This window comes from Aulonocara stuartgranti, assembly GCF_965226115.1.
Source record: "Aulonocara stuartgranti genome assembly, chromosome: 18".
NCBI lineage: Eukaryota > Metazoa > Chordata > Actinopteri > Cichliformes > Cichlidae > Aulonocara > Aulonocara stuartgranti.
This window is the reverse complement of record NC_138954.1, coordinates 4,219,344-4,325,503: the sequence shown is the minus strand read 5'-3', so window position 1 is coordinate 4,325,503 and position 106,160 is coordinate 4,219,344. Positions and strand designations below refer to the sequence as shown.

At 40.4% G+C, this 106,160-nt stretch overlaps 8 protein-coding genes and 3 long non-coding RNA genes across 14 annotated transcripts; 1 reads left to right on the top strand and 10 right to left on the bottom strand.

Annotated features, from left to right (window-relative positions):
* Window positions 1-1,129: 1,129 nt before the first annotated feature.
* On the bottom strand, window positions 1,130-13,499 carry LOC309694574 (uncharacterized protein). The gene is made up of 4 exons (XM_082514766.1): window positions 12,359-13,499; window positions 6,918-7,063; window positions 5,394-5,672; window positions 1,130-4,907 (listed from the first exon to the last, which is right to left on the bottom strand). The coding sequence occupies exons 3-4, from the start codon at window positions 5,638-5,640 to the stop codon at window positions 4,363-4,365; spliced, it is 792 nt and encodes a 263-aa protein (XP_082370892.1). The 5' UTR covers window positions 5,641-5,672; window positions 6,918-7,063; window positions 12,359-13,499; the 3' UTR covers window positions 1,130-4,362.
* Window positions 13,500-15,465: 1,966 nt separating this feature from the next.
* LOC309694523 (tripartite motif-containing protein 16-like) lies at window positions 15,466-18,455 on the bottom strand. The gene has a single exon (XM_082514671.1). It carries the CDS (start codon window positions 18,231-18,233, stop codon window positions 16,569-16,571), a length of 1,665 nt encoding a protein of 554 aa, XP_082370797.1. The 5' UTR covers window positions 18,234-18,455; the 3' UTR covers window positions 15,466-16,568.
* Window positions 18,456-20,739: 2,284 nt separating this feature from the next.
* Window positions 20,740-25,417, bottom strand: LOC309694617. The gene is made up of 2 exons (XR_014272940.1): window positions 25,378-25,417; window positions 20,740-23,302 (listed from the first exon to the last, which is right to left on the bottom strand). It is a non-coding gene; the product is annotated as an uncharacterized lncRNA (long non-coding RNA).
* Window positions 23,683-25,362, bottom strand: LOC309694595 (uncharacterized protein). Of its 3 annotated transcripts, none has more exons than XM_082514791.1 (7): window positions 25,152-25,362; window positions 24,948-25,041; window positions 24,752-24,862; window positions 24,451-24,677; window positions 24,186-24,357; window positions 23,961-24,088; window positions 23,683-23,852 (listed from the first exon to the last, which is right to left on the bottom strand). In XM_082514791.1, the coding sequence occupies exons 4-6, from the start codon at window positions 24,550-24,552 to the stop codon at window positions 24,021-24,023; spliced, it is 342 nt and encodes a 113-aa protein (XP_082370917.1). In that variant the 5' UTR covers window positions 24,553-24,677; window positions 24,752-24,862; window positions 24,948-25,041; window positions 25,152-25,362; the 3' UTR covers window positions 23,683-23,852; window positions 23,961-24,020. The 3 variants fall into 3 exon arrangements, with proteins under 3 accessions (XP_082370917.1, XP_082370915.1, XP_082370916.1); XM_082514789.1 differs by having other exon boundaries at window positions 24,752-24,844; XM_082514790.1 differs by having other exon boundaries at window positions 24,752-25,041.
* A 13-nt stretch (window positions 25,418-25,430) lies between the features above and the next one.
* LOC309694611 lies at window positions 25,431-37,956 on the bottom strand. The gene is made up of 3 exons (XR_014272933.1): window positions 37,789-37,956; window positions 25,661-25,810; window positions 25,431-25,553 (listed from the first exon to the last, which is right to left on the bottom strand). It is a non-coding gene; the product is annotated as an uncharacterized lncRNA (long non-coding RNA).
* LOC309694614 lies at window positions 27,385-28,700 on the bottom strand. Its single transcript, XR_014272937.1, has 2 exons — window positions 28,650-28,700; window positions 27,385-28,564 (listed from the first exon to the last, which is right to left on the bottom strand). It is a non-coding gene; the product is annotated as an uncharacterized lncRNA (long non-coding RNA).
* A 1,756-nt stretch (window positions 37,957-39,712) lies between the features above and the next one.
* LOC309694579 (uncharacterized protein) lies at window positions 39,713-45,699 on the bottom strand. The gene is made up of 4 exons (XM_082514771.1): window positions 45,415-45,699; window positions 44,567-44,712; window positions 43,023-43,301; window positions 39,713-42,536 (listed from the first exon to the last, which is right to left on the bottom strand). Exons 3-4 carry the CDS (start codon window positions 43,267-43,269, stop codon window positions 41,992-41,994), a joined length of 792 nt encoding a protein of 263 aa, XP_082370897.1. The 5' UTR covers window positions 43,270-43,301; window positions 44,567-44,712; window positions 45,415-45,699; the 3' UTR covers window positions 39,713-41,991.
* A 1,657-nt stretch (window positions 45,700-47,356) lies between these two features.
* On the bottom strand, window positions 47,357-66,228 carry LOC309694720 (uncharacterized protein). Its single transcript, XM_082514929.1, has 3 exons — window positions 64,506-66,228; window positions 60,677-60,746; window positions 47,357-50,240 (listed from the first exon to the last, which is right to left on the bottom strand). The coding sequence occupies exons 1-3, from the start codon at window positions 66,177-66,179 to the stop codon at window positions 48,460-48,462; spliced, it is 3,525 nt and encodes a 1,174-aa protein (XP_082371055.1). The 5' UTR covers window positions 66,180-66,228; the 3' UTR covers window positions 47,357-48,459.
* LOC309694562 (uncharacterized protein) lies at window positions 56,507-60,997 on the bottom strand. The gene is made up of 3 exons (XM_082514748.1): window positions 60,677-60,997; window positions 59,133-59,411; window positions 56,507-58,646 (listed from the first exon to the last, which is right to left on the bottom strand). Exons 2-3 carry the CDS (start codon window positions 59,377-59,379, stop codon window positions 57,901-57,903), a joined length of 993 nt encoding a protein of 330 aa, XP_082370874.1. The 5' UTR covers window positions 59,380-59,411; window positions 60,677-60,997; the 3' UTR covers window positions 56,507-57,900.
* Window positions 66,229-71,503: 5,275 nt separating the features above from the next.
* On the bottom strand, window positions 71,504-97,306 carry retreg1 (reticulophagy regulator 1). The gene is made up of 9 exons (XM_082514812.1): window positions 96,973-97,306; window positions 95,829-95,935; window positions 93,279-93,309; window positions 76,606-76,723; window positions 76,207-76,291; window positions 75,812-75,934; window positions 75,159-75,229; window positions 74,590-74,713; window positions 71,504-74,481 (listed from the first exon to the last, which is right to left on the bottom strand). Exons 1-9 carry the CDS (start codon window positions 97,155-97,157, stop codon window positions 73,979-73,981), a joined length of 1,347 nt encoding a protein of 448 aa, XP_082370938.1. The 5' UTR covers window positions 97,158-97,306; the 3' UTR covers window positions 71,504-73,978.
* Window positions 97,307-97,814: 508 nt separating this feature from the next.
* Window positions 97,815-104,031, top strand: rnf182 (ring finger protein 182). Of its 2 annotated transcripts, XM_082514491.1 has the most exons (3): window positions 97,817-97,842; window positions 98,367-99,360; window positions 100,891-104,031. In XM_082514491.1, exon 3 carries the CDS (start codon window positions 101,241-101,243, stop codon window positions 102,102-102,104), a length of 864 nt encoding a protein of 287 aa, XP_082370617.1. In that variant the 5' UTR covers window positions 97,817-97,842; window positions 98,367-99,360; window positions 100,891-101,240; the 3' UTR covers window positions 102,105-104,031. The 2 variants fall into 2 exon arrangements, with proteins under 2 accessions (XP_082370616.1, XP_082370617.1); XM_082514490.1 differs by having other exon boundaries at window positions 97,815-99,360.
* The last annotated feature ends 2,129 nt before the right edge of the window (window positions 104,032-106,160 follow it).

Below are 106,160 nucleotides of genomic sequence, written 5' to 3'. Positions count from 1 at the left end.
TACGGCTGCTTGGTGGGGCCTGGTGCCCGTGGCTCGGTCGGGCCCCTTGCGGGGGTTCGATTCACTCTGGCACAGCTGACTGCCCCCAGTCATGTCTGTCCTATCTGTAACAACTGAAAATAAATTAAAATAAATAAATAATAACAAAGGTTGATCAAATGGACCAATATGGCAAGGCCGTGATGGTCCATTTGGTAAATTAAGTTAGTTGGGCATCTTTTTTGGCCTTCAGACAATAATTCTGATGGCTAAAAAACAAAACGGGACAACAACAAGAAAAGAAAGAAAGAAAGAAAAAAGTAATAAAAATGTATCTAAAACATATTTTAAGATGAATCTTTTTATGACTGAGTAAAAAAAAAAATGCTAAAATTCGAGTGCAGTGTTGAGTAAAATGGTTTTATTAAAATTTAATTGACCCTTTGAAATTATTTGTTGGAAGTCTTAAATCCCACTGAACAGGGGAAGAGAAAGAGACAGAGACACAAAGATAGCAACACAGAGGTAAATAAACATGGAGACAAGACACTGAGAATAAGACAGAAGGGGAAATGCCCAAAGTCTCATATCTCTGACAAGTTAAGTCACTTTTATTCATAAAAAAACCCAGAACTTAAATATAATTATAAACCACACATAAACATAATCATAGAACAATTAAAAGTAAAACATACCAAAAACACATCAAATGGAGAGTGAAGCAAATATTATTAATAACAACAAATGCACATATTAATAATATAAACCAAAATCCTTCAATAAAAAGGCTACAAACAGAAACAACAATTTGAAACAGCAATAAGAAAACAGTGAAAGTGACTACAGATATAGACCTTCCTAGGGAGGCCTGAAGTGCAAACATACCCTCTACACTCCCTTCATAAAACAGGGGACCATGATTACCACCATAGTTGGCCGGTCTGAAGGCACTGACCTCAACTTCCATACAATGTTTGAGCAGGACAACCAGGACAGACCCACAACATACAGAGCCTTAAGTGACCGCAGGCAAATCTCATCCACCCCACCACCACAGTGATGGGCAAGTCTCCCTGCCCACTGTACAAAATGTGCTTCACAGACGTTGTTTCATGTTGTAAAGATTGTGCCTTAAAAAAATAGCCACAAGAAGTTTTAAAGAAATCTTTATTTCACTTTTAAGACACATAACCAACACCAACATACGAATCAACAGGATGAGCACATGCTGAAATTCAGTCTTCATGAAAATCAAGATTAAATCACAAAATGTTTGGTCTCATGTGTGTTTCTTTCCAGCTTTGACTCTGTGGAGTAAAACCTCTCCACTAAACAAAAAAATAAAACATCTCAGCAACTTTTTTGTCACCTCCACAGCTCAACACGATACAAATATCACATCAAATGAATGTAAATACGTGTTTCATCTTCATTACAGGTTTTAATGGAATATGCAACAAACAGAATTAGGGCTGTGACATATCATATGATCTGCAATAATACTGGTATAAATGTTTACAAAAAAGTGTGTTTAGAGGAACATCATGTGTTTGCATTCACCCCAATGAGTCAACCCCAGTCATGTCTCACAGCCAGAGCCATATGTCGGGCTCCAGTCACAGTTTGGTAGCTGAATGTTCGCAAAATATGCAAGAAAACTTTTCCCACTGAAAGTGAAAAAAGCAAACCTGTTACAACACTTTAAGCAAAAACACACTTGAGTACAACCGGGCTGTGAAGGCACGTGAGCAGGAGATACTAGCAGCAGTGATGTGCGACCCAAAGGTAAACAAATGATTCAACCATGCATCACTGGAGCACTCGCGAGTTACATTTCATATAACAGCAAGAGCAGTCAGTGGATGGAAATTACTGATGTGCTACACGGTGGAAAAGCAGGAGGTTAAAAAGCTCGACCCAAGATGAAACAAACCAGGTAGAATTTCTTTTCCTTATATGCAGAGGTGGAAAGAGTACTAAAATATTTTACTCAAGTAAAAGTACTATTACTTTGCTGAAATTTTACTCAAGTACAAGTAAAATTACCTGTCTAAAAATGTACTCAAGTAAAAGTAAAAAGTAGCTCATTTAAAATGTACTCAGAGTAAAAGTTACATAGTTACTTTTCTGTCAGCAGGAGGACAGCCGCTTCTGAGTAGTGCAAAAAAGGACAGTGGGATATAAATCTCAAAGTAGTTCTTTTTTAGTGAAAAGAAAAACTTTACAAATTAAAGTGCAGTGGCAGTTAAACTGCAAGTCTATACATGAAAATGGATAATGGTCACCAAAGCAATCAACCAAACCAAACCGTCAGGTATCACAGTGTTTTCAATACAAAACCATATCATTCTTTCACATGAGAATGTGTTCTAAACTGTCAAATAAGAGAACAAGTACTGAACTGAACGGCAGCTGCTTTAAAAATGTTTTTGAATTTTTTAAACTTGGCCCTGCCCTACTGTACCTCTAGATTAAAGTTCCTTTGTATCCATCCTAGAGTGTTACTCTCTGAACTTCCTGTTAATTTTGAGGAGCAGTTGATTTTCAGAGTTAGTAGAGTTCATCCTTGCTCACTTTGCAGTGAACAGTAGTCCAGCACAGCTAAAGAGACGCTCGAAGGCAGCTGAGGCAGGCAGGCCAGTGTTAAGTTTGAGAGAAAGTTTTTTGATGTCCCTAATAAGACATCAATGCATTACATAGCTACCGCTGGTAAATTATACCAATATACCTCGTGGGTTTTTTTTATTGGACAGTAACAGGCTAGTTAACGGGAGGTTGCAAGTGCTAATTAACAAGTAACAGAAGTCAGCTGTCTTTGACTAATCTAAGGTAAGTGAGCGCTCTGTTATTCTTTTGCCTGCAGTGTGAACATATGTGGGTTAAGTAAGAAAGTAGCCGCTTCTGTCTTTAATTTAACTATTTTTTTAAATAAATTCTTATTATTAACAAACAGGAAAAACGTAGGTAAACACATTTTCTTTTGGCAATTTACCAACCCAGTAAAAAAAATGTAAGTTGCGTGGACAACAACGTGCCCGATTACAGCAAGTTGCTAGTACCAACCAACGTTATCTGTGTTCTTCACAGATGTCTTAACTTAATGTGATTCATTTGAACACAGCCTTTTTGCTACCATAACGGTACGAGTTGTATTTAACTTACCTCCACATGCTTGCGCAGGTTTGATGTGGAATTTTTAAAAGCTGCTAACTCGGTCTCTCTGGGCAAACACAGCTTACACTGCATAATAAAGCTGTTGCCTTTCTTGCACTTGAAGCCGAAATGGTCCCTTAAATACGGCCAGGGGTTCACATCCGTTTCTTCGAGTTCAGGGTCAGCAGAATTCGACGGGGCTTCTTTTTTCACTGGATCCATAACACCGATGTCAGACTCCATCTTTAACGTGACCTTAGCGCCAATTTGTTCTACTACCCATCATTCCCTGCAGTATTTCCGAAGTGCAATGGTTTTTTTAATTTACTCAGTAACGGGTGTGATTGAAAACGTAGCGAACTACAATACTTTTTAAAAAATATACTTAAGTAAAAGTAAAATTACAGACTTGAAAAATGACTTTAAAAAGTACAAATACACAAAAAAAACTACTCAATTACAGTAACGCAAGTAAATGTAATTCGTTACTTTCCACCTCTGCTTATATGACAGAATTGTGCAGGCTCCGCATTACAAGGTTATTTTGGATATTAAGCTAGAGTGTAAGCACTTGTAATACACTTTTCTTAAAACTTCCAGGAAAAACACCCCTGAGGATACTTATGTGCTCATATTTCATGTATGCCGTGTCACTAACATTGCACTATAATGTTGTTCATAGAGTATTTAAAGGTAGAATGGGAGGCAGAGCCTTCAGCTTTTAAGATTAGACTTAAAACTTTCCTTGTTGCAGATGGGGGTCCCTCCCTGAGCCTGGTTCTGCTGGAGGTTTCTTCCTGTTAAAAAGGAGTTTTTCCTTCCCACTGTCGCCAAAACGCTTGCTAATAGGGGGTCATATGACTGTTTGGGTTTTCTCTGTTTTCATTGTATTATTGTTGGGTCTTTACCTTACAATATCAAGCACCTTGAGGTGGCCACATTTTCACACTTTGAATTAGCTAAGCTGTCATCAGTGACAGCAGCTCACTGGAAGAGAAAGATGGAAAATCCATCATTTACTTACACATATAAATGCTGCTGCCTGCCGAGCTGATAAAATGTACATTATTTTTTTTAAATGTAAGTTTCTTGAAATATTATTTTGAGGCTATATCTCCCACCCCTACATACAATAAACAATACAGAGTTTTTTAAGGAAGGAGGTCATCTGATCTGCTCTGATCTGGCTTCTCAGTGGACTGCTTCATCTGACAGTTCTCCCACTTTTAACTAGTGTGAATCCTCATGTGTCTTTGTAACTGTATCCTCTGAATGAAGCTTTTCACCTGTGTGGATTCTCATGTGAGTTTTCAAGTTTATCATCAGGCTGAATCTTTTTCCGCAGGTGCTGCAAGAATGTGGCTTCTCACCTGTGTGAACCCTCATATGTCTCGTTAGTTTGGATCTGTACTCAAAGGTTTTTCCACAAATCTCACATTTCACAAACTTTTTACTTGTGTCAGTTTTACGCTGACTCTCTGACACAGGAAAGTTGTCTTGCTGATCTCTGCTCTCTGGTTCAGGAGAGCTGGAAGAAAGGAGATGTTCACTGTCCAGCTCTGGCTCACTTTCCTCATAAGTAGGAGCCACCATGAAGATAATAATGCCTTCAGTCTCCTGCTTCACTACAAGCTGATCTACGTCCTGACTGGTGCAAGGTTCCTCCTCTTCCTCTTTTATCTGTGGAAGCTCCGGATCCTCCTGGTCGAGGCTGAAGTTTCTCTCCTGGTCCCCAAAAACCAGTTCCTCCTCACATTCATGCTGTTGTGGGAAAGCTGAGGTGACAAATGGACAAAATTACTTGTCTTAGATAAATATAGAAGTATAACAAGAATGACTACTCGGCAGTGGTGTCTACAGCTGTCCATTTCCAACTCTACAACAGAGTTTAATCAAAATATCATCAGAAATATCATCATATCATTTACCCAGACCTGGAAACTGTTAAAATAAGATTTCATGCACTCACTTCTAACACGTTAGTAAATTTCTATGCACCAATCACAGTTTGTCCACCAATTACTGTTGGAAAGATGTTTATGTAAATGATAAGACAAACATCAGACAGAAGGGGAAATTTAAAAGTAGGATTAAAATATGGGGATAAAAAGCAGCGAAGCTCTCAGAAAACCTCGACTAAAAATCAGCTGAGTTTATTTAAACACTGGCCTTGAAGAACTCTGATGTGTTTCCAAAATATCTTTATTGAATGAATTAAAGTCATATTAATTTTTAGGTAAGACCATTACGGTTTTACATACCCCTGCTGTGTAAGTTCATTTCAGGTTTCCAGATGTTATCCAGCTGTCTGAGCTGCTCTTCTTCAGTCCAGATGAGGCCTTCGTCCTCCTGTTTGAGTACAATCTTTTCTACGTCATCACTGATGCAGAGTTCCTCCTCTTCCTCTTTGATCTGTGGAGGATCTGGGCCCTCCTGGTCCAGACTGGAGTTCCTCTCCTGGTTGGAGACCTGCTGGTCATACAGGCCCTCCTCTTCCTCACACTTCATGTTAGGGGGAGATCTTGAGGAACAAAGGGTCACTGAGGAAAAAGGTTAATAATGTGATGACAGGAAAACACATCTGAGCATGTCCTCATATGGGAGTGAAATTTAAACTGTACAAATGTGAAAAATGAAAGTGTAAGTTACTCTCGAGCTCTGATACTCTTATTAGGAAAGTTCAGAGTACAAATCATTCAGGTAGCTGCTGCCAGCTTCACGCTGCAAGTAAATGTTTGTCATTGTTGTAGATTAAACTGAAAATCTCACAGTGCCATAGCAGATAAGTACCAGTCAGGTTTCACAGCCAGTCATTGCACAGAATCAACCCAACTAAAGTCATCAGTGATCTGAAGATTATTAGGGACTCAGAGTTTCAGTCTTAGTTCTATTTGATCTCATTGCTGCCTTTGATACTGTTGATCATGACATTTTAAATCAAAGGTTTCATCATTTAGTTGGTTTAACTGGACAGTTCTCAATTGGCTCTCGACCTTTGACCCAGTTAAACCTCTCAGGTCATCAGGTTCAGATCTGTTAACTGTTCCCAAAATCAGATGTAAGTGTGCTAAGAGTGTGTTCAGTTACTGTGCTCCTGTTCTTTGGAGCATGCAGCCATAGTTTGCCTGCTGTGGCTGCATTCAAAACTAACAACTATGTTTCCATGCTTTGTGAATAACACTGACATCTGTGAGATTTGAGCTGATTTAGTTCGAGTTAAGACTGTTTATTAGAACATTACAAAGTTATTTTAAAAACTTCATCATTTTCTTGAACCCAAATATAATTCAGTTGAAAAATATACATTTTAACATGAGGTGAGGATGGTGGGGGAGGCACGATGGTCTTGTAGGGTTAGACCCTGATTAAGGGGTATTTTTGAAAGTAAAGCCCATCTCTCAAAGTCCCTGCCGGCCTGCCTCCACCTCGGGAAGCCTGTGGGTGCAGACGGAGGTGAGGAGCACCACAGGCGGCAGAGGACTGTCTGTAGCCCCGGAGTGAGGGTCAGAGAGCCGAAGCAGACAGCGAACTGTGGCACAGTGCAGAAAACAGAAGCTTTCCCTCCCTGCCTCCTTTATCTTAATCTTCTAAATAAATCTTCTATAAAGGCACTTTCTCTCGGTCTCAAGGTTTGTTTAATGCTAAAAGTTTACCGTAAAAAAGAGACGCACTTGTGTGATTAGCCGCTCCCTGATTTCAGTATGTTAGCCTACAAGCTGAGCTCTGATCAGGTCCTACATGAGTTGTATTCTTGTGTTAGTCCACTGAGACCATCGCAGTTTTACCTGTTATGCGTAACTTTATCTCGGGTTTCCGGCTGATATCCAGCAGTCTCTGCTGAAGGTTGATCTCATACTGGACGATCAGACGTTCTGTTAACCTCAGAGCAGATTTCTTCTGCAGCAGTCAGCCGGTCTCTCCACTATTGCTTCTAAACGAACAATAAAAAAAATGTAATTATAGAAAAACACTTCTGAGAAGATAAAGTTTTAGTTAAAGTCTGTAATGAGGGCATGTTGCTCACATTTGCAGGTGAAATTAAAAGTGTGTAAAAATGAAGTTATTTGTGCACTCTGATGCAAATGAGAACTTGAGTTCTGACATTTTTCAGCAACATTAAGAGTAAAAAAAACCTTTCAAACAAAAAAGAACTCACTTATTACTGACTGACTGATGATCTATTTTGGAGTTGATCTCGAAACTGATCTACATCTTGATATTTTTCAAAATAATCTTCACTATTGGGGGTGGCTGTAGCTCAGGCGGTAGAGCAGATCATCTACTGATCGGTTCGATTCCCGGCTTCACCTAGTCTGCATTTCAAATATCCTTGGGCAAGATACTAACTCCAAGTTGCCTCAAGTTGCTCTTTGATCTGTGGAATGTGTGTCTGAATGTTGGTAGAAAGCACTAAGAAAAATGTGCTTGTGCGAATGGGAGTGAGTGGGTGAATGCACAAGTTTTGTAAAGCGCTTTGAGTGCTCAAGATTGAGTAGAAAAGCGCTATATAAGAACCAGTCCATTTAAAACTCCCTGTCATGTTTTCACGAATACACATTAAATAGATCTGACTTTTTTTTAAATTTTATTCTTTATTACTTTTCCATCAACCAAAAAAAACCAAAAAACTGAGTATATAATAATGATTTATGTACATCGTAAATGATTAATGTTAGGAGGACACAGAGATATATTATATATACTCTCCCATGAAAATCATTCATATATTATTTCAGAAAAATATATGCAACCCAAAATAACCCCCCAACAACAAAAGAAAAAAAAAAAAAGAAAAAAAAAAGACCCTGAAGCAAAGGTTTACAGATAGTGCTCCAGAGAGAAAAAAAATCAAGCAAGTATAACATTCCAGGGTTTCGGGCTGAAGTTTAATCCAAGGATATCATGTTAGTTAGAGAGGCATCCAGATTAGTGGTTGCAATGATAAGCTGCGTCCTCTTCCGTTTCCAATCCATTTAATTTCACGTCCCTTCTCCTGTCCTTCTATTTAGCAGACCAGCAATCGCAGGTTCCCCAGGTTTTCTTTAGCAGCTGTGACGTTACTTCTCCATACAGGTTAAATAGATAGAATCATTTCTGTACATTATCGATCATTTCCTCACCTTCCAAAAATAACAAAAAATTTCCCCACATTTTTTTGAAGGAAGCATGTTTACCCTTTATCATAGACGTAAGTTTCTCCAGAGCAAGGGTTTTTGACAATGTCGATAACCAAATTCTCACGTGTGGTCTACTAGTGGATCTCCATGATTTGGCTATACTGTATTTCGCCTGTAGCAGGCAGAAGGTTGTGGTTTTTTGGTTAGCTTTGCTCAGCTGGATTTCAGCGGGGAAAATTCCTAGGATGCATAATTTAGGACATGGATCCAATTTGACACTTGTAATATGTGCAATTATTTCTAAAACTTCCTTCCAAAACTTTTGAATTTCTGAGCATTCCCATAGGCAGTGCATCAGTGTGCCCTTTTCCCCACATTTAACACATATGTCCGGAGTTTTGGGGTCAAATTTATTTAATAATGTTGGGGTAATATATGTTCTCATTAACCATTTGTACTGGATTAGTTTAAATTGAGTGTTTATAGATTGTGTTTGAGCTTTCAAGCAAGCTTTTTGCCATTCCTCTGTAGTTATACTACACTCTAAGTCTTGACACCATGCGCGTCTTTCTTTTTCTGAGGATATTTGAGAGCCGTCTCTAAGGTTATTGTAGAAGCGAGAAATTAAACCCTTCTTCAGCTGATGGTTTATTGCTATATCCTCTAATGAGTTTAGGGTGGGCGGTGTTAGAGATTTTTGAGTTTTTGAAATGAAGCTTCTGACTTGAAGAAATTTAAAGAAATGTTTGGTTGGAATGTCAAATTTCTGAGTCAAGCCATTGAAACATATTAAGGTGTCCTTGTCAAATAGATCTGCAACTTTGCACAGGCCTCTGTCGGCCCATATTTTAAAGCCCAAATCTTTCCAACCGGGTTTAAAGGCCTTATTGCCCCAGATAGGTGAGAATTGGGATAGTGCTGGCATTTCATTTTTAAACTCGAGTGCCTCGAACCGCACACGAATAGTATTTTTAACAAAGAGGTTTGATGTATCTTTCATCAGATCTTTATATTTTGCAGAGTACAGATAAGTGCTGAGTGGTAAGGGGGTAGTACTTGACCTTTCTAAATTTACCCAGGGTAGGGTAGTTGTTGAGAACCAGCATGAGGCCGCAGAGAGTTGGGCAGCCCAGTAGTACCATTTGAGGTTTGGAACACAGAGACCTCCTCTGTCATACGGAAGATATAGTAGCGAAAGACGCAGTCTAGCTCGTCTGTTATTCCAAATGAATTTACTGAATATTGTTTTTGTCTTTGTGAAGAAGTCATCTGGAGGGTTGAGCGGAATGACTCGGAAGAGATATAGAAATTTTGGAAGGATGTTCATTTTGAGAATATTTACACGTCCAATCATCGAGATTGGTAGCATAGACCATCTATTGATTAAGCCAACAACAGAGTTGATAGTAGGAGAATAATTTGCGTTTACCAAATCGTTAATTTTTGGAGTGATTTTTATACCTAGATAAGTGAGACTGTCTCTGGCAATTTGAAACGTTGTTTGAATAGGTGGTTTAGTTCTTTCAGAATGATTAAAAAAGAGGATGGCCGATTTGGATTCATTAATTTTATAACCGGAGATATTGCCAAAGAAGTTAATTGTTTTAAGTAGCTGAGGAATTGAACTCTTTAATTTAGACAGCATTAAAATAATATCATCTGCAAATAATCCAATTTTAGACTCAATATTATTTGTTCTAATGCCAGAGATGTTTTGGTTGTTCCTTATCACAATAGCCAGTGGTTCTATTGCTAGGACGAAAAGAAGAGGTGAGAGGGGACAGCCTTGACGTGTACCTCTACCTAGATAGAATGGTCTAGATATAATATTGTTGGTTCTAACTGAGGCTATAGGTTTATTATATAATATTTTAACCCAGGTCATGAAGTAATTGCCAAAGCCGAATTGAGATAGTACCTTATAGAGATAATTATGTTCGACCCTATCGAAAGCTTTTTCTGCGTCTAAGGAAAGCAGAGCCATGTCTAGTTGTTCTGAGTTTGTGTAAAGTACATTCAGTACTCTGCGAATCCCATGCTGCGTTTGTCGGCCTTTTACAAACCCATTTTGGTCATTATCAACAAGAAGAAGAAGGTACCGTTCAAGTCTGTTTGCCAGTACTTTGCTTATTATCTTGGCATCAGAGTTTATTAGTGAAATTGGTCTATAAGATTCACATTTTGTAGGCGGTTTCCCAGGCTTAGGGAATACCGTTATAAGTGCATTTCGCAAGGAGGGGGGAAGCTCTTTTGAATCATAGCTTTCCACCAGCATGTCGTACAGAGGGAATATTAATTTATCTTTAAATATTTTGAAAAGGTCTAGTGGAATTCCATCTGGGCCGGGAGTTTTTCCCATTTTTAATTTATCGATTGCATTGGAGAGTTCATTCATCGATAACTGAGAGTCTAATTCGCATCGGGCTTCTTCAGAAAGTAAAGGGGTACTTATTGAGTCAAAGAAGGATTCTAGTGATTCTCGAGTCGTATCTCCTGTTGAAGTATATAGTTGTGAATAGTAGTGTTCAAAGAGTTCACTTATTCTATGAGGATCTGTGATATTTTCGTCTGCAGTTCTAATTTCATTTATTGTTTGTTCGTTCAGTAGCGTTTTTATACGCCATGCCAAAAGTTTTCCTGCCTTTTCCCCTTGGTCATAGTAGGTCTGTCTCAGTCTAAATAGTCCGGCTGAGGCTTTCTCAGTAGTTAATTTATCGTATTTTGCTCTTAATCTTAAAAGTTTTTGTTGGTTTTCTTTAGAGTCATTCAGGTTTATCTCAAGTTCCACTTCTTTTATTTGACCTTCGAGGTCCAACATCTCAGTATAGTTTTTATTTGCTTTGTTTTTGGTGTAGCCTATCATCTGTCCACGAATAAAGACCTTAAAAGCTTCCCATCTTACTGAGGCTGTAGTTTCGGATTTGTTGAAGTAGAAATAGTCATCAATATTTTTGCCTACATATTCCAAATATTTTTGATTGTGCAGCCAGTGTGGTCTTAAACGCCAAATAGGGTTACGTCTAAAAGCTGCTGTGACTGAGAAGTTAAGCGTGGTTATTGAGTGGTCAGATATAAGCACACTTTTATATGAGCAGCTGTTAATTCTGGAGATAAGAAAGTTTGAGATAAGAAAATAATCTATGCGACTGCGGCTATTATGACTGGCTGAGTAGCAAGAATATTCTCTCCCTGTTGGATTTTTTAATCTCCATATATCTTTAAGATTCAATTCAAACATAAAGTGTTGTATGACTTATCTAGATTTTGGATGGGAAGAGTCTAAGCCTGATGATCTATCAAGCCTGGGCTCTAGGGTACAATTAAAGTCCCCCCCAACAATTATCTCACCGTGAAGGTCTGTAATAGAGAGAAATAGATTATTATAAAAGTTGGAGTCGTCAATATTGGGGCCATATACATTAACTAATACTAAATCTTGATTCAGCACGGAGCATTGTAGAATAATGAATCTCCCTGCGGGGTCCAATATGGTTTTTTTAATACACATGGGTACTGATTTATGAATGAGTGTTGCCACTCCTCTAGCATGTGTTGAGAAGTGGCTAAAGAAAACCTGACCTGGCCATCTCCTCCTTATCCGGTCAGTTTCATTCACGAGTAAGTGTGTTTCTTGAATGAAGACTATCTTTGGGTGATATTGTTTTATTCTATCCATTACTCTTTTCAGTTTAATATATTTTCTAAGGCCTCTTACATTCCAGGAAATTAGATCAATATTTGAATAACTACTCATACAGTTTGTACCTTTAGTAATCTGGGTTTGACTACATCTCGTCTCTCCTGTCGAGACTCACAAGTTGTTATTTCAAGAGCACTGCACTTTAAAAACAATCTCTTATAAACCAGAAAACAAAAGAAAAAAAAAAAACAACCCAGAGATCTTCCATCGGTGTAGATCTCAAAACCTTCCCCCCCAAAGTCATAGCGGATTGGTTATGCATCAGATCCGTGTGAAGGAGCTGATAGAGCGTCCTCATGATTGAAGTTACAAACTTAGGTCCGACCGTATTAACTAAAGAAGTGGCCATACAAATGTAACTGAATGAAAAGATTTAGACATAGCATACCTAAGGCCATCTATATCATACCTGTACACCAGCAGCCGTTATATGTCCGGTTTGGAGTTGTTCATCAGAGTTGCATATATTTGATGTAGCGTTTCTGAGTGGGCGTGAAGTTTATCCCTCGTTTTGTTGCCGGACTTTTCGCATGAAATCTTCCACCTCCGCTGGTGTGTGGAAGAGGAGCCTGTTGTCATGGTGGAGAATCCTCATTTTTGCTGGAAAGATCAGTCCGAAGTTTATATGCATTTCACGGAGTTGTTGTTTTACCTGGTTGTATTGTTTCCGTTGTTTCTGGACTTCCGTTGACAGATCAGGAAAAAACATAATGTGATGTCCGTTGTGCGTTATTTTTCCCTTCAGACGTGCCGCTCTCATCACCCTCATCTTGTCTTGATAATTCAAAAATTACATGATGATCACACGGGGTGGGCCATTTGGAGTATTTCGCCCTTGTAGTCTGTGTGCTCGTTCAATGATAGGTGGGGATGGGAGCGCGTCTCGTCCCAAAACATCAATTAAGAAAGTTTGCAAGAATATTGTAATTTCTCCTTGTTCAGTATTCTCAGTCAATCCGACGAGTCTCAGATTAGATCTCCGGCTTCTATTTTCGAGGTCGTCCACCTTTAACTGTAGTTCCTGAATTTTCTTATGAAGGGAAGTCTCTTTACTTACGAGGGAAGAGACGTCGTCTTCAACTTTACTGATGCGAGTTTCTGCGGAGGTGAGCCTCTCCGAAAACACTCCAATCGCCTCTTTTATTTCTTGGTTTGATATTTTAACTTCTTGCAGTTGAGCAGTGAAATGTACTTTCAACGACTGAATTGCGGCCAAAACACTCGCCTCGGTCTGTTGAGCACTAGCACTAGCGCCTTCCATTTTCTCGGTTTCAGGTTCGTTGTTAGGGTCATCGTCTGATCCATCCTTTCCGGCTGTTTTAGGCTTGGACATATGTTTGGTCGGCATCTTGGTTGTTTAGATCAGAACAGAAGCTTAAGTCGGTGAGGCAGCCGCTAAAAGATTGGATTTTAACCGCTGTTGGGCGTAGGCAAAGGACGTTGAGGTCGGAGCTCGAAGTCTCACTGCCACTCAGGTGGACGCCATAACCAATCTCCCTTAAATAGATCGAACTGATACAAACTGTAGGTTTAATATTAATGTTAACACTTCAGAAAAGTGATTACAGTTTTACCGCTGGTCTGTAAATCTTTCTCAGGTTTCCAGATGTTATGCAGCTGTCTGAGCCGCTCTTCCCCGCTCCAGACGACGATGCCTTCATCCTCGTGTTTCACTACAAGCTGTTCTCCCTCTTGACTGATGCAGAGTTCCTCCTGTTCCTCTTTGATCTGTGGGGGATCTGTGTCCTCCTGGTCCAGATTGAAGTTCCTCTCCTGCTTCCAGACCTGCTGGCCAGCCAGATCTTCCTCCTCCTTACACTTCATGTTGATGTGGGACTTGAGGAACAAAGTAAAAAGAAAAAGATTAGACAGGTAAAGGTGCAGCCTCAGTCAGCAGGGCTGTACACTGTGAGCATGTTGCTCACATATGTGAGAGAGGTTTGTACAAATGTTTCAGAAGCACCATGTGACTCCCTCTCTTTGTTGGAAAGTCTTATTAATTCACTTTATAACTATTACTTTGAAGATAAATTTCTACCATCACAAAAATATTATGACCTCTTTAAAAACAAACAACGGCAACTACATGACTTAAATTCCATGTTTAGATGAAGGTAATGGTCAATGCCTTTTGACAGGGGAAAAACCTCCACACAGAAGAATCTTACTTGGCTGAATCATAAATTATTCACCATGATTAAAACTGCAGATGAGCAATAATCTGCATTTTATTTTAGCCAAAGAGGAATGTTTCTGTTTGTCTGTGATCTGACTTTTTCTGCTGGCTCCAAATTTCATTTTATCCTGTGTAAGTTTGTTTCTCTTCCTGTTAACTAGCAAAGTCAAAATCACCTTGATTAATTTAACTTTAATTCAATTATAAATGTAATCATTTTATTGAACAATTAATTTCATTTCAATGAAAAACAATTACTTAAAAGAAAGAGATTAAGTTGGAGAGAGACATGTGGCCATCTTTTAGTGAGTTAGACCCTGATTAAGGGGTATTTTTAAAAGTAAAGCCCATCTCTCAAAGTCCCTGCCGGCCTGCCTCCACCTCGGGAAGTCTGTGGGTGCAGACGGAGGTGAGGAGCACCACAGGCGGCAGAGAACTGTCTGTAGCCCCGGAGTGAGGCGTCGTGAACCGAAGCAGACAGCGAACTGTGGCACAGTGCAGAAAACCGAAGCTTTCCCTCCCTGTTTGGTTTTGATGTGTCTCATGAAAGTCTATTGTTAAAAGTTGACCTTTAAAAAAAACGGACGCACTTGTTTGATTAGCTGCTCTCTGATTTTAGCCTGTTAGCTTACAGACTGAGCTCAGATCGTTCCTGTGTTAGTTCATTGAGAACATCACAGTTTTACATACCTGCTGCGTGACTTCATCTCGGGTCTCCGGCTGATATACAGCAGTCTGAGCCAGTGGCGGATCTCATCATCCTGGACGACTGTTTTTAATGTTTTTAACCACGGAGATTTCTTCTGCATCATCAGTCTCTCATTGTTAAACTCTCCCAGAAACTGAAGACAGTTGTGCCATTTCCGCGCTTCTTCTTCTTCTATTGAGTAGACGGCAGACTACACATGTCCAAGGGTAATACTGTCCTCCTCAGGCCATTGGCATCAAGTCAAAGCCTTAAAGTCTGGTACTTTGCGCATGGTCATTTTTTACGAACAGCAGAATCACAAGACAAAGCGTGCCAATGTTTATACTTTTCACTGTGACTGCCAAATAGATGAAAAAGTAGATGTTAAAAAACAACTTATAGTTTTGTCATTGGGCTGGTAGAAAGCTATGAGTTTCTGTCCCTTTGTCTGACCTTAGAGACTTATTTTAAAAGGAAACATTACAATCCTTTAAAGCAAGTATTTTCACCTCTGTTCCCCCCTCTGTACTTAGCTTTTTTGTTGTCATGTCAGTAATTGTCCAGTTGATGGCTCCCTTGGATCACAAGCCTGTCTCATGAGTCCAAGTGAATATATTCTTAATAAACAGCTTTGAAGAATTTGTGACCAACTTTGTTTAATTCGGAACATCATCATCATGAGTCAAACTCACTCTTGGATCTACAAAATATTTAACAAAAACAAACATCACTGAATCATAAGGTATTTGCTCCAACTCTTAGTCCAGAAACACATGAGTGAACTAGATCAGCTGCTCCTCCAGTTCAGCTGTGGATTTATATCATTATTTATATTTGTAAAGTGGATATGCAGTTTTTCAGTACTAATATAAGCATTTTATATCATTGCTTTATTGACAGATGTTTGGTGTTCAAGGTCAGGCATCAGTTTGAAAAAAACAAACAAACACACTGAGTTGAACTTGAACTTCCTACTGACAAAAACTAAAATTGGTGCAAAAATAACCAGAAACATATAAGAAGCATCCTGGAGGTGCTGCAGACAAGATAGGACCAATAACATGTCAACAGGAAATCCTTTTTACTAATTTGTTTATTTCTTTTTAGATTTTTACTCTCCATTTTAAGCCATGATGTTTGCTGATACTGTGTTCCTACTGTTTGTTCTCATTAATAGTTCTGTTTTTAACATTCTGTGCTGAAGCTGGAGGAAATGTTTCTACAGTGTCAGATGATACAGCTCCAAACTAAATAAGTGACTAACTAACGATGCTTTAATACACTTTACTATAAATTATGATATAGTGCACTTTCTTAAAATTTCTTATTGCTCTGTAATTAATTGTTTTCTTTATAAATGTACAAATGAGAATAAAATCTGTGTGATAAAGGAAGGTCTGTAGACTTCTCTGTTAAGATCAGTGAAGAGAAACAACAACATACAAATACCTAAGAAAAATATTCAGTAAACATTTAGAAGATAGAGAAGTTTATGTTGTCATGTGGAGAAATTTTTCAAATAAAAATATCCATAAGCATTGATAGTCTCCATGGCTGAACAGACACAGGAAAGAGCTCCACCTATAAAACGTAAAAACATCAAGACAACATGTTGAAGATGTCGAGGTACTGCCCATAATGTTTGACTGACATCTGATTTATGTGCAGCACATAAATACCACAATAATGATGGAGAGAAACTAAAAGGGAACTAAAATACAGATTTAAACTTACAACAATATGAAAGACTTCAGTCTATTTCACTTTAATCAACTCAGCAGTGGCTCCATAATAAAGCCTCAGTCCAGCATAGAGCGGCTGAGTGAATGTGGTCTGGACTCTGTGGAGGAGAGTCATGGTTTCAGAGACGCTGTAGAAGGACAAAATACCTGCTCTGTGATCCAGGTACACTCCTACTCTGGAGGAACGAGGACCTGAGACACGAGTGTGGATGTTGTTGTACCAAAATGTAAAACTGTTGTTGTTACAATCTAATGACCAAGATTTGTCATTAAATCCAAAAACACATTCATCTCCTTCTCTGCTGATATTCTTGTATGCGACTGCTACATAAACTCTCCCTCTCCACTCCACCTCCCAGTAACAACGTTCAGTCAGACTCTCTCTACTCAGGACCTGCAACCTGTTAGTGAATCTGTCTGGATGATCAGAATAAGACTGTTGTTGATTCATAAATGTTGCTTTTCTGTTCCCCTCTGATAATAACAGCCGTTTGTATGCTGTGTTTGGATCCAGTGTGATTTCACATGAATATTTTAAGAATCCAGCTCTGGTCTTTGGCTCTGGTTGTGACAGTAAAACATCCACTTCAGTGACTGTCAGTGAGATGTTTGTCCGTTCCTCTCTCAGAATGTCCTGTAGTTTATCTCTGACCTCTGACACAGCTGCTGTCACATCCTCAAAGTAGCTCAGAGGACGGATATTGATGCTGGATGAGTCTGTAGACTCACTGAGTGCTGACAGTGAGGGGTAGTTGTGTAGAAACTGGATGTGATCCTCTGTGTGTGAGAGCTGCTTCAGCTCAGCATCTTTCCTCTTCAGCTCAGTGATCTCCTGCTCCAGCTTCTCCTGAAGCTCTTTGACTCGACTCACTTCAGTTTCCTGCTGGGATCTGATCTGCTGCTTCACATCAGAGCTTCTTTTCTGGATGAGATGGATCAGCTCAGTGAAGATCTTCTCACTGTGCTCCACTGTTTGATCAGCAGACTGATTGATGGCCTCCACCTCCTGTTGAAGCAGCTTCACATCTTTCTCTCTGTCCTGGATTCTCTGCTGGATGTTTTGTCGACTCACCTCCAGCTCTCTCTGCCTCTCAGTCCTTTCTGCTGCAGCTGAGACTGTGTCGTGGCCTTTATGTTCATCCACAGAGCAGAGATAACAGATACTCTGCTGATCAGTACGGCAGAACATCTTCATCACCTCATCATGACGAGAGCAGATGTTCTCCTGGAGCTTCTTGGAGGGCTCCACCAGCTTGTGTTTCTTGAATGAAACTGCAACAATATTATGAGTCTGAAGGTGTTTCTCACAGTAAGATGCCAGACAGACTAAACAGGACTTGAAGGCTTTCATTTTTCTTCCAGTGCAGACATCACAGGCCACATCTTCAGGTCCAGCATAGCAGTGATCAGCAGGAGCAGCTTGGAGTCCAGTCTTCTTCAGCTGCTCCACTAAAACTGCTAACATGGTGTTTTTCTCCAGGACAGGCCTCGCTGTGAAAGTCCTCCGGCACTGAGGGCAGCTGTAGATTTTCTTCTTTTCCTCTTCATCCCAGAAGCTTTCAATACACTTCATGCAGTAGCTGTGTCCACAGGGAATAGTCACCGGATTCTTCAGTAGATCCAAACAGATCGAACAAGAGAAGGTTTCTCGGTCCAGCTGAACACTTTTCTGCGCCATTTCACCCAACAGTGTCAGTGACTGTGTGAGTTTCACTTCCTCAGAACTGAAACTGCTCTGATCTAAACAACATAGGTTTCTGTAGCGAATGGGATCTGTCAGCTCTTATACGTCACCACATGTTGGTTGCACCCATCTTCAAACTGCAGATCAGAAGGGGAGGGAACAAGGGAACATGTGGACAGAGAGGAGGTGCTGAGTTAGAGAGCAGGAAGAGGGAGGGTTATCAGACACCAATTCAATCCTGGAACATGTGAGCCTGTGAGTTTTTCATTTAAAAATAGCACTGCTCAGCCTTTAAAGTTGTTAAATAACCTTAACATTTAAAAGACAATCTTTTTATGTAAATTTGTTTAAATTATCATTTTAGTCATTACAGGATATCAAATACTGCAGCTGAACTAAGAAATTGTTGTAGAAAAAAGCAATAAAAGGTCGTTCCCCCTCTGTCCCCTCCTGGTCACCTGTGCCTCAATTTTATGAGATGAGATGGATCAGCTCAGTGAAGATCTTCTCACTGTGCTCACTGTTTTATCAGCAGACTGATTTTATTCCACAACCTAGACATCCACATTACTCACACTCTCATAACACATACATATAGGGCCTTGGGATCAGGCATGTTATACGGTGTCCAGAGGACGGTCTTTGTATTCAACCTCACCTCTGGCGCTGGTGCCTATGGAGCGCCAGGACTGCCATAATGAATTAATTAAATACACCATTAAATAATGAATTAAATGTGGCAATAATTAATTAAAATTGGAATTAATTAATTAAATAAATAGTTATGACACATGTAATTAATTAATTATTGACACGTTTAATTAATTATTTATGTATTTCACATTTTAATTAATTATTCCATCCATCCATCCATTCGCTTCCGCTTATCCTTTTCAGGGTCGCGGGGGGCGCTGGAGCCTATCCCAGCTGTCATAGGGCGAGAGGCGGGGTACACCCTGGACAGGTCGCCAGTCTGTCGCAGGGCCAACACACATTTAATTAATTAATTATTGACACATTTAATTAATTATTTAATGCTATATTTAGTTATTTCATTTTGGCAGTCCTGACGCCTGGCTCTCATCTTGAAATAATTTTATCTGTCAGCCTCACCCATCAAACTCAGGGGGCGGGGTTAACGCTGATCAAGTCAAAACCATTGCTTAGGCCTGGTGGCCATTGTTTCTAGCACACAACAACCGGCATGTGGAAGCTAACAGAACTGAACTTTGAAAAACCCTGTTTGTGTGTCACCAAATACCGTTTTAATATTTTTTTAGCCGAGAATGTAGTGGTTTAATCTTCATGTGTCTGGTCGGTTTGTCAAGATACAGCCTCTTTGCAAAAGTGCTTCGATGATTTCGGAGACGTCTGCCCAGTCTCACGGCAAAGCGTGGGATAGACCCGCTCGCCTCGCAAGCAATCCCACCGACAAAGCGCAGGCCCCGGTACACAGCTGTAGTAACCCCCGCTGACTTCTTTTACTGAGGTTATATTTATCGGTGTTTTATTTCCTGATGTTCTTATGTGTCCTACGTGTTTCAGTCGCCAATTCTGAATTATAACTAACATTAAAAACATGTTTAAGGAGGAGAGAGAGCAAATAAATCTGTTTAACATCTGATCTTTGGGTTTTTGTTCAGTAATCAGCGTGACCTGTGTATAAACGCATAAAAGAGATAACGTTGGTGTTTCTGTCATGTAGTAACTGCTGGCTTTAACTGTACAAAGGTTGTTCGACACTATGAAACACATACAGACTTCATGATGTTCGGCTAATATTTTTATTGTGAATATTAATCATGAGGGTAAACGGCCCTGTACACCACGGAGCGAGGTCAGCATATCCACGATATGCAGAGTTTCCCAGCTGACTAACTGCCAACTATTCCAGAGACGTGAAAATATACAGCATAAAGAAAAGTGTAAGAGACCCAGCAGCAGATTAGAATAACAGTTATACATTTAATAAATCACCAAATGAATCCAAGAAACGAGCAAACCTGTTCCGACAATTTGAGTTTGTGTTCCCTCAGCTGCAGACTCGCTGCTGTTTAAATGTTTGAAAAGGAAGATTAGATATAAACAAACGTCAAACGTAGACTCATTCTGCCTTCACATTTGATATGAGGCCACACAGTAAAAAACTGTCAATTTTACACTTAGAGAGTTGATTTTAACTCTGTTTCAGATAACATTTGGTCCCACTCAAAATTAGGGTAAAATTTACTCTATGGCCAGTGTTAACTTTTTAGTGTTAATTCTACTCAGTTTAGTGTCAAAATTAACAACAAAATGTGTAAAAATATTTAACACTGAGGGTTATTCACACTGTTTAGAGTAATATGATTTCACTTTATAGAGTTATTTTTAGTCCAAGTTCACTCTAATGTGTAATAATATTTCATTTTCATTATTTTTTCATATTTATCATATGATGCTATATTTCTAAATGGCTGTGATCTATCCTATATTATGAAAATAACTACAAACATACAGGTTACAGTAACAGCATTTATTAGCATAACAAACTCTTACAAATGACAGTAAGTAATGACAGTTGTCATTCACTCCATACGACAATTGTATGTCAAAAGGCCTGGGATAATGCAGGCTGTCAACATGAAAGACAACTAAATCTTGCTTTGTCCTGGTCAACTCATAAGCATGGAAATGTTCTTGAAAGGCTACTGTACATAATGGCAAAATGAGAAGTACCAGTTTCTCATGTATTATCAGAACTGACTCAATCTGGTAAAACACAGGCATTTCAGACACTACTTTGCCACAAATAACCAAATGCGGGCGGTAAACAATACCATTCTGTTTAGCCCAGTTCACTTTCATAACTTGAACTCTATTGGGCAGTTGCATTGCTATTGCAATTCCAGAACCTCCTTTTACCATATCTAAAGACACCATTTTTCCTGGACCAATGTCTAACCGACTAAAGGTTGTTGAAGATTGCCAAATGTATGCCATATAATTCTGGTGTTTTTTTGGCCAGCGTTTTGGTGATATTTTTGAATGATTTGAGCAGTTTCTTGAAAAAATTGTGCTTACCTTCATAGCGCATGCACCAACTATGAAGTACAGGCCCTATTTTTTGGATGCAGCGAGGATAATGGATAAGAAAATGGTGCTTTGGTAAAAGTTTTTTCTGGGGATACAACATCTTGAACAGTTTGTGGTGTTCCACAATCAAATGTTTTAAATATACACACATACCTTGAGATAACATAGGAGAAAATACAATGTTAACTATCTGTAGTAATAAAAGTAGTAGGCCCCGATGTTGGTCAGTAGAGGTTACCAAATCTCCAAACATGAGGGGAACATTCCTCAGTAAGCACCATGTCTGAATAGCATTCAGTCCCAGATCATTAGACTCTCCACCTAAATTCACAGCTACTGGCCTATTGTTTTTCTCCATGAATCCATAATCAAAACTTTGTATTCTCAAATTCACTTCTCCCAATGTAAGATGTTGTTCTTTTAAATACAAAAACAATAACTTCAGTTTGTACTGGGCCACTCCTTCCAAAACATCATGCATCACATCAACTGAGAAGTTCTCAGTTGTGTGAAAATATGTCAGTGAATTCAATAAGCATGAACTCTTTACACCAAAAACATAAGGAAGCAATGGATTATTAGACATTTCCTGACAGTGAGCAGTGTGGTTGTCTTTGGTGCGCAACACTATTTTGGGGGAATCTTCAGAGAATTCTGTTTGAAAGTCATCTTTATCAGCTAAACAAAACCTGCAACAGTACCTTGCACTGAAAGACTCCACCAGACCAAACAAGCTATGTAAGCCTAAATTATCACCAGTGACCTGTACCACACTACCACGAACATAACCACCGAATAGTGGAATCTCAATACCATCGCTCTCTAACACTTTAATGTCTCGAACAATAGGAACAAGAATTTCACTAAAACCATAACGTTTCAGATCTTGTGCATGAAATAAGGCACAAAGGTGTATGTTGGCCAAAAAAGAATTCCATTTGGGAGAGAAGTTTCTTAAGGTAAAATATACTGCACCCAACTTGTGAATACCTCGCTTGGAACCAAGAGGATTTGCAACCTCAAAGTCATCATAGAACATTTGGATCTGAACTGTGTGCTTTTCTGTTGAAAAAAAGAGGGCGTGTCTTCAATAGAGATCCATCACAAATATCTCTGCGTCTTGAATCACAAGTGTCTGATTTTTTCAACATTTCTCCAACATGCTGACTCTTAAATATTGATTCCAATGTTGATAAAACTGGAACATACATGAATTTATCTTGAACAACTGCCTGATCATATGTTCCAGTCTTTTTATTTCGCCTTGTGTCAAATCTTGAGCCAATTACACATTCAACTGGTTCTACAGTTTCCCACTTGTCTGATAAATATTTTGACCTCTTGTACTCAGAATTAAGAACTGAGAAAGGATTCTCTAACTCATCAAAACATGCTTCAACTTTCTTGCACATTTCTGTTTCTCTTTCATTACTAAATACATGCTTAATGACTGTTTCTTTAGCATGTTGTTGGATATCTTGAACAATCTCTTCCATGGAATTCACTACAGAATTCACTACACTTTGGCCTACACCTGCTGCCTTTAGATCAGAAATAACAGCTGCACAACTATTTACAAGGTCTGCTGAAGATAATTCCGACTCAGCCTCTAAATCAGGGGTGTCAAACTCAAATACACAGTGGGCCAAAATTCAAAACTGGAACAAAGTCGCGGGCTAACATTAATATTTATTGAAAAAAAAAATCTTCCTCTAGATATAAGAATGAATCTTTTTTTATGGACTCAAACAAGTTTTGCTGAAAACCTGAATATGGAACAAGCAAAGCTTAATACTAAACAATATATATATTAACTGTATAATACCAGTAGGCCAGCTCTAATAGTAATTTGGTATGGCTTCGCGGGCCAAATGTAATCAGGCTGCGGGCCAAATCTGGCCCGCGGGCCAGAGTTTGACACCTATGCTCTAAATGTTCAGGCACCACATCAACATTAGCAGTAGTACTTGTGTCCGTAACACTTTGAACTGGTGAAAAATCTAGTTCTGCAGAATCAAATGAACTGCTTACGTGGCATTTGTTCAGGTGCTTTTTAAAGCCAGAAAAACTACTAAAAGAACGTGAGCATCCCACTTGGCCACATTTGAGATATAGTGTCCTCCCAGTACAGAGACCATGAATTACCTTAAGGTGTTTTACAAGGCTGTTTGGTCTACCATGATCACTTTTGCAAAGAAAGCACTTCATTATTTTGATCTCAATGGATACTAACGCACCATTCTTGCTCGCAACTCTGGGAGTTTCCTTTGTTTCCCCAACATCAATGTTGTAAATGGTTGTTTGCAGAAAAGTGAAAAAGTTGGTCAGGGATGAACTGCATGACGTATCAAAGACATAATGGGCCTTAAAGAGTTCATCAAGGGCTCCTACTGAACCTGTCGCTTTACATGGAAGTGCATGCTTGTCAATCACAATGAAGAAGGTGTGGATGCTGCTTCTTGTGGGTCCCTGAGCAAGAAGGTAGGGCTGACTGCTTCGGGTGATGTTGTCTAGATGCTGCTGTACACTGGTTCCAGCCTACAACAACACATTAAACAGCAGTATTTAGTGACTATCCCATTAGATTAGATCACCTTACTGTACATTACAATGGCGGTGATGGAATATATATTTTAAATAACATACCTTTAGGAATTTGATGAGGTTATCGACAGCTTGAGATGCAGACATCTTTCCTGGTCTCTTTCACCCTTGTGCAGATGGCGGTAGCAGATGTAGCAGCAGCAAGATAGCAGACATGTCACTGTCCCAGCCTACAGACGAATAAACAAAGAATTACTCCAAAAATACATTCGATAGACAGAATTGCCTATATAACCAACAATGGCAAATAAAAACAGTCAGTCATACCATTCTCAACTTCAGTAGCTGACTCAGCATTGCACATCAACTCCAAGAGCTCCGAGGTGGGTACAAGTCCATGACTTTCCTTTACAATCTTTGATTTGAGATCGATGGGCCACCTCTCCAAGAATTTGTTGGCAGTGACCTCATCAAACAGGAGTCTGAAATCTTGTTCTATCTATAATGCAAAAATAGAAGATAAGAGGTGTAATGAGTGAAATTGCAAGCTGCATGGAATATTTCAGTGATTCAACAAATGAAGATGTCTTACCAGTCCTGGTGTGTCCAGAAACCGCGGGAAGACTATGAAGACATCTGCTGCATTCTTATCATCGCTGACCATTGAATGCCGATAAATGAAGGTAGCTTTCATCTTTTCACGGATAGTGTCTTCATCAGCAGAGTGTCTCAAAAGAGCAATAGCTGCTTTTACATCCTCATCTGATAACACTGTCTCAGTGGTGAGTGGTCTGGATCGACCACGGCCTGGCCCGCCAACTTAAGAAAAAACAATTTGATTGACTCCTGCCTACAAATTAGATCAGAATCATTTAAATCACAAGTGAACTTACTTTTAGGAGATTTGGAAAGTGAGACACTTCTTTCCTCTGCAGCTTTTCTTTGAATTGTCTTCAACCGCCACGCAAGGTATCCTGAACCGCTCTCTGGATCATAGTAATGTTCTTATGTAATTAAATACAAGCAGAATGTTATCAACATTTCTGAGGGCAACTATGTGTTTAATGTTGCAAAGTCCCCTTTACTTACATATCCATGTTGTGAATATGGGTCTTCCAGATATGGAAACAGAGCAACAATCCCCTGCGCATACATCACTCTTACACTTTTAGGGGGAGATGTCCTAATGTATAAATTCAGTGATGACCGTCACTCAATTGGCATTGAACATCACAATTAAAAATAATACAATACTAAAAATGTTTCTTTATAGACTACATTTATGATTCTTACCCATGTGCTTCTGTCATCTCAGCAGCAAGTATGTTTATCATCTGTCTTCTAGTTGCATCTGTCAGAGATTTGGTTTTTGCATACTCTTGTATGATGTGTTCACCACCAGGCTTTGTTGTTAGGATTTTTTCAATCAACTTAAATAGACATAAAATATGAAGTCAGAAATTTTTTAAACCTTGAGAAAAACTGGAAAACGATTACATAAAAACACTTCACATCAAACATGCAAATTAGACTAACAATGTTCACTACCCACAGCTTTTGCCCCATAGTTTATATGGCATGGCCTTTTAGGTTGTCTTCCTTCAGTGGTTGCTGCTTCTTCAGGAGGTTCACACATTGTGAAGTTTAGAATGATTGTATCATCCGATGGAGAAGATGATGATGACAGAGATACACCTGTGCATTAAGGAACATGACCAAAGCAGAAGCATTAAATTTAACTGTTAATGCTTCAATCTCAACCTTTAAATTTCATATAAACATATACGTATGTGAGTGATTACCAAGTTCTTCATTGCTCAGCATGACTCGGAAGGTTACAGGTGACCCCTTCACTATTTCTTCAAACACCTCTGCGTCTACTTCTGTGTCAGACTGGTCAAACACCTTCATATCTAGCTGTCTGCCTTCTGGTATGTTAAATTTTAGGCACACTGAAGTAAGGTAAGAGAAAAGAAATGTTACAGAAATTGTTAAAAAAAAAAAAAGGCCATGCATTTTCTTATCAAATGGTAGAGTAAGGCTATGTCTTCACAAAATATTGATGAGATGAAGCTTAAGAATATAGGTAATTCTCATTCATTGTTGAAGTAGAAACAATTATCAACTTAGGTAGTTGACTTAGAATATAATTAAGCTTGTTTATTGACCAGGTAAACGTTGTTATCTTGTTTTATCCTGATATTCTAACCTTCTTTCATGAAAGCATCAAATGTCAGGGCCCTATTTCAGGAAGCCGGTTTAGAAAACTCAGAGTGAAAAACGATACTCAGGGTTGAGTAACCCCGAACTGTCCAACTCGGAATATTCGGTTTCAGAAAGGCTGATAACAATCAGTTCAATCAACGCGGAGTTGCTTTAACCCCAAGTCAAGCGCGCGCACGAGGATACATAAAGCCCTGATTAGTGGAGCACAGATTAAGCGAGTCACCATGGAGACGGAGGGAAAGAAGGCGCGGTCAATGTATTTTACAGCGCTTGAGGCCGAAATTCTGATGGCAGCATATGCCGATAACATGCAAATTTTGCGGAAAAAAAGTAACACAGCCTCAGCTGCAAAACAAAGGGAGCATGCATGGCAAAACATAGCCGACAGAGTCAATGCGTGAGTGTTACTTTAAACATTGATCTAGGGATTTCCACCCATTTAACACGTTATTTTATTTTTTATTTTATACATTTTATTTTGTGACGTGATGTGAGCGCAGGTGCAACCCAACAGGCCCCAAACGTTCCTGGCAGCAAGTAAAAATGAAATATAAAAATATAGTCCAAACAGGTAAGGTGTAATTGTATTATGAGCCATAGTGCTTGGTCTGTTTGTCCCATGTAAATCAATTGCAGTTAGAGGCTACATTAATTTTCCTTCTGTAAGCACTTATTGAAATTATCTGAGCACATTACAAGTACATATTTGCTTACTCTGTATGCTCAAATGTGACCCCGTTATAGCCAACAGAAAAAAAGCAGAGGCCCGAAAAACAGGTGGGGGTCCTCCACCACCACCACTCACAGAGGCTGAGCAGTTGGCCCTCAGCCAAAACAGTGGGCGCCCTGTGGCTGAAGGCATCTCTGCGGGGACATCCTCTGAGTCAGTAACCCCGCAAGACACAAGTGCCTACATAAGAGGTAAATTCAAAATAATACATGATGTGCATACATCCTTTCTTCACAGTCACCTTTGCAGTGCTACTCATTCATTTGATAAACTCTTTACCATAATGAATTATTTTGTAGTGAAGTTATTTTCCTACTGATTTTGCCTTCCCTCAGTCTTGGTTGTCTTTGAGAGCATAATGACAATGAAGTGTAAGGTGATTGGTATATGTTTGTTAATTGCCATTTGGTCCCTTGTAAGTTATAAGTGACCTGTATAAACCTCATATTCTATCAGTTGATGGTGATGGTGTACTGCATCTGGTGCAGCCTCCTGTTGAGCCAGACCAACATGCAGTTATGAGTACTCTTAATACTCCACAGATTATATGAGTTTACAGTAGAACAGCAATGTTGTTAATTTCTTTACTACAGGAAAATAATGAAGAAACATTGACAGCTGTTACAGAGGAGGAAGCAACAGAGACACTTTATGAGGTTTACATCTTACAATGGAAAATATAACAATTGAATAAAATGTGGTACTATAATAAAACCATGGACTTTCTATGTCTCTAACAGAGTGATGATGGAAATGAAGAGGAAGAGGGTCCAGCCACGTCTCCAACAAACCTTTCCTCAGTAAGATGTTCAGCACTGATTTACAACCAACCTAAGTAGGCATGTACTATGAATGTCAATGCTATTTTCTGTGTTTCAATAGCTCCCTGTAAAGCAGCTGTACAAGACCCATTTGATCAAGAAAATAAAAAAATGTGACTTGGAAATGGAACACTTCAAGCAGCAGATCCAAAAGACCAAGATTGAGATTTTACTGCTAGAACATCAGTTAAGGGTGGGTGAAGTGGTCAGAGATGGACGAATTATTTCAGTGTTATATACTTATACATAATAATATACTTATTAATACTTTGTGTACAGGAAATACAGGCGACCAATAAAGCCAGTTGAACAAAAAATCTGTTTATTCTTCTTTCAACATGTTGAGATGATGGGTCAAAGGAAATGATTGTGACATATGGTGTCTCTGACTGCTCTTCCATCTTGTATGTCCGTGGGAGGGTCAGGATGTTCATGGTTTGGATCACTGCTGATGTTTGGTTCAGAAGGACAGTGTTCTCCTCTAATTGTGGCAATGTTGTGAAGAATCACACATGCCACAATAATGTCACATGCCCTTTCTGGGGTGACCCTGAGTCTTTGAAGGCACTGGAACCGGGCCTTAAGCATTCCGATAGTCATTTCAACTCTGGCTCTTGTCCTGCAATGAGCCAGATTATATCGCTGCTGTGGGCCCGGTTCAGGGTCAGGGTAAGGGGTAAGCAAATAGGGTAAACATGGATACCCCCTATCACCAAGCAAGCAGCCAGTGAACTCTCCTAAGACAGAAGGATACACTTCAGTTCAAATGTCCCTGTAGCAATTGGTCTTTATATATTTTAAAGTATTTTCAACTCACCATGTCCAAATTTTGTGCTCAGTGTACATTCACAAAAAATTCGTGAGTCATGAACAGAGCCTGGCCACTTGGCTTCCACATTTGTCATAATGTTGGCAGCATCACATATGATCTTCACAGTGCAGAGAACACAAATTAGCATCCATTACTATAATGAAATAATTTGTTAGTTTGAAATGCTACAGGGAACTATGTACCTGTACATTAATGCTGTGGAAAGACTTCCTGTTCACATAGTCTCCTTCATCACTCCTTTGTCCCACACGCCATCAGACTGTTTAACTCCTCTCTGGAGGGGAGAGGGAGGGGAAACAGGAGGACAAAGGAGGACAAAGGAGGGAACAACTAAGCTGTAGTGCCTCTTCACCTCACTGTGCAATACCTTTTGTGCAATACTTTTGTAAATAGTCAACAGTGCAATAGACTCAATACTTGAAATGTGCAATTCACTTGTATTTTTATTTTTATTCCTATTTATTCTATTTATCCCCTTCGTATATTTTATTTATATTGTCTCTGTATTTATATATATGTGTGTGTGTATAACTCTGTAACTTCTGTCGGTGCTGTGCTTTTTTGGAAATCGAATTTCCCAGAGGAACCCACCCGAGGGATTAATAAAGTTCTATCTTATCTTATCTTATCTTATTTACTGAAGGAGCAATGATTGGAATGTGAGTGCCATCTATACAGCCAATCACGCCTGGGAACCCTGAAAATAAATGTAAAATTTAAGTAGTAGTTCAAGTATCACCACATCATGAATTGAGTTTTGTTCATCCTGATACCTGCAATTTTGTGGAATCCCTCTTTGATAAATCTTGTGGGTCTATGACCGGGGAACACCACAGACGAGTACAGGAGCCTGGTTTGGAGCCTGCAATGCGTCCTGTCATAGAACCCTCCAACGCATAGTGAGAGCTGCAGAGAGGATCATTGGTGTCTCTCTCCCCTCCCTCCAGGACATTTACAGCACCCGTCTCACTAAAAAAGCCCTTTGCATAGCGGCTGATCCCACGCACCCAATGCAAAGCTTCTTCAAGCTGCTGCCGTCGGGGAGGAGACTGCGGAGTCTCCAGGCCAGGACCAGCAGGCTGAAGGACAGCTTCATCCATCAGGCTGTCAGGAAGCTTAACTCCCTCCCGATTCTGCCCCCTCTCTCCTCCACGGTCTCACTGAACTCTGTCACACACACACAAACACACACACTCTCTGACTCACTCACTGGCCTGCACCAGTTACCAGTCACTTTGTGGAGCATTGGACTGCCATTACCTCATAAGACTTTGTTACACTTTCTCTTACCGTACATTACTAAATCTCCATTTGCACTATTTGCCTATTTGCACTACTCTGCCTGGTTTACACTCAATGTCACTTACCCATTATATTGTATATTGTATAGCTTTCTTGTTATATGTAAAATTGTATTTATTTAAATTTTTACTTTTTAATTATTTTACTTGCATTTTTAATCACTTTTATATTTAAATATATTTAAATGTTCATTTGCTATTTATCTAGGGATTGAGAGTAACGCAATTTCTATTCCCTGTATGTCCTGTACATGTGGCAGAATCGACAAATAAAGTTGACTTTGACTTTGACTTTGAGGAGACGTTTCAGTGCAACTGTAACATTCCTGACTGCCCGACAGACGGTAGCCTTGGAAACGTGCTCAGCATCACCAATATTATACAGAAAGCTCCCGTTTGCAAAAAAACGAAGTGCAATACAAATAATATGTACAGAACTGAGAGGATGTCCGCGATGTGTCACATGAGCAATATTAGGCCTGAGGATGTTATTCAAATGAATTATAGATTGTGCTGAAAAACGGTAACGTTCACACAGAAAATCATCAGGAAATGATAAAATGTCCAAACGCGCTCTAATCACTCTCTCCCGGCGGAGAGCTCTGCGGAGAATTTGGGCTTCAACATCTACTGGCTCTTCGAGGTAGGGGCAGGCCATGTCCGACACTTCCTACTGTCAGGTTTCCGACAAAGAGGCGGAGACAGTCAGGGTTAGTTGTGGTAAACCTGCTAGGGGGCAGGTTAGCTTCACGGAGTGTGTCGTCATAGTGACTCACTCAGGATTCATCTGAACTCGCTTTGTGAAACCGAAAACCCAGAGTTTTCGTTAACTCAGGGTATACTTACTCAGAGTTTGCACTAAACTGGCTTTCTGAAATAGGGCCCAGGGGCCCGTTCTTCGTACGTCGCTTACTACATCCAAGATCAAATCATCGCGCTAACCGTGAGCTCGCTAATCCGGTTCCCCGAACACACCTGCTGTTGACGATTACTACAGCTGGACGCAGGAATGTGACATCACTGGGTGTCGTAAAAGGGGCTACGCATCGATAGTAGAAACATTGATCGGCAACCCGCTGATTGGTCGGCGAAAATGTCGAAGGGGCGTGCTCGGTATTTTCCGGCAGCAGAGCAAGAACTCATGAGTGAGGGATTACAGGAGTTTCAGAGTTTAATTAAAACGCAAGAGAACACTGCAAAGGCTGCAAAAGCAAGGAGAGAGGGCTGGCAGAAAGTTGCTGACAAATCAAACTCGTAGGTAATTTAATAATAATAATAATAATGGATTGGGTTTATATAGCGCTTTCCAAGGCACCCAAAGCGCTTTACGATACCACTATTCATTCACTCCCACATTCACACACTGGTGGAGGCAGCTACGGTTGTAGCCAGGCTGCCATATCGCGCCATCGGCCCCTCTGGCCAACACCAGTAGGCGGTAGGGTAGATCTATCATATGACACTATATTGTCCAATATCATATGGCATTATATTATATTATAATATGTTATATTATATCCCCTTTCACATTAGAGCCACAACAGGACCCACAAGAACATGGGAACAAGTAAAAGTGGAATACAGGAGTATTCTACAGAATGGTAATATTTATCTCTTAGATTGCTTTGCGTCTCTTGGCAAGGTAATACTGGCCTGTAATACTCTGTTAGTTTGTTCATAACAGCAACCAAGAAAAGGGCAGAGGAAAAAAAGACAGGTGGTGGTCCTGCACCCCCTCGTCAACAAGTTGGTTAAGTAAATAATACCCTCACGGGAATATCGATATCTCTCTATGAGCACACTGTCGCGCTGAGCTAAAGGATCCTGTCTATCCCGCAATATACGCTGAATTCTGAGGACTCTCCTTATCAATCTTGCACCTTCCGCAATGGGTTGGTCGCGTATACGGACAGGACATGGCTGCGACAGGCTTCCCAAATCCACCTTCGCTTTTATAGCCGTGGTCTCTCATCTTGATTACACGAAGTAATTTACAATTACTACTCTGAAATATGAATTACATCTGTAATAATCACATACATGTAATAGAATGTTAATAGTTCATTTCCCTTTTTTAGGAAATGACCTGTATGTATCTGTGTGACATCAATACAAGGATCAAGTGCTGCATTATCTTCAGTTACATTGATGTTATTTATTTATCGCTGTTGCTTTCGTATAAATGAAGCGGACATACCTGCGTGGCCGCGATCTAATCCTGTTTACATAAAGTAAACCTGCTCCCGAGCAGGTTTACGCTTACGGCTCTGTTGCTATGACAGCAAGTCCCGGATGAGCTTCGGGGAACCGACTGATCCAGGATCACGCGAAATCGTCAACAATCTAATCCGGCTAACCTACTTAGCGAGGTACGAAGAACGGGCCCCAGGTCAGACAGCCTAACATACTTCTGCTCCCCACCAAACAAAACACGCAGCAACATATTCTGTTCACAAAACAAAAGAGAAAAAAATAATAAAGGAAAGAGTTTAAAACTGTGGATGTACTTTAGAGCTTTAGTTTTTATACAAAATAGAAGCAGTTAAAAGTCAATATTACTTAACAGCTACAGCATGAAGAAATAAGTAACAGATTAACTGCTAATAAAGATCCTTTATCAACCAGTGTTACTGCAAATGGACCAAGTGTGACTAACATCTAATATTGTTTAATAACTTTAGTCTACTTATCAAGTATTGGTCGCTCTTACTGCAATTCGCTTTATTTCTGTGAACAATTACTGTATATTAACATATCATTAACATTGCTGTCAATTAATTTATATAAAAGAATCTGAATTAATTCTAAATTAGTGTAAGCCTTTGGCATTTGCTTAAAAGAATATAAATCAGTAGAGTAAACTTTATTGTAATGTTACCCACTTTTTCTGATAGTTCCTTCGAAGCTAATTAGCGATTATTAGCTTACTAATAAACGGTAATTTAGTTGCTAAAACTATCCCATTAGACATGTGACAATAATATTATCTAAGCTGCACTTAGAAGAAATACATAGTTAACATGTTTTAGGTTAATCTTAACTCAGTGAGAATATAACGAACATTTGAACTTTTAGCAATGGTTAGCATGTAGCTACTCGACAATATCATTAAACCTATGGGTAAATGCTGCTAACTCGACATCAGTGTAACTATAAAGAGCTATTTAGTTTAAAAATACTTACTAAACAATGTTACCAGTATGGGAATGTTAACTTAACTTACCTGACTGTGGTAGCTCTCAGACCGCACACGCCTGCGGACTGGTACTAATCAACACTGTGTGGAGTTATGTCTTCACTCCGTGTCTACAGAACTTTACACTGACTTTTAACTCTGACGTTAGAGCTGGTTTACTCCTCACAGAGTTGTATATACTCTCTCTAGGTTAAAATAGGTTTACACTGAAATATTGACACTCCATTTTTTACTGTGCAGCACGTATAGTGGCTGTGTCCTGTTTTAAGATCATACATGTAAAATTGTTGTCTGACCTCTGTCTGCATGCAGGTAAACTGAGGGTCTGTTGAGCTGATCGCTGGTTTCGTGAGAAAAATGTCAGCTCGTTCTTTATGTTACAGAAGCACAGAGACACAAGACCAGGCGGAAAGAGACGATCGTTCGGTGAAAATGAGAATCTGCGAATGCAACATGTGGAACACGGAGAGTGGAATATGTAAACAAACCGGTTAACGTAACCCCCTCGGTGCACTCTGCATGCTAACTGTTAGCAGAGCTAGTGAAATCTCTGAAAACATCTGAGCACTTTTGCAAACATGTTCTATGTTGACAACCTGACCAGACATGTGAAGATTACGGCGCGACATTCGCAGCTAAAACACTGTTAAAAGTGTAGTTGGTGACAGAAAAACGGGATATTTTAAAACTACACCACCACCATTGCTGCCTGTGATTTGAAATGCATTCTGGGATACCTGGCTGCCCCAAGTCTACACAAGCAATCGATTATCTAGGATCGACCTGTTTTGACTTACTTTGCACGGCAACCAATCAAATGTTAGAGAAGCTGCATGGGCAGCGTTAACCCCGCCCCCTGAGTTTGATGGGTGAGGCTGACAGATAAAATTATTTCAAGATGAGAGCCAGACGCCAGGACTGCCAAAATGAAATAAATAAATATAGCATTAAATAATTAATTAAATGTGTCAATAATTAATTAAATGTGTCAATAATTAATTAAAATGTGAAATACATAAATAATTAATTAAATGTGTCAATAACTAATTAATTACATGTGTCATAACTATTTATTTAATTAATTAATTCCAATTTTAATTAATTATTGCCACATTTAATTAATTATTTAATGATGTATTTAATTAATTCATTATGGCAGTCCTGGCGTTCCATAGTGCCCACCACCCAGTTTTAAATGCATGTAGACATTGAGGGTTCTCAGGAGGGGCCGTGCTGTACAGTACATGTACAGTGTCCATTTTTTATTTATTTATTTATTTATTTATTTATTAACCTTTATTTAACCAGGAAGATCCCATTGAGATTAAAAACCTCTTTTTCAAGGGAGACCTGGCCAAGATAGGCAGCAGCAGATGTCTCACAGTTACAGAAATTACTCAAACACAGGCAGCAACAACACACATGCAACAATAAGTGAAAGAATACAAATTAAAAAAAAAAAAAAAATTCAATAAAATTCAAATAAAATAAAAAGTCAGTTAAAATGACAATCAATCTAATTGAAACAGTTGCATGTTATGGACTTGGCCTCAAGGATTCGTAGTTTAGATTTAAAATCACTTAATGAAATGAATTCAGTCATTTTCCATTCCTTCTGCAGTTTGTTCCAGGCCAAGGGTGCTAAATGGACAAAAGCTCTTTTACCAAGTTCAGTTCGGGCAAATGGAACAGAAAGCAACAAGTAACCATGCGGACGAAGAGAATACCGACCAGCATGTTTCATTACAAGCAGGGAACATATATAAGAAGGCAACAACCCAAGTATCGCCTTATATATAAAACTGTATAAATGAGAGTTCCTCCGACTTACCAAAGCAGGCCATCCTACCTGAGAGTATAACTCACAGTGGTGAGTCTGAAATTTACGGTTAGTGATGAACCTCAGAGAAGCACGATACACAGAATCAACCATTCGAAGACATTGAGCAGAAGCATTCATATATAGAATATCACCATAATCCAGCACAGGCAAGAATGTTGCAGCAACAAGCCGCTTCTTTGTATTAAAAGAGAAACACAACTTATTTTGAAAATAAAATCTCAGTTTTAACTTCAGGTTTTTCACAAGATTCTCTACATGTGGTTTGAAGGTAAGCGAGTCATCAATTAAGATTCCCAGATATTTATAGGTGTGAACCAACTCTATTTTATTACCTTCAAGAGTGGTTACTGATGGGATTGTTTGGGCTCGTCTCCTTGATTTAGAAAACAACATGAGCTTTGTTTTGTCTGCGTTGAGAACAAGTTTAAGCTGATGTAATGAGTGCTGGACAGCAGAAAAGGCTTTCTGCAAGGAGTCGATGGCTTGGACAAGAGTTGAACCACAGCTGTAAATAACTGTATCATCAGCATAGAAGTGCAAGTTTGCATCTGGCACATGTAGACTAAGATTGTTTACGTAAATGATAAATAGAAGGGGACCTAATACAGAACCCTGTGGCACTCCGTTGTGCACTGTAACAAAGTCAGAACATAGACCGTCAGATTTAATGCACTGAGTCCTGTTACTGAGGTAGTTTGAGAACCATGCCACTGCTCTCTCAGAGAGTCCTGACTGGAAGAGTCTAAGTTTTAAAATACAATGATCAACAGTGTCAAATGCTTTTGACAAATCAATAAAAAGGGATGCACAGTGTTGTTTTTTATCAAGTGCAATAGTAATATCATTTACCACTCTAATTGCAGCTGTGATAGTACTGTGATTCTTCCTAAAGCCTGATTGATATTCAGATAAAATGGCATTGATGTGCAAAAACTCCTTTAACTGCTCACACACAAGAGCTTCAAGAACTTTAGCCAGCACAGATAGATTAGATATTGGTCTGTAATTAGTTAACACTGCTGGGTCGCCCCCTTTTAATAGAGGAACAACAAAAGCTGATTTCCATACTGAGGGAATTTTATTCGTATCCAGTGTGAGGTTGAAAAGTGTTGTGAGAGGCTCTGCTACAAAATCAGCTGCCAGTTTCAAGAAGTAAGGATCTAGTAAGTCTGGCCCTGGAGATTTTCTAGGATCTAACAGTTTAAGAGCTTTACAGACCTCCTGCACAGAGAAAGGAACAAAGTTAAATGGCTGACCAGTGTACACCGGAAGGTTTGTGCCAGATTTTACAGAGACTGGGTTCAGAGAGTCAAACAAAGAGCCAGAAGATATAAAGTGCTTGTTAAAACAATTCATAATCTCCTTCCTATCATAAACAGGAACAGAATCCTTAAAAACATAGGTGGGTAGAGCGTGGGAGCTTTTACTCACTGAAAGAGACTTAATGATTTTCCAGAACTTCTGTGGATTATTTAGGTTCTCAGTGGTGACAGACAGATAATATTCTGTTTTAGCTTTCTTAATAGAGGAAGTACATCTGTTTCTTAGTTGTCTGAAAAGAAGCCAATCACTGGGGTAGCCTGTTTTCCTCGCTTTGGCCCAAGCCAGATTACGCTCATGAATGATATCTGCCAGCTCTTGGGAGAACCAGGGGTTTTCACGACCTTTTATCCTATATCTTCTTAATGGAGCATGTTTATTCACAATTTGCATAAACCCATCCTTAAAGAATGCCCACGCTAATTCTACATCAGGGATCAATCCTATTTTCTTCCAGTCATAATTTGACAAATCATGATAAAATGCTTGCTCATTAAAATGTTTAAGAGTTCTTTTAAAAATAATACCATGTTGTGACTTGGCCACTTTAGTATTTCTAATAGCAGCAACAACACAGTGGTCACTTAAGTCGTTACAAAAGACACCCAAAGATGAAAATTTATGAGGAACATTTGTCAAAATCAAGTCAATCAAGGTAGACTTTTCGGGGCTTTTGAGATTCGGCCGAGTGGGTAAATTGACCAGCTGGGGAAGACTGATAGAATCACAGAAAGATTTAAAATCATCTGAAACAGTTTTGAGCCAATCCCAGTTAAAGTCACCAGCTAGAACAAGCTCCCCATAATTTAGTCTGGACAGCAAAAGGTTTAAAGAACGCAGAGCTTCTGTGGAGGCAGAAGGGGGTCGATAGCAACAAGCAACTGTTATGCAAAGACCCTTTGCAACATTCACATTCAGAGCCAAAAATTCCAATTGTTTGCAAATTGATTCTGATAGAACTATTGTAGCATCAAATTTTGACTTAACATAAGCAGCAACACCACCACCTTTCTTAAACCTATCGGTGCGATAGATATTGTAGCCAGCCATGCTAACATGTTCATCAGATATATATTTAGACAACCAAGTTTCAGAAATGAGGACAATATCTGCATCTGTTGATTGAACCCAGATCTTGATCATATCCATCTTGGGTAACAAACTGCGCACATTAAGATGAACTATCTTCAGCCCAGGTGAGGATTTAAATTCAGATGGTGTCTGGCTACATTGCAGCTCAGGGCCTGGGTTAGGTTGCACATTACCAGATAAGAGCAGTAGTAAGACGATCAGAAGTCTCTGCTTTGTACTTATTGATTTTGACGTGTGAAATGTTGACACAAAGCAGGATTTTTCGTAACTAATTTTGTAATTGTACAAAGCAAGAAGGTTTTGAAGATGAGGTAAATCTTTCTGTAGTTCAAAATGATTAATGTCCTGTTCCAAATACATTGGAAATTGTACAGGATGTATAGCAGCAGTGACGCATGTAGATCTGGGAACCATGTCTCGCAGAATGGGGTCACTGTTAAATGTTCTCATCTTAGAAAAATTGAGAGTCCAAAAGTCCCCCACGGCCAATAAGCAAAGTAAAGTTATTAAAAAAGCCATTATCCAAAACACAATGATTGTTGATGCTGAATTAAATAGGCTGCACAAACCTAGGATGGCAAGTAAGGCTCCAGCCAAAAGTTCGGGTCCTGGTGGCTTGCTAGCAGAGGGCTTCTGCTAGCACATTCACCAATGTGGTGTAGAAGGCTTCAATCAACAGCACAGCGCCCGATGTATTGCAGATAAGCTTTTCGAGCAGCACAGGCCTTGGTGTGGTGCTGATGTCTTGCACAAGCAACACAGATGCAGTTTGTTCAGCCGGCAGCAAAGGCCCTGGTGTGCTGCAGACGGCCCCAGCCAGCAGCACAGGCCCTGGGGTGGTGCCTATGGGTCCAGCCGGCAGTGCAGGCCCTGGTGAGGCTCAGTTGGTTTATGCTAGCAGAACAGGCCCTGGGGTGGTGCAGATGGGTCCAGCCGGCAGTACAGGCCCTGGTGAGGCTCAGTTGGTTTATGCTAGCAGAACAGGCCCTGGTGTGGTGCCTATGGGTCCAGCTAGGCCCTGGTGCGGTGCAGATGGCCTCAGCCAGCAGCACAGGTCCTGGGATGGTGCCGATGGATCCAGCTGGCAGCACAGGCCCCGGTGCAGTGAGATGGCCTCAGAAAACAGCACAGGCCCTGGTTGAGGCTCAGTTGGTTTATGCTAGCAGCACAGGCCCTGGTGTGGTGCAGACAACCTCTGGTAGTAGCAGAGGTCCCCCCCAAAAAAGACCACTTTCCAAGAATTTACAGAATAGTTTAAAATACTCTTTGTGTCTGTATCCAGGTTGGATGAGCGCCGAGTATTTGTATATGTGTGCATGAGGGTGGGAATGCATGTTTAGGTCTGTGTGCGCCTATTCGTCTGTGTCTATATGTCAGCTCGGGTCTTACACTCCACCCCCTTGGAACATCTCAGGCCCTCCAAGGTATGGAGGCTTATTTCCCCTCACCACACTCCCTGCTGGTGGCTGATGCCCTCAGACATCGGTGCGTTCTTGGTGTCCAGGGCTGGGCGCTCAGGTCTGTACCAGCTCACTCCCCGGTACGGCTGCTTGGTGGGGCCTGGTGCCCGTGGCTCGGTCGGGCCCCTTGCGGGGGCTCGATTCACTCTGGCACAGCTGACTGCCTGCAGAGCCCGCGTGTACGTCACTGCCGCCCCCTCTGGCTTCTGCTCTGTGGCTGTTGGGTGACCCCTCATCTGGGGTTCTCCTCAGCTCTTCCCAGGAAGGTGGCACGGTTGCCCCTCCGGTGGTCCTCTTTGGGCGCTCGCACTCTGGGGGCCTCTGGATGTCTGGGGCCTGGATCTCCTCCATGCCTGCTTCATGCCCTGGGGGACGAGGCTGTGGCTCCCCACACCAGCAGATCGTTACATGGAGAAGCCTTTTGAATAGACGAGCACTCATCCACACAGGTGTTCACACACACAAGCTACACCTTTCTTGGCTGCTACCTCAAACCACATTATGCGATGTCAATCTTGCGTGCTGCACAATCACATTCAGTATTTAATATTTACTGTTATTTACACTTAGCTAGATTATTGCAATGGTGTTGTGTTATTATGTTGCTCTCTTTTTTGCTTGTTTTCTCTTATTTTCTTCTCTCAACAGGTGACCTGGGAGATATTTTTTAAGTGCCCTTTCTCACTGTCCCTCTTCCCCTTTTCTTCCTTCCTTCCTTCCTTCCTTCCTTCCTATCCCCCAGTCATGTCTGTCCTATCTGTAACAACTGAAAATAAATTAAAATAAATAAATAATAACAAAGGTTGATCAAATGGACCAATATGGCAAGGCCGTGATGGTCCATTTGGTAAATTAAGTTAGTTGGGCATCTTTTTTGGCCTTCAGACAATAATTCTGATGGCTAAAAAACGAAACGGGACAACAACAAGAAAAGAAAGAAAGAAAGAAAAAAGTAATAAAAATGTATCTAAAACATATTTTAAGATGAATCTTTTTATGACTGAGTAAAAAAAAAAATGCTAAAATTCGAGTGCAGTGTTGAGTAAAATGGTTTTATTAAAATTTAATTGACCCTTTGAAATTATTTGTTGGAAGTCTTAAATCCCACTGAACAGGGGAAGAGAAAGAGACAGAGACACAAAGATAGCAACACAGAGGTAAATAAACATGGAGACAAGACACTGAGAATAAGACAGAAGGGGAAATGCCCAAAGTCTCATATCTCTGACAAGTTAAGTCACTTTTATTCATAAAAAAACCCAGAACTTAAATATAATTATAAACCACACATAAACATAATCATAGAACAATTAAAAGTATAACATACCAAAAACACATCAAATGGAGAGTGAAGCAAATATTATTAATAACAACAAATGCACATATTAATAATATAAAGCAAAATCCTTCAATAAAAAGGCTACAAACAGAAACAACAATTTGAAACAGCAATAAGAAAACAGTGAAAGTGACTACAGATATAGACCTTCCTAGGGAGGCCTGAAGTGCAAACATACCCTCTACACTCCCTTCATAAAACAGGGGACCATGATTACCACCATAGTTGGCCGGTCTGAAGGCACTGACCTCAACTTCCATACAATGTTTGAGCAGGACAACCAGGACAGACCCACAACATACAGAGCCTTAAGTGACCGCAGGCAAATCTCATCCACCCCACCACCACAGTGATGGGCAAGTCTCCCTGCCCACTGTACAAAATGTGCTTCACAGACGTTGTTTCATGTTGTAAAGATTGTGCCTTAAAAAAATAGCCACAAGAAGTTTTAAAAAAATCTTTATTTCACTTTTAAGACACATAACCAACACCAACATACGAATCAACAGGATGAGCACATGCTGAAATTCAGTCTTCATGAAAATCAAGATTAAATCACAAAATGTTTGGTCTCATGTGTGTTTCTTTCCAGCTTTGACTCTGTGGAGTAAAACCTCTCCACTAAACAAAAAAATAAAACATCTCAGCAACTTTTTTGTCACCTCCACAGCTCAACACGATACAAATATCACATCAAATGAATGTAAATACGTGTTTCATCTTCATTACAGGTTTTAATGGAATATGCAACAAACAGAATTAGGGCTGTGACATATCATATGATCTGCAATAATACTGGTATAAATGTTTACAAAAAAGTGTGTTTAGAGGAACATCATGTGTTTGCATTCACCCCAATGAGTCAACCCCAGTCATGTCTCACAGCCAGAGCCATATGTCGGGCTCCAGTCACAGTTTGGTAGCTGAATGTTCGCAAAATATGCAAGAAAACTTTTCCCACTGAAAGTGAAAAAAGCAAACCTGTTACAACACTTTAAGCAAAAACACACTTGAGTACAACCGGGCTGTGAAGGCACGTGAGCAGGAGATACTAGCAGCAGTGATGTGCGACCCAAAGGTAAACAAATGATTCAACCATGCATCACTGGAGCACTCGCGAGTTACATTTCATATAACAGCAAGAGCAGTCAGTGGATGGAAATTACTGATGTGCTACACGGTGGAAAAGCAGGAGGTTAAAAAGCTCGACCCAAGATGAAACAAACCAGGTAGAATTTCTTTTCCTTATATGACAGAATTGTGCAGGCTCCGCATTACAAGGTTATTTTGGATATTAAGCTAGAGTGTAAGCACTTGTAATACACTTTTCTTAAAACTTCCAGGAAAAACACCCCTGAGGATACTTATGTGCTCATATTTCATGTATGCCGTGTCACTAACATTGCACTATAATGTTGTTCATAGAGTATTTAAAGGTAGAATGGGAGGCAGAGCCTTCAGCTTTTAAGATTAGACTTAAAACTTTCCTTGTTGCAGATGGGGGTCCCTCCCTGAGCCTGGTTCTGCTGGAGGTTTCTTCCTGTTAAAAAGGAGTTTTTCCTTCCCACTGTCGCCAAAACGCTTGCTAATAGGGGGTCATATGACTGTTTGGGTTTTCTCTGTTTTCATTGTATTATTGTTGGGTCTTTACCTTACAATATCAAGCACCTTGAGGTGGCCACATTTTCACACTTTGAATTAGCTAAGCTGTCATCAGTGACAGCAGCTCACTGGAAGAGAAAGATGGAAAATCCATCATTTACTTACACATATAAATGCTGCTGCCTGCCGAGCTGATAAAATGTACATTATTTTTTTTAAATGTAAGTTTCTTGAAATATTATTTTGAGGCTATATCTCCCACCCCTACATACAATAAACAATACAGAGTTTTTTAAGGAAGGAGGTCATCTGATCTGCTCTGATCTGGCTTCTCAGTGGACTGCTTCATCTGACAGTTCTCCCACTTTTAACTAGTGTGAATCCTCATGTGTCTTTGTAACTGTATCCTCTGAATGAAGCTTTTCACCTGTGTGGATTCTCATGTGAGTTTTCAAGTTTATCATCAGGCTGAATCTTTTTCCGCAGGTGCTGCAAGAATGTGGCTTCTCACCTGTGTGAACCCTCATATGTCTCGTTAGTTTGGATCTGTACTCAAAGGTTTTTCCACAAATCTCACATTTCACAAACTTTTTACTTGTGTCAGTTTTACGCTGACTCTCTGACACAGGAAAGTTGTCTTGCTGATCTCTGCTCTCTGGTTCAGGAGAGCTGGAAGAAAGGAGATGTTCACTGTCCAGCTCTGGCTCACTTTCCTCATAAGTAGGAGCCACCATGAAGATAATAATGCCTTCAGTCTCCTGCTTCACTACAAGCTGATCTACGTCCTGACTGGTGCAAGGTTCCTCCTCTTCCTCTTTTATGTGTGGAAGCTCCGGATCCTCCTGGTCGAGGCTGAAGTTTCTCTCCTGGTCCCCAAAAACCAGTTCCTCCTCACATTCATGCTGTTGTGGGAAAGCTGAGGTGACAAATGGACAAAATTACTTGTCTTAGATAAATATAGAAGTATAACAAGAATGACTACTCGGCAGTGGTGTCTACAGCTGTCCATTTCCAACTCTACAACAGAGTTTAATCAAAATATCATCCGAAATATCATCATATCATTTACCCAGACCTGGAAACTGTTAAAATAAGATTTCATGCACTCACTTCTAACACGTTAGTAAATTTCTATGCACCAATCACAGTTTGTCCACCAATTACTGTTGGAAAGATGTTTATGTAAATGATAAGACAAACATCAGACAGAAGGGGAAATTTAAAAGTAGGATTAAAATATGGGGATAAAAAGCAGCGAAGCTCTCAGAAAACCTCGACTAACAATCAGCTGAGTTTATTTAAACACTGGCCTTGAAGAACTCTGATGTGTTTCCAAAATATCTTTATTGAATGAATTAAAGTCATATTAATTTTTAGGTAAGACCATTACGGTTTTACATACCCCTGCTGTGTAAGTTCATTTCAGGTTTCCAGATGTTATCCAGCTGTCTGAGCTGCTCTTCTTCAGTCCAGATGAGGCCTTCATCCTCCTGTTTGAGTACAATCTTTTCTACGTCATCGCTGATGCAGAGTTCCTCCTCTTCCTCTTTGATCTGTGGAGGATCTGGGCCCTCCTGGTCCAGACTGGAGTTCCTCTCCTGGTTGGAGACCTGCTGGTCATACAGGCCCTCCTCTTCCTCACACTTCATGTTAGGGGGAGATCTTGAGGAACAAAGGGTCACTGAGGAAAAAGGTTAATAATGTGATGACAGGAAAACACATCTGAGCAAATATAGTCCACTCTGAGCATGTCCTCATATGGGAGTGAAATTTAAACTGTACAAATGTGAAAAATGAAAGTGTAAGTTACTCTCGAGCTCTGATACTCTTATTAGGAAAGTTCAGAGTACAAATCATTCAGGTAGCTGCTGCCAGCTTCACGCTGCAAGTAAATGTTTGTCATTGTTGTAGATTAAACTGAAAATCTCACAGTGCCATAGCAGATAAGTACCAGTCAGGTTTCACAGCCAGTCATTGCACAGAATCAACCCAACTAAAGTCATCAGTGATCTGAAGATTATTAGGGACTCAGAGTTTCAGTCTTAGTTCTATTTGATCTCATTGCTGCCTTTGATACTGTTGATCATGACATTTTAAATCAAAGGTTTCATCATTTAGTTGGTTTAACTGGACAGTTCTCAATTGGCTCTCGACCTTTGACCCAGTTAAACCTCTCAGGTCATCAGGTTCAGATCTGTTAACTGTTCCCAAAATCAGATGTAAGTGTGCTAAGAGTGTGTTCAGTTACTGTGCTCCTGTTCTTTGGAGCATGCAGCCATAGTTTGCCTGCTGTGGCTGCATTCAAAACTAACAACTATGTTTCCATGCTTTGTGAATAACACTGACATCTGTGAGATTTGAGCTGATTTAGTTCGAGTTAAGACTGTTTATTAGAACATTACAAAGTTATTTTAAAAACTTCATCATTTTCTTGAACCCAAATATAATTCAGTTGAAAAATATACATTTTAACATGAGGTGAGGATGGTGGGGGAGGCACGATGGTCTTGTAGGGTTAGACCCTGATTAAGGGGTATTTTTGAAAGTAAAGCCCATCTCTCAAAGTCCCTGCTGGCCTGCCTCCACCTCGGGAAGCCTGTGGGTGCAGACGGACGTGAGGAGCACCACAGGCGGCAGAGGACTGTCTGTAGCCCCGGAGTGAGGGTCAGAGAGCCGAAGCAGACAGCGAACTGTGGCACAGTGCAGAAAACAGAAGCTTTCCCTCCCTGCCTCCTTTATCTTAATCTTCTAAATAAATCTTCTATAAAGGCACTTTCTCTCGGTCTCAAGGTTTGTTTAATGCTAAAAGTTTACCGTAAAAAAGAGACGCACTTGTGTGATTAGCCGCTCCCTGATTTCAGTATGTTAGCCTACAAGCTGAGCTCTGATCAGGTCCTACATGAGTTGTATTCTTGTGTTAGTCCACTGAGACCATCGCAGTTTTACCTGTTATGCGTAACTTTATCTCGGGTTTCCGGCTGATATCCAGCAGTCTCTGCTGAAGGTTGATCTCATACTGGACGATCAGACGTTCTGTTAACCTCAGAGCAGATTTCTTCTGCAGCAGTCAGCCGGTCTCTCCACTATTGCTTCTAAACGAACAATAAAAAAAATGTAATTATAGAAAAACACTTCTGAGAAGATAAAGTTTTAGTTAAAGTCTGTAATGAGGGCATGTTGCTCACATTTGCAGGTGAAATTAAAAGTGTGTAAAAATGAAGTTATTTGTGCACTCTGATGCAAATGAGAACTTGAGTTCTGACATTTTTCAGCAACATTAAGAGTAAAAAAAACCTTTCAAACAAAAAAGAACTCACTTATTACTGACTGACTGATGATCTATTTTGGAGTTGATCTCGAAACTGATCTACATCTTGATATTTTTCAAAATAATCTTCACTATTGGGGGTGGCTGTAGCTCAGGCGGTAGAGCAGATCATCTACTGATCGGTTCGATTCCCGGCTTCACCTAGTCTGCATTTCAAATATCCTTGGGCAAGATACTAACTCCAAGTTGCCTCAAGTTGCTCTTTGATCTGTGGAATGTGTGTCTGAATGTTGGTAGAAAGCACTAAGAAAAATGTGCTTGTGCGAATGGGAGTGAGTGGGTGAATGCACAAGTTTTGTAAAGCGCTTTGAGTGCTCAAGATTGAGTAGAAAAGCGCTATATAAGAACCAGTCCATTTAAAACTCCCTGTCATGTTTTCACGAATACACATTAAATAGATCTGACTGATACAAACTGTAGGTTTAATATTAATGTTAACACTTCAGAAAAGCGATTACAGTTTTACCGCTGGTCTGTAAATCTTTCTCAGGTTTCCAGATGTTATGCAGCTGTCTGAGCCGCTCTTCCCCGCTCCAGACGACGATGCCTTCATCCTCGTGTTTCACTACAAGCTGTTCTCCCTCTTGACTGATGCAGAGTTCCTCCTGTTCCTCTTTGATCTGTGGGGGATCTGTGTCCTCCTGGTCCAGATTGAAGTTCCTCTCCTGCTTCCAGACCTGCTGGCCAGCCAGATCTTCCTCCTCCTTACACTTCATGTTGATGTGGGACTTGAGGAACAAAGTAAAAAGAAAAAGATTAGACAGGTAAAGGTGCAGCCTCAGTCAGCAGGGCTGTACACTGTGAGCATGTTGCTCACATATGTGAGAGAGGTTTGTACAAATGTTTCAGAAGCACCATGTGACTCCCTCTCTTTGTTGGAAAGTCTTATTAATTCACTTTATAACTATTACTTTGAAGATAAATTTCTACCATCACAAAAATATTATGACCTCTTTAAAAACAAACAACGGCAACTACATGACTTAAATTCCATGTTTAGATGAAGGTAATGGTCAATGCCTTTTGACAGGGGAAAAACCTCCACACAGAAGAATCTTACTTGGCTGAATCATAAATTATTCACCATGATTAAAACTGCAGATGAGCAATAATCTGCATTTTATTTTAGCCAAAGAGGAATGTTTCTGTTTGTCTGTGATCTGACTTTTTCTGCTGGCTCCAAATTTCATTTTATCCTGTGTAAGTTTGTTTCTCTTCCTGTTAACTAGCAAAGTCAAAATCACCTTGATTCATTTAACTTTAATTCAATTATAAATGTAATCATTTTATTGAACAATTAATTTCATTTCAATGAAAAACAATTACTTAAAAGAAAGAGATTAAGTTGGAGAGAGACATGTGGCCATCTTTTAGTGAGTTAGACCCTGATTAAGGGCTATTTTTAAAAGTAAAGCCCATCTCTCAAAGTCCCTGCCGGCCTGCCTCCACCTCGGGAAGTCTGTGGGTGCAGACGGAGGTGAGGAGCACCACAGGCGGCAGAGAACTGTCTGTAGCCCCGGAGTGAGGCGTCGTGAACCGAAGCAGACAGCGAACTGTGGCACAGTGCAGAAAACCGAAGCTTTCCCTCCCTGTTTGGTTTTGATGTGTCTCATGAAAGTCTATTGTTAAAAGTTGACCTTTAAAAAAAACGGACGCACTTGTTTGATTAGCTGCTCTCTGATTTTAGCCTGTTAGCTTACAGACTGAGCTCAGATCGTTCCTGTGTTAGTTCATTGAGAACATCACAGTTTTACATACCTGCTGCGTGACTTCATCTCGGGTCTCCGGCTGATATACAGCAGTCTGAGCCAGTGGCGGATCTCATCATCCTGGACGACTGTTTTTAATGTTTTTAACCACGGAGATTTCTTCTGCATCATCAGTCTCTCATTGTTAAACTCTCCCAGAAACTGAAGACAGTTGTGCCATTTCCGCGCTTCTTCTTCTTCTATTGAGTAGACGGCAGACTACACATGTCCAAGGGTAATACTGTCCTCCTCAGGCCATTGGCATCAAGTCAAAGCCTTAAAGTCTGGTACTTTGCGCATGGTCATTTTTTACGAACAGCAGAATCACAAGACAAAGCGTGCCAATGTTTATACTTTTCACTGTGACTGCCAAATAGATGAAAAAGTAGATGTTAAAAAACAACTTATAGTTTTGTCATTGGGCTGGTAGAAAGCTATGAGTTTCTGTCCCTTTGTCTGACCTTAGAGACTTATTTTAAAAGGAAACATTACAATCCTTTAAAGCAAGTATTTTCACCTCTGTTCCCCCCTCTGTACTTAGCTTTTTTGTTGTCATGTCAGTAATTGTCCAGTTGATGGCTCCCTTGGATCACAAGCCTGTCTCATGAGTCCAAGTGAATATATTCTTAATAAACAGCTTTGAAGAATTTGTGACCAACTTTGTTTAATTCGGAACATCATCATCATGAGTCAAACTCACTCTTGGATCTACAAAATATTTAACAAAAACAAACATCACTGAATCATAAGGTATTTGCTCCAACTCTTAGTCCAGAAACACATGAGTGAACTAGATCAGCTGCTCCTCCAGTTCAGCTGTGGATTTATATCATTATTTATATTTGTAAAGTGGATATGCAGTTTTTCAGTACTAATATAAGCATTTTATATCATTGCTTTATTGACAGATGTTTGGTGTTCAAGGTCAGGCATCAGTTTGAAAAAAACAAACAAACACACTGAGTTGAACTTGAACTTCCTACTGACAAAAACTAAAATTGGTGCAAAAATAACCAGAAACATATAAGAAGCATCCTGGAGGTGCTGCAGACAAGATAGGACCAATAACATGTCAACAGGAAATCCTTTTTACTAATTTGTTTATTTCTTTTTAGATTTTTACTCTCCATTTTAAGCCATGATGTTTGCTGATACTGTGTTCCTACTGTTTGTTCTCATTAATAGTTCTGTTTTTAACATTCTGTGCTGAAGCTGGAGGAAATGTTTCTACAGTGTCAGATGATACAGCTCCAAACTAAATAAGTGACTAACTAACGATGCTTTAATACACTTTACTATAAATTATGATATAGTGCACTTTCTTAAAATTTCTTATTGCTCTGTAATTAATTGTTTTCTTTATAAATGTACAAATGAGAATAAAATCTGTGTGATAAAGGAAGGTCTGTAGACTTCTCTGTTAAGATCAGTGAAGAGAAACAACAACATACAAATACCTAAGAAAAATATTCAGTAAACATTTAGAAGATAGAGAAGTTTATGTTGTCATGTGGAGAAATTTTTCAAATAAAAATATCCATAAGCATTGATAGTCTCCATGGCTGAACAGACACAGGAAAGAGCTCCACCTATAAAACGTAAAAACATCAAGACAACATGTTGAAGATGTCGAGGTACTGCCCATAATGTTTGACTGACATCTGATTTATGTGCAGCACATAAATACCACAATAATGATGGAGAGAAACTAAAAGGGAACTAAAATACAGATTTAAACTTACAACAATATGAAAGACTTCAGTCTATTTCACTTTAATCAACTCAGCAGTGGCTCCATAATCATAGTAAAACATCAGTCCAGCATAGAGCGGCTGAGTGAATGTGGTCTGGACTCTGTGGAGGAGAGTCATGGTTTCAGAGACGCTGTAGAAGGACAAAATACCTGCTCTGTGATCCAGGTACACTCCTACTCTGGAGGAACGAGGACCTGAGACAGGAGTTTGGATGTTGTTGTACCGAAATGTAAAACTGTTGTTGTAACAATCTAATGACCAAGATTTGTCATTATGTCCAAATTTACATTCATTACCCTCTCCTTTTCTGCTGATATTCTTGTATGCGACTGCTACATAACCTCCTTCCCCTCTCCACTCCACCTCCCAGTAACAACGTCCAGTCAGACTCTCTCTACTCAGGACCTGCCACATGTCAGTGAATCTGTCTGGATGATCAGAATAAGACTGTCCAAATAAACTGAATGTTACTTTTCTGTTCCCCTCTGATAATAACAGATGTTTGTTTGCTGTGTTTGGATCCAGTGTGATTTCACATGAATATTTTAAGAATCCAGCTCTGGTCTTTGGCTCTGGTTGTGACAGTGAAACATCCACTTCAGTGACTGTCAGTGAGATGTTTGTCCATTGCTCTCTCAGAATGTCCTGTAGTTTATCTCTGACCTCTGACACAGCTGCTGTCACATCCTCAAAGTAGCTCAGAGGACGGATATTGATGCTGGATGAGTCTGTAGACTCACTGAGTGCTGACAGTGAGGGGTAGTTGTGTAGAAACTGGATGTGATCCTCTGTGTGTGAGAGCTGCTTCAGCTCAGCATCTTTCCTCTTCAGCTCAGTGATCTCCTGCTCCAGCTTCTCCTGAAGCTCTTTGACTCGACTCACTTCAGTTTCCTGCTGGGATCTGATCTGCTGCTTCACATCAGAGCTTCTTTTCTGGATGAGATGGATCAGCTCAGTGAAGATCTTCTCACTGTGCTCCACTGTTTGATCAGCAGACTGATTGATGGCCTCCACCTCCTGTTGAAGCAGCTTCACATCTTTCTCTCTGTCCTGGATTCTCTGCTGGATGTTTTGTCGACTCACCTCCAGCTCTCTCTGCCTCTCAGTCCTTTCTGCTGCAGCTGAGACTGTGTCGTGGCCTTTATGTTCATCCACAGAGCAGAGATAACAGATACTCTGCTGATCAGTACGGCAGAACATCTTCATCACCTCATCATGACGAGAGCAGATGTTCTCCTGGAGCTTCTTGGAGGGCTCCACCAGCTTGTGTTTCTTGAATGTAGGTGAATCATAATGAGGCTGAAGGTGTTTCTCACAGTAAGATGCCAGACAGACTAAACAGGACTTGAAGGCTTTCATTTTTCTTCCAGTGCAGACATCACAGGCCACATCTTCAGGTCCAGCATAGCAGTGATCAGCAGGAGCAGCTTGGAGTCCAGTCTTCTTCAGCTCCTCCACTAAAACTGCTAACATGGTGTTTTTCTCCAGGACAGGCCTCGCTGTGAAAGTCTGTCTGCACTGAGGGCAGCTGTAGATTTTCTTCTTTTCCTCTTCATCCCAGAAGCTTTCAATACACTTCATGCAGTAGCTGTGTCCACAGGGAATAGCCACCGGATTCTTCAGTAGATCCAAACAGATCGAACAAGAGAAGGTTTCTCGGTCCAGCTGAACACTTTTCTGCGCCATTTCACCCAACAGTGTCAGTGACTGTGTGAGTTTCACTTCCTCAGAACTGAAACTGCTCTGATCTAAACAACATAGGTTTCTGTAGCGAATGGGATCTGTCAGCTCTTATACGTCACCACATGTTGGTTGCACCCATCTTCAAACTGCAGATCAGAAGGGGAGGGAACAAGGGAACATGTGGACAGAGAGGAGGTGCTGAGTTAGAGAGCAGGAAGAGGGAGGGTTATCAGACACTAATTCAATCCTGGAACATGTGAGCCTGTGAGTTTTTCATTTAAAAATAGCACTGCTCAGCCTTTAAAGTTGTTAAATAAACGTAACATTTAAAAGACAATCTTTTTATGTAAATTTGTTTAAATTATCATTTTAGTCATTACAGGATATCAAATACTGCAGCTGAACTAAGAAATTGTTGTAGAAAAAAGCAATAAAAGGTCGTTCCCCCTCTGTCCCCTCCTGGTCACCTGTGCCTCAATTTTATGAGATGAGATGGATCAGCTCAGTGAAGATCTTCTCACTGTGCTCACTGTTTTATCAGCAGACTGATTTTATTCCACAACCTAGACATCCACATTACTCACACTCTCATAACACATACATATAGGGCCTTGGGATCGGGCATGTTATACGGTGTCCAGAGGACAGTCTTTGTATTCAACCTCACCTCTGGCGCTGGTGCCCACCTCTCAGTTTTAAATGCATGTAGACATTGAGGGTTCTCAGGAGGGGCCGTGCTGTACAGTACATGTACAGTGTCCATTTGTGTCTGTATCCAGGTTGGATGAGCGCCGAGTATTTGTATATGTGTGCATGAGGGTGGGAATACATGTTTGGGTCTGTGTGCGCCTATTCGTCTGTGTCTATATGTCAGCTCGGGTCTTACACTCCACCCCCTTGGAACATCTCAGGCCCTCCAAGGTATGGAGGCCTATTTCCCCTCACCACACTCCCTGGTTGATGAACTCAGACATCGGTGCATACTTGGTGTCCAAGGCTGGGCGCTCAGGTCTGTACCAGCTCACTGCTGGTACGGCTGCTCTGTGGGGCCTGGTGCCTGTGGCTCGGTCGGGCCCCTTGCGGGGGCGATTCACTCTGGCACAGCTGGCTGCCTGCAGAGCCCGCGTGTACGTCACTGCCGCCCCCTCTGGCTTCTGCTCTGTGGCTGTTGGGTGACCCCTCATCTGGGGTTCTCCTCAGCTCTTCCCAGGAAGGTGGCACGGTTGCCCCTCCGGTGGTCCTCTTTGGGCGCTCGCACTCTGGGGGCCTCTGGATGTCTGGGGCCTGGATCTCCTCCATGCCTGCTTCATGCCCTGGGGGACGGGGCTGTGGCTCCCCACACCAGCAGATCGTTACATGGAGAAGCCTTTTGAATAGACGAGCACTCATCCACACAGGTGTTCACACACACAAGCTACACCTTTCTTGGCTGCTACCTCAAACCACATTGTGCGATGTCAATCTTGCGTGCTGCACAATCACATTCAGTATTTAATATTTACTGTTATTTACACTTAGCTAGATTATTGCAATGGTGTTGTGTTATTATGTTGCTCTCTTTTTTGCTTGTTTTCTCTTATTTTCTTCTCTCAACAGGTGACCTGAGAGATATTTTTTAAGTGCCCTTTCTCACTGTCCCTCTTCCCCTTTTCTTTCTTTCTTTCTTTCTTTCTTTCTTTCTTTCTTTCTTTCTTTCTTTCTTTCTTTCTTTCTTTCTTTCTTTCTTCCTTCCTATCCCCCAGTCATGTCTGTCCTATCTGTAACAGCTGAAAATAAATTAAAATAAATAAATAATAACAAAGGTTGATCAAATGGACCAATATGGCAAGGCCGTGATGGTCCATTTGGTAAATTAAGTTAGTTGGGCATCTTTTTTGGCCTTCAGACAATAATTCTGATGGCTAAAAAACAACAAGGAAAGAAAGAAAGAAAGAAAGAAAGAAAGAAAGAAAGAAAGAAAGAAAGAGAAAAAAGTAATAAAAATGTCTCTAAAACATATTTTAAGATGAATCTTTTTATGACTGAGTAAAAAAAATGCTAAAATTAGAGTGCAGTGTTGAGTAAAATGGTTTTATTAAAATTTAATTGACCCTTTGAAATTATTTGTTGGAAGTCTTAAATCACACTGAACAGGGGAAGAGAAAGAGACAGAGACACAAAGATAGCAACACAGAGGTAAATAAACATGGAGACAAGACACTGAGAATAAGACAGAAGGGGAAATGCCCAAAGTCTCATATCTCTGACAAGTTAAGTCACTTTTATTCATAAAAAAAACCCAGAACTTAAATATAATTATAAACCCCACATAAACATAATCATACACTCAACAAAAATATAAACGCAACACCTTTGTTTCTGCTCCGATTTGACATGGGATGGACATAAAGACCTAAAAGTCACTCCAGATACACAATATTACCATCCCTCCCAAACATTGTTCACAAATCAGTCTAAATGTGTGATAGTGAGCACTTCTGCTTTGCTGAGATAATCCATCCCACCTCACAGGTGTGCCACATCAAGATGCTGATCTGACATCATGAGTAGCGCACAGGTGTACCTCAGACTGCCCACAACAAAAGGCCACCCTGGAATGTGCAGTTTTTTGCTTTATTGGGGGTCTGGGGACTCAGAACCGGTCAGTATCTGGTGTGACCACCATTTGCCTCATGCAGTGCAACACATCGTCTTCGCATGGAGTCTATCAGATTGTCAATTGTGGCCTGTGGAATGTTGGTCCACTCCTCTTCAATGGCTGTGCGAGGTTGTTGGATATTAGTGGGAACTGGTACACGCTGTCGTATACGCCGGTCAAGCACATCCAGAACATGCTCAATGGGTGACATGTCCGGTGAGTATGCTGGCCATGCAAGAACTGGGACATTCTCAGCTTCCAAGAACTGTGTACAGATCCTTGCAACATGGGGCCGTGCATTATCTTGCTGGAACATGAGGTGACCTCTGACACCTCAGACACTTCACACCTCCTCTATTCACCCTGCTCACTCCCCCCCACCCCCAACAACAGCATCCAATACACACTCAACACAAGGCTCCAGCCTGTCTCTCTCAACCACCCAGGTTAGGAGGGAACTGAGGAGGATTAATGGCAAGAAGGCAGCGGGCCCAGATGGCATCAGCTCGAGGGTCGTCAGGTCCTGCGCGGACCAACTGTGTGGGGTGATGGAGCACCTCTTCAACCTGAGCCTGAGGTTGGGAAGAGTCCCACAGCTCTGGAAAACCTCCTGTGTTGTACCAGTGCCAAAGACTTCACGCCCCAAGGACCTCAACAGCTACAGGCCGGTGGCTCTGACATCCCACCTGATGAAGACCCTGGAGCGGTTGGTCCTGGCTCAGCTTCGGCGCCTAACAAGCTCATCACTGGACCCACTTCAGTTTGCCTACCAGCCTGGCATTGGAGCGGATGATGCCGTCATTCACCTCCTACATCGTTCCCTCGCTCACCTGGAGACCGCTGGAAGCACTGTGAGAATCATGTTCTTTGATTTCTCCAGTGCCTTCAACACCATTCTTCCCTCGGTTCTGAAGGACAAGCTGGAGAACTCTGGAGTGGACCATCACCTCACTACCTGGATTTTGGACTACCTCACCGACCGACCACAGTATGTGAGGACTCAGGGCTGTGTGTCGGACAGGGTCGTCTGCAGTACGGGGGCCCCACAGGGAACGGTTCTGGCTCCGTTCCTCTTCACCATCTACACTGCAGACTTCTCCCACAATTCCACCCAGTGCTTCCTGCAGAAGTTCTGTGATGACTCTGCAATAGTCGGCCTCATCACTGATGGGGACGACAAGGAGTACAGAGGACTGACTCAAGACTTTGTGGACTGGTGCCAGCTGAACTACCTCCAGATCAACGCCAGTAAAACCAAGGAACTGGTGGTAGACTTCCGCAGGCACAAGCATTCTCCACTGCAACCACTGAACATCCAGGGTATGGACATTGAGGCTGTGGACAGCTACAGGTACCTTGGTGTTCATCTGAACAACAGACTGGACTGAACTCATAACTCAGACGCTCTCTACAGGAAAGGGCAGAGCAGGCTGTACCTGCTGCGGAGACTCAGGTCGTTTGGGGTGGAGGGCCCACTCCTGAAGACCTTCTATGACTCTGTGGTGGCTTCTGCTATCTTTTATGGTGTGGTCTGCTGGGGCGGCAGCATCTCTGCTGGGGACAGGAAGAGACTGAACAGGGTGATCCGAAGGGCCAGCTCTGTTCTAGGATGCCCTCTGGACCCAGTGGAGGTGGTGAGTGACAGGAGAACGGCGGCTAAGCTGTCATCCCTGTTGGACAACATCTCCCACCCCATGCAGCAGACTGTGACAGCACTGAGCAGCTCCTTCAGTGGGAGACTGCGGCACCCACGGTGTGGGACGGAGAGATTTCGCAGGTCTTTCCTCCCCACTGCTGTCAGACTCCACAACAAAGACTTTAACTGAACAAACACACATCCACACATGTGCAATAACACTAAGTGCAATAATCTTTTCTGGCATCGTTGTATTTTTACTCAGTTGTATATAGCATTCGTATTCTATTTTTATCTTATTGTATATTTTTATTCTATTTTATTCTACTGTATATAGTATATTATTTTATTCTATTCTGTACAGCTGTGTACTGTATTTATTCTTATTGTATTCTAATTTTTGCGTCATAACTTTTGCACTGTCCACTTCCTGCTGTGACAAAACAAATTTCCCACGTGTGGGACTAATAAAGGTTATCTTATCTTATCTTATCTTATGTTCATGGATGTATGGCACAACAATGGGCCTCAGGATCTCATCACGGTATCTCTGTGCATTCAGAATGCCATCAATGAAATGCACCCGTGTTCTTCGTCCATAACAGATGCCTGCCCATACCATAACCCCACCACCACCATGGGCCACTCGATCCACAACATTGACATCAGCAAAGCGCTCACCCACACGACGCCACACACGCTGTCTGCCATCTGCCCTGAACAATGTGAACCGAGATTCATCCGTGAAGAGAACACCTCTCCAACGTGCCAGACGCCATCGAATGTGAGCATTTGCCCACACAAGTCTGTTGCGGCGACGAGCTGGAGTCAGGTCAAGACCCCGATGAGGACGGCGAGCATGCAGTTGAGCCTCCCTGAGACGGTTTCTGACAGTTTGTGCAGAAATTGTTTGGTTATGCACACCAATTGTTCCAGCAGCTGTCTGAGTGGCTGGTCTCAGACGATCTTGGAGGTGAACCTGCTGGATGTGGAGGTCCTGGGCTGGTGTGGTTACACGTGGTCTGCGGTTGTGAGGCCGGTTGGATGTGCTGCCATATTCTCTGAAACGCCTGTGGAGACGGCTTATGGTTGAGGGATGGACATTCAATGCACGGGCAACAGATCTGGTTGACATTCCTGCTGTCAGCATGCCAATTGCACGCTCCCTCAATGCATGTGGCATCTGTGGCATTTTGCTGTGAGATAAAACTGCACATTCCAGGGTGGCCTTTTGTTGTGGGCAGTCTGAGGTACACCTGTGCACTACTCATGATGTCAGATCAGCATCTTGATGTGGCACACCTGTGAGGTGGGATGGATTATCTCAGCAAAGCAGAAGTGCTCACTATCACACATTTAGACTGATTTGTGAACAATGTTTGGGAGGGATGGTAATATTGTGTATCTGGAGTGACTTTTAGGTCTTTATGTCCATCCCATGTCAAATCGGAGCAGAAACAAAGGTGTTGCGTTTATATTTTTGTTGAGTGTAGAACAATTAAAAGTAAAACATACCAAAAACACATCAAATGGAGAGTGAAGCAAATATTATTAATAACAACAAATGCACATATTAATAATATAAACCAAAATCCTTCAATAAAAAGGCTACAAACAGAAACAATTTGAAACAGCAATAAGAAAACAGTGAAAGTGACTACAGATATAGACCTTCCTAGGGAGGCCTGAAGTGCAAACATACCCTCTACACTCCCTTCATAAAACAGGGGACCATGATTACCACCATAGTTGGCCGGTCTGAAGGCACTGACCTCAACTTCCATACAATGTTTGAGCAGGACAACCAGGACAGACCCACAACATACAGAGCCTTAAGTGACCGCAGGCAAATCTCATCCACCCCACCACCACAGTGATGGGCAAGTCTCCCTGCCCACTGTACAAAATGTGCTTCACAGACGTTGTTTCATGTTGTAAAGATTGTGCCTTAAAAAAATAGCCACAAGAAGTTTTAAAGAAATCTTTATTTCACTTTTAAAACACATAACCAACACCAACATACGAATCAACAGGATGAGCACATGCTGAAATTCAGTCTTCATGAAAATCAAGATTAAATCACAAAATGTTTGGTCTCATGTGTGTTTCTTTCCAGCTTTGACTCTGTGGAGTAAAACCTCTCCACTAAACAAAAAAATAAAACATCTCAGCAACTTTTTTGTCACCTCCACAGCTCAACACGATACAAATATCACATCAAATGAATGTAAATACGTGTTTCATCTTCATTACAGGTTTTAATGGAATATGCAACAAACAGAATTAGGGCTGTGACATATCATATGATCTGCAATAATACTGGTATAAATGTTTACAAAAAAGTGTGTTTAGAGGAACATCATGTGTTTGCATTCACCCCAATGAGTCAACCCCAGTCATGTCTCACAGCCAGAGCCATATGTCGGGCTCCAGTCACAGTTTGGTAGCTGAATGTTCGCAAAATATGCAAGAAAACTTTTCCCACTGAAAGTGAAAAAAGCAAACCTGTTACAACACTTTAAGCAAAAACACACTTGAGTACAACCGGGCTGTGAAGGCACGTGAGCAGGAGATACTAGCAGCAGTGATGTGCGACCCAAAGGTAAACAAATGATTCAACCATGCATCACTGGAGCACTCGCGAGTTACATTTCATATAACAGCAAGAGCAGTCAGTGGATGGAAATTACTGATGTGCTACACGGTGGAAAAGCAGGAGGTTAAAAAGCTCGACCCAAGATGAAACAAACCAGGTAGAATTTCTTTTCCTTATATGACAGAATTGTGCAGGCTCCGCATTACAAGGTTATTTTGGATATTAAGCTAGAGTGTAAGCACTTGTAATACACTTTTCTTAAAACTTCCAGGAAAAACACCCCTGAGGATACTTATGTGCTCATATTTCATGTATGCCGTGTCACTAACATTGCACTATAATGTTGTTCATAGAGTATTTAAAGGTAGAATGGGAGGCAGAGCCTTCAGCTTTTAAGATTAGACTTAAAACTTTCCTTGTTGCAGATGGGGGTCCCTCCCTGAGCCTGGTTCTGCTGGAGGTTTCTTCCTGTTAAAAAGGAGTTTTTCCTTCCCACTGTCGCCAAAACGCTTGCTAATAGGGGGTCATATGACTGTTTGGGTTTTCTCTGTTTTCATTGTATTATTGTTGGGTCTTTACCTTACAATATCAAGCACCTTGAGGTGGCCACATTTTCACACTTTGAATTAGCTAAGCTGTCATCAGTGACAGCAGCTCACTGGAAGAGAAAGATGGAAAATCCATCATTTACTTACACATATAAATGCTGCTGCCTGCCGAGCTGATAAAATGTACATTATTTTTTTTAAATGTAAGTTTCTTGAAATATTATTTTGAGGCTATATCTCCCACCCCTACATACAATAAACAATACAGAGTTTTTTAAGGAAGGAGGTCATCTGATCTGCTCTGATCTGGCTTCTCAGTGGACTGCTTCATCTGACAGTTCTCCCACTTTTAACTAGTGTGAATCCTCATGTGTCTTTGTAACTGTATCCTCTGAATGAAGCTTTTCCCACAGGTGCTACATGAATGAGGCTTCTCACCTGTGTGAATTCTCATGTGAGTTTTCAAGTTTATCATCTGACTGAATCCCCTCCCACAGGTGCCGCAGGAGTGCAGCTTCTCGCCTGTGTGGCTTCTCTGGTGTCTCTCCAGTGTTGGTTTCTGACTGAAGCTTTTCCCGCAGGTGCTACAAGAATAAGGCTTCTCACCTGTGTGAACTGTCATGTGCTTTTTGAACGTTGATTGGTCTCTAAATTCTTTTCCGCAGATGCCACAAGAATACGGCTTCTCACCTGTGTGGATTCTCATATGTCTCGTTAGTTTGGATCTGTACTCAAAGGTTTTTCCACAAATCTCACATTTCACAAACTTTTTACTTGTGTCAGTTTTACGCTGACTCTCTGACACAGGAAAGTTGTCTTGCTGATCTCTGCTCTCTGGTTCAGGAGAGCTGGAAGAAAGGAGATGTTCACTGTCCAGCTCTGGCTCACTTTCCTCATAAGTAGGAGCCACCATGAAGATAATAATGCCTTCAGTCTCCTGCTTCACTACAAGCTGATCTACGTCCTGACTGGTGCAAGGTTCCTCCTCTTCCTCTTTTATCTGTGGAAGCTCCGGATCCTCCTGGTCGAGGCTGAAGTTTCTCTCCTGGTCCCCAAAAACCAGTTCCTCCTCACATTCATGCTGTTGTGGGAAAGCTGAGGTGACAAATGGACAAAATTACTTGTCTTAGATAAATATAGAAGTATAACAAGAATGACTACTCGGCAGTGGTGTCTACAGCTGTCCATTTCCAACTCTACAACAGAGTTTAATCAAAATATCATCAGAAATATCATCATATCATTTACCCAGACCTGGAAACTGTTAAAATAAGATTTCATGCACTCACTTCTAACACGTTAGTAAATTTCTATGCACCAATCACAGTTTGTCCACCAATTACTGTTGGAAAGATGTTTATGTAAATGATAAGACAAACATCAGACAGAAGGGGAAATTTAAAAGTAGGATTAAAATATGGGGATAAAAAGCAGCGAAGCTCTCAGAAAACCTCGACTAACAATCAGCTGAGTTTATTTAAACACTGGCCTTGAAGAACTCTGATGTGTTTCCAAAATATCTTTATTGAATGAATTAAAGTCATATTAATTTTTAGGTAAGACCATTACGGTTTTACATACCCCTGCTGTGTAAGTTCATTTCAGGTTTCCAGATGTTATCCAGCTGTCTGAGCTGCTCTTCTTCAGTCCAGATGAGGCCTTCATCCTCCTGTTTGAGTACAATCTTTTCTACGTCATCACTGATGCAGAGTTCCTCCTCTTCCTCTTTGATCTGTGGAGGATCTGGGCCCTCCTGGTCCAGACTGGAGTTCCTCTCCTGGTTGGAGACCTGCTGGTCATACAGGCCCTCCTCTTCCTCACACTTCATGTTAGGGGGAGATCTTGAGGAACAAAGGGTCACTGAGGAAAAAGGTTAATAATGTGATGACAGGAAAACACATCTGAGCAAATATAGTCCACTCTGAGCATGTCCTCATATGGGAGTGAAATTTAAACTGTACAAATGTGAAAAATGAAAGTGTAAGTTACTCTCGAGCTCTGATACTCTTATTAGGAAAGTTCAGAGTACAAATCATTCAGGTAGCTGCTGCCAGCTTCACGCTGCAAGTAAATGTTTGTCATTGTTGTAGATTAAACTGAAAATCTCACAGTGCCATAGCAGATAAGTACCAGTCAGGTTTCACAGCCAGTCATTGCACAGAATCAACCCAACTAAAGTCATCAGTGATCTGAAGATTATTAGGGACTCAGAGTTTCAGTCTTAGTTCTATTTGATCTCATTGCTGCCTTTGATACTGTTGATCATGACATTTTAAATCAAAGGTTTCATCATTTAGTTGGTTTAACTGGACAGTTCTCAATTGGCTCTCGACCTTTGACCCAGTTAAACCTCTCAGGTCATCAGGTTCAGATCTGTTAACTGTTCCCAAAATCAGATGTAAGTGTGCTAAGAGTGTGTTCAGTTACTGTGCTCCTGTTCTTTGGAGCATGCAGCCATAGTTTGCCTGCTGTGGCTGCATTCAAAACTAACAACTATGTTTCCATGCTTTGTGAATAACACTGACATCTGTGAGATTTGAGCTGATTTAGTTCGAGTTAAGACTGTTTATTAGAACATTACAAAGTTATTTTAAAAACTTCATCATTTTCTTGAACCCAAATATAATTCAGTTGAAAAATATACATTTTAACATGAGGTGAGGATGGTGGGGGAGGCACGATGGTCTTGTAGGGTTAGACCCTGATTAAGGGGTATTTTTGAAAGTAAAGCCCATCTCTCAAAGTCCCTGCCGGCCTGCCTCCACCTCGGGAAGCCTGTGGGTGCAGACGGAGGTGAGGAGCACCACAGGCGGCAGAGGACTGTCTGTAGCCCCGGAGTGAGGGTCAGAGAGCCGAAGCAGACAGCGAACTGTGGCACAGTGCAGAAAACAGAAGCTTTCCCTCCCTGCCTCCTTTATCTTAATCTCCTAAATAAATCTTCTATAAAGGCACTTTCTCTCGGTCTCAAGGTTTGTTTAATGCTAAAAGTTTACCGTAAAAAAGAGACGCACTTGTGTGATTAGCCGCTCCCTGATTTCAGTATGTTAGCCTACAAGCTGAGCTCTGATCAGGTCCTACATGAGTTGTATTCTTGTGTTAGTCCACTGAGACCATCGCAGTTTTACCTGTTATGCGTAACTTTATCTCGGGTTTCCGGCTGATATCCAGCAGTCTCTGCTGAAGGTTGATCTCATACTGGACGATCAGACGTTCTGTTAACCTCAGAGCAGATTTCTTCTGCAGCAGTCAGCCAGTCTCTCCACTATTGCGTCAAACCCTGAAATGTGTCTCAGTCGTAGCACCAAAATAAACTCTTCCAGCTAACAGTCCGTCACACATGAAGCTAGCATCCATCAGAGCCTGTGAGCAGCACGAAGCAGCGCCCCACTACAGCAGCTGCATCCATAGGCCATGAAGGCCGAACCGAGCGGCTTTAAATGGGACGGTCTCGCTTACGTCGCGCTGCGCCTGTTGCCTAGCAACCGCCACAGAAGCGATTCATTGGTATCCGAGGCCGAGAGACGTTCACGGACAGGTACAAGGTCGTTAAGCTGGGTCCTGGAGCCAACAGCAATGTTAACACCGACGACATGTAAATTGTATGTTACACTTGGGAAAAAATGTATCAAAAGTGGAAATAAAATATTTCTTTATTCATTTGCATTTCCTTTATCCCTTTAACTCTATTACTTGTCTGAGACAAATATTTGTCTTTGAATATACTGCACCAACTACAACCCCCTGAAACCTTTATGCTTGTATTTAACAGTGGAAATACAAACTCAGCATTCATAACAGGAGTTCTAGAATAACACATGAAAACTTAACTAAAAGATGTTTAAACAGAACTTGAAAACTGAGAAACTTACAGAACTCAAGGAAACAGACTGTAGACCACGATGTACCATTTTATGAGATGTTTACTGGTCATGTTAAACCGTGGTGATTGCTGACACTGTGTCCCTGCTGTTTGTTCTCATCAATAGTCCTCTTCTGTTTTTAACAGAAGCTGAGGGAAATCTTGCTACAGTGTTGAATGATACAGCTCCAAACTAAATAAGTGACTAACTAATGATGCTTTGATCCAGTTTACCAGGATCTATGACACAGTGCACGTTATGATAAAGGCTTTATTCAGCCTAAAAACATGGCAGAATGTAAAACAGTGCACAACCTGAGCTGAGGTGCTTTAACCTCCTCTACATCCCTGTTAGCAGGATGAAGGCGCCCTCTTGTGTTGTGCATCAGTTTCAGATTTCACTTGTTAACCTGCAGGAAGACAAAACTTCACTGAGCCTTCAGCAGCTTCAACATCATCAGTAAAGACAGATTTAAATATGTGTAACATCACACTGTGTCAGTTTGTTCACAGGAGTCACAACCTGTAACACTGATGCAGCATTCAATGACCATGGAAAGATGGGAGAGAAGAGTTTTCAGTTTACAAATTTCCTAAAACATATCAGAGTTGGAAACTGCGGAGCAACTTTACTTGTGATGGTGTGATGCATCAAGAAATGTCTTCAATCAGACAGTAAAACAACACTAATTTCTGTGTAATGTAAAGCTGTTTTAGTGAAGAAAGCTGAATCTTCTGCTCTAACATTGAACTCTGAACCCATGGTTTTCGCAGATTAGTTTGACATTTTCTTTGTCAGATTTGAGTGAGAGTGAGTGAGAAAAAAAAGTGTTCAACATTTGATTCATAAGAAAAATGTGTTCCAACATCTAAAATAACATTTAACATAACAAATGATCTGCTCATTGATTACAATCTCTATTTGTCTCGCTAAACAGATAAATGGGTCATGTATGAGTATTTAAAGCGCCCAAAAACAATTTTCCACATCAAAGGAAGCAGCTTAAGAGGATTAAATTCTATTGTCACGCTTAAATTCATGCAATACTTTCATGCATTTTAAAGACAATATGGAGTACACAATATGAGACCAGTGTCACCCCAAATGTAACTACAAACTCTAAAATCTGGTGGACAGGTGATAACCAAATGTAGAAAATATGCACCCCTAAATGTTTTTAATGACTAGAGAGGAATATACCAAGTGTCAGATTATTTGCAGTTAGACAGTACGACAAAAAAAAAATCTAATTTAGTTAATCTGCCTCCCAATATTCCTAAGGACATTCACAATGATACAACTGACCAGTGTCAGTAAAATTCAGAAAAAGAGAAATGATTTCACATGATTGACTGAATTGCATTATTGCTGTCACACACAGCAAATATATCATAGGCTTAAAAAGGCTCATGACATCATAATTCAAAACAAATGGGCTGGAGCCAAACATGCAAACAGTTGACAAATTAAAGGAAAACCTTTGTTAGTAAGGTGTTTGTGCATCATGTGCTTCCAAAGCAGCTTCAGTATTTCATGGTTTCTACATTAAACCCATAGCATATACTTATCAGCTATTCAGTGACCCTCTTCAGACCACTCCTATTAGAAGTGTATCACCCCAGGATAAAAGTCATAACAGCTTTGTATTGTTTTGCAGTGATTTTTCTCATTGACAAAAGGACCCAAACAAAGGCAGAAAAGTACCACAGTGCAACAGAATCACTGGATTCCTCCACAGAGAAGGGATCAAGGGTTCATATTATTCCTTTAATTTCTTCCTTGTTATAAATAAAACTCAAAAATAAACCTTGCTTACATTTTACTATATTTTTTAAAGGAAAGTAGCCAAATTTAAAGAAGTTCTACATGGATGGAAGATCACCAGTTCTCAGGATCTCAGCTTTCTTCAGAAAAAGGGCCTTCTCATCTCTTTTTGTCTACAAACTAAATGTTGGTTGATGTAGACACGCAGGTACTCCTCCACCACATCAACATCCTGTATCAGGATAGACAGAGATCTTTTAGCTGTCCTCGTCCTTCTGAAGTTGATTCCTGTCTCTCTGACCTTATCCACATTCAGAAGTAGATGCTTTCTCCCAGAGCACTCCACAAAATTATCCACTAGTGCTCTGTACTTTAGTTGTGTACTTTAGCAAAGCTAAAAACATATTCATGAATTTAGAAAATGACATCTTTCTGTTGAACCCAAATGGTGAAATAGATAATCTTTGCACAAAAATATCACCCAGTGCCTATCGAGTCGTAAAATGGGCAAAAGTCAAAAGAGTAAAGTCTACATACACTGCAACCAAATAAAATGATATTTTTTTTCTTTCAGATGTTAGTGTTTCTGTCTTTAAAACACTGTGAAGCTAAATTACAAAAGTACAAAAGTACAGAAGTACCAACCCATTCTGAAGTTTAATCTTTATTGAAAACTGTCAAAATACAAAAATGTTCCCAAGACTCAAATATTTAAATGTATTTATTTGAAGACAAACTTCATATCATTGGTTTCCAGTAGCCTTTAATCCTGTGCAATGAATTATTTTTAGTCACAAGGAGAACAAAATAAATCGTGTAATTAAAAAGCAAACAAATGACAATCTCCACTTTTTATCTTAAAGCAAATGTTTTTAGTTAACAAAGGTAAAAGAATTTCAAACATTAAAAATAACAAAAATAAAACATTAATGCAGAGAATTGTGACTGAAGCACATCAGTCCCAATTCTAATGACTAATCAGTCTGCTGTCATTGTGGAGGAAAGGTGTGTTATAGAGGTGTTACAAACACATTACAAACACAACACACAGTGTTCCACTCCTGGAAGGGGCCATCCCCCCCAAGCTTGTGTTTATCTTCATCTTCAGGCTACAGAGCTGCACATTTTTCTTCCACAGTGGTGACATTAACACAAAATCTCTCCCAACAGACATATAAACACATTCCAACTGCTATTTGTGAAAAAAAAACTTGCTGCACTAGATTTATACTGGATCATTTTTGCCATAATGTCATACACAAACAAAAAGACTCAAAAATTTAAAATTAATACCAACCTCACCCTTGCAGCTGATAATTATCTCAATTTATTTCAGTTTGCAGAATTCAACACTTGTTCCAAACACAAACCATCCACTAAGATAAAGTCCAGCATAGAGCGGCTGAGTGAATGTGGTCTGGACTCTGTGGAGGAGAGTCATGGTTTCAGAGACGCTGTAGAAGGACAAAATACCTGCTCTGTGATCCAGGTACACTCCTACTCTGGAGGAACGAGGACCTGAGATGGGAATTTGAATGTTGTTGTACCAAAATATATATCTCTTGTTGTTGCACTCTAATGCCCAAGATTTATCATTACATCCAAATCTACATTCATTCCCCTCTCTGTTGATATTTTTGTACGTCACTGCTACATCAACTCCTATCCCTCTCCACTCCACCTCCCAGTAACAACGTCCAGTCAGACTCTCTCTACTCAGGACCTGTTCATATCCAGTGAATCGGTCTGGATGATGAGAATAAGACTGATCTTCAAAAATAAGTATTGCTTTTCTGTGTCCTTCTGATAATACAAGATTTTTCTGTACTGTGTTTGGATCCAGTGTGATTTCACGTGAATATTTTAAGAATCCAGCTCTGGTCTTTGGCTCTGGTTGTGACAGTGAAACATCCACTTCAGTGACTGTCAGTGAGATGTTTGTCCAGTCCTCTCTCAGAATGTCCTGTAGTTTATCTCTGACCTCTGACACAGCTGCTGTCACATCCTCAAAGTAGCTCAGAGGACGGATATTGATGCTGGATGAGTCTGTAGACTCACTGAGTGCTGACAGTGAGGGGTAGTTGTGTAGAAACTGGATGTGATCCTCTGTGTGTGAGAGCTGCTTCAGCTCAGCATCTTTCCTCTTCAGCTCAGTGATCTCCTGCTCCAGCTTCTCCTGAAGCTCTTTGACTCGACTCACTTCAGTTTCCTGCTGGGATCTGATCTGCTGCTTCACATCAGAGCTTCTTTTCTGGATGAGATGGATCAGCTCAGTGAAGATCTTCTCACTGTGCTCCACTGTTTGATCAGCAGACTGATTGATGGCCTCCACCTCCTGTTGAAGCAGCTTCACATCTTTCTCTCTGTCCTGGATTCTCTGCTGGATGTTTTGTCGACTCACCTCCAGCTCTCTCTGCCTCTCAGTCCTTTCTGCTGCAGCTGAGACTGTGTCGTGGCCTTTATGTTCATCCACAGGGCAGAGATAACAGATACTCTGCTGATCAGTACGGCAGAACATCTTCATCACCTCATCATGACGAGAGCAGATGTTCTCCTGGAGCTTCTTGGAGGGCTCCACCAGCTTGTGTTTCTTTAATGGAGCCACATCATAATGAGGCTGAAGGTGTTCCTTACAGTAAGAAGCCAGACAGACTAAACATGATTTCACAGCTTTTAACTTCATCTCAATGCAGAAATCACAGGCCACATCTTCAGGTCCAGCATAGCAGTGATCAGCAGGAGCAGCTTGGAGTCCAGTCTTCTTCAGCTGCTCCACTAAATCTGCTAACATGGTGTTTTTCACCAGGACAGGTCTCGGTGTGAAAGTCTGTCTGCACTGAGGGCAGCTGTAGATTTTCTTCTTTTCCTCTTCATCCCAGAAGCTTTTAATACAGTTCATGCAGTAGCTGTGTCCACAGGGAAGAGTCACCGGATCCTTCAGTAGATCCAAACAGATCGAACAAGAGAAAGTTTCTTGGTCCAGCTGAACTCCTTTCTGCGCCATTTCTCCTCTCAGTGTCAGCGACTGTGTGAGTTTCACTTCCTTATAACTGAAACTAATGCAGTAAATGGGGCCTGTCAGCTATTCCACGTCACTACATGCTGGTTACACCCATCTTCAAAGTTTAGATCTGAAGGGGAGGGAACACAGAAACATGTGGACAGAGAGGAGGTGCTGAGTCAGAGAGTGGGAGGAAGTGGGAGGTTTATCAGACTGTGTGTCATTAACACTTTTTATAACGGAGCATTTTTCACATTTTAAAAATACTATTCAAACTTTTTAAAAATTATCTTCTACATCTGCTAAATTAATCATTTTATTCATTTCAATAACCACTGACACTCTAACTACATGTCTCTGGACTCTGAGGAAGCCAGAGTGCCCAGAGATAAGGACAACATGCAAATCACATCGAAAGGCTTGTACAGATCCTGCACAGGACATAGTATGAGACCAGTATCACCTTCAGTGTCATACACACTGAATTGTAATTGTTAGGGTGCCTGGGTCGTTGACCCAGAGGTTTAAGTTTTCATTATTATTGTACTTTGATTTTTGCCTTTATTTATCATTTCTAGTCTTTTGGTTTCTTTGTCTGAGTTGTACCTGCTGGTTTCTGTTCTGTGTTGCCTCCCCTGTCTGCTGTATCCCCGTGTCAAGTCTGCGTCTCTGTGTTATGTTTCCAGTTTTACTTTGAAAGTCCGTGTCTCATGTTAATGTGTCTGGTTTTGCTTCCTTTGTCTTTTTAGGCCCGAGTTTCTGTCCAGCCACCTGTTGCTGCTGGAGGGTCCAAGAGGCCCGTCCATCCTTCTGCCTCAGCTGGAGGGTCCGAGAGGCCCATCCAGTCGCCTGCAGTGCCACCATTAGTGGCTCCCACGACATCGCCTGCAGTGCCACCACCTGCTCCTCCTTCTGCAGCTACTGAAACATTGGGATTCAAGCAAAAATCCCAGCAGCTTTTTTTTTTTTAAGGATTTCCCATATTATAACAGCAGGTAAATGAAATAAATAAACAATTTAACCAGTCTGACACGTAATAAAAATGACCTTTATTTACTCAGAGGTTGGAACATTTCTTTGTATTACTGTGATTACATGTAAGATAAAAATTAACTTCATTCAACTTTGCCACTACAAAGTCCTCTTAGGCAGTGATAATGTATTTCCGATTTTATCTGCAAGGTGTACATTGTAGATATATATATATATATATATATATATATATATATATATATATATATATATATATATATATATATATATATATATATGGGGATCCCGCAGGCGAATGGGAACCATGAAGAGGCCGCTAGAAAGGCTGCAACCACCAAGTACCTGCAGAGGGTCAGGCAAGTCCTGAGGAGTCAGCTGAATGGTAAGAACAAGATCCGGGCCATCAACACGTACGCCCTGCCCGTGATCAGGTACCCTGCTGGGGTAATAGGCTGGCCAAAGGAGGAGATAGAAGCCACTGACATAAAGACAAGAAAGCTCCTTACCATGCATGGAGGGTTTCACCCCAAGTCCAGCACCCTGAGGCTGTACGCTAAGCGGAAGGAAGGAGGCCGGGGACTGGTGAGTGTCAGCACCACAGTCCAGGATGAGACAAGGAACATCCAAGAATACATTGGGAAGATGGCCCCAACTGACCGAGTGCTCAGTGAATACCTCAGGCAGCAGAAACCCAAGAAAGAGGAGGGAGACGAGGAACCATCATGGAAGGACAGGCCCCTGCACGGTATGTACCACCGGCAGATAGAGGAGGTGGCTGATATCCAGAAATCCTACCAGTGGCTGGACAAAGCTGGACTGAAAGACAGCACAGAGGCACTAATCATGGCAGCACAAGAACAAGCTCTGAGCACAAGATCCATAGAGGCTGGGGTCTATCACACCAGGCAAGACCCCAGGTGCAGGCTGTGTAAAGATGCCCCAGAGACAATCCAGCACATAACAGCAGGGTGCAAGATGCTAGCAGGCAAGGCATACATGGAACGCCATAACCAAGTGGCCGGCATAGTGTACAGGAACATCTGTGCCGAGTATAACCTGGAAGTCCCGAGGTCAAAATGGGAGATGCCCCCAAGGGTGGTGGAGAATGACCGAGCTAAGATCCTGTGGGACTTCCAGATACAGACGGACAAAATGGTGGTGGCTAACCAACCGGACATAGTGGTGGTAGACAAACAGAAGAAGACGGCCGTAGTGATCGATGTAGCGGTTCCGAATGACAGCAATATCAGGAAGAAGGAACACGAGAAGCTGGAGAAATACCAAGGGCTCAGAGAAGAGCTCGAGAGGATGTGGAGGGTGAAGGTAACGGTGGTCCCCGTGGTAATCGGAGCACTAGGTGCGGTGACTCCCAAGATAGGCGAGTGGCTCCAGCAGATCCCGGGAATAACATCGGAGATCTCTGTCCAGAAGAGCGCAGTCCTGGGAACAGCTAAGATACTGCGCAGGACCCTCAAGCTCCCAGGCCTCTGGTAGAGGACCCGAGCTTGAAGGATAAACCGCCCGCAGGGGCGTGCTGGGTGTTTTATATATATATCTATATATATCTATACATATATATATATATATATATATATATATATATATATATATATATATATATATATACATATACTGTGTTTGTATATTATAAAAACACATGCATGGGGCATGTTAAAGAAACATAGTCACTCTTCCCAGCAGATATCTGGTGCAGAATTAAATAATGATTGTAATATTTATAAAATAAATTAAAAAATAAAATAAAATCCCAGACCCCAACTGTCTGGGCCTGGCAGTGTTGTTGTAAACCCCGATGGGTTTCAGTGAAATCTAAAATATTGATATTGCTGCTCTTTTGGAAAGGCTGCCATGTGTCTCTAATTCAAGAGTTGCATTTTCCAGACACACTTGACACATCCAAACAACCTGCCAGCTGTTTACCTTCTTTATCCTCACCTTTCCCAGTCCTGGTTATGTTGCAGGTTTTTTCCTGTTTTCTCACCACTGTTGCCAAGTGCTTGCTCATAGGGTACTGTTGAATCATGGGGAGTGTTCCTCTAATAGAGAATTTAAACTTATTAAATGCCTTGAGATGACTCTAACTAACTAGCTTAAAAAGATAAAAGCTTTCTTCAGTTTGAGCAAAAACTTGTAAGTGAAAGCAGCTTAAACTGAGCAAAGGTCTGGGGGTGCTCAATGTTGTTTCTTTTTGCTGCCCACACATGTAACCAACACTGCTCCACTATTTAGTTTTTCTCATTAGTAATGAAAAACTGTCTAAAGCAAACCCTGTGCTCCTCTGGCTATGGAGCTGCGATGAGCTTTGAGGCCGTGTTGGTTAATTTCTACCATCTAGTGGTGAAAGCTGTTTAATACAGCTTTATTTGGTTTAAGTTTGAAACACTGACACCTGAGTCATCCTGCAGCCAGCATGCATTTTAGATGCATCTTCATATATCCTGAAATTGTTCAACTTATTCAGACATACAAACATAGCAACATTTCGCTTTGTAAAGTTGATGGTACTTTGAGTTTTGTATTTTAGATTATCATTTGGACTTTTAGTCTGACTGATTATCATTTTGTTACAGTCTGTCGCATTTTCTGATCTCAGATGTCAAATAAATACATAGTGTTCATGAAAACTGTTTTATTTAGGCCTACTTTTAATGAAATTTAAACACGCACTTGAGTTTTTTGTTCTTTTTATTTATCACACATTAACGGTGAGGGACAGAAAGTTTGAATATGCAACCAATCGTCTTACAAAAAATCTCACAAGACTAAGAGGTGCTCCTCACACTGTGGTTTGTATATTTGCTGTGTTGCCTCTTTAGTACATAAACAATGTAGGATAGACTCTTTCTCTGTCTATTAGATACATTTTTGAAATTGCAATTTCCCTCATGATGACTCAGTGATCATAATTAGAGAAATGAGATAAGCCCTAAGTGTCAGAGAAAGCTGTGACTGTGAATCAGCATGACCACATACGGGACCTCCTCTAAGATGAGTGAAGCCATCATTAATCCTCCCTGTGCTTCCCCTACTGTGACAAATTAAACATACACTCAGTTTTCAGATTAAATATCTTCATGTCTAAAGCTGAGACAGTAATTTTGATACCTTCTGCAAGTTGTGATAACATATGCATGAAATATAAAGGTAAAGCAGGTACAGATAAAATTCAAATCCAAATTTTAATAATAAACTACATATTAAAGATTATTTGGTTCCCTTGTGATTGTCAACTGATTCGATGGAATTGTGGGTAATGTAGTTGGAAGAATTGTTTCAGCACTGAAGTTTGATTCATGTGTTATGAGCTGAGTAGCAGCAGCAGTGGTTTTTCAACCAAATCTATTCGTCCTTTTCTTCCCAGATATCCAGCCTGGGATCCTGGAGCCTGTCCTGGAAGCAACTAAATTCTGTCAGTTATGATACTAACAGCAGGTGATAGGAAGTTTTTCTGCCCACTATACAAACTCACTGGTAAAATACAGTCTTTGCTACAATAACACCTGTGTTCAGTTAACATTTAGGCCTAAACTACAATTTAAAAAGTGAATTTTTATACTTAGATTACCTTTTAAGTCCCAACTTTGAATCTTGATTCAAAGTCTGGGGAACTCTAATGCGATTACTTTTAGCACTTGCAGATATGTATTTATTAAATGTGTTACGAACTTGTATGTCCGTGTGTTTGTTTGTGCAGGTGCTGTGTTTTTGTCTATGTTAATTCAGCTCTGCCAGGGCCCTGTTCCGATTGGTGCATGGACTTACTGCCCCGGCGTGATTGGATCCAGCTGGAGGACCCGCCCAATAAAAGGAGGCTGGAGTGCTACAGCGGGAGAGGTCCTCGCGTCTCTCCTCATCACCCAGCAGTAGTCCTGTGGTAGCCGCTGGCTGCAGTATACGTGCGAAAATTGTGGAAGTGGAGTGGGTAGGGGTGAGCTGCCGTTTATTTTGATCACCCGTTTTCTCCTGTTTTTGAGTTGGTTAAGGAGGTCAGACTCTGTCTTTATTTTTGACTTTATTTTGGTGAGGTCAGGGGTGCGGGATTTGTGTAGGTTTGTTTTGTTTATTGTTTTGGCCTTGGCTCACCCTGAAGTGTTGACACTCCCGTTTTGGTTCTCTTTATTCACCTTGTAAATAAATCACTTCACATCTAACGGATTTGTTGCGTGTGACTGCTTGGGTCTTGGGGGGGGAAGCGAGTGCCTCGCTCATGTTATGGCCTGGCCCTAGACGGGTCGTAACAAATGCTTTTAATCACACACTGTAATTTAGCTGTATGCATATGTAAAGATATTAATGTGCATAAAAAGACAATAAATATTAGTGTTAAAGTGTGATCAAAACATAAAATATTAAAAAGAAATTCACAATTTAAACTAATGACCTCCTTTCCCCATAAGGCCCCAAAATGTGTCTGAGAGGATTTAACTGCATAGACCTCGAGATGGTTTATAAAAAGGTATAAATCGTAATATGACGTTTGTTGTATTTTGTGAATAATCACTCCTTTATTTGTTATGCAACAATACAAAATGATTTACAGGCATAAAATAATTTCACAAATACATAAATAAACACAAAAATATCGTTATTTGCTTAGAACTAAATAACAGCAGGTGATGAATGAAATATTAAGTGTTTATATGATGCTCATCAATCCTAAATTTTGACCTCATATACCATTCAGCTGTTTTAAAAAGCCACAACTGATGAAAAATCAAGAGCAGGAGATTTGTCATCAACCAGTCACCTGCCTGTCATGCTGGGACCACACCACACAATATCTTTGTGTTTAAAGGGAACCTGAAATGCTACACACGAAAAGGCTAATTTATACTATTGAGCCTTGTTCTCAAAAACAGACATAGATGTAAAATTATCCTTGAATTTTGCTGGAAGTTATAGTTTTAAAAACATGTTTAGCTCCATCTTCTGTCAGTGCAGAACGTGACGTCATGTGATCGGTTGGTTGATTGCGGCCAATAGACTTAAATTAGTTTATGTTAGCTAACTAGGGACAGAATCGATAACTCAGAGGAAAAGTAATGATACTAAAACTAAAAATCAATCTAAGAGGATCACTTCTATGCTGCCTCTGACTACAACAATGAGCTTCATGTTAAAACCAAGAATATACTGTCCACTTTCACTGTATGTCTCTTTAGCAGGACGTGGCTGGTCGCTGTTTGGCTAGCTGCACTCAGACAGGAAAATCCACCTGTTAATGTTCGAGTTTGTAAAGCACTTTCTAAATGAGGACTGTGTGGAGGAGAGCCTGTTTGAGACAGGTGACAGGTGCTGACATAAACTGGTTTTTCCTCCTCTGGCCAAGTTTACTGAGCAGCGCAATCAGCTGATGCATTCAGCACTTTTTATGTCATAAGATAATCTTTCTCTTCTTGAGCACATCCAGACACTTTACAACATAATGGCCCATTTTTCCTGTGGACATGCTGATGAGTGTTAGGGTTTCTAATACCCTTTGGTAAAAAAAAATAAATACCTGTTATGTTTTTGGTCTGATACTCATGTAGTAACCTGTTATGTAGTAAACTGGTTGTGTTTCGTTAAAGAGAGAAATTTTTTGTGTTGCATAAAATAGTGCTGATGGCATCTTGCCAATATCTGCTTTGCAAGCTGATGTCACGGCTCAGTACACCCGACCTGGTGAGGAACAGGCTCTGCTCCACACAGTCCTCATTTACAAAGTGCTTTACAAATCCAAACATTACGACTAACAGATAAATTTTCCTGTTTGGTGCAGCTAGCCAAACAGTAGCCAGCCACTTCCTGCAAAAGAGACACACAGTGAAAGTGGACAGTATATCCTCAGTTTCTTAACATAAAACTCATTGTTGCAGTCAGGGGCAGCAAAGAAGTGATCTCGTTAGAATGATTTTTAGTTTTAGTATCATTACTTTTCCTCTGAGCTATCGATTCTGTCACAAGTTAGCTAATATAAACTAATATAAGTCTATTAGTAACGAACTAACCACATAACGTCATGTTCTGTACTGACAGAAGATGGCGCCAAACATGTTTTTAAAACTTTAACTTTAAGCACTTGTTTCTTAAATCCTGCTTCACAGACAGTTTTACATCTATGTCTGTTTTTAGAGCAGGGCTCAATAGTGTAGATTAGCCTTTATTTGTGTAGCATTTCATGCTTCTTTAAATGAAGCCGACTTAATCCTTGCTGTGACTTGACTCATAGGCGTAATTAAATGTCTAATTTCTCTCAGCTCTATGTGAAGGACCAACCCAAGGAGTAGTAGTGGAGTAGTATGTCACAAGATTTGAGTCTTATGGGAAGTCAGCATTTGTACTGTATTAGTTTGTACTACACTAGTTTTGCACACTTGCCACATAGCGACACTGTAACCTAAAAACTACGCCTAAGTCAATTCAGTGTTAATTTGAAAGTCATATAAAGCCTTATAAACGTGAGTGACCAGCCTCCACCTGACTGATAGCAAATAATAAAAGTATAAATTTAAAAAATCCATACGCCTGTTTTCAGATGAGCCTGGATCTTTCATTAGTTACTGAAATCATCTTAGAGGCCTCAGTTTGGTCAGCCATTATTAGGGTATATGGTGTGGTCTCAGCTTTGGGCTACTCTGGTTCGATTAAAAAAAAAGACAGCACTATCTGATCATTTCTGTAGATGTTTGCTTAACAGGAAGAAGCTAAATTGAAACTCTGTGTTCTCACAGCTCTATAAAGTTGCCTCCCCTCCACATGTCCTCTGGAAACCACACCTCACCATCTGCTTTCAAACTTTTCATCCGTCAGTGGCGTTTAAGGAGTTTGGACAAGAAGCCAGAAGAGGCGGGACTGTCGGTCTGCACCTCTTCTTTGGCTTTGGCCTTCTCTCCGAGGCCAAGCTCCCCCTCCAATTGCTCCAACTCTGACTGGTCCAGCAGCTCAAAGTCCTCCACCTCGCTGTCCGACTCCTCGGTCAGCTCCAGCAGCCTGCTCGATTCTGTGAGTCCCGCCCGCTTGGGGTCTTCAGTTGGCGTCATGAAGCTGACTGCTGCTTCTATTCTCTCCTGGATGGCAGCTGTGACTGCAGCGGTGATAACTTCACCTGCCATCTGGTTGACCAAATCGAGGGCATTGGTGGACTGGTCTTGAGGTTCGTGCTTGGATTTGATTGGATCCTGGAGCCGAGTTGGAGGTGAAGCAAGGCCGAGGCTGAGGTCGTCGTCGTCGTCGCCATTGGTGGTCATGCCATTATCAAGTGAAGGGAATTCAAGTAGGCCACCAATGAACGGTTCTTCTCTGTCAAAGTCTGATCAAAGTGGCCCCGACACAAAAAGGAAGAAACACCAGTTACCTAAATATGTGAGACACAAAGTAGCTCTCGGCGTCAGTCAGAAGAGCGTCAAATGAAACTTACCCTCTGAGTTCTCAGTCTGTGGTGTGTGTCCCTCTGACAGGTTGAAAGTACCATTGTCTGTCCATGTGACATCTGACACCTCTGTGTCCGAGACAGACATCTCTTTACACACTGTGGAGTCGAGCTGGGGGAGAGAGACACACGCAGACGTCAGATTTTATAGTGCAAACCCAGATCTGAGCTGGTAATTGGTTGACTCAGACAAAGTGGTGACATCCGGGACTAAAAGATGAAGCCGCATAACAACTAAGTGCATGAAACTGCAGAATCCTGAAGTCACTTGAGGCTTACAAGGCATACAACACATTCTTTCTGCATTGCATTCATTATATTTGCACAGCGATTTGAACGCTCTAATAGTGAGCGTGACAGGGAAGTGCACTCAGTGAATTCAACCAGCAGCTCAGTGTTTGGCATGAGGAGAAAAACGTTAAAGCATTTCTTGCCATTGAATTTGTCCCATGCTGATGGTGATGTGGATCATGTGTATTGAATTTTACTAGCTTTAACTGGATGCTATCAGTCAACAGAGGCATAATTACATTAAGATGAGAAGATGATTAGCCAACCTTTGGAAACATAGAGGAGAGGTCTGACTCAATGCCTTCTTTCTCATTCTGAGCCTGCAGGAGTCGCTTTTCTGAAAGAAAAAAAAAGAAAAATATGGATAAGACTGATTTAGTTCTCTGGCAAAATACTGGATAAAAAAGGTAAACTGATTTTTACATGATAACAAATCTTTTTAATGTTTATTCGCTATTTAAATAAGCATTCTTATAAAAAATCTACTCCACATTCAGTGTACATTTCTACAATAGTTCCTACATGCTATGTAGCATTTCACAATAATGTCAAATCTAGGTCAAGCCGTGACCTTAATGTCAATTTACCTGCACACTTAACTTTGGGTCAAATGAAAAAACAGTCTTAATGAACTGCAGAGCAGAAACGACAGACCCTTACATTATGCTTGTTATGTGTTGTTGAGATATATGGCTCATATTGCATATGCCAAAGGAGACTTTTACGAGTTGCAACAAAACTTCAGTTAAAGTTTTTAAAGATTTGTTCTGGTTAGGTCTACATAATAGAAAAATAAAGGTCATATAGGTTTGCAGCAGTTTGGCAGGTAGTTGTCTTAAAAAAAAACACATGGTGAGTCACTTCCTGATCTCATGTCCTTGTTTGGATAATGAGTAAAAACAAATTGCATGATATTTACCGTGGTTCTCTTTGATTTTCTGAAAAAACTCGCCGATGCCAAAGTCCAGCTTCTGCAGAACTGGCTCCAGCCACGAGCTGATGTCATGAGATGAAATCAGAGGCCACAGAAAGACACCCAACACTTCACAGAGAAACATAACAATGTCAGCTTATTTTGCAGAATAAAATGTGTACAGCAAGCTCAAATTCAGCATGCGATATTCATCATATGTGCTGTTTAACTTCTGCTGTCCTTGGGATTCCCATCTACTTGTTTGCTATTCAACTATGGACCATTTTTGGCCCGAGGACAACACAAGGGTTACCTCTCAGAAACCAGACAAAAAATGTGATTCAAATGGGTTTTTCAGTTGATAACTTGACCTTTTGTTGAGCAAATCTTTGAGGACTCACCTAGAATATACGAGATAACGATCCCTGGAATGTAGCGTCCTAAGACAGCAAAGAAAGTGCACACACTGCAAACCAGCAGGCAAAACTAAAACAGAGAGGCAAAAACAAAGAACTTTTTGCTGTCAGTTACAAACTAAACTCCCCCTCAACAATAAACTGTTTTAGTATTTCTGGTTTTACAGATATGCAAAATCCCTCCAAGCTTCAGCTTCAGACACAAATTACAGACAGTGAAGTTATAAAGCAAACAGGTATTTTCCAACAATGCTGAATGGTAGAATTGTTTTATACAGATTTCAATAATTTATTAACTAATTGTTATACTAAATATATATATATATACAGTATACATATATGCTTTGTTCATGACATACATCAGGTATGTCGTCTCTGCCTCACCTTGCCTGGGTTTTGCTTTTTGAAAGCTGATGTCTCTTGCAGGAAGAGTCTGAGGGAGTCAGTAAGCTGAGGTCCAACCCCAGTCCGGCTGTCCTGGCCTGAATCAATGATCTCCCAGCTATAAAGAGACAAAGACAGAGGAATGTTAATTAAATTGAAGATAACACTCCTGACTGTGCTTGAAACAATGGGCCTCTAAAATGTAAATTTGGAGCTCTAATGATGCTGCTACTCTAATAGCCTCCATAATTTAGACATGAAAGGCTAAAATTGTCGTGGTCGTGGGTCTGTTGCCCAGAGTTCTGTGTTTTTTAAGTTTTCTAGTTCTGTTGCATTTCTTGCTTTAGTCTGTTTTCATAGTCCCCTCCAATAAATTGACTGGACTAGATCATGCTGACACACTTTACGGTGACTCCGCATTAAAAATAGGACCAGCATTTGACAAACTAAGAAGGGGATTACATTGCTGTCAGAGGCTTGAAATTCTGCTTCGTTGAGGGTCATTAATAAATTTTAGTCCAAGTAAAAAGCCACTCCAATGCAAATGCCATTGTTTAAATTAGGAAGCCTACAATAACATTGGCACGATGACTGTGCAGACAGGTGTGGGATGGGAATAGGGATGTGAAACTGGTTTCCATGCTGTGGCACTGCTGGGAATTCTGGGCCACCTGATGATTTATAAAACTTTCCGCTCCAGGATGGGAGTTCCCGAACATCACCTCCTATTTAAGCTCCACTATCAGCCTCTCGTGTTCTTGTCAGATATAAAACAGCTATGAAAGGCACAGGTGTGGCTCGTGTGTAGGTCATGTGTGATAAATAGATATGAGTATGAGGCAGCTAAAGTCATCTTTCCTCTCTTAGCTACTTTCAATTCCCCAGGCTGTAATGCAACGTAATATTAGTAAAGCTAAAATGTGATAAATGAGCATCTACTAGTGTATAATGTAACACCACAAACATCTATCACCAGGACAGTGATTCTGGAAAGGTCACCTCTGAATGGCTCAAAGAACAAAGAAAAAGATTTTGTAATGGCCTAGTCAAGATCTGGACTTAAATCAGATTGATGTGCTTTCTCACGACCTCAAACAGGAAGCAAAATACTACTTCTAGAGCTGTTTAGCCTACTATCTTCTCGTGAATATGATGGAAATAAATAGCAAAAATTTGCAGAAAGAAAAGCATAAATCTGGACCCAGTTATTACAAAAATCTCAAACTCAGTGTGAGCAGTCTGTTACACTAAAATATACCTATGAAATGTGATCACTCTGCAGAAGAAAGCCTCAGTCTACCCTGCACCTTTGTCTCGTCGTTGTCAAAGTTTATTCTGGTCTCCTTTTTGGTTTACTTCTTGTTTTATTTTAAAGGTTAGGTCTTCATATTTCTTTCTGTGTCTGCTTCCTTCCTTTGGTATTTGCCCTGTCCTCTTTAGTGTTTGATTAAATTCACCTGTAGCTTGTTACCTTTGTTTTCCTGCTGTCTATTTAGCCTAGATTGTTGTTATTGTTTATCCAACCTAAAATAAACAAGAGCATTTCAAGTTCAAACATAAATCCATAGTGTACTAAGAGAAATTTCTACTGTTGTTCAGACCAAATTAATCTGTCATTGTCAGTGTAAAAGCTGGAAATGTCTCAACCGTGTTCCTCATATTAAATATCCCACTTTATCCAGCTGAGGATGGAAACTACATGTCCTGTGGTTGCAGCTGTCCTGGTGGAAACAGCTGGTGGGAAATGGTGATGGGGCTCAAGTTACTACAGCAGCTAGACAGGTTTCCACCAGTTAACCAACAAATATCAAAATACTGACAGTTTTGTAGACTGTGTTACATTTTACACAGAACCTAACTCTTTTCTGAGTCTGATTTAACTCCAGTGAATGATTGATGCAGTAAACAGTGTGGAAGGGGAAGCTTAACAAATACAAGTAGGATCACTACTGTAGCCCAGTGGCTCTGCAGCGTTTGGCAGCTTAAGGCCACGTTTACCTCCAATGACTTACGCTGAAAGTCTGTCACTAATAATATGAGCTTGTTCTTTCTTTCTGAGTGCAACTTGATACAAATTTACCAGCACATGCTGATAAAGGGACTGGACATTTGTAAAAGAAAAAAATTACTTCCAGCACGGTGTGACTTAATGTGGTATTTCTGACGTATCCCAGATTTATCCCTATTCTTGGCAGGTCTTTAGGAAAAGCTTATTCAGCCTAAGTATTGCATATTAGCATTTGCTGGCAGCTGCTAATACTGGAAACGATCTTCACCAAGGTTGGTTTTCTTCTTTCCTTGCACAGCTTTTAACTCCATATTCACAGTTTCACTGTCTCACAAACAGAGCATTAAACTAACTAAACTTGACTACTAAGGTGATTTAACTGATACCATCCTATGCATGCAACCGGTAAATCTCATATGGAGAAAAGTTGTTTACAGTTGCTGCACTTCTGCAAGCCACTTTGCAGCCCATCTTCTGCCCAGAACCTCATTTTTTTGCTTACTAACACAATCAGTGCCATGTCTGCAGTCATCTCCATTATTCTTTCATCTTTGACCAGCATTAAAGATGGACTCCACCAAGTCGTTGTTATATTTACTTTTATTACACTGTCCGACCCAACACAGATCATTTGCATTGACTCAAAATGATAATCCAAATTGTCTGTATAAATTTGTAATCTGCTACGATCCAAAAACGCCCTGTATTTGTGTTGAAAAAGAGAAACTGTTTTAGTTCAGCCATAGAAATTAAACAGTCAGAACTTATCAGTTAAACTTCCACTTTATCTGCAGCTCAGTCCAATTCTCCCTCCCCACAATCATGCTTCAGTTTGGCACCTAGGCCACGAGAAGCGAGAGTATCTCTTTTACATCCACCTGACCCACACACCCAGCCTTGTCTCACATAACCCTGATGACGAAAACTCAACCCGCTGATCCCCTCTCGACTTCCAGCGCCCTGTAGGAGTTTGCTTTCCAGGCAAGATGGTGTGCTGAACATGTGACAGTAAAATTGCAAAGCAATTATAGCAACATGGATGGGCTGACAAGGTAAGAATTTATCCATTCCACGAAAGCCAGACATCTCCCTAAAAAGACACGCAGCTCTTCTGTAAAGTTTCACCACATTTGTTTGTTTGAGCTTGTTGCTTGGTAATTTCTTTGGCAAATCCAGCTTTACAGCTGACACAGAGGCCTCGTGGATGTGATGCGATACAGTGCCATATGGATGATTGCTTGTTCTGAAATTAGTAAATCCCATTTAGTTTTCCATCCAGCTTGACTTTTACAGTAATATTTGCATCAGCTGGGAAATGAATGCACATTCAGCAGATGTTTTGACCTACTTTGATCTTGACCTTTCTGGTGGGGGTCACCAGACAGACAAACTTTCTGCTCAGGAGACTTTCTTGATTCTGTTGTTGCATTAAGGCTGAAGAAGGGAAGCTAGGTGTGATTTTTCCTGACTAAATTCCTTCTAAATACATGCTAAAATCTTGAAATCTGTTCATTAACACTTGTTAACACTACCCATTATATTAACCTCATCATCTTCATTGCAATCATGACACAAGAAGTGAAGGAACAAACCAAAACACTTTCAAAGAAATGTTAAAATCTACCCATTTCTCTGAGCAGAGTAACACACTTTTCACGTTAAAAAGTAAGCTGGTGGCAAGTAGCCATCTTTCATCCTCATTTGTATACTGACAGGCGACCTTAATAAAATTGTTCGATTTTTATCAAGATGACCAATCAGACTTGTCTATGCAGACATTGCACTAGAGTTTACCAACAACCCATACTCCTTGAGGCAGCCTTGGAGCCCAAGCAGACTTGGAAAATGTGTGATTGGATCGGCAACTGCCCCCATTCACGTCCACAACCGAGTGGACCAACCAACCAACAGCAATGATGTCAGTAAACACACCACAAAATCTCAATGGGAATGGAAAAAAACACATTTCAAGACATTGACCCAGCCTTCAACTCCCCCAAAAATTATCCGATCAAAAGTATGAATATTGGGTTTATGTTTACACTTCTTGGTAGCCTCTATCTGCAAGATTTTCCAGTGAATATCACCAGTTTCTGACTTTAGATTTAACCAAAAAGTGTTTGCACAACTTAAAGTAGTAGTCAACCTTCAACATGTGCATTCTCAAAACTCCTGCCCCATGCTCTCTGGATACTTGTTGAGAAAAGACTATATCATGTTTCATTGCCCCAGACTCTTACACACCACCACTGAGCACTGTTATCCACTGGTGGGTCACTATTAGTCACATGTATGAAGGATTCAGGCAATAGTCCAATAGAAACTAAAAGGCTCTGAAACAACAGAACACGGAAAAAGCGGCACATCTGAGCCTCTAACAAGCCCAGTGACTGCAGTTTAAAAATAGAAAGACAAACAATGCAAAGAATGGCGGCAAAAACATCTCAGCTCTTCACTTGTGTCTGCCCCCCGTTTATGTGGGTGTTTACCACAGAAAACCACAGAAAACCCAACTCTGACGCAACTAATACCTGATTATGTTCTGCGTAGAGACCCACAGGTAAAAAGACTGATATTAACAGAGCGAGAAATCAGAATTCCAGCTGATGGAGTTTACATTTAATGCCTTCGTGAAAGAGCAGTCTGCATGTGTCTGCGTATGAAGCCAAAACAAGCAAGTTATATAAGAAACCAGTGGAACAGACAGACATGGCCCAATGACACAACTTTTCAAAGTTCATCTGTTCTGTGGTGCTTCTTTATTCAGACTGACATCAAAAGTTGAATGTATTATAAATTTAATAATTTTAGTATGATCTAACTTTACGTTGAGATTCTTTAGTAAGTTCAGGTCACCCTCCCAACCCCCCAAAAATAAAAGTTTTCAGTTTTTCTTTAAAGTACTTGAGTTTGTTCAGTTAAAAGTGCTACATCATCTCCTTCATTTCTGCCAAAAAAATCAGTAAATCTCAGATCCATGCGTTTTCAAGCCTACAATAAAGGGACAAATACAACCAAAATTGTCCAAATATCTGCATGTTTCCAACTGTAAAAACAGCTAAATTCTTTCTACTGGATCTGGATTAGCAGACCAGACAAGTCATTGCTCCTTAAATCTATTCTGGCTTCCTCTCCAGGACACAAATTTGTACCTCAATCCTGCCCCATGGTCTTCAGGAGACATCTCAAGGTCTTCAGGCACCTTCAGAGGGCTAAATGGTGCAAATAAAACAGCCAGGTAAAAACTGGATCACGGATAATGGTAGAAAAAAAGAAACACCTAATTTAAATGTTTTCCAGTTGTTACAAAATGCAAACCTAGGCTTGAGGTAAGCTCAGCTTTTAAGTGTGACACACTGCACGAGAGCAGCTTCTGTTTATCCTCAATGAAGCCCCGCTTGGAGTATTTCAAGTGACCCCGTCTAAAAATAACCGAGTCACACTACATTCCATCCGGCAGCCATCAGGAGTACAGAGGGATGGGGTTGGGCTAGGTTGGGCTGGTTTGGGTGCAGTTGGGTGGGGTGGGGGGCAACAACAACAGCCTGTATCAACAACACCGATCCAACAACAACGGTCTCCTAAACACACCTGCTCTTGTTTCAGTGACATGCATTGGACAAACAGAGGAGAAGAAACACAATGTTGTCTGCGTGTTGATCGATGCTGTCAAAACTTTTAGCTCAAGGGAAAGTTTGACGCTTGTCATGCCCTTTTCCTTTCAGCATTGTGCGGGCCTCGACCCCAATTCGCTGTCACTTACGGACAAACAGTTTCCACCCTTTTGTATTTGTCTGGGTGTTTAAACCAAGAGGCAAAATCCAGGAGTCAAAAGAAGCTCGAAAGACGAGACGTTACTGTAGAAACGTATTTATGGTGTAGTACAAAAAAATAATTTTGACCGATTTATTATAGCTTTGACTGATGAGGTGTAGCTGTCAGCCAGCTTCACCTGAACTGGACTTCTTAACCGTGTTTGTGCTATTTGTACCTTTTGGAGTATTTTTATGGAATTATCATAAAAATAATATGCTTACTTTGTAGTATAGACAAAAACAGAGAGATGCCAACAGGTAAAGGTTATCCAGGTACAGTTTTGGCAACAACGTTTGTTAATTTTCTTCTTAAAAACATTCAACTTGGTAAACTACTTTTAAGACGAAAAGCAACAAAGTCTGGATGTAATCACTGTTATTCTTTATGTATGACTTAATCACATCACTTGACTGTGATGAAACACTCATAGTTGGTTTATTGTGCTGTTTATACTCCAGCGGACCCCAGGTCCAATCAGAGCGTGCACTCTGAAACACACCCACTCCACCCCAAGTGATCTGATTGGTTCAAGTGCTTCCAGTCAGTCTGAATCTGTTCCGGTCCGGTGGTGTGGAGACAGCTGAGTCACTCACACACACACATGTACAGTAAGTAATTAGGCACACATTGCACTCAGGTTTCACAACTCTTAAGAAACTTTGCAGTTGTTGTGGGAACACAGAGTAGCTCAGCACTGAGTCTTTCCTCGAAGCCAACGCCACAAACACAAATTATATGAGTCGCATGACGTTCGTCTACATCTGTAAGCACCATCATTTAAACACACAAATGGCACTGACATGATGCTTGACCAACAGTTCTTTCACTTTCCCAATAACAGTTTTATTGCATTTGGCATTTGTTTACATCCTGTAACTCTTGACTCCACAAATCCACAAAGCTGGAATAATTTATAACACCTGTGTATGTGCTGGGCTTTTTTGATCACTGGATAGTTCTCATATTTATATAATGATAAACCTGAGAAACAATCACAGTTATCTCTCTGTTTTGGTTCTATGTTCTGCTGTGTGGCTCAGCCTGACTTGTGTTATTGAGCTTCCAGGTGCAGCAGGAAGCAGGTTTTACCAAATAAGCTATTACACCCACTAAGCACCAAACAGCAGACGGGCACACGTAAATGTCAGCTGTTAAAGTAAACAGCAACAACAGCTTCAACTCTTCTGGGAAGGCTTTCCACAAGGTTTAGGAGTGTTTATGGGAGTTTTTCTTCCAGAAGCACATTTGTGAGGTCAGATACTGATGTTCAACCTGCCCTTCTCACAGTCTCTGCTCTAATTCATCTAAAGGCATTCTATCAGGTTGAGGTCAGGACCCTGTGGAGGCCAGTTACGGTTTCCCACACCAAACTCTGCTCTAGAGCCCAGTGGTGGCATGCTTTATATCACTGCATCTGACGCTTTGCATTGCGCTCAGTAATGTAAGGTTTGGATGCAGAAGCTCGGCCCTGGAAAAGCATCCCATGAAGATCTCTACGCACTGTTCTCGAGCTAATCTGAAGGCTGTTTGAAGTTCGGAGGTCTGTAGCAACTGAATTTGCAGAAAGGTGACAAACTCTGTGCACTATGTACCTCAGCATTCGCTGACCCTCTTCAGTGATTTTACGTGGTGTACCACTTCATAGCTGAGTGGCTGTTGTTTGTAATTGCTTCCGCTTATATAATGCCAATAACTTTTAGCAGAGAGGAAATTTCACAACTGGACTTGTTTTGCAGGTATCATGGTTTCACTCTGGAATCCACTGAGCTCCTGAGAGTAAACCATTCTTTCACAAATGTTTTTAGAAGCAGTCTGCCTGCCTGCTTGATTTTTATATACCTGTGGCCATGGAAGTGATTGGAACATTTGAATTCAGTGATTTGGATTTGTGAGTGAATACTTTTGGCATGTATGTGTATGTTCCTCAGGAGTTAGTGGAGACCACACGAGAGTGAAAAGGAAACTAACATTCACCATTTACACAACATGACTCAAAATAAATGCCAACTGTTACTTACATTACTTGCGACATTGTTTTTTCAGTTATCAACACCCCTCCCATGCCCCCCTGCACAAACACACACACACGTAGATATATGTGGCTGGCTCACACTCCTCAGCTGTCAGCTCACATTGTGGGTCAGCACCTAATCTCCTGCAAGCCTTTGCCTGAGACGTGCTCTGTGCCTGATGTACAATTACCCACAAGACAGCTCTGACAGGCAACAGCAGGTGGCAACAACACAATCCCATCCTGCCAGCCAAATGCCACAGAGACAGATAGAGGAAGAGTACAAGACAGACTGTGGATATGCAAATAAGGGCAAAAGAAATCTGAAACAATCAAAGCTCCCAACATAAACTGCAAAAATTTAGTGCGAGACCTAAGCTCCACACTACAGCCAAAAATAAAACCAACATATCAGTGCTAAAATCTGCAGTTCCTCTAACGGCCACTTGAGGCTGTCCCAAAGTACATCAATCCCCACAAGACTGTTGAAATTACTCATTTCACTGCAGAAACAAACATGTTTAAAGTTTGATTTTTAAAAAAAAAACATTTAAAAAACTCTTTAAGTATTTTATGCCCTCAATTCAACTGCACAGTGGAAAATATTTTTATAATTCTACTTTTTTGGATTTGTTTAAAAAGCTGGCATCTTGAAATGAAAGCTGTGGTGACTTTGATGCACATGTCTGGAGTCTGGGAACTAGCTAGTTGAAGAAGTTGGTGATCCAATTATTTATTAGTCTGACACTTAGCACAAATTAGCAGCTATCTTCATGATCTACAATCTCATTCAAATATGGCCACTTAGCTCTAATAAATTCAAGTCCACAAACCAAAAGGTGACTTTGATGTAACTGTTGTACAGTTGGTACAGTTTTGTTCAGGCATTTACTCACATTCATTATGAGGCAGTTGAAACTTGAACACAGCTGCATGTTCGAACAGGAAAATGATCCCAAAAAAACATCACAACTGGTTTTGAAATGGATAAAGTAGGCTAACATTAAGCTTCTGGAGTAGTTTTCCCAAAGTCCCGACCTCAAGCCTACTGCACATTTGTGCTATGTAACCAACCAGATTAAATGAATTCTACCAATTCTGCCAAGAGTCACTTGAATGAGTGATGAAACATTTCTCCCACGTCCAGATGAACAGAATTAACTTTTTGGCAAATATTAGTGGGCATGTATTTATACAAAATGCAAAATCGTACATCCAATTCTTGTTTTTTAAAGCCGTTAAAGAGGTACGCTGTGCAATCATTCCACCCAGGAATTAGAACAGTTTCAGAAATCATTAAAAGCCCAAAATTAACATGAAGTCCATGCACATGAGTGTAACGTCTTGATGCATTCTCAATCATCTTTCGCCATCTTACAGTGATTGCAGCCATTCCCCAACTCTCTGTGAATGGTACTCATGGCCATTGATCAGTGGTCTTTGAGCAGCGGGTTTTGGTCAGTGGTTGTTGATCAATGGTCATGAGAATTTGCATAATTAAGATTAAGGAACTGACCTCCCAGCCCATTGTTCCTTCAGTGGGCTGGTTTCAGTCATTATGCAAATGTTCTGTTTATAAGATTGAAACCTGCAGTCAGCTGAGACTGAAGAAGTCACCTGTACGAGTGACGAAACGTTTCTCCCACAAAACGCTACGTCCAGATGAACAGAATCAACCTTTGGACACATGAGTGTAACTTCAAGCTACAGCTGTACTTCTCACACTATTAACATTTTTCAACCAAAAGTTGTTGTCATCAGCTCCACTGACTCAAACACTGAATACATAGAAGATAGAAACTGGGTGAAAAAAGTCCAAATGAAGATTACAAGTGGACCTTTATTTATTAATCAGTTTGGTTTTACTTGGATGAAAAATCTTCAACTGGGTGAACTATAACTGAAATGAAACAATTACTATGTCCATGATATTAAAATGCATCTTGTGAGGTGTCTGTCATTTTAAGTACAGTGTAAATTGCCCCTGACCTGGACTCACCCAACTATCTGTTATATAACTCAGATGTGTTGCATCCAGCCTGGCGCCCACAAATCCCTGTCACCTCCGCTGAATCCCATGGAACCTTTAGAGCCGGCATCGAGTAACGGACGACCTCCACCCCTTGCACCACTAACACCATTTGAATGTGACTCCCCCTTCAATGCCTTTACCACTTGGTCACAAAACAGACTGCCAAATGGGTCATGGCTCAGCACCATTAAATGGGGATCTGAAACTCTGAGAACGTGCATTAAGATATTTCTATTTTATTTATTCCACAGCAAAAATTATATTTTTATCATGGTATTTATAAAGAACAATCACTGAATGGTACTTTAATGAACAATTCAAATAAATGGGAACTGTCAGAAAGTACAAAGTAAAAGAACAAAGAATAAACCATGATCAATACCACAAATTCAAAGATTTGATGTCATCGCTTATAGTTTTTTGAATTTCTTGTAAATTCTCACATATTCTGATTATTTACATAAAGGATGACAGGATTTTCTCTTTGAACTCGACTGTATATTTACCTGTTTTCAGCTCATGCTGAGCAGGTTTATATGTAACTTTATACAAGAAGAAGACCAAGAAGAAAATCTTATGAATTTCCTTTTAAAACACGATCACAAAGCTTTTTCTTTTAAAGATTCTTGCAGCACAAATCATTTACCCTCACCATATGTTTAGCTCCACAGTGACATAAACATACTTCAGGTAATGTAAAACTGTAAAGTATTAAATGGTGCTCACTGACAGTTAATGAATACTATAACAAAACAAGAGTCCATAAAACAGATTTGGAAACAGACCAAATCTGACCAGTGAAGGACTGTACAGTAATTATTCTACAGTTACGTATCCTGAAATATTGAATCAAATAATGTTGTTATTTAAAGAGGAACTATTATTCATTTTCTTATTTATCCATCCATTATCTTCTGCTTATTCAATTGAGGGTTCAGTGAGTGGGGATATTGAAAGTATGGTGATCTCAGAGAAACATTATTAAGGACTTGGAAACGAGCAACACATACCTTCTTTGAACCTTATTTTCAGATTTTAATGCAGTTTAAATCTGTGTTGTTATTTAACAATTTTCCTTGTTAAAGAGGTCACAGTTTAACAGCTTGGGTGTCCGATTTTAATGGAAAAATACAAAGAGATGACTGAGATCACTATTAGATTAATATTTCATGTTTAAAGTTATGCGTAGAAATTGTAAAGTCACACTTTTGCCTAAACAAACTGAATAATTCATGATTGTGTGCTCAGGCTCCATCCAGTGGCAGAAATAAAAAACTAAGGATATGGATGGAAAGACAATCATGTAAAGAAGTTATTCTTGTTTTCTTACAGAGAGGAGAGAAGGAAAAAAACATGCTCATAACTGAGTTCTCTATTGTCAATAGTACTTTAACGTGATACACTTTTTGAAATATTTCTTCACAACAACTGAAAGTTTTGTAAATAAGTTTGTTTGTTTAGTTCTTCATGGAAATTATGTGAGAAAAATGTCATTCATCCTTAAGCCATCCTTTAAGCTCTAAACACCACGTCCAGAACACCTCACTATGAATGTGAATGGTACTTATGACCATTGGTCAATGGTGTTTGATCAGTGGTTGTTCCTAAATGGTCATGAAAATTTACATATTAATGATCAAGAAACTGACTTCACACACAATTGTTCTAGTTTCAGTCATTGTGCTAATGTACTGTTTATAAAGTTGGGGAAACCTGCAGTCAGCTGAGACTGTAGAAGTCACTTTCTCCCACTGAAAACACTACGTCCAGATGAACAGAATGAACCTTTTGGGGTCATCCATCCAGTTTCTTCTACAATTCAGATAATGGGGGTGTGAAGCTTATACTATGCTGTCTTAAGGCGAGAGTCAGGGTATGCCTTGAAGAGCTCACCCTCCATCACAGGAGAGAGAGACACACAGAGAGACAGACAAGCATTCACACTAACATTCACACCTACAGCAAATTCAGAATCCGTAATTAACCTAACACCATCCATGTCTTTGGACTGTGAGAGGAGGAGCCACAGTAAAACCCACGCAAACACAAACATCACACCACACAGAAAGGCCCCTGGCTGGATTCAAACCAGAGTTTGAAAAAATGTAAAAATTAAAAACTTCCAACTGAGATAAGCGTGAAGGGAAGGATGGTAGTAAGACCTGCTGTCATGCATGGTTTGGAGACACTGACAAAATGACAGGAGGCAGAGCTAGAGCTGGCAGGTTTAAAGATGCTGGGATTTTCACTGCGAGTCATTAGAAAGAATAGGTATTTGGACATATCAGGTTGAGGTGTTCTACTGACAAAGTTAGAGAGACAAGGCTGAGATGGTTTGGACCTGTGCAGGGTAGGGACAGTGAAAATGTTAGACAAAGGATTTAAAGATGAAGATGCCAGACAAAAAGAATAGAGAAAGATTCATGGGTGTAGCGTAGGAGGACAAGCAGATTGTTGGTGTGACAAAAGAGGATGCAAAGGACTGGGTGAGATGGATGATCCACTAAGAAGAAGATGAGATGGAGAAAAACTAAAAATCTGTGTAATTTACAGCACCTGTTAGATGCATGTGTAAAAAATGTGACCTGCTTCTAATAAGAATCTTTTAAGCGAAAAGGCACAAACACGGACTATCAGGTCTAACATCCTCATGTTGGTGTTGTTCCTGGATCAACATAATAATGTTAGTCTGGGAGCATCATTGGATCTGACGAATCACATTGTCATATCATTGTGACTTTGGGAAAAAAACTGCCGATGTCCACTCAGGAAAGAAATCAAAAAATGGGGTGTGAGGGTCAGGGTTAGGGTTGGAGAACAGGGTGTGATCGCGGTCAGGGTTACAGCCTCAGGTTTACGATTTGGTGTGTGGTGTGAATTTGTTTCCACGTGGCAAAACTATTACATCACTACAATCTCATTGGTCACTTGTGATGTCCAACCTGGACCAACATTAGCTTTGTTGATCCAGGAACAACATCGACATGATATCAGCTCGTGCTTGCTATTAATCTGTTTAGGCATCTCTGATTATCTAAGTATCAACACTAAGCAGCCAGTCACAAGCTTGCAGTTAGAGGGAGGTTTCAGATCGTGAATGCAGCTCTGTTCATAGTAAAGGCATACCCCAGGACATACAGATTATAGTAATGGTTAATTACAGTTTAATCTGATACCTTCTGATACACGTCAGATTCTCCAAAAGCCTAGAAACTTTTAAAACTGCTCTTAAAACTCACCTCTTTTCATTGGCTTTTAGAAAGGTTTAATTTATTTGTTTATTTATTTTTTATTTTGATCAGCGAGGTGTTTTACGAAATTGTGTTCTATTGTATTTTTATCTGTATTTACTGTACAGCACTTTGGTCAGCCTTGGTTGTTTTTAAATGTGCTCTATAAATAAACTTGACTTGACTTGACTTGACCTTCCAGCTGCATGTCCTGTCTTTCAAAAAGAACCAAATTCATTCCATATATTTACTTTCTGTTGATCAACTAATCTGCTAATTAAGTAGGCATTTGAGTCATGCATCACAAGATACGCGCATGAAGTGAAACTGTAGGTTTCACTGTTAGACAAATCACACAGTTTAGTCTGACACACACAGGCGATATTAGCAGGGGGATTAAATTAGACAGTCATATGTGAGCAATCAGCTCTGCAGGGCTGCAGCTGAGAGTCAGGACGAGACCCGGCTCTCGCAGAGGACTCAGTCATGCATGATACAGTATGAGAAGCTACACGTCTTTATATACTCTGTGTTACGAAACCTTCCAGTATATTTACAAGAGATGATTCAAATTTAAGGCAGAGAAGTTGTTTTAGAATCACTGCACATCGGCAGAGCTGAACTGCTCATCCAAACCATGAGCGCCAAGAAGCTTTTAGAGAGTAACAAATAAAACACGTTCCCGTTTTAAATGTGCATCTGCTTTGCTTCTGACAAATCGTGTTTTACCATTTTTAAATGCAAATGCCTCTGAAATATCCTCAGCACATGCAGACATGTATAAGAAGCATTTCAGAGGTATAAATTGACTCAGAATCTGACGTTATTTAAGCAGAACATTATATAACCTGTTTTTTGTTTGTTTTTTCACAAGCTTAAGTTTTAGCCTTGGCTCAGCTTTAATAACGCACTTAATCGTCTTTAAACTCATTATTTAAATGCACCTTGGATGTTGTAACTGTTCCTTTCCTTGGATTTTGTCCTTTATCTTTGACCTTTTAACTAAGAAAAAATCACCTTCAAACTACAAACAACTGAATGATGCAGGAAGCACGACACAGTTGATCAACTTTTAGCGTTAATCCACCAAAACATTAGCTGCAGTAGCAATCTGGGAAGTTGAAGGACAGCCAGTGTCCAGTCTGACTGTTTTGGAGTTTTGCATTGTCACATGGACCTCTGTTGGGTGACATTCAGAAAAGTCAAGGCTGCAGTGCATCTGTGAAAGCAGGGGTAGCTGCAGAAGTAACCCACCAGAGGCAACAATTTAAAAACCTTTGGAATGAAGGTTTCAATCACTGCCAGGTGCCGATTAATATGAAAGACAACTCAAAAGTTATGAAAATTCAAATTCTGCAAAAGCTGGATGATTTTAAGTGTTTTGGTAAAGATCTACTACAGCAACCCATCTAATATGTGAAATAAAATGACTGAAAAGAAAAGAAACTTCATCTATATCAAAACGCCACCTTGTCCTTTGTGGTCACACAGACTTTTTCTAGGTTTCAGTATATGAAGCATGGATGTCTTAAATCTCCATTCATGATGAGGTGACTAATGAAGTTATGAGTATTTCACAATCAGAGCCACTGAGGGCTGGTCTGAAAAGGCCGGGATGTTGACAGTGAACACTCAGCTTGAAGCTTCTCAACACAACTCATTTTTTTCAAATACAACCTATGAATAATTACTGAAACATGCTGAAACATTTAATGAGTAGCAGTATAGAACAATGCATCGTCAGCCCAAAGCTCCTGTGTGATTTTGTATCTGTAAAAAATAACTGAGTTCATGGAGTGTGTTTACATGGTCATGCTGCTTGTGAGGTTTATCCTGGTTATATCCAGGAAATTACGTCTGCAGAGAAACCTGCTGCTACAGGTTCCTGTATACATGATAAACACTTGTATCCTGGTTACTGATTAGTGCATGATATTTGCACAGGAACGTGTGACAGCAGCAAATTAGCAGAAAGGGCTGGTGTGACATTTCTGTAACTGTGACTGCAGGCTTTAACTCCTTCACACCCCAGAGACTGAAATCATTTCCCTAAAAGATTGTTTGTGTTTGTGTTGTATTACTTGGCTTAATCTGCTGCAAATAGTCAGCAACACACCACCATATTCAGGTTTTAAGAAAACAGAGCAATGGGCTCATGTAGTTTTAATGAAGGATATATTTGTCGTGGTCCCTGAGTTTTGAATTTCTTGTGAACTGATGATTCCATAACCAGGTTTCTTCCTCTTAAAATTAAGTTTTCCTTCCCACCATTGCCAAGTACTTGTCTCATTGGGAGTCATGTGACATTTGGGGATTCTTTCTAATATTACAGAATAATGCACCTCGAGGCGTTTGTTGTAAATTAACACCATATGAATAAAAGTGAATTGAATTTTTGTTTTTGAGAATCCACTATGAGCTTTGTTTCCTATTTTTTTGTAATATTAGTGAGTGTTTAGTTTAATATTGATAGAGTTTTTATTCACTTATGTTTATAAGTCTTGTTTATGTTCTACTTCGACAGGGTTCTCTGTGGTTTAATTTTCAATATTTTCAGTTGTATTTACAACTTTTCAGTTGTATTTAGTTCCCTTTTGCTCCCTATTCTGTTCCAGTCTAACCTCTTTAACTTGTCACGAGACAAAGAAAGACAATAACAATCTTGTTTCCCCATTCTGTTACTTCCTGTTTTATTTTGGTATTCGTTGTTCTCTGTGTTCCCTCTGTCTTGTTATGTTTTCTTCAACTGTGTTCTCCACCTTTTTTCATTTCCCTCGTTACCTGTCTGTACTGTCTCAGTCGTCCCTCTGTCCTTTGTCACATTGCCTACATTGTTATGTCTCGTTGCTCTGTGTTCCCAGAGAATTACATTCCTAGTTATCCCTGGTATTTATATTTCCTGGCTCTGTTCGGTAAATGTTTTGGATTTTGGGACTTTATTTATCTCTTGGTGCTAAAAGTATTACAGGTTCAGTTTTAATTGAACCTCAGTCTCTGGCATAATATTGTGCATATGTCCAAACTCAAAAAGAGATCATAGCTAGAGGTGATTCATGAAGCAACACTGTGTAACGCCACCACACTGCTGCCAGTCGATTCTTTCTTCAGTTGAACAACAGAGTAAGACGTCTGATTACTGAAGCTGATTACATCAACTTGATTTCAGGAGTCACAAACATCCAATTAAACTTTCCTTCGTGTGATATCAACAATTTAAGCTGACCAACTTTTTGTTTTTCAGCCAAGATCCTCTTCACCTTTCAGTTTGTGAAAAACAAGTTGTGTCAGACATAATTTAAATCTAAGATCAGATGTGGTTTGAGCAGAAGCTTGATGCAGACATGTTTGTTCTTGATTTCTTTGTTTAAATTAACTTCACTGTCCTATGGATGCCTTCAGGTTCAGGAAACAATGAATGCCGCAATAGCATCTTCACGAATATGAAGATTTCTTCCTTCAGAGCAGCTCTGCCTCTCTGATATGTTTTAAAATCCAAACACTCCCATTGTAATGTTCACCAAACACACATTATTAACAAACCTGCACATCACAATCACCTGCACTTAAGTGTCTTACCTTGTTGTCATGCTGTGCCATAACTGGGCTCCTGTGAAAAAGAACCACAGATGTGTTATTCATCAGCACTCACGCGCTCACACCCACTGCAGAAACTGTGGCAAAGAGAGAGCTGAGCCTGAAGGCTTAGCTATTGATTTATTGGATGATCTACATTCCTGCCCTCACCTATCGAGCTGTTGGTGGTGACGGTAAGAATATCCCCTAAACCCGGATAGGTGGTAGAAAATGAATGGATGGAAACAATGATAAAATGGCAGGAGCAAACTGTAATGTAGTTACCACAAGCTATGATTGGGCTCTAAATGTAATATAACAACCATGTAATAAAATAATGTTAAAAGAAACATAATTTGTAGATGAAATAAATGCTTAACAAAGACCCTTTTCATGTTTCCAACCACAGGTTAATTAGATATAATCGTTTTTTCTATGGGGTGGCTGTAGCTCAGGTGGCAGAGCAGGTCAGCCACTAATCAGAAGGTCGGTGGTTCGATCCTGGCTGCATGCCAAAAATCCCTGGGCAAGCTCTAACCCCATGTTTGCCCACTGATGGTGGTCAGAGGGCCCGGTGGCGCCAGTGTCCTGTCAGTGCGCCCCAGGGCAGCTGTGGCTACAACGTAGCTTGCTATCAACAGTGGGTGAATGACTGAATGTAGTGTAAAGCGCTTTGGGGTCCTTAGGGACTGAGTAAAGCGCTATACAAATGCAGGTCGTTTACCATTTTTTATTGAGTGTTGATATAGTGCTAATGATTACTGTGATGTTATGAAATTATACTTAATGACGTGAAGTATGCAAAAACAGTTTTCTTTAACAGAAGTGTTAGGTGATGATAATGAAAGTTTTCTACAAAGAGAAAACTATACTGATAACATTAAACTTAAATAACTGCTGACATCAGGAGTCCAATGTGTTCAAAGTGTAATTGTGAGCAACAGTCAGGCTGATGAGTCACCATCCGCCATGAAAGATGATGCCTCATCCTTACTCATCGGGCTAATAAGCCAGGATGAAGCTGAAATCACGTAAACATCCGAACCAAATAGATTTGTTTGGTTTCAAAGCAGCCATTTATAACTCTGGTGAGGGAACATCTTGGGTTTAAGCTGAACGGCTTATTTATTTCATTTTAATTTTCCTCTTCATTTGTCAGGGATGGAAAAAACATTTATCTACTAATAAAAAAGATCCACTGTATCAGATTTAGCTGTTAGCTATTTTTCGTCCGCAGTCCCTGAAATATAAATATAAATAAAGAAATCACCAATAAATAAATTATAGTAATAAAAATGCTGTTGACATTTCAACATAATAGACCAAACATTTACCAATAATTTCAAAACCACAGACAGTATCCACATCCCATATATCCATTACGCTCATAAATATCAAATACATCTAAATAATATATAAAAGCCTTTTTAACATCTGAGCTCCTCGTTCATTCGATGCATCTTTTTGTAAATGTTTTATATTCTTGTCAACAGCTCTGTTAGTTTATAGGGTTTGTGCTACAGCCACATCACAATCCTCCCCTTAAACACTCCCTGGTGCTTCCTTTTTTCTCTGTCTTGTATTTGTTTGGTGCCTCCCACCCTTGTTTGTCTGTCTGTCTGTGTTTTTGTTGTGGATGGGTGTGGGCGAGGTCTCCCTTATTCCTGGCTCCCAGCTCTGCTCATCCTGCACACCTGCCAACAATCAGCCCCACCCAACCTGTTCATCTGCCTTCCATCCACTGTGTTAACGTTTTCTCCAACCATTCCTCGCCACAATGCAGTTTCTACCTCAGTAATAGCACTTTGAACACCAAATTAGAACTTGCTTGTAGTAAATCTGCTCTAATGTTTCTTATCACAAAGCTTTCTCCATTTTTTCTTCTTCAGGAACATCACCCAGCTGCCCGCCAGTCTGCTTATCCCACTAAAACCAGCTTCAACCTCCTTTACACACTATTAAGATCTCTGTACTTGGGTTCCACCTTTACAGTTTTGGTTGTAATAGATCATTCATTCTTTTCTATATTTAGGGTATTTATTTTTTTACATCTTCTAATCTGAGTGTCTGTCGTCTTTTTAATTACCAGGGGTTGATTACTCCCACAAAGGCCCCGCATACATTATAATGCTATTACTACATCTGCAGCAAAAGTGGTCCTGACAATAATCTGTCCATTTTCTCAAACACTGGATGCGACGCTGCAGCCTGCACCAGCTTTTGGTTCACAGTGACATTACACAAGACTACAGCCTGGCCCTACTTCAGCATCACTTGATGTCTCTGTCACACAATACACAGACTCCTGGGACACAAAGTCATCACTCAAAAGTGTTTAAACTGATTTCAAGCAACTTTTTGTAAAGCACCTTTACACACCTTGTGCACTTTGACAAACACTTTAGTGTCAGTTGGTCTTTTATCGGTGTCAGTATTTGTATTTAAATGGGTTTCGGGGCAGTTATGACTGAAGATCCAGAGTTATGAGATTAAGGCAAGGCAGTTCCTTACTAGTTATTCTTCTCTTTAATCGACTGATCATTTGGGGGTTACCTGCGGATCTGGACCGAATTACATCTCGGGTGGTGACCGTGATGACCAGCAGGGCCAGGAGGAAAGCCAGGAGGGTGTAGGCCCGAAACGAGTCAAAGGCCACAAACCTGCAGGGAAACAGAACAAAAGTTTCACTCACAGCAGCTCACTCAGGTTGTTGTGATGCACTCCACAGTTTAACTCTGTGGAAGTTTTAGCAGATCGATGTTTATTTTTGTGGAGCTGTTTATACAAGATGATAAAGCTTTATATTTTGATTTTGGATACATAATTTTACATCCGTGGATGTAAAAAAAAAACTCACCATCTATTGTGGAGCTAAAATATTCTCATATTCTTTTGCTATAATGAAAAAATGACCCTGTGTCAGAATTTTGAGCTTTTCTGCTTTCCTTACTCAAAAAGTCAGGATGCAGAATTATAACAGATCTGTGTAACGAAGACTTTATAACAGCAATCTATGCTTTTCCTCTTTCAGTACATTAACCACTGCAGCAGTAATATAGCAATGCTGGAATATATAAAAATACTAATACAAACAAAATTAAATGAACACTATTTGGGGTTTTAAATGTTTTTAAGTGCTTTTACTGTTGACTAATTATAAATGTAACTCTTATTTTTAGGCCATAAAATACATTTCAAACAATATATTGTAACAGAATGAGAAAAGTGAAATTTGTTTAAACAGACAAACAAACATAAACTTGACGAATTTTGTCTCATGAAGTCCCAAATTATTGTGATTTGTTTGTTTTTTTGCTCATGGTGGTAGCGGTTTGTTTTGACAATGTCCCTGATACAGACATTACATACAGAAAAATATAAGAAACATACAGAAAAATACAGAAAACAGTGGCAGCTGAGTATTTACAACCCCTTTTTAAAGATCATCATTATTATTATTAGTGTGTGAAGTATAGATGAATTTAAAAGTAACAACGTCAAATGATTTAAAAGATATAATAGAAAGAAAGGACTAAAGTTGAAATAATTACGCCTTTAATGTGGAATTACTAGGATGTCATGATTTTTTAACAGTATATTTAATATTTAACTTAAAGTCATAATTATTATTATTATTTATTTATTTTTATTAACAGGAGCTCAGTGCTGTGAGATATCCCTGCGTCATGATGCCTACCCGAACATCGCGTTGGCTGCAGCAAACAGGGCTGAAGTCCTGCATGGTCTCCGCCTCCAGCTGACCAGGCCGGTGAGGCGACACCCTGCGCGGCCGGGAAGGGTCTCCTGATCCCGGCTTGGCGGTCCGCCGGCCGCGGCCACCTGCCCACCTCCGGCGGGTCCTGCTTCCCGGCTCCCCAGCATTGAAAAACGACCGGGGTCCCTCCGCTCTGCCCCTCCGCTCCTTCAGCAGAGCTGGGTGTTAAGCAAAGCGGAGACTTTACTGAGCTATTTCCGATTCTGAGGTTTCAAAATAAGTGTCTCATAACGCGTTCACTTTTTGAAAATAGTCTAAATGTTCTTTTTGCAATTAAAACTAATGCGTTTAAATCATACAGTCTTATTAAATTACTTTTTATCTCAGGAATATATAGTTTACATTATTATTCACAGAGCAAAGATACATAAGTGAAACAAATGCAGTAACAAAACATATGATAACCAATTAATAAGTAGCATGAAAGTTATTTTTTAAAGAAAATAAAATGAAAATATAAGTAACTCAAAAGTGTGCTTAAGTGCTGTGTTTGAGTAAAAGTAGTGCTGCTCTGGAACAGTGCATGCAAGGGGTGAAATTAAAAGAAAGAAATTAAATGTACAACAATTTTCTATCATTTGTATTAATTTTTCTTATTCTAACCAAAGTGTGGTAACTTTATATTTGAAACCTAGGTTCTAGCTTCTTATAGTTGTAATTAAGCAATCATTAAAATTATTTGCATTTCTTTTTGTCTTATTTTTTCTGCCTTTATTTTGAAAGACACAATCATCATGCTTCCTGTATAATTGTCTCAACTTGTGTTGTTGTCGTTCAGGTTGGTGACGTCAGGTGTGTGTGTTCGTGTGTGTACATTTATTGGAGTGTAACGTCTTTTGTTTGTGTTTTATTGTTATCATTATATAGCCTTTGTGTGTAAATGACGGAATTACTACTATATACTGCACATGTAACTACACCTATGTTAACTGCACTAAATAAAATGGAATCAGATGTTTCTCAGCTGCCAAAGTTAAAAGACTGAAGAATAGCTGCTTGATGCTGGCCTCCACCCATCCTGAAAGAGAAACAGAAAGTCAATATTTAACTTGCATTCATCAGAGACCCATACTATGAACAGATCTGTTTATGCCCAAACTTTAAACATGCCTGGTTTCTAAGAAATTAGCTTGAACAGCTTGGTGGCTCATGTTTGTTTTTCTGCCCACTAGTGGTAAAAAAAAATCACTTGGTTGAGCTTTAAAATGAACTTCTATGAACTGTGCAATAAAACAGTACAGAAATAAGATAAATGTCACTACAAGTGATTCATGTTATTGTTACTGGACAGCCTGTGTTTGAGTTTCCTCCCACAGATCAACAATCATGTTTGGCTAGCTGAGATTCTAAGCTGCTGTGGACCCAGAGGTGAGATGGACGCAACTTTAAGTAAAAGAAAAAACAAAACAAAAAAAAACATATTATATTTTAACATTGAGGTACAAAATGTTGCAAGTGCTTCAGAGCTGTCAAAAGCTACAGAGCAGGTTGTTTTGGTTTTTACACTGGTTCCTTTTTCATTCCTTCCAGCATCCTTGTACCTGACAATTTTCAAAGAAATGCATCTTTTTGTTTGTTTGCAAACTGAACTTACAAAAAAAAATCCATCTAACTCAGGGGATGACAATAAGCTTCAGACACCAAGCTTTGTACCATCAGCTTGTTGCAGAACCATATGATTTGTTTCTTCAGCTGATTCTGCAGAAAAAGTATCGCAAAATAATTTCCTTAAAAAACAGGAAAGAAATCCAGCAAAGACCTGACACATGACTTGGTTCAAGACTTTTGCACAGTACTGTGCTTATTATAATGACCAATATCAAAGTTTCCATAATCTTTGTGACAAACGTTTCCCTTTGCATGTGCCAGTTTGCTATTGCAGGGTAAATCCAGCCCTGAAACCACAAAACCAGTTTAGTCTTTGAAATTACTGTGTGAGACGATTGTGACTTTTATTGGGCACTTATCATTAGTTTTCTTAGTTTCGTAATTAAGGTGGCAAACAGAACAACAGCTAAATGACACTGCGTGAGAGATGGCAGACTGGGCTACCTGCCACACTCGACGGAATGAGCCCATCTTAACAAGGAAAGCTCACATCTACAAAGAGACGTTGACCCATTTTGCTCTGCTGCCTGTGCTGTTCTGGCCATAAATCAAGATCAGAGCTCACTGCCAAACCAGGATCTCCAACATGGACCTGCTCCACTTTCCACTGCTGGGTCCACTCCTTCAGTCCACACCAGTTCACCAATTCTGACACATATTTGCATCAGCGGGCCTGGTCTCAAATCATAGGTGTCCTTCATGGTAAGACATTCTCTTTTCTTTGTTGTTTCAAACTGTTGACTGTGAATTTCAGCTAATGAAAACTGGATCGTGGGATTTAAATTTGCTGTAACCGCGATGGAACCCAAATGGCTGATTTTGTGCGTTACTAGCTAACTGTTTCAGAAAACAGCAGCATTCTTACAAATAAAAAGATAATCCATAAGATTTCATGCAGAAACGTTAGCTGAAACAACCATCTGCACCCATCTAACCTGATAAATGGACACTAATACAGGAAATACTAAATGAAAACACAGGTTCTCATTTTGTAACATTATGCATGGTATTACATATGAATTTGACTCAGATGTGTGTAGATTTAGGTAGCGCCAGAAGGATTGTGAAAGATTGTTTAAAAAAAGATAAAACCATGTCGGCTACTAGATGTGAAACAGGACTTGTAATGTTGCTGACCCCATCATCCACCCCCACCTCCACAGGATCTTTGTTTCTGAGACAGGAGTGTCGTTATACACATGGCGACACTCATAAAGATAGAAGTTATTTACCTGTTTAGAATTATCACCGTGGATTTAGAAGAACCAGGCATTTCTCTAGGGATGGATGAGAAAACACATTTCTGTTTTTACGTGGACACATAATTTTGCATATTTACACACATGCTCACAAACACACACACCATAACATCCATCCATCCATCTTCATCCGCTTTATCCGGGGTCGGGTCGCGGGGGCAGCAGCCTAAGCAGAGAAGCCCAGACCTCCCTCTCCCCAGCCAGCTCCTCCAGCTTATCCGGGGGAACACCAAGGCGTTCCCAGGCCAGCCGAGAGATATAATCTCTCCAGCGTGTCCTGGGTCTACACCTCACCCAGGAGGCGCCCAGGGGGCATCCTTGTCAGATGCCCGAACCTTACTCTGAGCCCCTCCCGGATGGGTCATAACATACCATAGTTTATTTATATAGCATTATGGCTGACCAAAGTGTTGTACAACACAGATAAAGTTATTTATATAGAAACTCATTCAACTTTTCATGCACACTTATTTTTGCAGACCATTAACAGGGAGCTGCAGTTGTTGTCTGTTTGTGTGTGTTACCTGGGTTTTATCCATGCTGCGTGTTTACAATGCCACATTATGAGGGTGTGTCTTCCTCCCAGAGACAAAAATGTAATCCATGCTACGTAAATTATTAAAGGTGAGGACATGATTTCAGGTTGGCATGTGTGTAGGCAACTAATGGTTAAGTCTACAGCAAGTGTGGTATGAAGGTAAGTCACGGAAGTCATGAATACAGTAGTGTGTGTGTGTGTGTGTGTGTGTGTGTGTGTGTGTGTGTGTGTGTGTGTGTGTGTGTGTGTGTGTGTGTGTGCGTGCATCAGTCACTAATTGGGCTGAATTTCATGGAGCAACAAAAGATCAGACTCGAAAATTCCAGCTCTGGTTTGTACAGGCTCTGCTTTGTTGTCCTTTCGCCTCTGTTTGCTGTGTTAACAGTTATGTGTCTCCCTCCCTCTCTCTGTCTCTCACTCTCTCTCTCTCTTTAGGTCTTTCTCTCAGTGTCTCTCTCACCCTTCTCCCCCCTTTTTTGTGCGGCTCATGAAAGGCTTTTTACTCCAAATGAAGCACGGTCAACCCAACTGCTTGGAGCCAAGCAACCGCCAGAGGCCAAATCCTGCGAGGGGCTTCACCTTCTCACATGTCTCTCTTCTCGCTTCACATTGAAACACACACACACACATTTTAGGAGACAGTTGCAATGAAGCCTAGATCTTCAGTGAAGAGGACCTTCATCAGTGTCTCCATCTATGGGAAAAGTACCGGTGCTGAGCTTGGACTTGAGCTTTTGGTTGGATTTTGCGTTTGATCTTAGAGTTGGATAAAGTTTGAGCACAGGATGATGCTAGAGATGCAAAACCCCGAGGATAGTGGTGGTGGTGTTGGAGGTTCTAGCTTTGTGGACATGCTGGGCACTGAAGAGATGGAGTGTAAGATCTGCTACTGCGCCTACAACCTGGGGAGTCGAAGGCCTAAGGTGCTTGAGTGCTGCCACCGTCTCTGCTCCAAATGTCTCATTAAGATCCTGGATTTGGGTGAGTCGCCTCCCAATGCCTTGGTGTGTCCGTTTTGTCGCTATCTCACTAGACTGCCAGGAGATGCTGTGAGCAACCTGCCAGATGACTGCAACCTGGTGGCAACACTGGCCCTCCAAAACAGGAATCAGAGAAACCGGCAGTTCCACCAGGAGGCAACTACGGAGCTGCTCCTAAGCCCCATGCGCCTGAGCTCACTGATGAGCAGCAATTCACCTGTGATATCTACTTCCTCCTCCACATCTTCCTCTACCCCTTACTCCACCATCCGCAGCTCCCCTAATTTTGTGGTCATTACTATCATGGAGCCTCCGCCCGCATCCATATCCACCCAAGACATCCATCCCTACCAGCAGATACATGGCTCTCACCTGTCAAACCAGGACTACCACTCATCCAGTCAGGACTCTATGGCATCCATCGCAGAGAGGTGGACAGTGTGGAACTGTGCAGCCCTCCTGTGCCAGACTTCAGCCCGGGCATTGGTATGGGTCCTGGGGCTCTTGTACTTTAGCTCCCTGCCTATGGGGGTTTACCTGCTCATAATGCAGAGGACAACACTTGGGGTGCTTCTGGTGAGCCTGGTTCCTGCCAGCCTCATCGTGATCATGGTCTATGGGTTCTGCCAGTGTATCTGCCATGAGTTCTGGGACTGCTTACCATCATAATGCAACCAAATGAACAGGCAATGCTTTGCTTTGAACATGCTTGACAATAGATCTCCAGAATTGACTAATGGGGATGTTACTGTGTAGCTAACCATGTGAACTGTTATTTGAATGGCATAAAGGTGGAGCTCATACATCTTAATTTGTGCAGTTTTTAGGCTGATAATTTACTTACCTAATAAAGCTCAAAATGTCAGATAGCTTCGACTAAAACACTACTTCTGAAGTCACTGTTTAATGTAATGCATTATGATGTTATAGTTCAAAATCTAAAGGAATGTACAGACTGTTCTCATCTCCACATTGGTGTGGCTGATTTACATACATGGTGTCCTCTTTAACCTATTCCCTGATACATCAGGTTAGCTAGTAACCAACAAGCTTTCTTCCGAGTGCCACGAGTGGCAAACATAAGGTTTGAACCACAGGTGGGTGCAGCTCCTGTGGTCACAGCCAGAGCTGTGCACCTGAGATGATCATATCAGAGCTATCCTGTCATCGTGCAGAGTGAAGATTAAAAATAAAACTGACAGAGTATTTAGATCAGGCTGAACTTTTGGCTGATTGGGATTACTTTCACATGACTAACATCATCATTTGAAAATTTGGCCATGTTTAGGCACGAGCATCTGCCAGTGTAGCAGTACATATCTGAAAGAACATGAGAAAAACACAATAGGTACCTTTAATAGAGATATAATATGCAACCTGCAGATCAGCAGCAGAGCTCTTAAACGTTGTCTCTGAGATCTTAGATTTGATCTTAAACACACTCATTGCTTGTGTCAGAGGGACAAATCATTTTGTTCCGATTAAAGCCCTGCCAGCTAAAATGATTAATTCCCTCAAATAGAATAAAAGGAGGCATAATAATAATAATGTTTGCTGATAACTAACATTGGAGGGAAAAGCAGGATCTAGCTGATATAATTAGTCAAACATTAAGCTAGTGGGGTTTTTTTTAAAGACGTGGGATCTCTGCTGTTAACGTCTATTCACAGAGTACTGTATTATTAGTCTGAGCCACCAGAGGGTGCTGTGACCATCCACCCCAACATCCACCTTCACTGCTGAGGTTTTGCTGGATGTCCTGTCCTTGCAAAAGTCTTTATTTCCAGTGTCTTTATTCAGGCTGTTAATCCTTGCAAAAAGATGTCAGCTAATGGAGTGACTGATAACTGACAGAACATCTCTGTCAATTAAAACAGTTAGAATCTGCTTCAGACCAGCTCAGATTGTTGTTTAAGATTTTGGTGCAAATGTAACAGCAGTGTTTACACTGTAAGTTTGAAAGTCAAATTAACAGTCATGTTTTCATGCTTACTTGCTATTGTCTGGAGCGGAGACGTCTGGAGAGATAACTGACTGAGAGAGCAAAGTCAAACACAAGCTGATAAATGAGTATGAGATGAATAACATTGTACTGCTATCGTTTGTGGCTTATTAAAATAGTCTTTAACCTCTGATGGCATTTTTTGTTTTACCTTAATATAATAATACAAATACAAACCTTTTAAAAGGTGCCAAATTGACTACCAAATTACTCATTATTTTATCTTGTACTGGGTTAGACTAGTTTTTGTCTTCAGATCTACCTTGGCATAAACTGAGCAAGATGTTGGAACTTCTTCTCACAGATTTTAGTCCATATTGACATGATGGCATCATGCCGTTGCCGCATGATGAGAATCTCCTGGTTCTTGTATCAACAGTTCTCCCTGAACCGTTGATAAGGCATCCATGTTATTATGTTCCATCCATCCATTTTCTTCTACTTATCCAGTTGTTTACACCAAATTCTGACCTTCTCATCTGAATGTTGCAGTATTGTCAATCAGACGTTGTCTTGACCACATGTTAAAGTTTAAATCTGTTGAGCTGAACGATTGGTTAATTAGATATTTGCATAAGCAGTTGAACAGGTGGATTTGGCACCAGGTGGCATTCCTGTCACAACTCCAAAGGGTGCCTGCAGCTGGAATTGAACCAGCAACCTTCCACATATCAAGTGAGTGTGTTAACTTCTACAAAATCATAAATTTTAATTATGCGTTTTAATTCATGTGATTAGTGGAGAAGCATAAACAGCATATTGTGACGTATATATATGCATAAAAACAGGGGCTTTATTACATCGCTCTACAGCGTCACCATTGGTTAGAAAGCGAGCTTTAAATACCACTTTATTTGATTATTCTGCTCTGAATTGCTTTTTAGAAACTTTTATTCTTTATTTTCTGTCAGTTTTATTCCTCTTTATTTTGCAACACCCAGAACTTTTTCATGTAAAATCAGTACAAACTAAAATGTGATCAATATGGAATATTGTAATGGATAAATACAGAATTAAATTATAAAAAAAGCACTGAAGCTAAGCCTTGCTGTGGCTCAGTAGAAGAAGAAGGAAGAGGGTCAATCCCACCAGAGCCCTTCTGTGTGGAGTTTTGTTTTTACTTTCGGGGGTTCTGGTGAATTCTGGAAAAGAGACTCTTAATCAGTTTCACTTCCTGGTTTAATATCGTTCAAAAGGACACACCAACCAGAGATTCTCAATGTGTGAAAATCATTATTTCTGTAAAAGGTTGCTGTTGATTTAAAATACTTTGCTTGTACAAACTGTTTTTATAGCTTATTTTGCTATGATCCTGGTTTATACTGCATTGATGTGTCATTAGCCTTTTCGTGTTTGAGCTGCTGAATATAAGATGAGAACAGAAAATATCCCTCTCTAAAAAAAATTATTAGGATAGAATAAAGAGCTTCAGTTTATAGATGAATACATTTTCCACCAATGGTTTCAAATCCGAGCTTTCATTTCTGTTGCACTATTATTTATTCATTCATTTGTTTAAGACACTGAGGAGCTGTTCCCAGCACAATTTGTACCCATTCTGCTTCTACAGCACACGTCTTGCTGATGATAAACAGCCAAGGCCTAATGTGTGTGTTTTCCAGGGGATGTGAATGTGAGCAACTGCTTCCCTACAGGGAGCGTAACATCATTTCAGATTCCTTTTTAGTGATGCAACGAACATTCCCACATGTTGGCGCGAGGGACATTCACAGACCATGTGAGCCAAACAAAACAAAACAAAACAAAACAAAAAAACCCTTTTCGTTTATAACAGTGATCAGAGCTGCTGGAAACACAAACAAGACAAAACACGATCTTTAAAACAACTGTTTTTAGTTCACGGGCAGGCATGAATTATGTATTATTGCCAAGCTTTTGTTTTACTTTCTGTCTGTGTGTGTTTTGACTGAGCTGGTTTCCTTTAATTTAACTATTAAAATATCAACTAACAGGGCTGGATTAGTGCTGAACTACACAGAGAGGCCCCAGACAAAAATATTCTCTGTTAATTAATAGGTAATTTGATTAGCTGCATGTCAGTTTAAAGTTCAAAACTCTGATGCTAAATACTATGTACTGTAATGTTTATAGGCCCTTTAAAAAATACAAGTTTAGGGAAAAATTATTACATAAAAAGTCCACATTAATCATAAGATACAACTTTATTAACACTAAATTTAAAAACCACCTTTCCTTAAACATCGGCTACATAATTACCCCTCACTGTCTCTGGCCTGTATTTGTACAGCCACCATCCATTCCAACCACCTCCCTGATTAGCCCATAACATTTTCTCACAACAGGAAAACACTGCAAAATAGCAACGCAAATGGTAAGAGGTCGTCTTTAAATTTACCTGATAAATTCATAGTACACATTGCACATTAAATTCGTGTTTATTTAACAGTTAGTTACTACATGAAGCACAGTAAACTCTGAAGAAAGTGCTAATATTTTTTCAGAGAAGGAAAAGACACTTGTACCTAGTGGAGGCCGGGGTTGGTGAAAGGGATTTGGTAAAAAATGCAACTCACTCCGACCTTAATCAAGATTTTGAACTTTTTGTTTATACGTTTATACCCTAAACGTAGAATCATTAGTATCAACCTTTACTCCACTTTTATTACCTGTGCAATCGACTACATGTTGCATTCAGTTACTGTGTGCAAGTTACATGTGCTGTAATTATGTTTAACTTCTGC

Coding starts and splice junctions, on each gene's coding strand:
- LOC309694574 (XM_082514766.1), bottom strand. CDS start 5,640: ATGAAGTGTGAGGAAGAGGAGGGCCTGTATGACCAGCAGGTCTCCAAC. Junction 4,908..5,393: donor AATGAACTTACACAGCAGGG/GTATGTAAAACC, acceptor TTGTCACCTCAG/CTTTCCCACAACAGCATGAA.
- LOC309694523 (XM_082514671.1), bottom strand. CDS start 18,233: ATGGCGCAGAAAAGTGTTCAGCTGGACCGAGAAACCTTCTCTTGTTCG.
- LOC309694595 (XM_082514790.1), bottom strand. CDS start 24,552: ATGAAAGCTACCTTCATTTATCGGCATTCAATGGTCAGCGATGATAAG. Junction 24,358..24,450: donor TTCTGGACACACCAGGACTG/GTAAGACATCTT, acceptor TTTGCATTATAG/ATAGAACAAGATTTCAGACT. Junction 24,089..24,185: donor AGCTACTGAAGTTGAGAATG/GTATGACTGACT, acceptor ATTCGTCTGTAG/GCTGGGACAGTGACATGTCT.
- LOC309694579 (XM_082514771.1), bottom strand. CDS start 43,269: ATGAAGTGTGAGGAAGAGGAGGGCCTGTATGACCAGCAGGTCTCCAAC. Junction 42,537..43,022: donor AATGAACTTACACAGCAGGG/GTATGTAAAACC, acceptor TTGTCACCTCAG/CTTTCCCACAACAGCATGAA.
- LOC309694562 (XM_082514748.1), bottom strand. CDS start 59,379: ATGAAGTGTGAGGAAGAGGAGGGCCTGTATGACCAGCAGGTCTCCAAC. Junction 58,647..59,132: donor AATGAACTTACACAGCAGGG/GTATGTAAAACC, acceptor TTGTCACCTCAG/CTTTCCCACAACAGCATGAA.
- LOC309694720 (XM_082514929.1), bottom strand. CDS start 66,179: ATGGCGCAGAAAGGAGTTCAGCTGGACCAAGAAACTTTCTCTTGTTCG. Junction 60,747..64,505: donor TTGAATTCTGCAAACTGAAA/TAAATTGAGATA, acceptor CTGATCGTCCAG/TATGAGATCAACCTTCAGCA. Junction 50,241..60,676: donor GATAAAGTTACGCATAACAG/GTAAAACTGCGA, acceptor GTGACGTATAAG/AGCTGACAGATCCCATTCGC.
- retreg1 (XM_082514812.1), bottom strand. CDS start 97,157: ATGCTGGGGAGCCGGGAAGCAGGACCCGCCGGAGGTGGGCAGGTGGCC. Junction 95,936..96,972: donor GCAGCCAACGCGATGTTCGG/GTAGGCATCATG, acceptor GTTTCCCTGCAG/GTTTGTGGCCTTTGACTCGT. Junction 93,310..95,828: donor AATTCGGTCCAGATCCGCAG/GTAACCCCCAAA, acceptor TCTTTTTCACAG/GAGCCCAGTTATGGCACAGC.
- rnf182 (XM_082514490.1), top strand. CDS start 101,241: ATGATGCTAGAGATGCAAAACCCCGAGGATAGTGGTGGTGGTGTTGGA.